This window comes from Oreochromis niloticus, linkage group LG2 (assembly GCF_001858045.2).
Source record: "Oreochromis niloticus isolate F11D_XX linkage group LG2, O_niloticus_UMD_NMBU, whole genome shotgun sequence".
Classification (NCBI taxonomy): domain Eukaryota; kingdom Metazoa; phylum Chordata; class Actinopteri; order Cichliformes; family Cichlidae; genus Oreochromis; species Oreochromis niloticus.
This window is the reverse complement of record NC_031966.2, coordinates 17,481,963-17,595,564: the sequence shown is the minus strand read 5'-3', so window position 1 is coordinate 17,595,564 and position 113,602 is coordinate 17,481,963. Positions and strand designations below refer to the sequence as shown.

General features: G+C 38.9%; 3 protein-coding genes and 1 long non-coding RNA gene across 9 annotated transcripts in view; 2 read left to right on the top strand and 2 right to left on the bottom strand.

Annotated features, from left to right (window-relative positions):
• Positions 1–11,486, top strand: part of LOC109204159 (uncharacterized) — a 16,510-nt gene extending 5,024 nt beyond the window's left edge. Inside the window, exon 3 of the long non-coding RNA XR_002063715.2 lies at positions 11,035–11,486. This is a non-coding gene — a long non-coding RNA (uncharacterized LOC109204159). The remainder of the gene's footprint in view (positions 1–11,034) is intronic.
• On the bottom strand, positions 1,023–3,848 carry LOC109204152 (myosin-J heavy chain-like). Its single transcript, XM_025910778.1, has one exon. It carries the CDS (start codon positions 3,564–3,566, stop codon positions 1,026–1,028), a length of 2,541 nt encoding a protein of 846 aa, XP_025766563.1. The 5' UTR covers positions 3,567–3,848; the 3' UTR covers positions 1,023–1,025.
• LOC109204157 (poly(U)-specific endoribonuclease-C) lies at positions 10,398–11,102 on the bottom strand. Its single transcript, XM_019364459.2, has 2 exons — positions 10,815–11,102; positions 10,398–10,728 (listed from the first exon to the last, which is right to left on the bottom strand). The coding sequence occupies exons 1-2, from the start codon at positions 10,998–11,000 to the stop codon at positions 10,432–10,434; spliced, it is 483 nt and encodes a 160-aa protein (XP_019220004.1). The 5' UTR covers positions 11,001–11,102; the 3' UTR covers positions 10,398–10,431.
• Positions 11,487–48,314: 36,828 nt separating the features above from the next.
• Positions 48,315–90,773, top strand: glra4a (glycine receptor, alpha 4a). Of its 6 annotated transcripts, none has more exons than XM_025910767.1 (10): positions 48,315–49,143; positions 69,859–69,987; positions 72,993–73,117; positions 74,069–74,136; positions 75,297–75,520; positions 77,887–77,969; positions 82,107–82,244; positions 82,489–82,703; positions 84,140–84,289; positions 86,177–86,558. In XM_025910767.1, the coding sequence occupies exons 1-10, from the start codon at positions 49,076–49,078 to the stop codon at positions 86,375–86,377; spliced, it is 1,401 nt and encodes a 466-aa protein (XP_025766552.1). In that variant the 5' UTR covers positions 48,315–49,075; the 3' UTR covers positions 86,378–86,558. The 6 variants fall into 6 exon arrangements, with proteins under 6 accessions (XP_025766552.1, XP_025766551.1, XP_025766557.1 ...); XM_025910766.1 differs by lacking the exon at positions 86,177–86,558 and adding an exon at positions 89,820–90,773 and having other exon boundaries at positions 48,334–49,143; XM_003445271.5 differs by lacking the exons at positions 69,859–69,987; positions 86,177–86,558 and adding an exon at positions 89,820–90,773 and having other exon boundaries at positions 48,352–49,143.
• The last annotated feature ends 22,829 nt before the right edge of the window (positions 90,774–113,602 follow it).

Here is a 113,602-nt window from a genome sequence, read left to right as displayed (position 1 = left end):
GACAAAGCGTGTCTCAGGTGACCCACTAACTTGTTAACTTGTTGTCAACTAAGCAAATGATTAAGGCCAGGCAATCCAGACAAGAACACCAGCAAGCTGAAGGAGGTGACCTGAAACTTCCATCAACTTACCTATGTCACTATACTTAAATGTATACTTATGCTTAAATATTGAGAGCCCTGTAGCTTGCTACTGTCAACAACCTTCTACTGTGTAGCAGCATTTCTTATTTAGGTTTCTGTTTTTCTTCTTTTTTCTTTTCACATACAGTCTACATACAATGTAATGATTGTGAATGCTTGGTGGGATGTTTCTATGCTGGTAAGGAGATGTCATTTCAGGACTTAAACTAAACTCTAAGAAATTGCTGTGTCTAAATTTGCGATGCTGCAAGTAACAAACTGGGTTCAGTTTGGAGGTTGAAGAGGAACTCTCCCTCACCAGGCCGACAGCCGTCCGTGCCACAGTTTATCTCATGCAGCGCAGTGCTAATTTTGAAATTATCAGATACTTTGGACACTATATATTCTTCTATGACAAAAAATAAGTGTTCATTTAAGTAAATAAACAGAGCCGTAAGAGATGTTTTTCAAAAATTGTTTTTTATTATTATTTTTTTTTTTTTTAAATTTGTAGCTTTTGTAGTGCTCCCTACTATGTGAACCCCTCACCTGAACTTTAAAAAACTTCAAAACTTGAAGTTGGGGTTTAATTTGCTTGAACTAAAAGACTTCAAGTTTTGAAGTTTTTTAGTTCAAGCAAATTAAACCCCAACAATCAAATGATCCCCTGTGAGCAAGCACTAGGCACGGTGGAAAGGAAAAACTCCCTTTAAACAGGAAGAAACCTTTGACAGAACCAGGCTCAGGAAGGGGCAGCCATCTGTCTCGACTGGTTGGGGGGTGAGAGGCAAAAGAAAAGAAAAATGAGAGCACAAGTTAGCTAAATGTTGCTCATGTTGTCTAACATGAACAACATATGGTTTTCTGGACTGTGGATGAAAAGCAGTCCATCATTACTAGTCTTTAAAGGGGAACTGATCCATGACCAAGGTAGCAATATGGCTCAAGGCCACCATAGACAGAGTCATATGGGGAACAGTTGTTAAACATTGAAAAGGCCCAATAAGCAGCAGGAATAAGAATGCCTGCTGCGGCAAGACCTAAACCTACTTTAAGTAGGCGTCTGGCACCGTGACGCCATGAACTACTAGTCGGAACCACGTCAGGAGGTGATTCTGAGACAGGAGAATCAAGCTCCTCAGGTTCAGGAGCAAGATTCTCCTGTGTCAGAACCACATCAGGAGATGGTTCTGACACAGGAGAATCAAGGTCCTCAGGTTCAGGAGCAAGATTCTCCAGCTGCAGAGATTCATCAGTGATCTGACAACTGTCTCCAAAATTGTGCGCAGCAGCTAATATTTTTCCTTCCTCCTCCCTTCTCAGCTGATCCTTGAGATTTTCATTGATCTTTCTCTTCACTTCTAGATGTTCAGAAAGTTCATCTATTAGGTCCTGCATGTGCACAATTTTGCAGTTCTGCTTTCTGATTATTTCCTCAAGTGTAAACATTTGTTGTGTCAGATTTTCTGTCGTCCTCACTTGGTACTCAAGATTTTCTAAACCTTTCCTGAGAATTGTGTTCTCTTTCTTTAGTTCATTCCTCTCAGCATCAATGCTGCTGTTCTGCTCAAGGAGAAACTCTTCCTTTTGCTGAAGCTCATGCAGAGACATCTGAATGGTTTTAATCTTTGCCTGTGATCTTGCCTTCACAGATTCCAGTTGGGCTCGTTTTACATTTTCGATGTCTTTAACCGCATTCTCCAGCCTAAATATTTGCTGTGTAAGATTTTTTAACTCTTCGTGTTTTTTCTCAGTGATTGTCTGGAGCAGGGCTAACTCAGCACTGAGGGTTTCATTGTTTTTGGTGAGGATTTCTTCATTTTCTTTAAGGGCATAATTCTCAGCCAGCAGATGTTCATTCAGCTGATTCTTAAGATCTGCACCAAACTGTTTCATGCTTTCAATGTGTTCCTCAAGCTCAACTATCCGTTCCTGATTGTGCAGTATTTCCCTAATCTGTTTTTCTATTATCTCATCCTTTTTTCTTCTTTCAATATGAGCTTCTCCCACTTGGCACTCAAGACTCTCTAAGGCTTTCTTGAGATTTGCGATCTCTTTCTCTTGTTCATTCCTCTCACTTTCAATCTGGGACAGCTGAGCAGCAATGCTGCTGTTCTGCTCAAGGAGAGATTCTTCCATTTCCTGAAAGTCATGCTGCATCGTCTGAATGGTTTGAACCTGTTCATGGAATTTAGCCTCCACAGATTCCACCTGTGACTGCTTTTCGTCCAGAGCCTGTCTCACCCTACGCTGAAGAATACATATTTCTTTTTTCAGCTCAACTATCTGTTCCTGCTTTTGTACTATTTCCCTATTCTGTTTATCTATTATCTCATCTTTTTTTGTTGTTTTATGATGAGCTTCTCCCACTTGGTACTCAAGACTCTCTAAAGTTTTCTTGAGATTTGCGATCTCTTTCTCTTGTTCATTCCTCTCACTTTCAATCTGGGACAGCTGAGCAGCAATGCTGCTGTTCTGCTCAAGGAGAGATTCTTCCATTTCCTGAAAGTCATGCTGCATCGTCTGAATGGTTTGAACCTGTTCATGGAATTTAGCCTCCACAGATTCCACCTGTGACTTCTTTTCGTCCAGAGCCTGTCTCACCTTACGCTGAAGAATACATATTTCTTTTTTCAGCTCAACTATCAGTTCCTGGTTTTGTACCATTTTCCTATTCTGTTTTTCTATTATCTCATCCTTTTCTGTTGTTTTATGACGAGCTTCTCCCACTTGGCACTCAAGACTCTCTAAAGTTTTCTTGAGATTTGCGATCTCTTTCTTTTGTTCATTCCTCTCACTTTCAATCTGGGACAACTGAACAGGAATGCTGGTGTTCTGCTCAAGGAGAGATTCTTCCTTTTCCACAAAGTCATTGTGCATCATCTGAATGGTTTGAACCTGTTCCTGGAGTTTAGCCTCCAGAGATTCCACCTGTGACTGCTTTTCGTCCAGAGCCTGTCTCACCCTACGCTGAAGAATACATATTTCTTTTTTCAGCTCAACTATCTGTTCCTGCTTTTGTACTATTTCCCCATTCTGTTTATCTATTATCTCATCTTTTTTTGTTGTTTTATGATGAGCTTCTCCCACTTGGTACTCAAGACTCTCTAAGGCTTTCTTGAGATTTGCGTTCTCTTTCTTTTGTTCGTTTCTCTCACTTTCCATCTGGGACAACTGAGCAGCAATGCTGCTGTTCTGCTCAAGGAGAGAATCTTCCTGCACGTCTTTACACCTGTGTTCACGCTCATCTTTTAAGCGATAGTAATTGTTTTGGTAATAATTCTTTTTGAGCTTTAGGGTGCTCAACTCCAACTGGAGTTCTTTAATTTTGTCTTGAAGCCGCATAGGGTCAGGTATTTCTCCCTCCACCAACCCACACAGTCTATGTGATTCCTCTCGAAACTGTCTGTCAGACAATGAATTATTTAATGTTTCGTGTGACATTTCTTTAAAAGCTTAAGGCAAAGTGTCGAGAAGAAAAAAAAGCGTTTGCTTACTTCAATGTAAAAATAGTCCGGTTCTGAAAGGTTCCTGGTTTGCAAAAACAACTCCGTGTTTCTGAAAATGCTCCAAGTGAAAGTGTGTTTACAAAGGTGAAGAGGGGGTATTTATGGACTTTTGTGGCCGCGAACGTGACGTCAGCGCTCTTTGATCCTTTGATCCTTTCAGTTCGATCAAAGGAACGATGTGCGTAATTCTGCGCATGCTCAGATAATGCCCATTGAAATGCACAATTTTGTTTTGTTTTGTTTTTAATTTTTTCAGATACTTTGAAAACAGTCCAAGGCTATGTCCACACGTACACGGGTATTTTTGAAAACGGAGATTTTCCGTTTTCGTTTTAAAAAATAATCCCGTCCACACGTAAAGGCAGAAATGAAGGAAAACGCTGCTAGGAACATGCCAAAGCAGCAGGTGGCGCTTTATTCCTAACCGTGTAGAAATGTTGGCCAATCAGAAGTCTAGAAGCCTCCGTGGGAAATAGTAAACAAAGCTGGGGCATAGAAGCAGAACCGAGTCGTATGTGTGGCGGGACAGTAACTGTGTGTGTATATGTAAGCATTTAAACACTGCAGAGAGTACAATTAACAGTAACAGTATTGTAGAAATTCATTTCACCGAAACAACAACGTGGCGCACAGTGTGACGTCAAAAAAGGCGCACACCTTTGACACTGCGTTTTCTCCGTTTTTCTCGTCCACACGTAAATGCAAAAACGGAGTTTTAGAAAATATCCACCCTGGCCGGAGTTTTTACAAATCTCCGTTTTCAGTGACCGAAAACGCCGTTTACGTGTGGACGAAAGGTGCAAACGCATAGAAAAATCTGCGTTTTTAAAAATACCCGGGTACGTGTGGACATAGCCCAAATTAAGCAGGTACAATACGCAGGCGTGACACAGTCGAGCCGGACGTTTGAACGGTATTTCTGACTGATGACATCTGGCCATGAAGCTAGCTTAGATGTGCAGACTCTGATTCAGAGAAAAACGTTTTTCTTGTCTTGTTGATTTTTGGAGGGGACTTTAGATGCCACTAAAAGCAAACACCTTTCATGTCTCGAGTTTTTAAAATGAAACCTTAATAAATTTTTTAAAAAAAATGCGAGACATGACGGAGGAACTCGTAAGACTGAATGACATAGCTGGTGTGTACATTTTTATTTTAAAAAAACACAACTTAAGAAATAGTAATATTCATATTTAGTTGATATTAATATGTTTGGCCACTTTTAGTTTTGTGAAGTATATCTTCCAAATCACCAAAACGTCATGTATTACTTCAGTAGAAAAATATTATATTAAATAAATGCAGTGGGACTTCCAGTATGGCGGCGCGCTGAGCGGACATGCATTAACCTGCTCTGCTACCCTGTTGGCAAAATCCTGCTAAAATATTGTACTTGAGTAGGTGAATCACCCCTATTTCGACAAATTAACTTAGGGTTATGCCGGTGTCACAGAAGAAAGTCAGTCAAGGGCGGAACAAATCTCTCCAAGCTAAATTGTCGGACTTTACGAAGTCGAGGGCTAGCAAGGACTCATCAGCTAGCAGTGAGGCCATGGACTCCGGCGAGGCTAACGCTAGCGGGACTCCAGAGGTTAATGCCCCGGACAGAAGCAAGGATATCGCGGCGGGAGAGTCCTGCCCCACGTCGGCCATGATCCTGACCGCTATCAACATCTTTAACAATCAGGTCGAGGCGGAGGGCTTCATCCAACGGATCGAGTCAAAAGAGGGATCGGACTGATGGTTAGGATACGATCTAAGTTTACAAAGCATAAGGTAACATTTGACCTGAGAATAAGAGCAGGATCGAGCCCAGCCGGCTCGGGTAGATCAAGCTATAAGGTTAAATGTATGCTTGTGCCTAACAGCGCGTATTACACTGAATTTTCTATTAGTTAAAGTCATGTTACACTCTATTCTGGGCTTAGTGCAGGATTAAAGCTCTTGAGATACCCATATCTGTCTTCTAATTGAAAAAAAAAATAATAAAATACAAAAAGATTAAGAAGCCGAACGTATTTCTGCAACAAATGCAAATTGGTCAACTTCAAGTAAGTGGGGCTCAAACCAGCAGACCACTTCTGATTAGTTTTGCTTAGAAATCTTGATTTGAAATGTGAAACGTGATTTCACCTATGGCAAAGAGGGGTGTTTATAAATGGATAAGAATTTAATATCTAAACTTGGTGGCATAGGAGGGTATGGTTAATGTTATAGTTAACAGTTGGATTGTTCGGTTTTACTAGTTCAGCTATACGGTGTCATCCTTGGGTGGGACTGTTAATAGCGAACCTGGAAGCTTTAAATATCTGGGGAAGGAAATCCAGGTTAAAAGGCCTGGATATGGGTGACGGTGAGGGTATTTGGGTAGTTTCTGTTGTTAGTAATAGTATTTATGTTAGCTTTCTGTCTTTTTCTTTTTGTAATTTTTTTGACATATATTTTCACTTGTTTGGGGAATATAACTACACAACCTACAAGAAATGTCTAGTGAGATAAAAATCAAAATCACATCATGGAACTGCAGAGGGTTACAAAATCTGAAGAAAGTTAAACAAGTCATGAACAGAATAACATTTTTGCAGTCTAACATTGTGTTTCTTCAGGAAACACATCTGATGCATAATGAGGACTTGAAAATTAAGAGGAGGTGGAGAGGCAAGGTCTTGTCTGCATCGTTTAACTCTCAAGCGAGAGGGGTCACCATTTTGGTGCACGAATCCATACCACTCCAGGTAAACAAAGTCACCAAAGATAAATTTGGACGTTACCTTGTCATTCAAGGGAACTTACTAAATGAACAAATTATCTTGGCAAACATCTATGCTCCTAATACAGACCTTATGTTGTGCTCTTTTCCTGGTAAATGTGTGGTGGCAGGCCATTTTAATTGTGTACTAGATCCGGTGAAAGATAGGAGCTCGGGAACCGAAGAGTCTCACACCCGTAGTAGGGTAACTATACAGCACTTTATGAAGGAATTGAACTTAATAGATATCTGGAGGGAAGAAAATCCGGACGTTCTAAAGTTCTCATGTTATTCTGGTGCACACAAGTCATATTCAAGAATTGACTTCTTTTTGATATCTGCAGAGTTGAGACATAAAATCAAGGAATGCTCGTATGAGGCGATTCTAATCTCAGATCATGCTCCTAATTCATTGGTATATCAGGACTCAAAGCTTGTGAAAGATGCTAGGATTTGGCGTTACAAACAAAAATGGTTGGCAGACCCTGGTTTTGTCTCGCTTTTGGATGAACAAATTAGCCTCTATTTTGAAATGAACAAAACAGAAACTTCTGCAAGCATAAGATGGGAGGCTTTTATTAGGGGCCAAATAATTAGCATCACTAGCTCTAAAGCAAGATTGACTCTCCAAAAGGCAAAACAGTTAGAGACAAAAATAAAGGAATTAGAAAATGAATACTATCAAACAAGGTCCCCTGAAATACATCAAAATTTATTGCTGCTTCGGGCCCAATACAATGAACTTTCTGCCTCAAAAGCTTTGGCCAGTCTGCTGTGACTTAAACAGTCCTTCTACGATCAGGGTGAAAAACCTGGGAAAGTTCTTGTGTGCCGTCTCAAGCAGCTCCAGAGTGAAAGGGTTATTATCTCACTGCAAAATGAGCTAGGAGAAATTATTGTGGATCCGGCAGATATAAATGAATCCTTCAGGAAATATTATGAAGATCTTTACAGTTCAGAAATATCTAATGACCATACGGAACTAAAAATGTTTTTAGATAAGATAAATATACCCAATATACCAGAAGACCTTAGGGCTATTTTGGAGAAAGATATCTCACTCGAGGAATTATCTGCTGCAATCGATAGTATTAAATCGGGGAAAACCCCCGGACCCGATGGTCTCCCAATTGAAATTTATAAAAAATTTAAATATACACTGTTGACTCCAATTTTAGAAATGTTTACAGAATCCTTTCAAAAGGGCACCTTACCACAGTCCTTGAGAGGAGCACTAGTTACTCTGCTCCCAAAGGCTGGCAAACCACACGATAAATGTGAAAACTGGAGACCCATCAGTCTGCTTAACGCGGATTTGAAAATACTTTGTAAAATCTTAGCCAAGAGAATCGAAGATATACTACCTGAAATAATTGGGAGGGATCAGAATGGATTCATTCGGGGCAGACAAGGATTCCACCATGTCCGAAGGATTCTGAACATTCTTTATGACCAAAAGGGGGCTCGGGACACTGCTTTACTGTCACTTGATGCTGAAAAAGCATTCGACAGAGTGGAATGGCCCTATTTGTTTGAGACTCTGGCGCGCTTTGGTCTGGGAGAGAATTTTTGTATTTGGGTAAGGTTACTTTATAAGGAATCATATGCACAGATCCTGACTAACAATAATATCTCAAAAACCATAAAAATAAATCGAGGGTGTAGGCAAGGGGACCCTTTGTCCCCACTGTTGTTCATTATAGCAATCGAGCCTTTGGCTATTGCAGTGAGATCCCACGATAGTATTTCTGGTATAACAATAGGACAGACAGAACATCGCTTAGCCTTGTATGCAGATGATTTAATTATTTTTCTTAAAAATCTTAACAAATCCATCCCGGCTCTGCTAGAACTGATTAAGGAGTTTGGTAAAATTTCTGGTTACAAGATCAATATGTCTAAAACATCCATTATGTTAATAAACCAATTAGATAGGGAAAACCCAACCTCTGTTGTTACTCAATTTAAGGTTGTTAATAGCTTTACCTATTTGGGCATCCAAATTGTTCCTTTGCTTAAGGATATCATAGAAATCAACTATAATTCAGTTATGCAAGATGTCTCAAACTCTCTGGATAGATGGACTGCTCTACCAATGTCATTAATGGGGAAAATAAATACTCTCAAAATGAATATACTCCCTAAACTGCTGTACTTATTTCAAAACTTGCCTCTGCCACCACCAAGCAATTTATTTTCTCAACTGAGGACACTCTTCATCAAGTTTTTATGGAAGAATAGACGCCCCAGGTTGCGCCTATCTCTATTGTATCTGCCTTACGATAGAGGAGGGCTTAAATGCCCAAACCCACTGTGGTACCACTGGGCGGCGCAGCTGAGAACACTAATGTTTTACTATTCAGAAGAGAATGTGCCACTGTGGAGAGAGATGGAAGGGTATGCGCTGAATTTGCCATTTCCCATTTACCTATATTCGGCTAATCTTAAGAAACTCAAAAGAAACACCAAGAATCCCATGGTCAAAAATATGATTGCGGTGTGGCATCAAGTTAAGACTCACCTCAATGTAGTTAATTCACTCTCAGTATTCAGCCCGATATGGGGAAATGATAATTTCCCCCCAGGACGGGGTGAAGGGGGATTTAAAATATAAATAGGAGATCTTTACAATCCGGATAATAAACATTTACTGTCCTTTGATGAAATGGTTGTAAAGCATGACATAGCCCGCAGCCAGTTCTTTAGATATTTACAGCTGAGAGATTTTATTAGAACACAGCAAAACCAGTCCTTGTCCATTCCTGGCCTATAAACACTTGAAGAAATGATGTTGAAAGATTGCCAGGGAAGGGGTTTGATTTCCAAAATCTATAATGAACTGGTGGCCGCCTCTACAGAAACGTCCGTAAAGAAGCTTGAATCCTGGAGAGAAGACTTACAGGAGAATATCTCCCTTGAAGAGTGGGAGAGGGCTTGCGCCAGGGCACAATCACAAACAGTGAACACTCGTTTAAATCTCTTGCAGTACAACTGGTTAATGCGTACATATATGACTCCAGTCAAACTTAATGCTTTCTACAGTACCATCCCGGATGTTTGTATAAAATGCGACAAGGAAAAGGGCACACTTCTCCATTGTTTGTGGCAGTGTCCTGAAATTAGGAAATTCTGGGAAGAAGTGAAACAATGTACTGAAGAAATATTAGAAATAAAACTGCATTTAGAACCAAAACTTTTTTTGCTGGGCATCTATCCAGCTAACTGTAATATAACAAGGAAACATCGCTTAATTTTAGACATAGGGCTGCTGATGGCTAAGAGAGTGATTGCCATTACTTGGAAAGAGGTAGATAGACCGAGAAGAAGTAAATGGATTTCAGAGTTAACATCTACCCTGCCCTTGGAAAAGATCACCTACGCAATCAGGGGTAAGCGGCGATGCTTTGATAGCATATGGGGCCCCTTCAAAAACTTCCTTGCTAATAAAGACTTGCCCCACTTGGTGGAAATTTTTGGGGAGGATTCATAGGTGGCCCTCTGCAGTCCATTTGGGAATATGTTTATTGCTTGACATTAAACAACTACTTTCTAATTTACATTTAACATATACCTGTGAGGGTGCATAATTTATGGGAGATGCACACAGTTATTCCCCCCTTTTCCTTTTTTTTTTTTTTTCCCTTGTTTGTTTGTTTTGCTTTTGTGTGTTGTTTTTTTGTTGTTTTGTCATTGCGGGTTTTTTTTTCTCATCCCCTCCTACATGGTGTTATGTGTATAAAGGCAGTATGTGTAGCTTGTAGTTTCTGTAAGTTTAGCTACTTGTGTTGTTACGCTTCATAGATGTGTACACTGCTATGTTCAAAATAAATAAAGACACTGTTGGAAAAAAAATAAATGCAGTGACTAGAAAGACTTGTTTTCCAAAGAAAGCTGCACAAAATAAAAATATTGAACTCCAAAATAACATTTTATTTAAAGCTACTGAGGTCACAGTGATCTTGAAATACATCTAAATGTCCTTTGCAGTACATTAGGCAGGTCGGTTCCTTATTAATGAGGCCACGTATTGCTGAACAAAGATTAGTTTTTATCAGAAGTGAATAAAATGATGGATCCACGTCAGCGTGCCGCCTGACATGTCTTCCGTTGCTGCTGAGCAGCAGTACGCCGTCCCGAGTGAGCGCCCGTGTCTGATGACCACCAGCTCCATCTGACACTGGTCAATGTTGACCACAACTGTGGTGCTTCTCTCTGTGTTCATGAGGAAGACGATGGTGAAGACGGCCATCTCAAACTCGGGGCTGGTGCCGATGAAGCCGCTGCCAACGGGCATCACCACACCGTTCCAGCTGAACTGGAGGTTGAGAACGTGGTCATCTTGATCAGGCTGTGACAGAAGCATGAACATGGTTAATGGTTATGTTACCAAAGAAGGAAATGAATCTCTTCTGTCTGATGAACTGTTATTCTTACCAAATCATGCTCCCTGGCCTTATATCCTTTGTAGTCCAAGTGTTGGTTTTTCTCTTGCAGGTAGAACTGGACCCAGTTGTGAAAACCAATGATTTCTGTTCCTGATTTTGTCTCGCCAACAAATACATGTTCAAATCCACTGGAGTCCAGGCTGATGATGATCAATTTAAGAACAGAAACACACATACTTCTTACCAAAGAAATGAATATTATTTTACAGTGTTGCAGAATCACATGGATGAATTTAACAACTGGACACAGTCGAAGCGGGATGGTTGGCAGGAGGAGATCTCACTCTGTGTTTCTCTGCCAGTGGTAGAGGTGGAACCAGATCAAGTGGAGCTGAAAAGCCTCAAGTCAGAGCTGGACTGACCTTTTCTCACCAGGTACTGATGAGCCCGCTGTGGAGAAACATCATTGATTATATTTGTGAGTCCAAACTTGACTCTGGTAACTTTAATACAGTATAGAAAAAGTGTCATAATAATAATGTTATTATTGTGATAATAACATGAACAGATGTATTTATGTCATTATCTTTGAGCTTTTACACTTAATTATAAAAACATGAGTATAAAAGGTGTTAAAACCCTGATGCTGTCTTGGAATACTGCAATTTTGCTCATGTAATTACAACATTTACTCTTTAAAAGAACAAATCATACATGTATCTTATGTCAACACTATAGCTAATCTACATTATAAGAGTGTCTTTGGGATGAATATGTCTTTAATTGTTAAATTAACTTGTTAAATATTTAATCTAACTAAGCCCTAAAGATGGAGTCATCAGACTTTTTGTACAAATGTTACCTGCAGTCATCTGGTTCATCCAGTGGTGCAAGTTTCATGTGTTTAAGAACAGGGTGGGTAGAGTTGAGTGTCAGGCTGTGGCGTGTCCAGCGGCCACCCCCTCAACCAGACTGGCCACCCCAGGTGCCACCCCGAAGCTAAAACAGTCAAATTCAATCAAATATCAAATGTACGATTATGTTTTCACAGTGAAGCTCAGGGATTCGAGTGTAAGTGAATGCAGCATCGGCTTCTGCGCTATGAGCATCACATTAGCAAAGGAAGGAGAGCGAAGCACGAAAGACGGCACCGCAGAAAAAAATTTTCGGTGAAAGAAAATGAGGAGAGAATAAATGTCCCAGTAAGTAATAAGTTTGTTGAGTTTAGTAAACTTCGGTGAAATTACAATACCAAGGAAAAAATAACACTTAAAGAATTATTGCAACCGTCGAATATTTCAGACAGTAGGCTACTGGGGGGAGCTAGCATAAGAGTTATGAGTTATAAGATATAATCTAAGTCATAACATTGCTGTATGGAGCTGCAGATTTGGTTGTAGGTTAATACTGGCAGTGTCACCATGCCAGCTGACTGTATTTCATCATCAGCCAGTGTTGTTCTTTATACATCAACATTACCAAAGTTGACCATAAGGCAGCACTTACACTACACTGTGCGGTCTAGCTAATTTCTCTCATTACTTATCCTATCTGCCAGCTCCATGTTATGAATAGAGTGTAAATCACTCCATGAAATGGCTGTGCCATGTTCAATGGAGGGATGTGCAGTTCTGGTTCTCAAGGCTCCTGTCCTCCCAGTTTCAGATGTTTCCATACTTAAACACAGCTGATTTAAAGAATCATTTACAGACTTGTGCACAACTAGGTGTTTGGGGATTATTTGATTTGAATGGGCTATGTTGGTATAGGTAACATCTAAAACGTGCAGGATAGGGGCCCATGAGGGCCAGAATTTGACATCCCTGACTTCTAGTCATCAGGAAAGTTGTTGTTTGTGGCAGAAGTTTTTGCTTTATTACTTCAGGGCCAACCAGTAAAGATAAAAGAATAGAAAAGATCTCAAAATATTGAGAATTTCTTCCTTAAGAAGGCTAAAATACAACCAGAAGCAGAGAGCTTCTTTTTTCCTGTTTCAAAGTCAATCATCAGTTTGTGAGAAGATTATCTTTTTTTTTTAATAGGCAGATAAAGTTTTGCATTGGCACTGGCTAATTTGCCAATTGTATGTTAAAAATGTTCGTATTTTAATATTCAAAAATGTCTTTGCCCAAAACATATGTGCACTATATGTCAGTAAAAATACTATGCAAATATTGCTGTCCTTGAATGCTGAATAAACACTGACAGAGCACTGATTGTATCTCTTGTACTTTATCAACACAGTATCTAAAAACTTTGCACTGTAGTGGTTAAAATCTCATTCTAATAAGAGTTAAAAGCGCATTCGGTTATTAGGTTTATAGGGTTATTGAATTATGGTTAATGGTTGGTGGAATTTTTTTTTAACATTATTATTTTATTATTAACAATCTGTGCCCCTACCTGGCCCCCCCAACAAAAATTATCTAGACACGCCACTGCTGTACAGCGGGGGAAAGAGTTAAAATGAGAGTGCTATGGTTACGTGCCTGGATCCAGGGGACATTCGTGGAGTTTTGAAAACTCCATCGGCGTCTTTCCCGTGAGAACGCAATAAGAGCTTCGCAGCATGATGGGCATCCTGACAAAAGCAGAGCTGTCTTCATTATTAAATTATAAATGTTGCTTATTACTGTCATTATAAAGAAGAATGCATCAGCGCAAATGAGCGAAGAAGATCAGTTTATCAGCAAATGAAGCTTAAAAATCACAAAAGCTGAATAATGTTTTTGGCACTTGTTGGCTTACTGAGCTTTGCTGGAGAGGTTTTAAATTATATAAATATGTCTGCATCACAGAACAGGAGCAGGGGAGGGAAAAAAAGATACCTTCTGATGGGCAGCGCATTGTGAATTATCCTCTGACTGCCGCGGGTGTACTCTATGTCCACTGTGATGGGCGCGCAGAGTAGGTCATATCGCTGAGACCACACTGTGGGATGAGACGGAGGACTCTGAGCTATATCTCATCATCTTTAAAGGAAAGTATTGGAGGTGTCGGCACTTTTGTCAAATATAATTAACAAATACCTCTATGAGGGCCACAACTAAATGCTAACTGAGTCTAGAGATGCCTGAGTGAGACATCTTCCCTCTGTATTTAATGTGTGATTGTCTGTCCAAAGTGCCGAGAATTAATGTGCAATGATACATACATATATATCTATATATATTTATATATATAAAAACTCATTTTAAGCTGTGTATTTGATTACTTAAAAGCTTTATTCAACTTTAATTAAACCACAGTAAACAAAGGTTCATATTTAACAGCAGAAACACAGACTACTCACCTCGTGGGGAGAGACCGGTCTGGTCACGTTGAAGCTTTCTTTCACGTCCGGCATGCCAACATAGATCTTGAGGTATCTGCAAATTTTTAAAAACCCTTTATTTCCTCTTTTTAAAAAAACAAAATGTCTTGTTGTGCATGTCTGCAGTGTTAAAGTCAGTGATGGTGGATGCACACAGTGACTTACTTGAGGTACCACATTGGATCAGCATCACTGGTGATTTTCTCATTTGCCTTCATAATTTTTTTTTTGGTTTAGAAGCAGAACAAACGAGACATCGATGCTCAAAATGGATCGACTCCTGATTAATGCAAATATCTATGGGCTCAAAATGTGGTCATAAATATTTTGTACTTGTAAATCAGGATTTGTATGTGTAAAAAGAATTTGTGCGTGTGTAAAAAAGATTTGTATGTGTAAAAAGAATTTGTGCGTGCGTAAAAAAGATTTGTATGTGTAAAAAAGATTTGTGTGTGGAGTTAGCCAAAAAACCCCTGCAAGTTACAAGTACGAATTTTGACCCTATTTTTCTTCCTGTCATCTGATTGGTCAATGTCATGTCAATCACAAATGTAACAATCCAATCAGAGAACAGATGGGTTTGGCTGTCGGAGGCGCACTTTTTTGAAAAAAGTTTGATGGAAGTTTCAGGTCACCTCCTTCAGCTTGCTGGTGTTCTTGTCTGGATTGCCTGGCCTTAATCATTTGCTTAGTTGACAACAAGTTAACAAGTTAGTGGGTCACCTGAGACATGCTTTGTCTAATTAATTGCAGTATTTTGACTTTCTCAGTGAGAGACGAGAGGCTGCTATAAGTGGGTTTGATAACAAGGTCCCGGGGTTACAAACTGCAGTTTCATCACCAATCCCACCCTTTTAAGAGAAAGTGACTCAAAGTGACTTCTGTCACACTCTGTGAAGACCCTGTGCTTATCATAGGAAATATGTTACTGGTCAAAAGGGCTATCACAATTGTGCAACCAGAGATACCGAACGAGGGGTTTTATTCCACCTACTTCTTGGTTTCAAAAAGAAAAGACAATTCTCAAAGATCTATGCTGGATTTAAGGAGGATTAGTAGGTAAGTGAAAGTTTTGCCATTTTGGATACGTCATACCATCACTCCAGGAGAGTGGTTCACCTCAGTAGTGTTCAATGACACTTAAGGTTTCTGCATTTCACCTTTGGGGAAGGGTACATCAGTTTGCTACCCTCCCCTTCGCCCTGTCCCTTGCCCGTTCAACCTTCCAAGACCCAAAGGTTGTAATTTGTCACTATATAAATAAAACTCAATTGCAATTGAATTAACTTGTGAATAATTTATAGAGTTTTTAAATATTCTAATATAGTGGATGCATGTCAATGCACACTAAGTGTACAAAGTACTGTGTCTGACATTAACTCTGAGACGGTGCCATGGAGTCAGTAACTTGTAAAAAAAATTGCATAGATAACAAAACTGGAATCATATAAATACGGTTACACCAGCACAATAATGTGAGTTAACTGTTATTGTTTTAACTAGATTTTACATGAATAAAATCAAGGTTAAGTTTGCTTTTAAATCTTAGTAATGGTAGTTTCAAACGATTTTCAACGCACTGATAAATGATCCAGAAGTGGAGGAGTCATCACGGTATGATGAGAATGGAGATGTCACTTCTAGAGGAGGACATCTGACTTAAGCCTAATGAACCATGTGCCATTCCTTCTTAAAATTTCATCACAATAGTTCATTAAAGAAAAAAGGAGAGAGAGAGAGAGAGGAAAAACAAACAAACAAACAAACAAACAAAACGGTTGGACCCAGTGACTGTAGAAATGTTTAAAGTATGGGAGAAACTAGTGGGTATACAGTAACAGTGCGCTGAACTCACTCTCATGTTTAAAAAGAACAATTTGAGGTGATCTGAGCTTTGTGAGATGGTGCGTTACCCTGCTGGAAGCAGCCACACTGTGGTCAGCACCAGCACTCAGCAGACCATGGTGTTACAAAATTGTGCAAGGTAACAGTTTGCACAAACTCTGTCAAATGACAAGTAAAATATAAACTATTTTGACCACTTTTTCCCTTTGAATGCATAAAAATGAATAACATTTACAACACATCTGCTATATCCTGAACATTCAACACATCTACACAAGCATTTGAAGAAGGACATTAAACTTCCATGGAAGTCACATGAACTGTTAATTTAGACTTCATCATTATGCAATGCATACTCTGCTGCATCTAACCCCAAACCAGTAACCAGGCAAAAGTACAGAACACAATGTCCCTGGTAACTGAAGAGCAGTGAAATGGGGCTTGTGTGTGTGTATTTGTGTTTTAATACATGGTGGTGAAGCATCTTTGTTAAGACCAAAAGGGTTATTTTAGATATTTAGAAGTCTGCTTAAACTCAAAATGATCAATATTTAGATGTCTGGGTTTAGAGATCTATACATTTCTAAGAGAAATTTTCGCAGCCAAGCAACTATTCTAAAGTATGTGTGATGACACTGCAGTGCATCAATCTGTGACCAGCTGCAGCTTTACAGGTAAGGAAACCATTTCACAGAACCAGACTTCTAAATGTCCAAACTAATTCTTTAACATATGTATATATATATATATACACACACACACACACACATATATATATATATATATATAGAGAGAGAGAGAGAGAGAGAGAGAGAGAGAGAGAGAGAGATAGAGAGATATATATAGATAGATAGAGAGAGATAGAGAGATAGATAGAGAGATAGAGAGATAGATATAGAGAGATATATATAGATATATATATATATAGATATATATATAGAGATATATATAGATAGATATAGATATAGATATAGATATATATGTATATATATATGTAAAAACCTGTACCACAACCTGTACCACACACCCAAGTGAGTGGGAGTGGGAAGGAGATCATATTTATATATAAGACAAAGCATAAAATCTATATTTTTAAAGCAAATCTCAAATTCTAACCACAAAAATGTGTATAAAAACTAATTTGTTTGTTTATCCAGCTAAATATATCTCGAAGTGTACAATAAGGAAGCAAGCAATCTATCCTGACTTTTTTTTAAAAGTTCCGTTTGACATTTTTCCATATCCTGAGCCACAAAAACCACAAAACAGATTATCAAATGTCTCATGCAGCCATGACTGTTCTGTTATGTAGATTTCACAAGACTAAGAAAGTTAGAGAAACTGTCCGAATACAATTGCTCATGTCACCCCCCCCCCCACCAAAACAGCAGCTGAGGAAAAAGGCGACTTTTCAGTATTGGAACTCAGCCTGACAGCCTCCCAGCGAGATTTGGCTCCAGTGCAGCACAGTCACCTCTATCTCCTCTCTCTTTTAGGGATAGTTATCTACTTGTCAAAGCGAGGACAGGACAGAAGGAGAAGGAGGAAGAGAGAGAGAGCTTTCACACCCATCTCCACTTTCTGAGACTTCTCACTTGATTAATGAAACAATTGACTCAGTGATTAACGCCTGTGCACCGAGTTACTAAAAAAAGCCCAAAGAGACCTGAAATGGCAAGATATTGATTTCCTCTCTTCCCTAGGTCAATACCCATCTCACCTGCCATATCACTATGACAATTTGCGTACTCACTGGGCTTACTTTACAAAATCAAAAAGTCTTAACAAGAGGCTTTCCCTGTAATGTACACATATCCGACACTGACACGAGGAGAAATGTTATGTGTAGTTAAATGAAAATATGGACAGATAATGAATGAATTATGAGGTTGGTATATCAGCTCATATCAGCTCATTGTCCCATCATCCCATCCCTATTATTGTCCCATCTTTATCTATTATCACCCTTGATCACAGTGACCTTCTGTTGTCAAGATGTAGAAAGTTATCCTGTTCTTATGATTATTGTGAAAAATTTGGCTCTAACAAGATCAGTGGATGTACAATTCAGTGCATTTCTCAACTACAGGGACATCCTTATTTATGGCTGAACTAAAAGACAAGTGTTTGTAATTCATTTTTTGGATGACATTGGGGTTTTTTTTGTATCTAGCGAGTGAATGTGACAAAGACTCATGATGATGTGGCATCCTGTAGGTAGCAAGTGACATATATATCCCACTGTAACTGTCTGCAGGCACAAATGTGTGGCAGCAGTAGCTAAGCCCAATTACATAGTTTACATGAAGTAATAATAAAAAATGTGAACAAATAAATAAAAGTTGAGTAGATACAGCAGCAATATTCTGCTCTTTACCAAACAATAATGATTGCACAGAGCACCAAACATGAAAATATTTATCAGATACACATCAGACTGCAGTAAAGTACAAGTAATAGAAGAAAAAACAGGTGTTTTTTGTTTTTTTTAACTGTCATGAATTTAAACTCAAGACAACTGCCTTTTCCCCATCCTGATGGGTGCTTTTGAATCCACTTTCCCACTTCTAATGGTGGTTATTGAATTCTCAAAATTCAGTTTGTTGGATTTGGGCAAAGGCATATGAACAAATCACAGTTTTTTAGGGCAATCATTTGAAAAGATCACTGGTTAGGAAACACTGTTTCCCTATAAACCACTTTACAACCCCATTTACAAACTGCTGGGATATTCTGCAAAATCCAAATAAAAAACAAGTGGGTTGTAAATATCCACTATAATCACCGACCGACGGAAAAGAGGACAAACACATCTCGGCAAGTTCAGTGTATGCAAAATGAGAACAGCCAGCAAAGAATATTACAATGTTTAAAACATACCTTGCTATTTTTCCGCTTGATATTTGGCATTTATTATCTATTCAGTCTGTATGTGAAGAACTGAGATTTTACGGAGTTTTCAACCACAGCAGACACAGTTTAACAAGGTGATCTGCTCCTTCAGCACTCCAATGATGACTGATCAAAAATATTGGAGAACAAGATGGCATAGATGAGGAGGGGAGTGCGTACTGTCATTATTTACATTTGCCCCTCCCTGAAGGTATAATGTCCTTTAGGTAAAGCATCATTTTGTCACATGTAGAGATCAGAGGAGGGTCACAGGACCAGTACCTTAGTTCGTGAACGCCCCCTCATTAGGGAGACAGCAGAAAGTGGAGATTCATTCATTGGAATTGTGGGCCTAAGGTGGTGTGAGTGCATGAAGGCTTTAAAAGGGAAAGTTATTGTGAAACTCTGCTCTCCTTTTGTATTAGTCTACTGTAAGCTTCTCTTTTTAGGTATTATCCAATTTAAATGTGACAGAGTGAAGGTTTATTATAATTACCGGTAAGTGCAAGTTGAAACTTACATTTTATTGTTTTTTAAATTTGTAACTGGTCTTAATAATACCAGAGAGATTGTTACCAAGGCTTATTTTTCTCAGGTAAAGAATAAACATGCAAACAAAGAAGGAAATATTTTTTTTAAAAAAAGGTTAAATCAGTGGTGGAAATATATTTCATAGGAACAGTGAAAAATAAAGAAGTGAATATATTAAAAAGTTATTAGGTCCCTCCTTCCTTGCTGGATTTTATTTGGTCAAAATAAAGTCATCACTCTGTAATGTGGAATGTTTCAGAATTAATTCTCAACAACCTGCATGGCCTCCAGGTACGTTTTGTTTTGACAGATATACAGCAGACTCAAGAGGAAGCAGCAGCAGCTACAGCAATATCTCCAATGCAGCCGCTTCTAAACATTCAAAGACAATTTCAATTTATTAACTTCGGCATGTTTGTTTGAACCATTTTGACTGAATCAAATGAGAAACATCTGTAGAAGCTAGTACAAATACATTAAAAATAGACCCTTGAGTGGGGAAACAGCTAGGATATACAATAAGCAATTTTCTCTTATTTGAGTCTTTCATTAGGCTGCTAGTACGAATATAAAGCAATCATGTGAGGAAACGCTTGATTCAAAAAAACATTAATTTTCTCCCTTCTTTACCAACACATGGCTTCCACATGTCATGATAAAAGTAACATTATTTTTCAGTTTAATTTATAGAAGGGATATATTAAAAATATACTGGAATATTTTCCAAATCAAATTAAATCACAGGTATAAACAGACAGAATTTTAGTTAAAATTATTTAAGTGCCTTCAGCTAGATGGATAAGTCTTAGGAAAATACAATAAGTACACTTTCTTTCTTTAAACCTATTTCTTGTATTTGACTGTTACAGTGAAGAAGCAGGGTATTGACACACAGCTAATTTTCTGGCCAAGCAGAAACAAATTAAGCACTTGCTGCTTAGGGCCACATTGTGACCATGTGGCATCACGGGTTGTGACCATTCTGCTACCAGGTCACCACTAGATGGGAAGATTAAACTTAAAATATGTCACATAGTTTGATCAGAAGTTGGAAATTGAAGGGGAGAAATCAGACCTCACTGCAGCACAAGTGACAGCTGGACTTTCAGCTGACTCTGGATCTTACAGAAGAGGACAGCCAGTTGTCCAGATGTACCCTAAACAGGGTCCCACACACCCCCTCTGCCCATGAGGCCTGTTATCCTCAGATGGTGCCATTCATGCTCATCCACACTCCACATCTCCACTGAGCAATGAGCCGTCACAATGGGACAAACATTTGCAGACAGATCTCACTGCTCAATTCATCACACTGTGCAGATGCACATCATTGAACATGTGGCTCAATGACCAGCTGACACAGGTATCTGTTTATCATGCATTCTCACACTGACTCCAGGACGAAGATGTTCACATGACTGCTTGACCAAATAGACTTTACTTTCTATTGCTGGTACTCAGTCAAGTAAGAAAAGTGCTTTCTCAACAAATATTCAGGACAGCATCACTTGAGACGAAGCAGAAAACTAATGCCAGGTTCAGGCTGCATAATATCAGCACAAGAATAACTTGACCATGGGGACTGACAATAGATGCCAGCAACAAACTCTGACAGTTTTATGATGTGAGGCGTTATCATAAGCTTGTATCATGCATGAATTCTGGAAGAATTAGCTTGGGACACTGTAGGAAGTTGTCATTTCTCACATGTAGCACATGGAGTCTGCATCAGCCACGTTTTCACTACTGGATCATCCATTTGGTTTAGGTTAGTGGCTCCCTGAGCAAAGGAGGCAGAACACAGAGTGTGTACACTCTGTGTCTTGCCAAAATACATTAGGCTGTTAGCGCCATCAGAAAATGTTAATGTCGTGCATGTAGTGAAAGTTGACAAGCCATGATCAGTCGGGATACTCTGTTTTCACAAATATCTCTTTGCCAAGCGACTTTGTAGATCTAGGAAAAAGGAACTTAAACTTAGACATCAAGGTAATCCATCTATACGTTGTCTCCTGCTTATCAAGTTCAGGATTGCAGGAGTCTTGAGTCTATCCCGGCTGTGACAGGGCAAGTAGCAGCATACATCCTGGAGGAATTGCCAGTCTGTTGCAGGGCTAACACAAAGAGACAGGCAACCACACCCTCTACCATTCACACCCACCACCCATTTAGAATCAACAGTTCACCTTAACCATGGCTGTTTTTGGAATATGAGTGGAAGTTGGTGTTTTTGGAGAGAACCCACACAAGCACAGGGAGAACAAGCAAACTTCCCAAAGAAAGGGCTGGATTTGAACCCAGCACCCTATTTTGCATCACATAAAGAAAAAAAACAAAGAAAGCAAAACATCTAACACTCTTCAGCAGCATTTAAACAGTGGAGCATACAAGAAAGCACAGCAATAATCTATAAGAAATGAAAATCCTTTCCTACAACAAGACATACTATTTCATTAGCAGCCAAAATGTACAAATATGTGTTGTAATTTAAGAATCATAAGATAAAAGGGTTTGCATTCTCAATAAAAGATAAACACATGAATAGTGTTGCACAATTTATGTGGCTATAATTCCAATACTTACAACATTAAATATTCACAAAAGCAGCTGTTAACGTGATGGTGCCTCATATTATGCTGTGTGCTTTTATTTAGAGTCAAAAGAGACCCCACTAAAGAGAAATACAGCAGATGGTAATAAAATAGCACTAAAATGGAAATAAATTTATTAGCTTTTCAGAAAGCCTTGAGGCATCAGTATGATCTATATGTGCTGTCATGATATCATCATAAACTGCAAGGTGTGCATTGATTTTTCTTTCTTCTTTTTTTTTTTACCCCGTCGCTGTAAGTGCAACACGCCCCGTCAGCGTGTTTTTTCTTGGGGAAAAAAAAAAAAAAAATTATGCGTTTGAACAGAACAGTAAATATATTAGCAATGTTTTCATTTTTATGTAAGCTTCTTGGTATTGTAGGTATATTTCAGGTGAATATGAAGGAGGTAAACACTCAGAAATCAAAGCTCAATTATTGCTTGAAGCCACTTCTGGCACTGCTCATCAGTCTGAGTAACAACATTGTTGTTTTTCTCAAGTTTAGGATGGAAACAGAATCAAATGAGATGGATTTGTACCCCTCTCGAATTTATGCTTGCCTAATGCCGAGCAGCAGCTGGAGAAACAAGTTTTTTTTTTCCTTTCAGCCCAGAGGCTTTCACTGGCATAAGTGTGAGTGCAAAAAAGAAAAAAACCCACCTTTTTCTTCCCTTTCCGATGTGTCATGAGTCTTCTCTGAGCATATTCTAAAAACTTTGAAGGACTGTGTAACAACATTATTACTGTGCCATTGCCTTTAACTATAGCTTGATATTTTAACTTCTACACGAACTCCCTTCCCCATTCACACCATTTAATTTGCCTGCCTTACCCTGAATATGACTTAACCTGAATATGACATGCTATTACCGCATTAACAAATTCAGATGAAGACATTGTTCGTACAACTGGTGACATCACAAGGGTAATTTTTCATTTAAACATATGTCACCCACTTGATTGCATAAGTAGGGGTCTCAGTGACAGAGAGATTCTCTGTAGTGCTTGTGTTGTTTTTCTCCATGTGACAGAGAAACGCAAAGGGGTCTGTTTACTGCAGACAAGTCACTGTGATTGCAGAAGCCATTAAATGTTGCTACCCTGACAGCTGTTCAGGGTCATTCGTCAAATGATGGAGTGAGAGAAAGTTGGAAAGATGAGGCGAACAGGAGGGGATGCAAATCTGCTGAGGTAGGGAGCGTACAAGTTGATGAAACATTCCTTGGACGATTACCCCCAGGTTCAGCTGGTCCCCGTCGGCCAGTCAGACACTCTCATTTTTTCACTTTACTGCTCTGCGCTAAACTTCAAAGAGTGCGCTTAGTGATATTATGGCATTACAGAAATTTTAAATTTATATTATTTCAGCCTTCGAACCTCCTACTTGCACCTTTTACTTACGGGGCAGAACAGGAAAAATCCTAACCAAGTGTTTGCCAAAATCTCCAGTTTCTTCACACAGCCCAAAGACATGCATGTTAAACTGATCTGTGATTCAATAATACCCAGTGGTTGGATGTCTCTATATACTAGCCTGTGACAGCTGGGATAGGGTGGGCCCCCTTTGATCCTGAACTGGAAAAGCAGTTCAGAAAATGAATGAATGGATGGAAAAAAAGGCAAAAAATGCCAATCCAGTTTCTTTACATGCTAATCATTTTATTAAAGTAAGAACACAGGTCAAACTGAGCGTAAGGAGCCACAATATGTAAAAGAGCTAGTCCAATAATGCTAGGAAGCAAGTACAACCACAACACTTTTCTAGAAATCCTAGTGGCCAAGAACACTTGGTCCTGTGCGCAGGCCCAGATAAGCAGCCTTGCTAATGATCAGATAACATCCAGAGGTATGGCAGACCTGAAGACATGGAAAAAGAAAGAGAGAGAGGTAACTCTCTTTCAAAATTAAGACCAGGTGTCCATTGAAGTTACACTCCTGAAAATTGCATCCTTGTTAAATAAAAAAATAAATAAGATTAAGAACAATGCAGCAGCTGTGGTTAGTGAAGAAGGAGAGGGGGTCATCCACTAATTGGAAGGTCAGGCGTTCAATCCCTGGTTTCCCCAATCTCTATGGGGATTGTGTCTGGATGGATGAATGAGGTTTATATTAAAAATCATTGAAAATGCTCAAATTGAGTAGAAAAGCGTTATTTAAGTCCATTTCCCAGTAATAATGAATTACATTTACAATCTGCAGTAAAGCCTGTGGTTTGCATTGTTTATGGGTAGATTTAGCAATTTGGCTTAAGTGAAAAAAAATAGTTTGGATTAAAATATAATTGTCTAAATAAATGCTTTGGGCTTTCTGTCACGGCAGCCTTGTTCTGCAATAAACCACAGCAAAACTGATCTCAAAAAGAATATTTGAATTACTAAACATGACCAGAAAGAAACAGAACAATGGTGTAGTTACTTCAGGCTGTTACTTCATGTTGGGCTGATAAAGTATAAGATTTTTAGGACACCTTAAGCAGACCTACCTGGACTACCCTGAAACGCAGCCTCACTACCCCTGATTTTAACTGTCACTCTGCAAACACACAGCCAGACACATACCTATATGCACAAATATTCCCATGTCCACATGACAAAGACAGGGATTATCTCATGCTGTTTACTCTTTAGTCACCTCTCAAGGACACAGACCTTTATCAGGGCTGACCAGTGCTGTTTGTCCCACCTTCCTCTCCTCCAATATGCCACTGAGTTATGGAGCGCCTGCTGATGCTCCTTAAAGGGCAGCGGGACGAGTGAGAGAAATGCAGCGTATGCTTAACACTAAGCCGATGGCTCCAGACACTCCCCATCCATCACTGTCTGCCCTGAGCAACCTCTTTTTGCCTGCCATTCCAACATTGAATTGCAGGCCCTCCAGGCCATAGTTACATTTAGCGAAATTATGCTAACCATTTCTCTCTCTTTGAGAGGACTTCTGGTAAATATTAAATAAAATAGACATATTTTAGATTTGCAAACAGCAGATTTCAGGTATGCATAACAAACCAAAATTTACAAATGAACAAAAACATCTCTTTTGCCTTAGGCATGAGCGCCTAATGCCTGAGGGTCTGGGGAAAATTATGAATTTATTATAGTTTAGAGTGATATTGAGTTCTTTTGATGATGCAACAAATCTTTGTTGTTACTTGCTGTGTGGGCCTTATTTAATAAACACCTTTCTTCTGTTTTGTGGTTGTTTGTGGTGGAAATTGGCCTGCTAGTGTAGACATGAAGCTACGCAATTATACAACATCCTTCAAGTTTCAAAGGTCTTTTTTGTTTGTTTGTGTTTTTTAAAGAAGAATGTTAGTGTATGAATCAAAACAAAGCTACTTATTAACCATTCAAGGTCACAGCGCACTTCGAGATAAGGCAAATTTATATTCACTTTGTGAACACAAGGAAGACTTAGCATATCCCAATCTCAATAATGTATGTATCCTGGTGATAGTGCAGGCTTACAAGATTATGATCAGGTTTAATTGGAAGCCTGTGTCATTCTCACTTTGACGGTTTGCCTTCTTTGGTCAAATATAATTTTCCCATCAACACTGCTGGACTTCCAACAGAGATGGAATTTAAAAATGACTCATTTATTCACAGCTGCACTCTTCCCTGGGAGGCACTTAACCCGTTTAATCCCAGAGTACGATTCATGGGTGCTTGAAACATCTCAGTGTGTTCAGAAAGTTAATAACAAATCACCTGTTAAATGCCAATAAAGGTTCAATGAGTTTTTGAGATGATGAACAATGACTTTAATAATTAGTATTTGAGATCATCCTAATAAGTGGAAGACACATGGTAAGAGGAGTCAGATCTTAGACAGGTCAAAGACTCCCAGCTGTATGGACTTGGACAATGTCACCACCCTTCCCAAACCCCAGCCTGCACAGTAAGACTCCTTAAAAAAACCGGAGGAGCTATTTGCATGGGCACGTATGAAAATCAAGCCCACTAAGTCTTGTAGCCTTTCAGTTCAGAGAGGGACCAGCAATGACAGCGTCGTCTTTACTCGTGGTGGTGGAACAATCTGATTCTTATCTGAACCTGTGAGAGGCCTTGGTAGACTATGCACGACAAGCATGTGGTCTCAAGCATAACAACTCAACTTCTGCACAAGATTGACTGTTTTGTCCTGCCGGGACGGTCAATCAGTCTGGAAAGGGTGAGACTCTTCTAGATCTAAGAGGCTTACAAGACCTGGCCATACAAGCTGCCAACCTCGAAGCTCAAACATGATGCAAGTGGAGTGCAACTCAAGCAGTACATCAGGGCTCACACAATCTCAAACAAAGCCACTTGAGGATGGGGTGGAGTGCCAAACATATGGTCCAAAGCCACCAAAAAGGAGAAGAAAGACCTTGTCATCTCTGAAGTAGCCAAAATGGATGCGAAAAATACACAATTTTGGCTGTGAGCCAACAACAGGAAGGTAAATAGTCCACCTGGCAGGCCATCACCAACAGTAGTGGAAGATGTTCTCATCTTATGACACTCTTGGAACCTCCATGTCTGGTACGGTTCACATGAATCCTGCCAGCTGTGTCACTCTTCTAATCCCAACCTGAGAGGCATTCTTTCTGGCTGCAGGACAGCAGTGTCATGGGGCAGCTGCAGATGAATTTAAAGGAAGAAGGGGCTGGTTCCCATGGAGATTGCAGACATACAAAGGATAACCTTAAAGACAGCGATACTGATGGTGATAATGACAGCTACAGTGCTTAACAAATTTATGAGACCACCACCCAATGTAAGAATTATGCTACAGCTGACCTAAATTAACAGTGCTTGTAATTTTCTGCAATGGTTAATCAACAAGTATGCCCAAGCTCTTTAATCAACATGATATGTTCAGGGTAACCCATATCTTAAGACTGAAAATAAGAGACGCAATAATCGATTTTAACCGTAGACAAATCAGTTACAGTTTTGAACAGTTTATATTTACTGTTCATAGCAGCAAAGCAAACTTTGCCTTTAGGGTGTCTATGTGTTCTTCCAGGTGATAATTAATGTGGAAAGCTTGTTGCTCATTCATCTGTGCAAGTATATTCTGCATAAAAAAGACAGAAGAAAATAGGAGCTTATTTTGCCACAGTGTTGTGTCTTATTTGCTGTAGGTCCGTGTTAATTTGGATGCGACTGGGTTCACATTTAATCTGTTTTGTCACCGGTGTCACTTTCAGTTGTGTTTGTTGTTGAAACTTGGTTCACAGTGATGCTAGTGGGCTGAAAATAAACAGGAAATGTAATGTTAGTTCTTATGGTGTACTGCTGCATCTTTGTGCTGTGTTTTCAGTAATGTCATTTCTTATCCTGTCTTGGACTCTTTACTCACTTACTGGTAACCTACAGCAGCAGTGTGGGAATGCTTCCTTTTTATTCATTCATCTGCGAATCTGAACAGTAAGTAGAATCTGTGGCTCTTGCATTTGTTTTACATGATTCTTTATGAGGCTAAATAATGCTTGCACGTCATAGTCAATGTAACATTGATAAAAGCAGTGACAGGTGACTTTCATGAAGACTGTATGACTGACCTAAATGTTTTTCCATGGATATTTAAAAGTAGAATGGGAGGCAGAGCCTTTAGCTATCAGGCTCCCAGTTTGGATTTAGGAGACAGCTTTTAATTATTTCTATGAAATGTTTTTTTTTTTTTCAGAGTGGAATGATTGACATCTTTAATGACTTTAAAGAACAACCATTGGGTGCACAAGTTTAAATTTTGAGGGGATTTTCTCTAATCGACACACACAGCCAAAAGTATACTTACTGATCTAAACATACACCTGCACTAATATTTGGTTAAATGACCCTTAACAAGCCACACCCTTTTGGTAGCCAACAAGTGTCTGATAGTAACTGACCACTCTCTCGGCACAATTAGTTAAGTTTGTTTCAATTTGTTCGCTTCACTCTGTGCAGTGATGTTGGTAGTCCACTAGTTTCCATTTCATGGCAGGCTTGAGCCTTAGTGGTTCCTGGGTTGTTCTTGAAATTTTGGGCCTTCTTCTAGACACAACTAAATAACTTGTACTTACATTGTTTAAAAAATGGCTCGAGGAGACCTTTCCAACTTGTGTAGATCTACAGTTCTCCTTAGATTTTCACCAAGTTCCTTGGATTTTCCCATTTTTCTGAGTATTGGTTACTCCAAAAGTGCTATCAAAGAAATCATTTTATTCTGGCAAAGAGAAACTACCGGTTAATGATCATGATCACTAACGAGAAGTTAATAGTTCTTAGATTTGTCAAGTTAAAAGACATTCTGGAAGTTGTAGAACTACTTATTAAAAAATGTAAATCAGTTGGTAGGTGAGTTTGAGGGATTCCATGTGTATATAAACCCGTATTTATACTTTTGACAGAGTGTGGATTAGAGAAAATGCAAAATAAATTTTAAACTTTAAGCTTACAGCCAATTCTTGTTTTTTAAAGTCATTATGGTGTACAGTCATTTCACCTTGGAAAAAGAACACTTCAGTGAAGTCATTAAAAGCCAACAATTACCTTCATGCCAATAATAAGTGTTTGTAAAGTTCTGACCACAACTATATATATTAAATAAATAACATTTTAGCTGTTAAGGTCACTGTTATCACTGTAATGTTTGAAATTCCTATCCAAATGAGATTTTACTGTATAAAAACTTGACATTAAAAGATAAACAAAAAATTAGCATCAGGAAGCGAGCCTCATCAAACATCCCTGAGGATGTACAACATGTCAGATAACTACATTTATGTCTACCAATGGGTCTCTATGGGTCTTGTGGAAGGCAAGAGCTTTATTGCGTATCCCTCTTCAGGATGTTTCCTTTATAACTGGAGTAGAACACGAATGAACAAAACTGAATTATTAGAAGATTACATCTCACCGCTGCTCCTTTCAGTTCCCCCATGTGGCTGTTGATGACACTGAGAACTGCATGATGCTCATGTTCCCCTCCATATAAACCCAAATACAAGGTTTTCATTTGAGCTTAACAAACCAAACTTAATCAACAATGCAGTCTTAGCGAGCTCTTGTCAAAGCAGCGATAGGTATGCATCTTACTTTTAGTTTTAGTTCAAATTGAATGAAACACGTTTTTAAAATAATTGGAGATAGTTGTATTTGTTATAAAATATAGACCTGCTACAAAAAGCCAAGGACAGCGCTGGACACTGTAGGATACGTCATAAGTTTGCAGGACATTTAATGTGTGTGTGTGTGCACACGTGTGTGTGTGGAGGCTTCAAAAGCCCGTGGTTGCTATAGAGACCAGCAGAGAGAATTATGAGTGGAAAAGGCACAAAGGGAGACATCATCAGTGTTTGTGTGGTTATTGTTTTAATATATTGCCATCTTTTGTCGTCTTCCTGCTACAGCATAGCTGGAGTCAGGTGTGTGGTGTCTCTGCAACACCTTCCAAATTAATTTCACTGATCTTTTGTTTTATAGCTTTACACATAGCTTAGTGTTTGGTTGGCGTGCAACCCCTCCATGTGCTCCAGGTTGTGTTCCCATTAACCATATTTATTGGTGTAATTCCTCACTTGTAAGACAGGAGGAGCAATATTGCATTCCCCAGTGTCATTTGCTATCATTCCATTATTGTCTACTGGTTTTATTGCATTGTAGTAGCAGCAAGAAAACATTAAACCCATTATGTGACCTTCCCCGGCTCCACAACCCCACTCTGTTCCTCAGTAACTTTAAGGTCCTGAGGAAAGCGTGATTTAAGATGAAATATTCTGGGCTTCAGACAGAGTTTGTGGCAGCAGCTTGCATTTGTAAAGCCGGAGGGATGCAAAATGAGGTCTAAATTTTTTTTTTGCCCTCAAAGTGACAAAAAGAGACAAAGAATAAGCTGTGCTTTTCTTTCTAGGAGCGGTAACACCATCTAAACAAATCAGACCAGCAAACACTAACACGCCAATTTTATTAATCATTAAAAGAAAACAGCAGGAGTGTCAAAAGACAGCTTCTAAGTTGTTTTCCACAGAGTGGTTTCTCATTTCACAAAAAGGCCTCTTTCTACTATCAATTCAAGCACAAATGTCAGTGCTACCTTATTTTTCTACTTTAATGACTTATTTCACAAGCTCCCACTCTCTCTCTCTTTCTTTTCTACATCTATGTGGCCATCACGAAGGAAAAGAAAAGTGGTCAGTGGGCCTAATTGAGGCATTAGATACACTTTCCTGATTTTGTAGAAAAGCCCCATTTATTTCTTCTTATTGAATTTTTGTTTGTGTTGTTTCCGTGTTATTCAATTTTACGCAGCAGTTTGTATTCATTACGGGGCAACAGAGAGTCAGTGAGCATCCAAAGACAATGCCATGTTAAACTTAAGTGTCTCCATTTGTGCATTGATCCGAAAGTATACGTGCATTACCATCTAAATGCTCCTGACTCTTCCTCCATCATATAAGGATTCAAGACCTCCTAAAAATATTTTTAGGGTTAATTTTGAAATTTGAATTGGCTGCTGTGTCACAGAGCATCTGAATATTTGTCAATTATATGATAAATCCTGAATATACTATAATTCGCTAATGCTCTTTCAAATACCTGTTTCCCTTCGAGAATTTTTGTTCCAACTGCATTGTCTGTGTCACGACATCCATTTAAGTTCTACTAATTGTAAAAATAAGATTTGCAGTAATTTCCTTTACAACATCTGAAATAAGCAGCTTCTTTCACAACTAGAGATTAGTGAGGGACACTGCAAATGCTACAGCAAGAGAGAGCCAGGATGTCAACTAAGGGGGGGACATCAACCTCATACTCCAAGATTGGGTACCATGCCCCCAAAACAACTGGTAGGTTCAATACCAAAGCAGCTGGCCTGAAAGAGATGATCATAGCTAAGCTGGAAACCTGGACCATCCGTGGCTGAGTCTACTAGATGTAAATGCAGCATTATGGATAATCCCTACTTTGACTATCACTGAAACTGATCAGCTAATCTATACCAAGGCAGCGGTGATCCTCGAGATGCTTGAAAATAGGATGAACCACAAGGAGGCGTGCCAAGGCAAGATCAAGACAACATGGAGGAAAGTTAGCCAACTATCAGAGCTGCTGAAAGGTGTGATGAAGAATGGGATGCCTAAGAAATACAACAAGTTGCCCATCTCTGAGACCAAGCAAAGACTCACAGCCTTGGCTAACTGCATGAAGACATGAAAACAATAGAAGCCAGAAGCATAAATCGGATGTTCTCCACTGAACTATCCAAGGTGTACTCAAACAATATAACAAGGCTGGAGACTGAGAGCCAAATCCAGCACTAGGGAGAGTCAGAACCACCATCCAGGATGAAACAACAAAGATTACTGAAATGAAATTCATTGTGGTGGTTTTCGTGGCAATTTTTTTTTCTGAATATCTTACTATGCCCTTCATCTCATCAGACAATATAGACTTTTTAAAGTGTACTTCTTTATATTCCTGCCACATAGATAAAGGAAAAGAGGAAATGCCACATTTTCCTGGTAAGAAAGAGGATACTGTCAGTTAGCTCCCTGGCCTTATTAGTGTATCTCAGCAGGGCGTCCAGAACCAATCTACAGTTACTGGTTGTGTCAGGTTTCATGCGATATTGGGCTTTTGTTTCTTCTGCTTCCCCAGAGAGTTACCCATGTGTCTGAGAGACAGTGAATGTCGGCTTCTCTGAAAAGAATATCCCGCAGGTGTCTCAGCAGGACACTGTTTAAAGAAGGCCTCCAAGAGAGTCGAGCACTAACTCCCAAAACCCTGCCTGCAAGTGAGACTGAGGTAGAGCGTCATGCAATTCTATGGCCTGAAAGGAAGGGGTTTCTGAGCAATAAAATGAAAATAAGATAAGAGCCCATAAAAGTAAAAAGAAGTGAAAATTTTAAAGTAGTTGGGTATTTTTTACACCATATGAGTCTTCACTCACCTTATACGCATTTGAAGTAGAGAAAGACTAAAGATGCAATTTCTTGCAAGCTAGAAAGTGGTAAGTGTTTTGCAAATTTGAAAAAGGCTGAAGTGAGACAAGTCCCTGAGGGTCTGTCATTTATGTAATATAAAAAAACACGACAGGTACTTTTGAGGCTTGAAAACCACTGTTCTGGGGTTTCAAAGGAGAACAGCAATAGTTGTGAGGAGCATGGTCCACACATACAGTCTGGCAAAAGGCTGTGACTATCATTTACAAAGGCAAGAGTACAAGTTTGGGTACTTTTAAATTTTAATAAACCATAAACAAAATATGAAAAACAGGAGTGAAGTGCAAATGCTGCAATTTTTTGTGGTCCCTTTTGAGTGGGTGGTCTATGGTACAATAGAGACACTTGCTGCAGGGCACGAAAGCTGTCTCAACTTAAGAGGGTTGACCCAAATGTTCATGTACAGACTTGGTGATTAGAGGAATTCATACATAAGAGTGAGGATCTTAATTTGTCTGCAGAAACCAAGGGGATTTTTTTTTTTTTTCATACCAATATAGCACATCTTAGACAACAGGGTGAATAATGAATTGAGAGTGCAACTGAAGTATTTCAAAAAGAGAATTCAAAATGCGGAAGTGAGATAATTTTGAGATCTACAATCAGTTCTCATTAGCAGGCATCGCTCTGCATAGATCACCTCCAGTTTCATTTTCAAAATAAGATGTTGTGCCTTTGCATGTCATAAACCTAATTAGCCATGATGGATGCTAGACAAGTTTTTGACAAGAACTAATAACTTTGTTGATCATTCCCTAAGAGTTTACTGCTTCCTCTGCTTCCACCTCCTCCTCCCACACCGAAACCCTGCCCTTCATCATGTCTGGGGATGCTTTGACAAAATAAACTCACAACATGCTGATGAATTATTCAAATTTGACTCAGTGATGTATGAAGAGTTGCGAGAGAGATGCGGTTATCACTACCGGCAAACCCCCTTCCTCCAGCTGACTGAACCTCCAGTCAAACCAATTACCATCCACACCCCTCCAGCTCTTGAGCACCGTTTGAGAAGGAGAAGAAATAGGAGCGGCTGACTACATTATTCTCAAGTTGCTGCAGTCAAAACTGCTGCAGTGCAAAGATGGAGGTGATGGAATTTATCAATTCATAGTGCAGGAGAAAGTGAATTACTGTTGTTTGTCACTGGCAATCTATTCTGCTGAGAGGAGCAGGGCTACAAATGTGATGCTTTATAAAAAAAACTTGCAATATCTTGTCATAACAAACAATTTTGATCCCTATCGACCTTTTATTTCAAGACACTGTGTTTTGTCTCCCCCAATGTGTATGTGTAGTAAGTATTACAGCATCTGCCACTTTTAGTTTAAAGCTCTTTGGCTCAATCTAAAAGGAGATTTTCCACCATTTGTCCCTGATTTTTTCAGGGTTTGGGGTTTTTAGTTGTCATTTCCTGTCTCGTTTTTAATCGCTAACCTTATTTTACATCTCATCAGCATTCTGCCTCACCTGTGTCGAATCAACTAATTACTCATCTGGATATACTCCACTTTCTTTGTTCTCTGCTTGTCAAGTATTCCACTTAGCCTAGGTGGTTTCCTAGTTTATCGTTTTATTTCCTTATGTTTGTGTCTTATTTTTTGCTGTCTGCCCCTGCCCCTCGCATGCATTGTGCGGTCTGTTGGCTGACCTTGTGTATTCGACTGGACCTGGCATAAAATCCCCAACTAGCAAAGAGGGCGAAGAGGTGTGAGTAAACAAGCAAAATAATAGCATTACAGGCAGCAGCTGGTCAGCAGTACTTAGAGAATCTACATTAGTCTGACCTACTGCACCAGTTTATTCTCTCTTGAGAACATGTCATGTTTCCCTCCCGCTGCCCACTGCCAGATCGAAAATATGACCGTCGACCCAAATTGTTCAGCCTTCCCTCTCTTATTCCTCCCAAATTTGTCCCAGATTTTAAATGCATGTTTCTCTCTGGTTCACTCTCTACAGTGAGCCCTTAGCTGCTGGTCTGAAGCTATCTTAAATATTCACAACCAGAGAGAGGGAGTAACTGAAAGAATGACACAGTCACCAGAACTTTACCTTGTGCAGCACCAGTCTAATAAATTATATAACTTTCTTGTAAGTGACCTTAAAGAAGTCAAACAAGAACCAATTATAAGACATGCACAATGTGGCATTATACTTTATATACACATCAAAATTGTTTGCCTGGAATAGAAATAATAGCTAAAACTAAATGGAAGCTACAACTGACCATTTAAATCATGGTAGATGACGGTGTTAAAGCAACCAAACACTGGGAAATTTGGGGGGTCATATAAATAAGCCCATGTAAAACCGTGAACCTTTCAGAAAGAATTGGTGTTGCCTTTTCAGTAAACCACCTGATATTAAATAAGGTGGGACTCTCCCCAATAAATAAGAAAATAGTGGAGAAGCTTCTTGTGACCTTTGCTTAAACATGACCAAGTAGTGTTGGTGCTTAAACTTAACCAAATGGGGTTTGAAAACAAAAACATTCAGGAAAATCTAAAAAGGAAATCTGGTTGCACAAGGAAGTAGACCCTATTTGCTTGGGTGAAAGCATGTTTCGAGTCTGCCTCTGCCACTTCCACCTTTTCCTCCAAAAGCAAAGGTTGTCACTCTTTATATTACTCTGGAGACCATTTTCCCATTGAGGCATTAGACCAGCAAATCTACAAACACATTTTTATTTTTGGAGAGTTATTGGCAATTGACCTGTTATGACATTTAGGTAGGAGTTGCTAGAGTCATAAAATACAGTTGAAAAGCCAAAAGTACTAATATACAGAGATTTGTACACTTTCAGAGTACCAATCTGCACTCCTGCTGAATCATGATGTTTAAGTGTGCAGAAGTAATTGCCCAGCTCAAGTGCTGTAGAGTGTACTTTCCTCTACTTTTTCTTTCTGTTGAAATACCAAAGGTCATGACTATAAACGAACACCTGTGTTGTGTACAGTGCTGTTGAATCTCCTGCTGTATTCCAGCTGTGGGCTTATTTTATTGTCAGTGTGAGGACACACGCAGGTAACACAGATGAAGGTCAGGCTGCCAAGTAATTTGAGAATATTTAGCACACATTTTAGAGAAATTTGTTTCTTATTAGCTCATCGTTGTTTCTTTAGTATGGGAATATTATAGTTTCCACTGAATGGATTTTACTTTTTCTGTGACAGTCCCTCAAAAATTTAAACCAGCATATACTGAAAATATGTTGAGCTTCTTGAATTCACTATTCAATTCAAATTTATTTACACAGTGCCGAATCACAACAACAGTCGCCTCAAGGCACTTTATATTGCAAGGTAGACCCTACAATAATACATACAGAAATAAACCCATCAATCATATGACTACCTATGAGCAAGCAGTTTGGCGACAGTGGGAAGGACAAACTCCCTTTTAACAGGAAGAAACCTTGTTATTGCAAAAAGATGAATTTCTTAAAGATTCTTGTAGAGTGGATACATTTTCTTCTTAGTCAATCCTATTTATTCTGAAATGTATGTTGAATGTTGCCATGTTAACCTTCTTCAGTATTTGGTATTGCCTATGACAAATAATTATTATTTATAAAAGCTAAAACGTACAAAAAAAGAGTTAAATTTAGTTTTTATACTTCAGACCTATACATATTTGCTTTTGTAAGGAAAATAATGGTATCAGGGTTTATATATTATAATACACGAATATAAGAATGATCAACAGTGCTCTTTTTACAGTGCTGTGTTTGTGTTATAGCATGGTGTTTTGTGTTTTTATATTGTTTTTATATTTCTTGTACAGTATTTGAGTGAAGCACCCACAATTTTGTTGTATTTTTTGTACAATAAAGGGCTTTTCTATTCTATTCTACTTTGAAAGCAATAAAATGCAGATGGGTGACTTGGTAGTTTGACCTCTGGATGTCTAACGTCTGAAGGAGAAAATGAAATAATCTCTTCTGAAATCTCTTCTGTAATGACTCACAAATTACCAAATGAAACATACTTAGTATAAAACCTTTTTTTTAGTACAGTTACAGCCTTTAGTGATGAGCCGGTTCATATACTGCCATTTCACATGAGCACATTCCTGATGCAGCACAGTGAATCACCAGATCCTAAGATAATACACTTGGTTTGTCTCTTGTTGCAAGCACAGTTGTTGATTATTCACTCTTTCTTCAGACTATTCGGAAATCAGTAGCATTAGTTAATGGCATTTTCCCCGTGAAACTCTCCTTTAAGCTTGAGCAGCAGGTATATAACGTGCAACCCAGGCGATGTCTGGGTATGGTGGCCTTTAAGGTCTGTTACCTGCAAAAGTGGAAGAGTACAATACCAAACTTTTCCATTATAAAAAGATAAGATGCAGTTGCTCCTGGTTTCATCATACATTATGTCAGAGAATTTTCATGTTGAACTCTGCAGTTTCTACCCTTTTCGTCTGGGTACCTCTGGCAGCTCAGAAAAGCTTCTGCATTGTTTATTTTATGAAACGTGACTCAAATCCCCCTTAGACTCATTAAGTTGGTGAAACATTTCCTCATCCTATTGCATCAATAACAATTGAGAGCAGACAAATGAACCTGCTAAGATTCAAGGATCCTGACCAGAAAGGGGTCAATCAACGGTGTGCTAATTGGCTCTATTTTCACCCTGAGTAATTCTGCAACTAATTTGTATTGCAGCTCAGAGTCACTGATCAATTATGAAAATGTTTTCATAGCGCTTGCACTCAAATGTACCTTCATTTGTAACAGAATCTGAAATAATAAGAGGTTATCCATCTGTTAATTTCACATACTCCTGTTGGTGTTTTGTACTCTGGGCAGTGTAAAGCTGATCCCACGAAACACTGCACAGGTAGATGTTGGTACTTTAACTGGAAACACTGGCATTAAACCAATTTCAGGTACAATTGTTTTGGTAGTGCTCTCTGTATCTATGACATAGTAGGGCCATTATTCACTGCCCACTTCCTAATAAAGCTACTCATGTTACATACAAATACAACAACTGAGTTTTTAAAAAATTGAATGGTTTTAGATTCTATTGTTAGTAAAGAGGAGAAATCAATACAGTGATTTTATCTTTTTCAAAGTAAATAGGGCTTTTTTATTCAAATAGAGACTTTCCTGGCTCATCTTTATTAAAAAGTGAAATAAAAGGACTTTTTTTTTTTTAAAAAAAACACCTTTTTATGGATGAAGTGATAGAGAGTGTTAAAACAGAGTTTATCTATGTGTGATTTTGTTAATAGTAAATCATCTTTAATTCTAATCCAAAATCCTAAAATTAATATGTTGAATGAGAAAATGTTATGTGTGTTGGTATGATTCACCTTCGATCTTGGCAGATTAGTGTCTGTGACTCTGACCCATCATTATCAGCGATTTTGAATAAGACAAATTATGTTAAGTATGTTGCAATTGATAAACACAGAGTCATAACTTCCAATAATAGTTTAAGCCTACTGTATGAAATAAAGATGTGCAAAGACACAGGTCACTAAAGGATGACTGCAGAAAATGAAGCTGTGCAGCGCAGAGATTTCTTTCCGTGAGGGAAAAATGACAACTTAATTCACTTCTGTTGACTAATTATAATTTAACACATTACCATATTGCTTTGGATTCTATTCATTTCCATCACAAACTCACAAGGGCAACATAAAAAGAAGCCACGGGGCACAGCATTGTTGTTTCTCACCGTTTCTACCCCTGCGAGTGTCACAGGCATTACGTGGAAAATAGGACAGCCATTGAACACTCCTTCAAACTCCACTCTAACAGAAATGAGTCACACAAAGGCCGTTTAAAAGTGTTATCTTCAAAAGCATCCTTTATAAGCCTGCTCATCTTAAAATATAAGGAAATCTAAATTTTTTCTTCAAGAATTTATTTCGTAGCCGATGAAGTACATTTTGCCTCGGTGAAGTCAAAGAACAAAGACAGCATAAAGCAACTAATTTATAGCTGCTGCGTGTTGCTGAGCCTTAAAGCTGCGCTCAGCTGCATGTTCACGTCAGCAAAGGCTGAGCTGTATTTTATGGTTACAACTCATTGACATAGTGACTTGTGTCATAAAAAGGCACAGCAGCTAAAACGCACTGCATCACAGTTGTAACACGACTCAGAGCAGACCGATTCCAGTCTGCTCAGTATAAAAATCATTACAATTGATCGGTGGAGAATGGGGCCTGACTTGAGTGTTTGTGTTTGTACAATAAAAATAAGAGTGGGTATCTGATAAAGAACACAAACATATTGCTTATTATTGGCTTCAGCAAACACTGAGTGCACCTGTGTTTAATTTAAAGGGAGAATCAATCTTTTTTTTCATGTACATTCAGGATATATTTACATGATACAGAAAATTTAAGAGATATGAATACAAAACCAGTCAGTCACGCTTTAAACTTGGATTTTTTTTAGGACTTTTTTCAATCAATTTTTTTCAATCCAGCGTTTTGTATTGCAATAAACACTTGGCTATTGTTAGAGAATGATCATCGTCCTTTTTAGAATTTAAAAAATGCCATTGAACAGCAAGATCCTGTATTAATCACCTTAATTAATCATTAATTTGCAAACATTCTTTCCATCTTCCAGCAAATGTGCTGTCTAATCTGAAAGTCTCCAACAGTCTTCTTGCACACATTTGTGTTGTTCAAATATTCTTCCTCCCAGACTCTTTGCCTTTTCTCCATCTCCGCCTCATCCTGGTTGCTCAGAGAGCCTCATCAGAGTCACCATCTGCTTCACTACTACTACCACCAGTGTTGCGACTCCAGGGGTCCTATCCTACTTCCTGATATTGCGGAGACTATGTTGCTTCATCAGTTTATTAGTCAAAACTGTGCTTTAGTAAATGCAATGTTCAGTCTTTCCAGCTGATCACTCCTTGTCGAAGCTATCATCCAACTTCATTCAATGCTTGCATCATAAAGACTGCGTTTTAGAAAGTTTCTTTGCAATTGAAAATTGAGTGTAGCTGTTTTTTATATTTGGCAGTCCTCGTGTTAAGAGCTGCTACTGAACAGCTGCTACTAACGGTGACCAAACTCGATTTAACCTATACTAATAATATTTTTAGTATCAAAGCAGTTTTTACTTTGTGTCGCTTTGGTTGTACCATCAAATTCCTCATATACATGTGTTTATGTATTAGTCACGTTCCTTAAAATAATAATCAGGAGATCGGGTTAATAAGTAATAAGTGTCCAGGCTATTCAAAGGTCATACTCACACACAAAGTATGGTTTAGTGTGGAGAATTGAAATGCAAATGCAGATCACAGGGTTACTAATCGTCCAAAGTTAATTCAGTCAGTCAGTACTGTCCTATATGCATCTTTAATATAGGGTTTTATCAGAGGTTCTGACAGACTTGTCAGCAGGAAATGAGACTACGAAGAGTCTAAAAAGGTACAGGAGTGATTTTTTTTCCCATCTTCTTCTTGGAGAGACGGAGGAGAGAGCGGCTCTCTCTGGTATGAAGTTCTTATCTGGAATTTAACAAAGTGCTCACTTTGCTATGATACTGAAGACCAAAACATTGGACATCAGTGTCTGCCCTCTTGGGGGAATGTAGCACATAATGTTTGCTATATTCTGATAAGAAATGGTGCTACCCAACACTGAAGATACTGCAAACTCATACACTCCACAGCATGAAAGACCGACACTACAGGAATGCAAAAGACTGAAAGGAGATTTTTTGTTTTTCAACTGACCTCCAAAACATTCATTACTGACCTTAGTGCCCTCCATAATATGTGGAACCAGATTCACACCAGTCATCAAAATTTGACCCTTTCTTTCCATTTTAGCCTGTCCAGCTAATCATACCACCGTTAAACATAACAGACCTTCGTTAAAGCTTTGACCAGCCTCTTTTTAGCTCTTTGCAGTTGTTTGGTGATGTCAAGAAAATAAATGCCATGATCCTCTGACAGAGGTCAGAGTGGCAGTAGATCAGGTAGAAGGAGCAAGAAAAGAATGACATATTGCATTTCATTTTAATTCCGTCCACATTCAGCAAGAAAGTTGTTGGTTCAGATCCAGTATGCATGTTCTCCCTGCGTGGATTCTCGTCAGGTACTCTGGCTTCCTCCAGCACAATGGAGTTCGCTTAATTGGTGTGAATGTGAGAGTGAATGATTGTCTGTCTCTATGTGTTAGCCCTGTGACAGACTGGTGACCTGCCTAGGGTGTACCCTCTCTCTTGCCTTGTGACAGTTAGAATAGGAGACCCAGAATAATAAAAAACAAAAATGGACGGATGGTTAAACAATAACGCTATTTGATTACAAATGTGACACTTTTTGTACTTTAACTATATTCCTGTATCTCAAAGATTGCAGCACAGTCATGACCAAAGGTTTTTGCAGTGGCACAAATTTTGTTTCATACAGTTTGATCTGGATTATTTTTACATAAGTCTATGATATAATGAGGAACAATCACAAGTATTTAATAAATCTAAAAGACTTGCATTGGCAAATAAATTAATAGTTGGTTTGGGCAGTGGTGCCACTGGACTGGAATAAGGACTGGAAGTTGGCGCTACAGCCAATCACATAGCTTTATAATGTTAAAAATTCAGATTTGCTAGTTAGCAGTCTTTGCTAAACACTGCTACCCGTCTGCTGGTTCCAGTTTCATCCAGTAGCCTACTGCATATTTATTGTTTGCCTCATCCTCATAGTCATTAGCTTTCCCAGACTTTCTTTCATATTGAGCAATATAAACATAACCATCTTCGTATAACCATGTTGAACAGCTGTTGCAGTGGCTCAGTGCTGCTTAACTCAGACACAAGTTAAACATAAATATGTCTTCAAACTTTAAATCATCTTGAAGGTGTGACTTCATTCTTACAAGCATACAACAGATTTACGTTGTTACTGTCTAAAGCTGTAGCTGAGGTTGATTTGTGATATGTCTTCAAGCTAATTGGAATTCCAAAACAAACGGCCCCTCCTTTTAAATGCTCTTTAAGGGCAACTGCTTTTGAAATTTGGGTTAGGGTGCTGGAGTGAACTACGTGCTTGGGAATCATAAAATAGACTTTGACTACAGCTAATATGAATAAAATGTAGAGCTGATGTTGTATTAGACTGACTTTGACGTTGTATTCTTCCAATATTTTGGCTGACTGCCTCTGACTGCCTCTTGTCATTTACATTGTGGCGCACATGTCCATCTGTCAAAGCCTATCAGCTTTCTTTTGGACTGCAAGCCCACCTTGGCTGGCAGTATGAAATGAATGGATGCTTTATGCATGCAGACGGATGGTCATGTCTGTCTGGATTATTTGTTTTACTTTATGCATCTGCATCTATTTCTGCACATTTCTGTCCCCATGAGAGAATTTGTCCCTTGCATTTAATCAAATGATACAAATAATATAACACTTATACATAAAGTTTGAAATCAAGTTTCTGAAGCTGAAAACACGACTGAGCAAACAGCAAATGCCACAAGGATTAGACTGAAATGGGTTTAGGGCCATATTTATGTATGAGGGGGTTAGATATGACCAAGCACGTTCTTCATTGAATGGTAGGTAGTTATTGAATAGGTTCATCCTTGTACCTTTTAGAATACCTGATCAAAAAGTTTCTTCCTTACAAACTTTGTTAGGTGATAATGTAGGAAACTTATTTATGAATACTGTTTTGGAAAGAAAAACCCAAGACCGCAGTACTCATTTCAAAGAGGTCTGTGCATTGACATAAGAAGAAAACAACACAGATGGTATCAAACCAAAAGTAGGACCTCAATAAATGAAAAGAAACCAAAAAGAAGATAAAGGGGGAAAAATAAGAGGGAGGTAAAAAGCAAAACAGCCCAAAGAAAAACAAACAAAGCAAAAGAAATATTGCAAAGGATTCTGCTCAAATCCCCCCTGAATTTTGAAAAGCTGCTTAGTATGTGTGACACAATTGTTGAATTTTGTGTTTTTTCTGCAATCAGTTCTTAATTTACATTGTCTTCTCATTATCACATACTTATCTACTCATCTATTCACATTATTAAATATGGCATTTTCTCCAGAATGCACAGTAGCGTACAGAAAGGAGAATTTTACATCTAATATTGTGCAACGGCAAGAAATCATGAAAAGTATAAATACAGAGAACATGGATGAAAGAGGACAGACTTTTAGTTGTTACCAAAGTCCTGTCAAATCCAAACAGCTGAGATAAAACCAATAAAACCAGACAGGATGGCACCTTAACCTTGTCTCCATGTAAGTTCCTCTAAACATTATGTGGATAATCACCTCTTTAGGCCATAAACAGCACGGACCGCTGCACAAAGCTTTTTGTATTCACCCAGACCAACAGCCAAGCAGAATGTTATTTACTCTGAAGCAGAGGATAAGGAAGAAGTTAGACCACAAACAGACTACTCCAGCTACAGGTCTAACCCTCTGGGGGAGAGCTCGAGATTGGGATTTTGTGCCAGGCTGTGCAGCCATTTCTCTGCGACTAAAGGAGTGTACAAACTGCATAGGAAAAAAAAAAAACTTCCCAGGAAATTCACAATTGGCACAAATGCTGGCAGCAACAGGGCTTCTGAGAATTGCATAGAATTTTAGTACAATCTTTACTCACCTGCATAAATGTGTTGCTAACCTAAACAGTGATTTCTTAGGAGGTTTCCACTAAATACAGAGGGAAATATTAGCCCCAGTCTCGGAGACCAACTTATTAGGTTGCTGTGTTAGAGGTCAAGTTTGGCATGTTACCATGAATAAATTGGACACATGCTTCACGGTTATATTAGGATAAAGCTGGTTAAAGAAAACGTCGCCTTTGGTTGTATGGGTGAAAGGGAAAAAAGTCAGAGTGACTGCCACAGCTGTAATCTGACCTTTCACTAGTGTGCCTCCTATTAATCTACAAAGCTGAGATCAGGGCAGTGCAAGAGGTTAAAGAATAACAGCAAAGATAAGACGCTAACAGCATTCGCCTCAGATGTCACTTAGGTAGCTCATCAGCTGTGTATTTTCTCTTTTTAGTGTTGTGCCCTTTCATTTTACGACATCAAAATAAAAATTGAATCATAATCAAATCATAAAAATCTCTCTGAGCAGCCAGTAGCTTATTGGCCTGTTTCATGGCCCCGCATTGTTATCCAAGAGCTACAGCACATGCCCTGTCTTTTATTTGTATTGCAGAAGATTTTGGTGATTTGTGGGATTTGATGACAAAACGTTTGACTTGAACGAATGTGATATTCTTGAAGGTGGTTTGAGGAATCGTAGTGCCTTCATGAAGTATTTTCTCTGTTTTTGGTTTTACTGGCAAAAATCAATCTGTCGTCTATTCTATGTGCTGTTAAGTACAGCATCGTTTCTTTCATCAGTTTATTTTTCACCATTTCAATTTGTTCAGGTAATATCTTGAAAGCTGGATGCTATTTAGTCTTTGCCTTTTCTGTGATTTCTGTGCAAACATGTAGCTGGTGCAAAGTCAGACAGTTGAAAGTCAAATAATCTTGAATCTAAATCTATGGGAGAAACAGATTTTACTAGATAGGACTGATTCTATATCCTCTATGTTCTTTAGTAACCACTATTTTGGTGGTTCATCAGCATCAGTGGGCTTCTTTCTTTTGGATGAGTTTTTCTTCATCGTGTTGGCTTTAGAATCCATATTGTGCTGTTTGCTTTACCAGTGGCCAGAAAATGCTTCCAAGTCTTTTATATCCACCACAATGATGATTGTTTTGTTTCCTCTCCAGGTCTTGCTATAACTCACACCATATCTGCACCCTTTTCTATTGGATGCTGTACATTAACATAAACAGCCATTATCACTTCTATGAGAAGTGCCACTACTCCAGTCTGCATGTTGAAGTTGCCCCTGATGCAACCATGTGAGAGTGTGTGAAAATGTTAGACAATGTTCTTCGGAATAGAAAACAACAACCAAACAACAAAAAAATTGCACGAATATTTGTGTTACAGATTAATGAGGCTCGCAATAAAAAGCGGATCTGCATGTGGATGGTCCATTTACCATCCACGTGCACTCCCAAGAATTTTAATTTTATAGCCCATCTCACATGTGATAAGTTCATTTACATGAATCACAGTGTCTAAATGTGGCTTAATTAGGTTGAAACTTAGGGCATTTGTTTGTAATTTATTCCTTAAAAATGTCTCACAAACCCACAAAAACTCATTTATCTAATATGTTACACTTGGCTTCAAAGGGTTAAATTCCTGCCTGTTTGCAATCAAACTCATTGCATTCAGTTTAAAAATGTTAATCTAATTCCATAATCATGATTTATACTCCTGTCTTTCGCTTCTCTCTCATACTTCATGTAATGCAATATTGCAGCTTCTCTGGGCCAGTGTTTATTTTCTAAAACTCTCTCTTGCATCATCTACCACAACTGATGTGTGATCTTGTGGTTTGGCCTCTAGTGCCAATAACACATCTATTTAATTTAAGGACCCTACTATATTAAATAGAAAATGGCCAACAATCACACGATCCCTTGTGAGCAAGTGTTTAGCAGTGGTGGAAAGGAAAAACTCAATTTTAACAGGAAGAAATCTTCAGCTGAACAAAGCTCAGGAACAGGCTGAAGTCTGCCATTAGGGGAAAGAGGTTAAGAAAAAACAACATCAGAGGGGGACAAGGACAAAAAAAAGCTATGAGAGAGAGAAGACAAAGTTGAATGACATGTAGTAGTGGTATATAAACACCTGAAGAGTGAAATGGGGTGAGTGGAGAAGAGATGCAAAGTACATCATAGGAAGTCCCCCTTGCAGCCTTTTTAGGTGATGGTTCAGGCTCACCCGATCCAGATCTAACTATAAGCTTTATCGAAAAGAAAAGTTTTGAGTTTAATCTTAAAACTAGAACGGCTGTTTGTCTCCTAAACCCAAAATGAAAGCTGGTTCCACGGGAGAGGGGCATGATAGCTGAAGTCTCTGCCTCCCATTCTACTTTAGCAAGCCTGCAGTCTGAGAGCAAAGAACTCTGTTTGGATAATGTGGTACCAATGGGGTCTTTAAGATATGATGGGGCCTGATTACTCAAGTATTTGTATGTGAGGAGGAGGATTTTCAGTTGGAGATTTGACAGAGAGTCAATGAAGAGAAGCAGGGATGTAGAAGGGAAATAAGACCTCCCTTTCGAGCCCCTGTCAATACTTTCACAGCAGTGTTTGGAGTTATCTGGGGGATTTTTGTGGAACTTTTAGAACAGCTTGATGTTAAGGAACTGCAATAGTCCAGCCTAGAAGTAATAAATGCATGAACTAACCTTTGAGACAGTGTAATTCTATTTTTAGCAATATTGTGCAGATAAAGGAAAGCAATCTTAAATATGTGTTTAATGTCTACATCGAAGGAAACATCCTGTTCAAAAAATGTCTCCAAGATTCCTGACAGTGTCGCTGGAAGCCAAGGTAAAGCCATCCAAGCTAAGTATCAGATTAGACACCATGTTTCTGAGATTTTTGGGGTCCTTCTCTAAATTCAGAAGGAAACAGTTCTCCCATAAATGAAGGGCTGATTGTGTCCTCTTACTTTACTGAAAGAATCTGGATGGGGCATTTTTCCTTCTGGTCACAGTTTTTGCATTTCCACAGCTCTTGCTCTTGCTTCATCCTGCATGTATGTATGCTTAGTTAAAATTATAGCATCTCAGTTCCTGAATGGCTGCCTCAATTTTCGAGAATTTAAATTCTTCACAGTAACAGCTTCTGTTCTGTTACAGCTAATGTATATCATCTACTAAACTCACATCCCTGTGTGTTTAGTAGATGTTAACTTTTACTTCAACCCCTGGGCTCTGGATTTGCAGAAGACAAGAATATTAGCATTTAGCATCATTTTCACATTCACTACATTTCCCCTTTGATCTTTCAGCTAGAGGGAGGTTTAAGGCCTTGTCACTTTTATCTTTAAACTTGACAACAAATCTACCTTCCTCTTTAAACTTTAACATTTTTCCTAATTTCCCAAGTACCCCGACTTTAACTACCATTCCCTGATGTGTCTCTTTTATGTTGTTTTACTAGACTTTTTTTTTTTTTTATATAGCCACCCTTTCCCTCTTTGCTGGAAAGGCCAAAAGAGCTTCTATTAAACGACTTTTAGATGTTACCATATCAGCCAGTTGTTAGGTCTAATTGTTGAATGTTGCCATTGTGTTTCTTAAATTTGTACAGTCTTAGTTCAAGCAGTATTATCAAAGCTATTCCTTTGATCCTGAGCACCTCTAACCACTTTGTGTTGGGGGAGGTTTTATAGCAGATACATCCTATCTGGAAGATCTACTTCCTTTGATGTAAGCTTCCTGCGTTTACGACCCTTTGGTCAGCAGGAGGACACACACACACACACACACACACACACACACACACACACCTGCATATACATACATACAGTGCCTTGTCTTTGTAACCAAAGGGGGTTGCGAGGGGAGGTGTTTTGTAAACTATTGTTTGAAGTTTGTCAATAAAAGCCAGCGAGAGGAGGTCCTCATCGGGGTCACTTCCATGCTGGACATAGACGAGGCCTCCCTTGCGCAAGTAATCGATCGATCGCTGACTGTCTTGTTTTCATTCATGATGAATAAGTCTCTAGAATTAGCGGGGTTTGTGGGAACAGACCCAACACCAGTGTCTTGAACAAAGACACTAAATATCCAAAGCAACTTCTGCCTTCACATCTACGACCTCATTAACTTCGGCCTTCTTTCCCTTCCTTTGTTTTTGTGCCCACACGTTCTTCCTGAATTCTTTCCTCTTGTGCCTGTTTTCCAGTCAGCTCCACTTATTTTGATAGTGGTGTGACCCATGTTATTTTATTAGTTTATATGTCATTTTCCGAGTCCTTCCTGTGTAATTCCCTGTCTCTGCAATTTGTTACATACCCATAAGTCTGCTAGGGTCCAACTGGGCCAGAAAAATGTTAAGCTTATCAGATGTTGATGGTAAAGTCTCATCTACAGAGCTTTTACATAATAATGTACTAAATACAAATGCACGCTTCAGGTAGGTGAAAGCCCTGTTACAAGAATGATGCCTTCTGGATAATCCCTTTGTTTTCTTGTTTTTATTTTCCTCAGACTTTACGTGGGCTTACCTGTTATATCTTTTGACTTCTTTTAAAGTTCTGACTGTGGGACCCACTAGCTCATAGAAAAAGAGCCAAACTCAAAAACAGAATTTGAATGAGCCGATGTAAATTCATAAGCCCACTGGAATGTGAATCTAAAGAGGCTTGTGATTTTTCACTCCTTTTTAAGAATGGAGAACCACCATTCTTCATTGAAAGGGGACCAAGTAATTGAATATGGCGAAGGTTAATCTGCTGTATTTTCACACATAAAGACAAGCAATGGTTCTGCCTACTTAGAACATATTGGAGCTGCTGAGTGGAATCAACTGGGAAAGATGACTGACAATAAAACAGACAACTGTGCTGCTGCCCTGTGATCTCTAATATTTAGAGGTGCTAGGACACTGAGACTGGCTCTGCTTTCTTTCTTTTGCCAGTACGTGGGGATGCATTCAATGACCTGATGCAGTAACACTGTCTACCATAGTAGACAGGGTTCCATGTAGTTCAAGCCACAAATATTGATCTTTTTTCCAAAGCAGATAGGGCACTTGCTCACCACAGCATCCACCTCATCATTTCATTTGCTAAAACCAGCAACATCCCTGCAAAAGCTCCACTTTTGTGATGTTTCCATGTGGAAAATCACTCTTTTTACAATATTGCCAGGATTAAAGGGTGCAAAGGTGGCGGCAGGTTTACCTCAGTCAGTTGGTTGATAACAATATTGTATTTTGGCTCAATGAAGCTCCTTAAAAAACTGGTGAACAACAGTGGAACATTTGCTTTGCCCATACTGCAACTTCCAGGGCTTAAAAATGAAGCTAATATTGAAGTCCCAAACACTGCCGCTCCTCCAATGGCTACTTTATGAATGGGTCCAAAAGCGAGTCACTACCTGTAGACCCCCATGTTAAAATGCCTGTCTGTTAGCAGTAATTAGCAGGTTTATCTGTGGTTATGCATCTCCTGGGTATAAGAATAATATTAATAATAATAATCTTTTTTTTAAAATAACAGCCCAGATTTTTTAAAATAATATCTGGAAAATCAGTTTGAACTGAAATAAATACGACTTTTGTAATTTAGTTGTTTGGTTGTTTCTTCTAAATTAGTGATTAGAAACCAGTTCTGTACAATATAAAGCGCCTTGAGGCGACTTTTGTTGTGATTTGGCGCTATATAAATAAAATTGAATTGAATTGAGTTCTGTCCACAAACTGCTACCATTCTGCATTCTGATTGGTCGGTTAAGGATTTACAGGTCAGGCTCCCTTGACAGCGATAGTTTACCAATGATAACTAGATGTTGTAAGTGTAATTAAACCACAGCACCTAATTAGATTTGTGCATAGAAAGCTGCTGGCTGTGGTGGTCAAAGGTGATTGCTATCAGGGGATTGTTGCTGGAAATTACCTGCTGATACTGGCAGGAAAACAAAATGGTGAATGGCATAAAGCAGCTTGTGGCGCTGTGGATAATACTTGAAGAGAGCTATTTTATTGCACTAGAAATCTTAAATAATAATAATTTTGAAATGAACTTTCACATTTTACTTACACGTTTTTGAGTGTTTTAGTCCAAACTGGTCATCAGCCAGCGTCTAATTAGGTCATCATCGGAGGCCTCACTCCCTTCATTCTAATTAAGGATAATTACACCAGAGGCAGCCGTCAAAACAAAAGCTACTGTTCCTTTAAATCTTCACTCGTTTCAAATTTTTTGGAGCGAGGGAGGGAAATACAGTGAAAAGGAGACGAAACCACATTGTCAAGGAAAAGGAGAGAGGAAAAAAGAAACCCACACGTAAACCGACACTCCCCTTGAACACATGCACCAGCGCACTGACAGTCTGACCAGTGCCGTCCAGCCGCCTGAAGCACAGCGCCCGCTGTTTGCATGTGTTCACCCCCCTTGGACTTGGTGGGAGGGGGGAGAAGTTTACCCAAAGACCAGCCTGGATCACTGAGAGAGACGATGCCTTTTTCCTCCACACCGGTCTCACGATTCTTCAGTGGATTTGTTGATTCCCACAATTAACCTTGCAAGTTATTCATCGGGAGTGGGGCGAGATTTCGAGCCAGAGGATGCTCCCACAGGTCATTCGGATACTGTATGTCTTGTCTTTCTGCTTTTTCCAAGGAGTCTTTATCAGGTGAGGGAGCAATCTGCTATTCTCTGTGTTTGTGCGAGTTATTTTCTCTCTCATCAACTGCTTCGCATAAACTTTTTTTAAAACCATTTCAATCGAGGCTACTGGCTGTAAGACATCTGTCCTTGTGGACTTCTTTAAAAAAAAACTTCATTAGAAACTAACATCTAAAACGTTTTAAATGCTGGTTGGAAGGGGGCAATGGAAGACTGGTACATACGAGCAAGAAATCAATCAATTAATTAATTAATTTTAAAAAAATAGACCTGCTGTTTACGCACAGAACAAAAAGATGCCGCTAACCATGAAGTAACCACGGAGTCACTAAACCCTGTTTGCCCAGAGGTGTCAAACTACCTGTGGAATTCCCGGTTGCATTGAAAGGTTGACTGATGGCTTTTGTGGGTCGTTTGAGTCGCTACATTAATGCTCCAGTGTAGGATAATCGTGGTCGTGATGCTGAACAGTTTAACGGGAGCCATGATTACAAAGCTTGCTGGGGTTACAAAAACTAATAAAAGCTGCTGCATACTGAACATTTGGATTCATGTTTGAAAATGGGAGCTCGGGGTGGAGTATATTGTTTCTGTGCTTAGTTTATTCGCTACTGCAGGAAATATCATTCATTGTGGGTTCCACAACACATTTTATTTCCACGCCATCATTCTTTCACTCAGTCCATCTTCTAATAACCAAGCTCCTCTGTCTTCCTCTTTCCATGTCACCTTCCTCTCTTCCTCCCTCAACCTCTCTCCCTCCTCTTGGTGGCAAAAAGTTTTATTTGCAGTGAACACTTTTCTTATTTCATGCCCTGCCACCCTCAGGTGTGAGCGGAAGGGAATTAAGATCTGCATAATCCCAGAGCGGAACAGAGCAGTGACTCCGTGAACCCAGGGGCGAGGAGAGCAGCTCTTAGCCTGAAGAGCAGTCAACTGACAGCACCTCCTGACAAATTATATGCTCTCCTACCAGCCATTCTGCTAGCCACGTAGGGAGGGAGTGGGAGGGAGGCATGAAGGGATTAAGGTGTAAAAGACAGGCAGAATCAGGTGGAGTCAATGGACACGTTGGGGGAATGATGGAAGATGAAAATGGGAATGGAGCAACCTGGGATGGGGAGAAATGGGAACAAGAAATTGAAAGAGTGATTCATTTAGCTGGAGGTGGTGTGAAGATTAGCAAAGTGGAGAATGAGGCTGGTAGATGGAGAGAAATGGTTCAGATAGGAGAAACGAGATGAGATGGAGAAAGAGGGGGAGGTGTATGTTAGATGGGAAGCGCTGTAAGAGATTTGGGGGGGGGGAAATGTCATGTGAAATAGTGCTCATCAAGCAGGATGGATATATGTTTTGGACTGGGTGTTTGTCAACAAGAGGAAATGAGAAACGGGAACGAAGGGTGTAATAAATAACGAAGTTCATATCATACTCCGAGGGTTGGGAGATGGTTATATGTTGACGTCTGCATGTAGAAAGAGGCGATGTTGTGTCTCTTTAACTTGAATGACAACCTGGAAGCAAAACCTGGCACGATCTCTTTTCCTGAAGCTTTTCTGCCATCCACTTCATTTCTTTGTGTGGTATCCCAGACAATTTCTGACCCTGCAAGAGGAAACTTAAAAAAGCAAAGTTTTAATTGCAAAGTTGTTGATTTATGTTAATTTAAGCATCTTTAAAACTTGCACTCACAGAACTGAAACATGACAAACATAAAGATGATCATGGTGCTTTGCTGCAAGTCGTATTTTCTGTCCACAGCACTTAAACAACTAACATAGCTTCTAAACTTTTGACTTTTTTATAATGGATATTTTCTTTTGCATTTTATCACACTACTGCAAGAGAAACACCAGCTGGTTGCATTATATTAGCTGTTTCCCTTCCCTGTTCGTGCTTGCTCACCGTTACAGTTTACTGGACACTTTAACAGAACAGTGCCACTGTAAATGTTCTTGCTAACACCTTATTGCCAACACCTTTTAAAATATTAGCTGTGAAAAATATTGTGTGTATTTGCAGAACAGGGTTTCCTGAACTTGATTTAAAATAACTGTTTAAATAAAGTAAAGCTGGATCAGAAAATGTGAAAATATCTAAAGAAATTAGCTTTGGCTTAGTCATGAGTTTTTGTTTTAGTCATTCTGCCTCATTTTTTTTTAGAACGCATATTATAATGGGGAGCTATGAAAGTGGACCAATTATGTTTTAATTTTTTTTTCTGTTATAGTCTTACAATTGATAATATTCACTTAAACATGGCCAAGTGTCAGATAAAATTGGAGCAATCCACGTGTGCCCAAAGCTCAGGCTTCACTTTTTTTTTTTTTTTTCTACTAATGACTCTATATGATTATGATTAGAGTGATTATCTCTAATAAGGTATCCTCAGGCACACAGGTCTGCCTGCAAGTATGGAAGCCCCACCCAACTGCTGTTCAAACCTGTTTATAAGAGGCATCCTATCAGAAGTAACTTAGGTCAAAGAGAGGCTGGCCTTGAAAGCAAAGGAGCCAAAATGGCTTATTTCAGACAGCAGATGAATTGAGAGGCTGCAGCAAGGCTTAGCATGAGGTTTAAAAAAAAAACTGAGTTATGCAAAGCTGCTCTAGCCAAATCCAAGAATTAAAAAAAAAAAAAAAAAAAAAAAAAAAAAAAAAAAAATAGCTGCAAATTAGCAAAAGAGGTCCACTTTACAACAGAACTTCTCCCACTGTCTGACTAACACCATTTGATGTGTTGTCTGAACGGGACTTTCCACATGGTAGAACTTGAATTTTTCTCTTTGGGGTGTTCAATGAAAAACGAGTTGGTTGTTGATACTGTAATAAAAAATAAATAAATAGCCAAACTATCACACATGCTGTCTTCATCATGTGAACTTCACATCAGAGAAAATTGTGCAAATATGTCCCTGACCTCTGGTCATCTGACATGTTTACTGGGAAATTGCAAGAGAAGAGTAGTGGATTGCATGAAGTGAAGGGCAGAGGATTGCACACCAAGGATCTCTGCTGTCCTTGCCTGCAGTCAGCTAGAGATCATGAGTCGGAGCTTAAAAAATATCAGAGAGTAAGTCTTATCAGATGGAGCTGGGCACTTGCGAGCCTGATTAGAGTGTAAGAGAGAGTGTGGGTGTGTGTGTGTGCACGCACGCACAGGCAGGCATACGTGAGAGCATCGTAGTTCAAGAGGAGGCATGGGATCTTTCCCTCTTAACTGTAATGAATTAATTGGAGTAGATAAAGACTTAACATGAACCCAAACCTCAACTTGAGAAAATAGGTCAGCCATAAACATTAAACATTATATGAGTGACATATTTGGAGATAAACATGATCAAAAATCCTGTAACCCAGTTAGAGACATAAAAGGAGACGTTATTTTTACTTTTTAGAGTCTTCACTGCATTGCTGGCACATTCGGTTTCTCATATTTAGTTTATAATGTGGGGAGTAGTTTTAATGCAGTGTCACTGCATTTGCAAGGAAAGTCTAACTTAAAATTTTGAATGCTTTAAAAAAAAGATTTTTTTGTGTGTGTCTCAGTGACTAACTGGCCCAATTAAAACATTGTATTGAAATAATGTGTACACCACTGAGATACTTATAGTACACTGTATGACCGACTACCTGAACTTTTGTATGGACGTTGTTGTCCCCACAAGAACTGTACGCTGCTTTCCAAACAACAAGCCTTGGATAACCAGCAATGTCAAGACCCTCCTGAATAGGAAAAAGATGGCGTTCAGGGAGGGGAACCAGGCAGAGCTGAGGCGCGTGCAGGGGGAACTCAAAGTCAGGCTGAAAGAGGCCAAGGAGGATTACAAGAAGAAGGTGGAAAAGAAGCTGCAGGAGAATAATATGAAGGAGGTCTGGGATGGAATGAAGACCATCACAGGCCTGGGGAAGAAGAGTAGCAGCTCTGTGGAGGGAGATTTGGACAGGGCAAACCAGCTAAACCACTTCTACAACAGGTTTGACTGCCCTGCTCAAGCCTCAATGGATGCGGCCTGTCCACCACCCCCGGACACTGTTTGCATAACTGCCCAATTCACACCTCCCCTCTCACTCTCAATGCAACACGTACCCCTCCCCCACCGGACCAATGGCAACCCCACACAGACACACTCCCCCTCCCTCTCCACCCCCCGCCTCCTCAGGGTGACCAAGACCAGGGTAACCCCTCACACCTGCCCCTCTCCCTCCCTCCCCCCCCTTCATCACGGCAGATCAAGTCAGGGGACAGCTGAAGAGACTCCATCCCAGGAAAGCAGCCGGGCCGGATGGACTGTGCCCAAGACTGCTTAAGGTCTGTGCTGCTGAACTGGGAGAGCCACTGGAGCACATCTTCAACCGGAGCCTGCACCTCGGGAGAGTCCCAACACTGTGGAAGACATCATGTCTCATCCCTGTCCCTAAGAAACCACACCCAAGTGAGCTTAATGACTTCAGGCCAGTCGCGCTCACATCACACCTGATGAAGACCATGGAGAGACTGGTTCTGAGGATACTTAGGCCACAGGTGCGCCATGCACTAGACCCGCTGCAGTTTGCATACCAGGAGAAAGTGGGCGTCGACGATGCCATCTCATACCTCCTACACAGGACACACTCACACCTGGACAAGGGGAAAAGTGCAGTGAGAATCATGTTCTTTGACTTCTCCAGTGCTTTTAACACCATCCACCCCCCCAGACTGAGCGATAAGCTCCTGCAGATGGGTGTGGATGCTCACCTAGTATCCTGGATTGGAGACTACCTGACTGAACGGCCACAGTTCGTCAGACTGAAGGACTGCCTCTCCGACACTGTCATCAGCAGCACCGGAGCTCCACAGGGAACAGTGCTCTCTCCAGTCCTGTTCACCCTGTACACTTCTGACTTCTGTTACAACACGGAGTCATGCCACATGCAGAAGTTTTCGGACGACACTGCAATTGTGGGCTGTATCAGGGACGGGCAGGAGGAGGAATACAGGAGCCTGGTGGAGGACTTTGTGCAATGGTGCAGACTCAACCACCTACAACTCAACACTGCTAAGACCAAGGAAATGGTGGTGGATTTCAGGAAGTCTAAGCATGCCCTGCTGCCAGTCACCATCGAGGGGGTCAATGTGGAGGTGGTGAACACATACAAGTACCTGGGAATACATCTAGACGATAAACTGGACTGGTCAGCCAACACTGCAGCAATCTACAAGAAGGGGCAGAGCAGGCTGTACTTCCTGAGGAGGCTGCGGTCCTTCAATGTCTGCAGCAAGCTCCTCAGGATGTTTTACCAGTCTGTTGTTGCCAGCGTCCTCTTCTATGCTGTGGCATGCTGGGGAGGAAGCACTAAGAAGAGGGATGCTGGGCGACTAGACAGGCTGGTAAGGAAAGCTGGCTCTGTTGTGGGAGCTGAACTGGAGTGTATCACTTCAGTATCAGACAAAAGGACTATGAACAAGATACTCAACATCCTGGACAATGACTGTCATCCACTCCACACCACTATCATACAGCAGAAGAGCTTGATCAGCTGGAGACTGCGCTCCCTGACATGCGCAACAGACAGACTCAGGAAGTCATTTGTACCCAGGGCCATACAACTTTACAATGCTTCGCTTAAGGGAAAAGGAGAGTTGGTCTTCTCTGCATAGTCTATCTGCACCGCCACCCTCTAATACATTCACAGGACTTATCTGCCCATATTGTGTATTGTACCTTATCCCTGCACTGCTGCTAGAACTCTTATACTACTATGTTTACTTGCACTAATGCTATTACTCTTATACTAGCCTACTGTTATTCTGTTTTATCTTATTTGCCAATATATTTATACTTGAACTGTTATATTACCATGCGTACACTTTATTCTGTTTTATCTTATTTGCCCATATATTTATACTAGAACTGTTATATTACCATGTTTACATTTTTTTATTGTCCATATATGTCATTCTTGACCAATGATTGTATCTGACTTGCACTGATGCCATAATTCTTATACTACTGCTGGTTAGTTTTTATATTATTTGCCCATATATTTATATTAGAACTGTTAAATTACTGTGCTTACATTTTATTGTACATGTTGACATATGCACACATTTACTGTTGGTCACTAGATTTTAACCTTGCACTGTTGCACCATTGCATTATTATCCTGACACACACCTCAAACAGGACTGCATCCCCAGTACATTATACGCTTTGCTACTGTTGATTTAGATTGATTTAGATTTAGATTGATTTAGATTTAGTAATGTTGTTTTGTTGATTGCTGTGTATCATCCTGGTACATTGTAGTGAATGCTGTGTGTGTGGTGTTCTTAAGCTGCTGGAACCTTGAATTTCCCCTTGGGGATTAATAAAGTATCTATCTATCTATCTATCTATTACTGCAGTTATAATAACAGAATAAATTTGAACCAAAGGGTTTCAGAATGAAACCAACCAATTGTTTTGGTGTGTGACGACATGCAGTTCCTTATTTTCATCAGGAGATGTGATCAACTTTTGAACTAGGAGTGATGTCACTGCAGAGTTGAGCATGTTCCAGTAGTGAAGTTGGAAAATCGAGAAAAAACAGGATTTGTTTTGCTTCTTAGCAAGGTTTATGTTCACTGCCGCCATCTTGGATTGTTAAACTGGGGTTGGCCGGGCGGCTCCGATTTTCAGAGTTGGAAATCCGACTTGGGGGGGCGTTCCAGTTGGAAATTCCGACTCCTACCTGCAACTCAAATGTACTTTTTAGCCAAATACATCTACTGGTACTGGTAGAAAAAAATCAGTAGGTTCACTGGAAGATATTGATCAGCTTAAGATTGTCCTTCAAATATTTGTGATGAGGAAAGTGACTGGAAAAGGGTTACTGTACTATTACAAATATTACAAATCTAAAACAACTGCTAAAGAACAGAAAAAGGACTTCTTTATAGTAAGCTCCCCGGAAAGAAGTAAATACGATTTTTAGCCAATACAGACTTCAAAAGCTTGGTTTCTGGGCGAGGACAAAATCTTTCTGTGATAGCTTTTAATTAAATTCTGATGGTCCTCCCAGCTGGCACAGAAGTATCTGCAACAGCAAAGCAATATCTGGAGGCTAGTAAACAGCAGAGAGAAGAGGACTGCAAAGATTGTGTGCCTTCACTTTAAACATTTTGCAGCCCACAAGGAGTTGTCCAAAACACTTGCATGGGGAAAACCCCGGTGAGAAAATGCCTGGCACTTCCAACAGGAAAAAAAAATCCTCCTAAGAAAACTTTTGCATGCATTTTTTAAACCCTTTTAAAATTAAACTTCACATGTGACGTGTGTAGCGGGGTTTTAAAAGACGGCTGCACATGGCAAGACAAAGAAACGAATCGGTAGGCTCTAACAGTGATTTCACCTTGAGTTAGACTTTAACAAACACTTTTGGGGTTTTCACATTCTTTCCAAAAACACAGAAAATCCCCACACACTTGGTTGATACACAGATTAGAGCAGCAAGGAGTACTGGCAAAAGGAAGTGTGAAAGGAGAACAGATGGGATGTTTATGTGAGTTAATGACGAAAAAATGAGAGCCAAGCTGGATACAAGAGGCGAGCAGACGGTTTGCTCTCCACAGCCACCACAGCCACCACCGCCATGAGCAGTAGAGGCATGCTTATCAATGAAATATTAACCCAATAGACAAAAAAGTCATCAAAAGATAAACAAAAAGTTCATGTTTTTGCACTTGTAAGCTTCAGATTCCAATGAGGATATCATAAAAGTCACGTGAGGCTTGTTAAGGAAAGGGGGAAAAATCTGCACGTTCTCAGTTTCTAATAACTCTGTGCAGCTGGAAAAAGGCAAAATGAACATCTATCTTGTATTTAAGTGCAGCTTTTAATAAAAGGGTAGCACACAGTCACATCCCTGTCAAGGAGGCACTGTCTGACATAGATCTACCCATTTCTTCAGTGGGCATTAGATTTGTATTTGGATGTATGGTGGAGGTGACAGTTCAGTGATGGTCTCTAGCAGCTGGCCTGTTCCTTCACTGGTCAACTGACACCTCAGAGAGATGTGACTGATTATTTGACATACGTTTCAGTTCAACCACATATAACCTTTCGCTTTTTTAGTTACATCAAAAGTGTGTAATGGCCTCATTTGACAGATTGGAATAGTTTTCAGGTGCTGGTAGATGAAAACAGTGTTTTTGTCCTCAGGGAGTTTATATGGGCAAATATGCCAGTTACTTTCTCATATCAAAATCCAACCATGAGTTAAATGGCTACGATCATTCATATCATAAACCAGTTTTGTATTCTGCATGAGAACTGGGTCTCTGCCTGTCTTTTCCTGTCCACACTAAACCATGTATTTTTGACATGCCTCTGCCGCCAGCTGAAATCAAAACTCCAAGCCACTGAATAATAAATGCATCATGAAGCGTAACTGATGCGCATCAGCTCAGGGTAAACTTTTAATCTTTAAAGATATGTAGCCAGCTAATGCTAAGCTGAAAGAGCATTAAATGCAACATTGTCCACTGGTTATGGAGGGAATCCCTAAAACTTTCAGATGTGCATCAATATTTTTATGTAGCCTCTGCAGTTTTCCTCAGGTAATGGAGAACTTTTTTGCATCTTTCTTTTCAGTAAACAAACCAAAACTTCATGTTCATCTCCTGATGCAATCCCTTCATTATTAATTTAAGTAGAGCTGTCCATCAGTCGTGGGCTAAGATGAAAAACTGCACAGTTTAAGTTGAAGTAGTTCCCTTCTCTGCGTTAAACCCTAAAGCAGCCAGGAATTGCAAAAGGTAATTAAGTCAACCTAATCGATACCCTCATTCCTTATGTGGGTCTTCTCACAAAGCCACATAAACAAATGTTTTATTTCCTTGATTTTTTGGGGGGGAAGTTTCTGCTGATCAGAGAACTCTTCAGATCTACATATACAGTTTCTAACTGGCAATTGTTTTAGTTAATAGAGTAACAGCAGTATTTCATAATCTATTTTATGTTTGTTTATTCCTTTTTCTTTTCCTTTTTTTTTTAAGGTTTAATATGTAATTTTACATACAGCTATGTTTTCGCTGACAGTTGTTTGCCAAAATGTACCGGAGGTCGTGCAATATTCTAGAAATGAGCCTGTTTATTTTTAAAGCACTACCACCTAGCTGTCCAAAGATAATAACCGCAAATAATAGTTTTATGGTCTTCTTCTTTGTATATAGTTATTTTAATTCTCTGACTCCTTTATTGATATTAAAACCTGTAGATGATGACATCCTGTATGCTACTTGGCTTTTATAATTCTTCAAAAATAGTAACACTGATGTTCACCTATGAAACATTAAGTGTAGAGTTCAACTCACTAATTTACATTCTACGCAGCACCCCGACTCTTTTAGATTAGGTTGTGCTTTAAAATGTTGTAAATTGTGCTCCATTCACTGTTTGCTTAAATAATTAAGTGCAAGAATTTGTTTGATTTGCATACCTGAGGTAAAGCTTTATACTATAGTCTTTGTGCCAAATCTTATTTGTTCTTGATTCTAACAATGGCCTGGCTTCACAGTCAAACTGCTAGTGTGGAAAAATAGTCCTCACCACATGCTATTGTTGCAGTTCTTTATTTATTTATTTATTTTAGTTTTGGTTGCAGAAGGCAGCCAGCCAGCTGAGGTGGAGGCGCGGTAGGTGTGAAGGTTTCAGGTGACTTCATCGGGGTTATAAAACCACAGTTGTGTTCTACAAATACATGTTGCTGCATCTTTGCAGCCAAAACAATCCAGCATGCAATCTAACTCTCTCCAGTGTCTGGGTAAGAAAATGTGACACAGTGGTAAGGGAATGCAATAAAGGGGAGCTCTCCACTCTTCTTCTCTAGCTCTAGCAAATTAAAATACCCACTTATTGACTAGGAGAGCACTTTGGCTCTGAGGTTCACCATTGTAGGTCATTATGCTCTCTACAATTAGAATCATGAAGTGGGGAACCATTATGAAACCCTCCATCTTGTCATTACATCTGACCAGATGGGCCTTGCTGATTAAACTTCACTTTGAGAGTGAGGGGAAAAGTGTGGTCTCAGAAAGCAAGACCTCATAATACACTGCTGGCCAAAAGAAGAAGTGGCCAGTGGAGTCAAACTGAAGAGCTGCTTTGTAATTGAATCCGAAAGTCATTAACTGAGCCATTTAGAGTGACCATGCTATAATCAATCATTAATTACATAGGGCTGTGTCAGCTTTGTCAGCCAAATATTGTAGGCTACACCTAACAGTCGAACAGCAGCATGCCACAGTTTATTAATCATTTTGCTTTTTTTGCTTTTTCTTTTTTTTTTTTTTTTTTTAACTTATCTAACTTGTGCTCTGATTTTATGCACTGATTATGTATGTACAGTAGATGATAAGGATCATGTTGAGAAATGTTGTTCGAAGACTTTGGAAATTGGAACTTTGTTTGGTGTTTTGGTAACTGTGAGATGCAGTCTTCTCCCAAAACATGGCACCATAGTTTTCACTAGCTGTGTGTGTGTATGTGTGTGTTTGAAAGTTAGGGTGGGACATTTCAAATTCTTTTTTACAGTCTCTCTCATATCACTCTGCATTTTAAGAAATGTGTGTTGTTTCACTGGTAGGAAACATGGCGTAAAACCTGGTCAAACATTGTGAATAATACAACAGGAAGATAAAGAAATTAATATGTGAACAGTAAAACATTATAGATAACCCAATAAAGAAATAGTACAGTAGGAATTAAAACTTTGATTATTATTATAAAAAAGCCTCTCTGTAAAATTTATTCTTTGAGTTATTCAAATGTAGAAAGTTTTCTAACCTCAGTTCCTCTGGTAAAAAGCTCCATATCTGTGTGGCTCTAACGGATGAGGTGGGCTGTGAGAGCAGTTAGGAGGGTCAGACCTGAGGAAAGCCTGCAGCAGTTTGGTTCATAGGGTCAGACTAAATCTGTAATTTATGTAGGAGTGAGACCATGTAAGGCATTAAAAGTTAAAAAAAAAAAAAAAAAAAAAAAAAAAAAAAAAATCTGCTTATGATTTAAAAACAAAAGTGTTTTAAATTTTCTAATTTCTTAATTTGAGGAAGCATGACTGTACAATGTTGGTAATTAATAGGTTTAAACAAAAACTACACCCGAGTTTCAAGCAGAATTCCTAATGTTGATTTGGGAAGCTGAATATAAGGACTTTGGTTTGTGCTGCAAGAAAACACAGATTTAATTTTTATTGTGTAGAAGAAGAAACTTTTGGCTGCCTCCTTATGGGGATCCACATGTTTGATTTTACACAAATGTTGCAGTGGATTCCCTTCCTCATGAAACCCGCCCATTCATTTAGACTTGGGACCTGCACTAAGGGTAGACTAGATGCTGGGTTTGCGTCTCCGCCTGGTTTTGGACCAGGAAATGCAAAAACTACCATACCATGGAACCCCTAATATCCATACCAGCATGTATGTTTACACAATGTTTTAATCATAGCCTTTCAGTAGTTCGTAGCAAACCCAATTTTACCAAATAAAGTCAAAACAGCATAAGAAGTATTGTCCTCCTACATTTTACTACACCCTAAGTCACATACAATCAGTAAAGGAGAATCTGTCAGGTGGTAAAGGTGGTTGAGAGCGTGGTTGAGAAAGATTACAGCTGTATTTGTCAGATAACCCAGCGTAAGGGAGTCTCTCCTCTTCAGCAGCATTAAATAAGGGAAGTTCACTTGCAGAGTCCTATATAAGGACCCTATATAATTCTCCTATACACTCAAAGAATTACTGTGTGTTAAGGCTTACTTTTGCTCTCACATGGTAAGAATCAAATTACAAGAAATGACGTTTCATCTGGTGAGGAAAAAGCTTCCTGAGATGCTTTGATGTCAGTAGGTTTTCTGCCTTTGCTGTAACCGATCCAATAGGGTCTTCAACCATCAGTTTTCATAGAAAGAGCTCTATATTGATGGTTGGACTTACTGTATGTGTCCATTATGTGACACTTTGTGATGTAAGTGGCCCATTTACCCTAAGTGGCCTTCATGTGACTCTCTTCAACGGAGTAGAAAGCTGCTTCAAGGGTAAAGCAACATTGTTCATATACCTCCACAAATCTGCCTTGCTAGCAGACATTTTTTTTTTCTCTCCACACACACACTGATGAGATGACTAGTTGTCCTTGACAGGAGAAGTAGAGTATTAAACTGTAATGGTATCATAGTGTGCTTAAGTTTAAAAAAGAAATCTTTGCTGAGCAGAGCACAACAGTGTGAGCTTTTGAAAGGTGTTTGTGTTAATCCCAAGGATATTCTGTGTTATGTTGGCGCGCTGTTTCTTGGATGCTACTTGGAAAGAATGAATTTAAAAGAATCTGTTTTGAATTGTAATTGTTGTCTGAGGTCTACAGTAAAAGTAAAGAATGGAAAAGTTTAGATTATCTTCTTAGGTCTTTAGAATCTTATTTATTTTAATTATTATTGCACTTATTTAATCAGAGGGGAAAAGGTCTCTTTATGGATTCAAAGGACGAAGATCATTTAACGTGGATCTTACAGAAAATACTGTTGAACTAACTTATTCAACAAACCTACTTTTTATTCATTAAAAAGTAGGTTTTATTTAATGGAGATTTTGAGGCTTAAGATAAATAAAATACTGTAATTAAGTTACTGGTTCAAATACATTTAGTAATATTGTGTACAACCCCCTAATGCAGTACTTTTAAAAGATGGAACAAGGCAACAAAAGAATAGAATAATTCATGCTGGAATTTAAACCATGTCTTTTTCGGTAACTGGTTATTTCTCCAAAATGACGTGAAACCCAGTTCTTGCAGTTCGGCTGCATGCCTCCTACGGAAAGTCACCCGGCCTACCTGAAGTTGAGACATGTCACCTACTTAAAGAGGCCCTGAATTACTGGGCAGCTGAAATCTGTGGAAGAAATTTGGCTTAAATCTAAAGCGAGAGCGTTAAAAACACAGTTTTAGCCTTTGATATTTTGTGTGCAGTATATTTCAAGTGTATGCTCATATTTAGGGCGCCACAGTGGTGTTGATGGTGGGTCAAATTCAGTGGCCTCCGAATTGACTCGTGTATGGTTATTTTGCCTTTCTTTGCTAACCTCGTTACGGACTAGTGAAAGCAGGAACCCTTGTTTAATATCTAAATCAATAAAATGTCCAATGTTAAAAATTATTACCAGCATATCACATTTAAGACTGTCAAAAAAGTATACACAGTCTTTGAGTCCATTAGATCCCAGCCTGAGCCTCTAATTAACTCTTCCTCATTTTGTTGATTCAATCGATTGCCTGCCGGACATTTGTCTTCCCCTGAAAGGAGAGACATTTTAGTTTGTTTGCTGCAGTCATGTTAGTGGGTCCATAGATGTCCCATGTTTAACTCTGAAATGGGACAACTATAATATTAATTGCTTGACCGAGTTACAATTACATTTAAATATTTATTTTTAAGCCCTTGATCATGAATTGAATAAGTGGAAGGGTGAATGGGTAAGTTTAGACATTTCCTATAGTTAAAATGTGTTTTACTACCAACGTTTCTGAGATCAGCTTCTTGAAATGTGTTTAGGCAGATTGACTATGCCTTATTTTTATAGCCCATGTTGCCATCTTTAAAGTCACTTTTGAAAGTTAGTCTTTGCTTTGAAACTTGTATGTTTTTCATCATCTCTCTCTGTTAGTGATGCTCAAACTGTCATTTCAAGGTAAGCCAGCAAATATTTCAAAAGCCTTGGTGATCATACCGGGATAAAATTTCCCAGTGAGATTCTGTAAAAAATTAATTTTAACATCACAATGTTAAGGAGAATTTTTTTTTTTTTTTGATTATGTTTTTATGGTTCTCTTGGAGGGCACTGCTTAGATGACTGGCTTTATGCTCAAAAGATGTGCTTTTACCATGATTTTCTGTTTTTACCTGGTGACACACACTCTTTTTAGTTATGCAAGACCGTGCTTTGTTCATGGTTATCTCAGTCCACACACTCACCTCAGAGCTTGCTAACCATCCATAACGGTGCTGGAGACGCATCTCTCTATCATACTGAGCAGACATCATGTGAGCTGAACAGATTCATTCTCACCTTGCCTCCTGACCACTGAGATTCCTTCCAGTTTTATTCATTTTTTTTTTTATGTCCCTAGAAGCAACATTGTCTCCTCAGATAGTGTGCTAAATGGTGTGGTTCCCTTTGTATAAGTGTTTGCTGATCAATAAATGCGTCACATAAAGGCTGTTAATTAACGTCAAAAGGCTTTCACTTTTCTTACTTTTTTCTCTTTTTTTATTCTACAAGTTATTTGCTTCTCTCTCTCACAATGGAGTAATTAAATCCACCTGATAGGAAGACATAAAAAAGCACAACAGTGTATGTCAAACAGGATTAGCTCATAGTCTGTCTGAACTTGTTTTTCTTTAACAGGCTAAAGGATTACCATAGCCATATGCCTTTGTTCTTTACAAAAAGCTGCTAGACATGCAATGCTTGTCCAGCACCCCAAGAGGCTCTTGTGAATAAGACATCACCCCGGAAAAAGTGCACAAAGCAAATGGAGCAGTGCCTGAGTTGTCTCTTGGACTCGAGCCTCTGAGGAAATCTCACAGAGCCAGACTCTGCCTCTCTTGAGGGTTTTACAAATCTGTGAGAAAGAAAACATGAGGACTTTTCTATCTACCCTTGGCTTTGTACCATCTCATGTTTACTGAGGCATAATCAGTGATTTTAAAAATTGCAACATGAAAATTGTAGCCTGCAGTCAAAGCCCAACTATAGCTGTGGGAGGGCTGGAGCCTATACCAGCTTTTATAGCACCAGAGGCAGGGAACACCCTAGGTGTTGATGTGAGAGAAAAGGAGTTATATTTGCAAAATATATAAGAATACCAGAAAATGGTGTTTCATGAAATAAATATCATCTTTGGGGGGGGGGGGAAATATCTCATTGTGTTGCTAACCTTTGCAGACTGTTATAATCAATTATACACTTTAATGGACATAAATTATGGGCTGCTTAAATAGTCCAAGCTAAAAAAAAAGTTGGTAATAAAGGCTAAAAACTAACTTTTCTTTGATTGATGTGAAATTATACATTAGCAGCACAGGTAAAATGACAAACTGATTTCAAAAAGCATTGCAAGGCTGCTCTCTATACGAGTGTGATTCAGAAAATCCCTGGTAGACCCAGCTCCACGGTGTCTTTGTCACGACGTTGTTGCTTCCACCCAGCAGCTTGATCAAGCGAAACAGGCCAGCGGCTATGCCTACAACTTCCTTTCTCTTCAGTGTCATGTCCAAAATATGGGTCATGCAGAGTGCAGCTACTGTCTTTGTGTGTGTTTGTGAAAGTGCTGTGTGTTTCTGTGGGAAGATTTTTCTGTATGACAGTCTGCTCTGCCTTCTAAAACCTCACTTTATTATACAGATTGACAGCAAAACCACCAGCTTTTAGGCTTTTCTTTAAAAGCACAGGTGGACCATGACCAGGGCCAAGTGCACACTGACTCACACACTGTCCCTTAGCTTTCTTATGTCTTTCTTTTTTGCAATAACTGCTCTAGTTCCTAAGGTAAAATAGGAGGGCCAGCGCACTGTACTTCCCCCCACAAAGAGTGACCTTTGAGAGATAATAATGAAATGATAATGAAACAGTAGTCAGAATTGTGAAAAAGCTTTAGTGCGCAGTGTAGTGTAGGGGGGGAAACACCATTACATCATCATCTTGATGTGGTTAGCAAATGGCTAATAAAAGAAAAAAGATTATGATAACTGGAAAATGAAATAAGGATAACAGGAAAAAGAAGCATCAGAGGATGTGATTTATACTGAGACCAATGAGGGCTGACACTTCTTTCCATATTCATACAGGTACAGGCAGCAAATGGAAGACATTTATCATAACAGAAGAGTCTACAACTTGTAATTACGTGTTCAGCTTACATAGTTTGACAGTAGTCTACTTCTGTAAGAAATGAACTGGAGAGATTTCTCTGTTGCGTTGAGATCTCAGTTGAGTCGCTGCAGCAGTGAAGAGACGCACTTTAAATTCCTTCATTATGTTATCCAATTACCCTGCCCATTTGGCTACATAGAAAAATGCTTTCCCAACTTGCTAATTATTGCATTTTGTTACCTTGAATGCAAGACATGGTGAAGATGGAGATAAACATAGTGCTTTGATCATGGCTTTTATCCTGCATTTGAACACAATCATTCAGCTATAAGAAGGTTCATAATAACGATATGAATTTCAATGCAACATACAGCAAATTATGTATATGACTCTGATCCAACTGCAGTGTGAAAATGAAGCCATGGTACGTTTCAAGTCCCCAGACAGACGCATCAAGGCAAATCTTTTGCAGTCGGTATCGTCCCTTCTTTGTATCAGAAATCCTGCTAGCTCTGTTTCACAGAGACTGACAGGAGGCAATCCACGCTGATATCAGATGTTAGACCTGAAGAAGGTGGCTTGAATACAAAGTAGCTTGAAGAGACATCTGGGAAGATGGGTAGGTCTGAGGAGGCTTTCTGTTAGATTCATCTCTCTTGGGTGGGCCAAGTCAGTCCCTGGTTTATCGCAAGAATTGCCATTTTAACTTCTACTGTTGGAGACCTTTAGTTTGTTGATTAAGCTTTGGCCAGAGCCAACAGGAGGTACACACTGAGCAAGTTATATACAGTTAATCCATATTTTTAAATCAAAGTTCAATGCCTTTGGTAGATTTGAAAGATTGCCATTTGGAGTACCTTATATAAAGGTTCTAGGTTCCCAAGTTTTTAAAAGCAAGACTATATTCTGAAATCTACTCAAAAAAGAAAGAGAAACTTTTGCTAGATAATGTATGTGGGAGGAACAATTCATTCTGCCATGACATTTTGACAGCAGATGTTGCAATTAGGAGTTGGAGAGAGTGTAGATTCAGATTTAACGCAGCGTTATTCTCACAGATAAACGCATTATGTCATGAAGAATAGGATAATATATTTCCCACAGCTATAAATTTAAAGTCACTAGACAAGAATGCATTAGAGAACTGAAGATTAGTTAAGGGTGTATGAGAAAAGAAAAGCCTGGCTGTTAGTTAGAGTTCACTGTAGTAGAAACGTGATGTTAAATCTGTCATCAAGCCACAGCTCATTGTGTCCTTGTCATTACTGTGGCGATAGCTCGGAAACTTCAAGCTTCACTCCCACAAGATTAGAGATTGCATTACAAATGCAATGCGTGACAAAAGTTGTAATTTACTCGAGGTTATCGTGGATTAATACAAAATATTCAGTCAGTGGGTTTGCATTACACCTAAATATTTTAAGAAGATGTATATTATACCATGAGCATTTTGTTAAGCATGCTCGGCTTTGCAGCAAAACATAAGATTAGTTTGGAAGGTTGGAAACAAAAGCAAGTCTGTAGACATGTATTTATTGGTAATGACCCTGTCTGCTCTTGATGCACTATATATACGTCGTTGTGTTTAAAACTGGTGTTTATCACTTTCTGATCCAGTTAAATAATAGAGTACATTGTATTATCAAAATATAAGAATACATGGATTAGTATTGTTCTTTTCTCCAGACCCGCTCCATACATACTGAAGATTATTTCAACCAAAAATTTCAGATTTGAATTGCCACAAATTCTTAGTCCAGGTCTTTTGCTGTTAAACATATTTCATGCCTTTCTCTCGTTCTCTTAAGAATGGCTTCTGGACATCCACCCTTCCATTGAAACCATTTCTGATAAGGCTTTGAACAATAGATAGATCAACCGAAGAGCCAGATGCATCTCTCAGGTCCTGAGTCAAGCCTTTTGCTGGATTTTTATTTTTTTTTTAACCTATTTCTTAAAGGCATCTTGCATTAAAACACAAGTGTAAGATCCCGGTGATGGCCTGATTAAGTGACAAATCATCTGCTATAGGATGCTCTGTCGGTACCTGTGTTTTCATACTCAAGGTGTTATAGGATGGCAGTGGTCATGTCATTGAAGATAAATGTGCAAGGTTAAATTACAGTGTGCTCCAAATCCCATTCCCCAATGTGTCTATTGATCAAAAAGCAACAGCAGTAGCCATAGGCCATCTCATACAGTGTAAAGACAAGGGCTGCACAGGCCATTAAAAACAAAAAATGGCATGTCATTGTATTTCCATAAAGCACACCATTTTGATAAGATGCCTGTCACAAGCTTGAATGATTTCTGTGGTTTGGTTGGCCTCATAGAAAGTTCTGTCAATTATCTAAGAGGTATTAGATCAATACATGAGGCTCAAGTAAATGTCAAGGACAAGTTGGCAAGTAGGAAATTAGAGCAATGTGGCAACAGGCAGAGAAAGCAATTTTCTTCTGTTTCCCATTATGCTAATGGGACTAGAAACTTAGTATTTCCATGTACTATATGAATATCTAATGGCCTTGATATCCCCCAGTGCTTCCTTGTTGGAAACCAGTGAACATCCATACTGTGAAAAGATGTGCTTTTCTGCATCTTTCTAATGAAAAAGTAATTAACAAAATATGTTTGAACTCCATGGGAAGACCCTCATCCCAGCTGATTTGGTGCAATTTTTATCTGTTATATGAAAAATAAACTGATTGTTATTAAGTTAAAAAAATTGAACATATTTGTTCAAAGTAGTATTTTTATGTGACAATTAGCTGATTTGTTATCTGTCTCTGAAATTAGTGGACAGTTTTCTATATCTCCTGAGGCATGGAGGCTATATGTCGTGAGAAAAAGAGGAATCAGTGAATTTTGCAGCTGTTGGTCTCTTGCTGACCTAGGCTCCCTTCCCCCTCACCCTACCCAGTCCAGTTATGTCCTTATAGATTTGAACTCTATGTAATATATAGAGAACGACAGCTCAAGCCTCTTTTATTTTACTGGATGTGCTGATGTCCGTTATAACTAAAGGATACACCGTACTATAAATGTCTAGCATTTGTTAAGTTATGTAGCTAATCTTTTTGCTTGACCTGCATGACCTGCAACAGCAGCATATTCCTATAAATTGTATTTATACTTTATAAACATCTTATAGATTAAATCCACTTCCAACATTCAAAGCTGGTGCAGCAGTGAATGTGCTCTTAATGCTGAGAGCTGGAATGTTAAGAGTGCAAGAGTCTGATTATTACAATAAGCTCTTCAAATTTAAAAAGCTTATACAATAATACAAAAGATCAATTTCTGATGCAAAGCCGTTAAACAAACAGCATTGTCCTGTTGTATCTCTCACAGATTTGTTAAAAATTAAACACTGTCATAAAAATTTGTTTAGCAGTCACTGTTGTGGAAACTAATGGGGTTCCTTATATGTGAATAAATAAATATAAAATGTTTTCTTGTACAGCTTGTTTTTAAAAAAGATAATTATTTGGATTTTTTTTTTTTTCACCAATTTTTAATTATTAATTTAATTTTAAGTAATATGAAAAAAGGTAGCGAGTGTCATCATATTCCAAAGATTTTCCCTGTAGCTTAACTACTTTGCACTGTTCTCTGTTGGGGTTTTTTTTTTTTGTTTTTTTTTTAAATATATACTTAAAACTAGTAAATTAATCTATATTCATACAACACTTCTCAAAATCTGTCTGTTTTGTGTGAGTAAGAACTGTAAAACATAGCAACCCTGACTAACACTGGCCCCTACGTTGTTATCCGTAGACTTTTTTTTTTGTTTGTTTGTTTGTTTTCCTGCACTGAGGGTCGTGTGTACACAAGATAACAGGATAATGCTTCTGTTACGTTGACCAAAATTAACGGCAACCTGAAGGCTTATTTATTTATTTTATTTATTTATTTTTGTTGAAAGCCTGGTGGAGTGGAAAGGTAATCAAATGCTTGCTAGCTCTTCACCCCAGTTGTACTTTGGGTACACATGGTTGATCTGATAAGACGCTCCTGGCAGGTTTGCCAAAACAGCTTGTATTCACTGATGTGAACTTGTGAGTTGAGGAAGATGCAGAAAGGCCTTTCAAACTGAAGAAGTTTTTTCATTTTCCATATTCATATAAAGCCTAAAATGTTTATAAAAGCAATAAAGCAAATTACCGCTTCAAAGACATTGAAACGTTTCTTACTGGCTACACTGTTATAACTAGTTTTTCCCCTGCATCTAAATATGTGTGTATACAATCACCTTTTGGCTTTGACTTTAGCTTTGTTTTCAAAATCTAATAAAAAGTCACTCGCTAACGAGTGTCACAGCCAAAACTTGCTTTATAATGGAAGGAATGACTTGTTATTCTCAACAGCAGTCTGGCACCGATCCTCAAATGAAAGGGATGCAGGGGGAAGCAAAAGGTCAGGCTAATTAAATGTCAGCAAAGAGCATCTTAATAATTGAATCATTCAAACAAAGAACCACATAATTTAGTTTTTAAGGGTTCTGATGAGCCACTTGCAGCCTCTCTTGTAGTTTTATGGTCAATAAATTATTGTATTGTAATATCTTAACAATGATTCCTGTACTAAATAAACCTCGATAGACTTCGCATCCAAATTGACTAAGACATTGTTTCCTGATAAAGATGTCAATTTTTGGAAGGAGTTCAGTCTTTCCCAAAACCTCCAGCACTACATCTTAAACATCTGTCAGGAATCATTAGTCGGAATGCAAGTGAGTAAATTTTCAAACAGTTGTATTTGTGCCAGAAACCTAAAGATAAAATTGTTTTGACACGCTTGTAAATGGCTTAGGATGTTTCTCCTTTCACCCTCTCAGTTATATAAGATCCTATTGTGACACCATAAACAATAGCAAGAAATCCAATTGGATATGCGTGAGGGTTGATAGAGAGGTGATGTTGGTCCCCGAGGGAAAACAAACCCACACATCCTCCTATAGCAGCGGGTAAGAAGTTCATCCATTGACCTCAAGAGTTTATTTATCCTATTACTCTTTAAATATTCTTTACTTTTGTGCTTTAAATGCACTTAAACTTTGTGTTCTCTGCATACTATATTTTCATTATGTTTGATCACCATCAGGAAACATTGTAAAACTACCAGCACCTTATTAACTGAGAAATCTCATACTGCCGTTTCCTGAGTGTATTTCCCCAACCATAAGCAGAAATTACTCTCAGTCAGCTCTATAACGTGGGGCTGTATTTCACTAGAAGTTTCAGTCTTAATAGTTGGCTCGGAGCACTGACGCATGCATAGTACAGTATAGAAATGGTGAAGCTTGTCCTATGAGCTAGGCTTACAGCGTTGTGGGGCAGACTGAGTGCCTTGACTGCAGTTAACCTCTTCATGATCATGTAATAGCATCTTTTCTTTGATCGTGAGCCATCCACATCAGAAGCATTCACGTGGCACTGCCAACACATGCTTGTTGTAGGGTCTTATTCTTTTTCTGTCAATATTTCTTCAAGATTAAAGAGTTTACTGTCACAGTCATTTGTCTTTGAATTCTTGTGACCACCTGTGAGAGAAAAATCACACTTTAGGCCAAACAGGATGCTTTATTGTTCTGTTGGTTTGTGAAAGGGACGCAACCCAAGACAGATTGTTTGTTGTTATCAGTGGCTTACTGCAAGTAAGAGTCTGACCATCAATCCATCCCCTTGTGCACCTGTTTGGGTTTGTAGCCAAGTGCTTGTGAGAGGGGGAAAAAAAGATAAGAGAGGTGCGCGTATTACATCAGTGTTACTAGAGAGGAAGAAGTGCGTGGAATTATGGAACCAGTGAGAGTTGAGCTTTCACAAAAGACTGATATGTGCACATCTCCATATGAAAGCAAAAGAAGGGCTGCAGTGATAAGGCTTGTATGTTCATGGTCATGCTGTTTGGTTGTCAATGAATCCATCTAAACTCACTATGTATGCAAGGCAACAAGCTCAGTTTCCTTGTGGTACAGACACAGGTAAAATCAATGAGCACAGTAAAACTAGACTTACAGGGGTATAGAGTAGCTGTCAGGTTAGTTGCACTGTCTGTTATGCCAGAAGCATAGTGGGTAAGCGCAACACAATATTCACTCTAAACATAAAAGTAAAAAAAAATATACAAAGGTTAAAGAAGAGGTATAACAATTGCTAGAAAATTATCACAGAAAATAACACTTAATCAAATTGTATGTGCTGGTCTTTAAATAACAATAGCAAGTTGAGTACATTTGAATGATTTCATTAAAAAGTAAAGCTGAAAATGTTTGCCTGCTGCTTAACTCTTAAATCCAACCTTAAGTCAGTTTTTAAGCACTCAGCACTTTCTAACACTCCGATGGATGCATCGGGGCCACTTTGCTCGGTGATACTTCACCACACTGAGTGGAGGAATCTGGGATCAATCACCGACCTTCCCATTGGTAGGCAGTCCGCTTTAGTATCTGAGCCATACTCACAGGTTTTGGAACAAGGAGTTCTTGTTCCAGTAACTAAATCTACACACAGTGATACAAACCCATTACTGTGTGTCTTTTCACAGTAAAAGATGGCAGAGCTGGATTATACATTTAGCTCAAATCAGCTTCCTTATTTAAATCAAAGGGGACTGATGACAAAAAGCTTTCCCATTAAAGAAGCACCAGAAGTGAATGTTTGTCCCATTAATGACTCAGGTCATCTAAAAACAGAATGAGAGGGTGTAAAATTAAAGCTATTCAAAGAACAAAACAGAAGTGATGCATTCTTTTCACCCCACACACACTGCAACAGGAATAAGAGGAAGTGACTGTAGTGATTACCGTGCAGGCTATTTTCGGGTACAGTTGGTGTCCATCAGAACTGAGAATTACAGAGGCAAAATGTCACCATATGGAAATGAATATATCAGTCTGCAAAGGAATTTCAGTTTTTTTAAAATTCTGTAGAGAAGTCTAAAATAAGTAATGGCACAAGTGGATAAATTGAGTCACAAATTGGACTTCTTGCATGCAGTAAACGCTAAACTGGCCACAGTGATCCATCACTAGAGCCCCTTTTTAAAAAATTCCTAATTGTAGTCTGTGCTATTGCAAATAATGCATATCTCAGGACCAACTCGGGTTCACACATGTTCGAAAAATATTGTCCCCAAAGTCTTCCACCCTGTAAACTGTAAAATGACTATGCAGTTTATGTGACTCTAAAGCAAAGAGCACAAGACTGGTAAATCAGACTGGTTCCAGACTTAATCAGGAAAACACAGGGTATCAACAATACTGTGCCTTCCAAGGGACTGAACCTGCCATCTGTACATAGCTTTAGATCTTGACAGAATCATGAACTGTTAACAGTTGTATCAAATTCATGGGGTGCAATATGCTGTGCTGCAGCCAGAGCCAAACAGAAGTCAAATCCAATGTGAACTGTTCTTTGCGTGTTCCTTAAGATATCCCCCTTTGTTACTCTTCCTCTTTTTCCTTTCACTCCAGGCTGTTGGTTATTCTTGTCAGTGGCTGCCCGAGCCTTACTGGAGCTCGTATCAACTCCTTCCTCTCCCCAGTGTGACATTCATAGCATTACAATTGAGCCATCAATCTGTCAAGCTTTACCCCTGCTAAGCCGCAAGCAGTGGGAGGCACAGAGGAGGGACAAGTTTACCTCTGCTTCTGTTTTGCTTCTCTGTAGTTAGGGTCTAACAACTTCAATAAGTCTTAGTCATGATGGGAAATAGATAAGCTTTTAGTTGCCAGCTGAGGCAAGCCATTCAGTTATCATTTTTCACCCTCATTTCGCATCTACTGCTGTGTTTTTTGCTGATGACTGACTTGCTGGCTTCATTAATTTTTTTTTTTCTTTGCCCACAACCCCCACTGCTACCTCTCAGACATGCATACACTCCTTCACTACTGTTTTTCATATCCTCTCTCTTCTCTTTCTCTTTGTATTTGTTGCCCCCGTCTTTGCCTCTCCTCCTGGGTAATGTCAGACTGAGCTCCTGTAAGGAGGAGATAAAGCACCCCAGCAGACAAGAGCTTTCACCTTCTGACTTCCTGGACAAACTCATGGGGAAAACATCAGGATATGATGCACGGATCAGACCCAACTTCAAAGGTACAGCGTACGCCATGGCAGACCGTCGCAGTAGCCCTCAAGAAAATCCCAGAGAAAGTACAAGCATTAGAAAACAAAGCAAACAGTGGCGAGTCTGTGCTGGGAAAGCTAAACAACTCGCCAAGCTCCTGTGCATTTGCTGTGTATGTGTCTTCACCAAAAGTGTAGGAAAATTCTAACATTTAAAGCTGTTCATATGCTTTATCCTATACTTCACTGGGATACCCAACCACTGTAATTTTGTCTCAGTATGGCCTTACTTCCAAAAACCAAAATTCTGTTACATACAAAATATTTGTGCAACACTGCTACCTGGATTTTCTAGAGAAGAAACAGTTTTAACCACCCACAAGTCACCAGGAGAGGATATGGGTAGATGGTGTGCATACAAAGCACCGGAGAGTAAGGTTATCATGTGTGTCCTCCACACATTGAACACCGCTCCTCACAGTGTCAGGGTTTAAGCAACAAAATATTTTTCTTAATGTTGTACCTCTCTGTGGTGTACCTCAAGTCATCATTAACTTTTTCACTTTTAATTCCAGATGACAAGTACTTATTAGTGAGTGTGTGACTCTAACTTTATAAAACATCCTTCCTGGGTTATGTAATGTAGACAGGGCTGAGCACTATTATTTTTCTCAGATGCCTGACTATATTTGTTCATCCTATCATTATCTTTGTGGCCAGACTTTTACATGAAACTTTTAAGCTGTCGTTATACTGGCAGTGAGAGGAATAGCAGGAACTCCAACTTCGGAAGTGGAATTAGCATTGCATGCATTGCAATAACATTTTTAAGTCACAGTCACTGTAAGCGGATGAAAAGTAGTGGTACAGTGGATACATTTTCTATAGCCTTAGAAGATGCAAAGAGAAATATTCACAGTAGTGCTTTTTCATAAATCGCAGGGACAAGTGTGCATCTGTGTTCTTATTTCTTTTCCCCAGGTCCGCCTGTGAATGTCACCTGTAATATTTTTATCAACAGCTTTGGTTCAATCACAGAAACGACCATGGTAAGAAGAGCATGTACAAATATTACAAATTTCTTAAAAATGTAAGTTTTGCTTTTTCTTCGTAGTCCAGAAAATTAAATATTGTAAATACTCTTTGACATGATTATAGCAGCAGATTATGGTACAGTTGTATCTCTCTGCATGATTAATAATAAAAAATACTTAGATTTTCATTTTCCTATTCTAACTTATTGGTTTCTAATCCTTTAAGTGCTGAAGCAATTTCTGTTTCCTGGAGCATAACAGTGCAACCTTCAGAGACCATTGGGGTCACTGACATGCTGATAATGAACTGTCCACTCTGCAATTAAAATGAAAAATTGAGAAAATGAAAGAAAAGGGAGAAGGGTGAAAGGACAGGAAAAATGGCTCCCCTTACATCTGCATTAACACTACAGTAAAGCAGTGAAGTGTTTAAGGGTATCCGGGGGACTTCCAGAGGTCCAAAGCTACAGTCAGGTTAACCCAGAAAACATTAATATTTTAACTGTATGACTTTTCTTATTTTTTTTCACTTGTTTGCTAGAATAAAAGAAAAAAAACTTAATAACTGCAACTGGCCACAGAGAAATTATGAATTAATTGTACTGATTAGATTTCTAATTTAATTGCTTATGTATTCTGGCTGCAGGCCAGGCTGTGTTTGGTATATCTCCTTAGCCTGGCTTGCATTACCAGCTCACAGCGCAGTCTTTTTTTTACTAACCCTGACAAATATGATGCAGCAAACAAAGATGAATTATCTGTAGTGACCTTAGTGCTTGCTCTTTCTTGTTAGGTGTGATGTGAACATTTTTTTTTAAATGTTCCATTTATTTGCTCAGTCTCCAGGGTTTTCACGCATTTCACATTTCTCCAATGAAATCAACACGGATGATGTTCATTAAAGTGTGTTATTCTCATAAATTAGAAAAACTTTAATGTTGTGTAAAGTTTCAAGCCGTACTCCATCCCAAGAGAATAACTTTCATCATACTTCTGTCTGGCATTGAGAAGTTCAGCTTCAATTCAAAATAAGAACGGACAAACAGTGACCCATATCAGACTGATCCCAGAAACTTCTCAAACTACAGCAGAATAATCCACTTCTGAGTTTTCCATCTAACTGCAACCTCCACTGATGATATATTTTCCATTAACTACCCTGCCTTCTTCCACAGGACTACAGGCTCAATGTATTTCTACGGCAAAAATGGAATGACCCTCGTCTGGCATACAGTGAATACCCCGATGACTCCCTTGATCTGGATCCATCCATGTTGGACTCTATCTGGAAACCTGATTTATTCTTCGCAAACGAGAAAGGAGCCAATTTCCATGAGGTCACTACTGATAACAAGCTGCTACGGATTTTCCAAGATGGCAGCGTTCTTTACAGTATCAGGTAACTAAAGATTATATTTCTAGAACAGCAGGACCACTGGTACTGGGTTATCTATTTATATGTTTAGAAAACACTTTCATTTATTTTTTAACAACATGAATTTATTAAATTTCTGTCTCTAGCAGGTTTGGATTTGTGAGTAAGAGTCTGACCTGTAGATATGTTTTATTTTTCTCTATTTCTAACCATAAATCCCCTAAAGAGGGAATTATTTATGTGTGAAGTCCATTTAATTACATTCAGTTTTAGCTCAAGACTTTCTATTTTACTTCAGATTTTGTTCTGTCCTCTTTAGGCTTATGTTCAACATTACTGTACATACAACATATTCTAGACCAAGTTCAGAAAATGTTGAAATGCTGTGTAAAATGTAAATAAAAAGAAAATGTAATGATTTGCACATCTCATAAACCCATATTTTATTCACAATAGAGAACATGGTAAACATATCAAATGTCTGAAGTGAGAAAATGTGTTAAAGTGTTCATTTTAAATGTTTTGGCAGCAACACATCTCAAAGGTGAGACAGGGTCATGTCATGCAGATTCTTGGACTCTTTCTTGATATTATGTCTGTAGATGATTAGATATTTACAACCTTCACAATTTTACGCAGAGAAACATTATTCTGAAATTGTAAAGAATTTGCAGACTCAGTTTTTTGCAGATCGGTGAACCTCTGCCTATATTTAGTTCTTAGAAACTGTCTCTTAGATGCTTTTTGATGGTGACCTGTTTCCAGTTGACATTATCAGTCACCAACTCGCACAACTTACTTTTTTTGCTTCTTTTTTTTTTTTTTTTGCCCCGTCTGAATTTTTGAGATGTGTTGTACCAAATTCACAATGAGCTTCTTTTTTTTTTTTCCATTAAATGCTACATTTTCTCAGTTCAAACACTGAATAGGTTTTCTTTGCTCTGAGTGACAAAAATATGGGTTTATGAGATTTGAAAATTGTTGTATTTTCTTTTTGTTACATTTTAAACAGCGTCTTTTTTTTTTTTTTGGAATCAAGTTTGTATTTTAGTGAATTTTACTCAAACTATGTATATGCATCAGCAAATCATTATTCAACTTGGGTATTCCATTTCTGCTAAATGAAGTGAAGACCCCCCCAAAAATAAATCCCACTCAAACATGACTTCTTAACTATAATATAGCAGATTGCTGAAATGCCAGTTACACTCATCTTACTGCATCTTTCCACCCAACCAGTGCATGTCTATGCACACTGGAGGTCACCAAAATATTAATAGGGTGCAAACATGTCAAGTGGCAAGTGTGAGACGGAGTCTTTGATGCGAGTTTGTTTAATGACACTCTGCGCCAGATGGGAAATTTGCAGCCGACTTATTAAACGATTGCACGGGAGGAGTAGATGTAGTTTTACTCCGTGCTTGTGTGTCCCGAGTTCCCATTTTACAGCTTTAAACATGTTTGTAATTAAAACGCTGATAAAATGTACACAGTAGAAAACAATTTAATCACAAAAGTCTGTTCACGTTCAGTTATTATGTTGTGCAGTGATATTTATAATGTTTATATGTTTTCTTGCTGATTTTCCCATCATGAAATTACTATTTTACTGAGAAGAAAAACTTCTTTAGGAAGAGGGAGAGACACAAACATTGAAATCATCCATTGAAAACAGACTCACAGTATTGCAAATACGGATAATCGCCTCCTCATTCCACTGATTTACTGCATCTCTTAGATTTGCTTGCAAACTATGTTCGGTAATTATGCATCAAACATCTTTGTTCCCTCTAAGTGCATGACACAATTTAGGCAGCGAGTCAATCAGTGGAGTATTTGTAGTTTGTTCTTCTGCTGGTGAAAGAGATATTGTCATCATAACACAGTTGCAAATGGGTGCCTGAGTGTATATTGCTGCCGGCTCTTGTCTCGCCTCTGGGCAATGCATTACAGCAGGTAATTACAGAGCTTTCCTCCAGACAGACTCCCAAATAGCTCGCTCTCTCTTCTCTAAGAATCCTTGAAGGCTTAATGCATCAAAACAACAAATAAAAGTCGGGATGCCTACACCAATTACTTCTCTATTACTGTGGTGAGTGAGTGAGCGAGCGATCAAATGGCAGACAAATTCAAGCTGTTTTCCAATCTACTGTTTTTGAAAAAAAGATCCCCGTTTATTATTTTTATTTATTCAATTACTTTTTATTGAACATTTTCATACAGACTCATAAATTGCAAAACAAAGCAGCTGACGGTGATAAAGCCCCTTTTTAAAATGTTGTAATCGATCGTTTCTTCTTACGCTTCGTGTCTTTTCCTTGAGCTCTGTCGTGCCCTCTGACATCCTCTGCATCCTATTTCTCTTTTCCAATCTGTTTTTTCTATCTCAGGCTGACTCTTACCCTGTCTTGCCCTATGGACTTGAAGAATTTCCCAATGGACATTCAGACCTGTACCATGCAGCTTGAAAGCTGTGAGTTTTCATTTCCTCCTCTTCCTTTTGTTTCACTTCTCTTTTATCCTCCTTTGGTTTCTCATTTTCTGCATTTTGCCCTTTTCTACATTTGCCTTGCTGTATGCCAAACCTACAGGTTTATGTGAGCATGACATTTTGTAATTGCTTCATATATGTTTGTGCATATTTCTAATCGATATTGCTAATATGATTGTTACTCAAGCTGGTGTTGACCATTTGCTGTATTATTTCACAGAAGGAGCAATTGTCCACATATTCCTTAACAGCATTAAAAGGCATTGCATATATATTAAACTACCTCTGCAAAGGTGAAACTGTAAGACATCTACCTGCTTGACTGAGAAAGATGCTAATGTTGCTCCCTGGACACTGTTACAACTGACCAGTCATGTTGCTGTGATGTCATAGCTTTCTACTTTCTAGAAGTTTATCTTAAGTGCAAAAGGGTCTATATTACACCAAAGCATAACCAGCATTCGTATAAGATCCACTGTCTCTTAGGTGAAAATCCTGTGACAGTGTTCAAAATCCATGTCATGCTATGTTGTATAGATGTTGGGGGGGGTTTTTCTCCTGTGGAGTGGGATCTGGGGAACTTTACATTATCAGGTAAAGCTGTGCTATTAAATGCAATTGCACTGACCAAAAACAGCTTCATTCTTGTTCCCGTTTTAAGAGAAAACATGCCATTTTAAAACCTTTTAAGATGTGGAAGTTAGGCAACTATAGAGGCAGATGTTGACTGACATTAAGTCAACAACAGTAGTATTTTTATCCACTTGGTGAAGCTAACTATATTAGTCAGTTACTGAAAATGGGTGCTGCTACTGGTAGCAGCTGTCATTTTATACCACAATTGCCAAAAGGTGTCAATTAAGTTGGTTTGGGCATCTAGTTGGGATCCCTCCTGGGCATCTTTTTTCTTTGGAGATTTTCTGGTTACGTCTGCTGAGTGGAGACCTCAGTGTAAGGCCTGAAACTCACTTAAAGGATTATATCATATCTGGGAATATCTGAGGATCCCCCGGGAGGCACTGAAAACTTTGCTGGGCAAAGGGACGACTGGAAAACCCCAGCTATGTTGCTGCTGCAATGTGACCTCAGATAAGGGAAAAATAAAATGAACTTTTTTTTCCCCCTTGAATCATTCACATTTTCTTACATGAAATATGGCAGAATTGTCAGCTTCTTACACTTTGTTTCTATCTTTAGTCTGACACTGTCTCCACTCCTGAACATTTCAGTGGGAGAGAGGATTTGATTTTCCCCTAATCACTCTTTAGAGACTAACCTCTTTGTCTGAAGCTATAACAATTTTAGGTTGACACTGAAGTGTAGTCGTGCCAAGATATTGGTTTTGCTCGGGTTTAAAGAGCAGAGCAGACCAAAGCAAAATCAAACTTCAATGTTACCCCTTGTATAGAATGCATACCATCTATGTAAAATACTCTTGAGGGAATCACGTCAATGTCAGCAGCACAAATGCAAAACAGACTGATTCCTCATTTGCACAGCTTGACAACTGCTTGGCATCAGCACTGATGCCGCCAGTGACACTGGCTAATCTTTAGTCCTGTTTTTGGTGCTCATTGGACTGAATGTTTGACAGAGAAGCTGCTATTTCACATCACAGTGCCAGACAAATCAGTCAGCTCAGTGGCGTGGACAGTTTCAAAGGTTTGGACCAAGGCACCACATTTTCTCTGCATTTATTAAAACCAGAGAGTTTGGAAAAAATGTAGAAAACATATTTGAAACCTATTAAAATGTTATGCACTGATAAAACAGAGTAGGAAGATTATTCTCTTCTATCAGACTTCCTTTGCCTTTAGCAGAGATAGTATCTGCCCTCATGAAACCAATTTCCAGGATATAAATAATAAAACTTTAATTTTGTGTCCCTTTTATTATATGTGACCCACCCTCTGTGCCTAGGGGTGACCCAATTTCCCTTCAGAGGGACAAAAGAATTCAACTCTGGCAAAGGGTGAAATAGATAGAGCCTTCCAAAAATTCAGCTTTTATCCAAATAAGTCTAGTTTAAAGCTTTCACCGCTATCTGGATTTGTACCTGACTCGGTAATAATCAAGAAGCAGAGGGACAAGTTGATTTTTTTTTTTTTTTTTTTTTTTTTTTAAATCTAATAAAATATAAAGACATTTCACCCTTCAGAAGTGCAAGAAGAGGAGACACTCAGGTAAACAGATGCGTGCCTGATGTGGCAGTTTCTGTCTATATGTGCGTGCGTGTATGTGTGTTAGTTCTGGGGGTTACTGTATCACATCACACTGCCATTAGAGGAGAGGTAATCATTTATGATTAAAGGCCTACTGAGGATGCTGCTAGTGTACACCACCCAAGGGTGCGATCACCTTGGCTTGAGCTTAATGTTAAGAGGACATTATGGGTTTTGCTGTCACTACTGGAGCTCTCGCAACACCATCTGCTCAGCATGAGAGAGTGAGAGAGGAGAATAATGGGGAGGGGTTTATCTTCTGAGGTTTAGAGAGCCAAGGCCACGGGCTTATATAGATATATAAATAGAGCCAACCATAGGATTCTGCCTTATTCTGACACTTCAAAGCCTCATATATGCAGCTTATACTAGTTTGCTTTGCCATGAGCCATTAATGTTCAGCAACCCCAAATCTACTTGGAAGTTACTCTATTAGTGAAAAGCAAGACTAAAACAGGAAGCGTGAAGCATAACCGTAACTTTCATTAGGTGAAAGACTTTATAACATGAAAAAAGAGATGGCATGTGACTAATGCTCATTACTCTACCTTGCTGAGATAGTCCAGACATACTGGCTCATGAATTCCATTTTTATTGCACCTCGAAAGCTGTGTCAGTTGCGTTTTGACGTCTGTTAGCTCCGTCTGGCAGAAGAACAGAACAGAAAAGCATTTCATTATCTCAGGAAAGCATTGGTATTCCCCTCGGTTGTTGTAGCAGGATGTCTGAATGACAGTGACTTCTCCTTGTGAACGACATAAGCGTGTTTTAGTGGTGGTGTTTTTCAGACTGGTGGTGCGGGATTGGATGTAACATCATGAATAATTGATGTCTTTTGTAATTCAGGCCCTAAAGGGTCCCAGTAGACATCAGTATTATTTAGATGTGCGAGGAACTCCTTGCTGTTGTTGCATGCGGCATGCATTTTTAATACACTTATAATCACGCAGCTGTGAGGAGTATAACCCTTTTTAAAAATGATGCAAATCAACATGTGTTTCAAGAAAAACAGTTGTTGACTTATCCCAAGTGTTTACATCTAAGTGCTTCTCTAAACTGTGTGGCATTCGTATTCTGTTGTGTTGTAGTTCGTGCGTTAATGGTGTGTTAGCACCAGTTTCTCCGAGTTTCTCAGGCAGATATGCTCCTCGTGTCGCCTCCTTAGTCTGTAACCTTCAAACAACCACAACAACACAACTGTTGCTGTGCAGTATGATGTGACCTTTACTGTGACGAACAGGATGGCAGAGGGTAGCTGGTAGCTGGACAGATGGGGAGAGGAGCATTACATCACCACAGCCTTCCAAGTTTCATTCTGCCTCTCTCCAAGTCTCATTAGCCAAGGTTTCTGATGTTTTCTCATGCACGGATTTTATACCGTGGTAGCAAGATCCCCTTGAAAAATTGGGTTAAGGAGGAGGAATAACAGCAGTGATAACAAGAATATTCAATAGCTGCTGAAGCAGGTTATCTGAGTTAAACAACCCACAGACTTTTTTTTTGTAAACTTCTGCACTTCTCGTCTCAGAATGACTCAGTAAATAATGTGCAGCCTTGTTTTTCACTACATCTTGTATTTTGTGAAGAGTGCTATCCATAACTCAGTAAAGTGGTGTTGTACTGGTGCAGTTTGGCAGATAGTCAGTGTGGTGGTAACTTGGTATTTTTGTTAGGGTTTTATGGAAATTTGGTATTGCATGTTAGCTACTGAGTGTGCGAAGTGACGTACATTAGGAGCCGCATGCATTTTTTCAAAATATGTAGTAGTGTAGGAAAATGCATGATGTGAAAATGGTGCTCTATATATATCTATATATATATATGTAATTGGAAGAGCACGTTTCTCACCATTTGTGTCTTTTCTCTCCTTTTTGTGCCCCTTGGTTTCCTTTCACAGTTGGTTACACGATGAATGACTTAATCTTTGAGTGGCTGTCTGAGAACCCCGTTCAGGTGGCCGATGATCTCACCCTCCCTCAGTTTGTGCTAAAAGAAGAGAAGGATTTGGGCTACTGCACTAAGCACTACAACACAGGTGCAATAAGTGTAACCAATTTACCCGTGTTATAACACATTCTTTTTGCATGCTGCAGTAAGTAAGCCACATGTTATTCCCATACACCCTGCATAATTCTGATTGCATGAAGTCTAGCAGCCTTCAAGCAAAATGTCATTTTAAAAGACGAACTTATTTCTTACTCTATTTATATTTCATGTCATGACACAAAAACAAGTAAAGCAAAACAGGCAGTCTTTTGTCTTATACCATCTTTCTGCAGGTCAGTTCACCTGCATTGAGGTGAAGTTCCACCTGGAACGTCAGATGGGTTACTACTTAATCCAGATGTACATCCCTTCCCTTCTCATCGTTATCCTCTCATGGGTCTCTTTCTGGATAAACATGGATGCTGCACCAGCCAGAGTTGGTCTGGGCATCACCACAGTACTTACAATGACCACACAGAGCTCCGGTTCAAGAGCCTCTTTGCCCAAGGTGAGTTTTCAGCACAAAAATGGGGGAAAAAAATACTACTTTCATTTAACTTTCATGCAATATTCAGCGATCAGTATGTTTAACTATATTTAAACATCACGTATATATTTAGTTTTGTTAAATATATGCATATTTTTGACACCTACACTACCATTTAGAAACCTACAGCCCTGGAAAATTTTTAAAATTCAGGTGAAGTTTAAAATAAACATATCAGTCTGCTGATAAAATGTCAGCAGAGTGCAAAGAAGTAACTTTTCTGCCACAGGACCTGAAATACTATTCTCAGAAACAAATGAACAGATTTTGAAACTAATAATATTCCCAGATTTGTTCAAAAACTTCAAGTATGAGAAGAAATAGGATTACATAACGCTATCAGCTCCAGAAAAAGGTCATTGACCAAATGAAACATATGTAATAAATGGCATTGTGAACTGAGTTTGAAAATTGTACACTATTCTGACATTTTCAGACATATCCTTGAAAAAGTGATGCAGGATTTACAAAAACCATTACCTTTGCTGATATTACCTGACAAGACAAATCAAATGTTTCATGAGATAGCAGCAGAAAATCAATGTCTGTAAAAGACATTTTAAAAGGTTTGTAGGATGTGTAATTGGTTCTGTATGAGTATAGATTTAATGCGAAGACCTTGTGACTATCACAAGAAAAGCATCAGACAGACTATGTCAGCCTTTTCAGATCTATACACAACCTTAATCGGCACTTATCTATTCGATGACTGCAGTGTGTCCCAGATTTGAGCTGAATTAAACTGTGCATGTACTGAATTCCTGAGACACTTCAGTGAGAGTTTGACGGAAATCAGAATTTGTTTCATCCTGTAATTACTCCTACAAAGTTGTACTGGCTGTGCCCACCAAAGTTAAGTCAATGGAAATGGAAAAAAAATCTTTATTTTGTCTTCATGTGGTAAATGGACTGACATCTATACAGCACATTTTTAGTCTTTTGACTATTCAAGCCACATTTACCTATTCACAATAACATTACAGCGGCTTATTCTGTGACGACCCGCTCCACCTCCTGAGCCACAGGGAGTAATTTAAAAGAAACTGTTTGTCAACCCCTCTCTTTTTTCCCTTGCTTCTCTGTATGTATCTGTAACAGTCAGTATGCTGCTCAATTGAGTGAGTGCCTGCTCGGTTGGTGTTGCTGATGTGGTGTGACATATCTTCTCTCATGAATGACACGGCCAGGGGACTCCCCAACCCTTAGCTGTGACCTGCCTCGTGGCTATGTGTCAACAACCCACAACCCACTGACTCATTTGAATTCTAGGCCATCCCAAAGATGTATGTCATTATAGCCCAGAGCCGAGGAATGGGCAGACTGTGAACAACCCACGAAATTATCCATCAGCCTTATTGACTGGCTATTGATTACACTGTGACCTTGTCCTTTTCCAGGTGTCTTATGTGAAGGCCATTGACATCTGGATGGCAGTGTGCCTTTTGTTTGTGTTTGCTGCCCTTCTGGAGTATGCAGCAGTTAACTTCGTCTCAAGGCAACACAAGGAGTTCATCAGGCTGAGGAAAAGGCAGCGGCAGCAGAGAATAGTAAGTGTAAATGATGCAGACACACACTGCTACCAGAAAGGAAAACATACACGCTTGTATTCAGTGTCACTTTCTAGTAGATTCTGCAAAAGCATGGATGAAGAAAGAGGACTCTCGAGTCCTCGTCATCCTATTTAGCAATGAATTGTGCCTCTTGTTATTGTGCGATGCTGCAGATCCTGGAGCTGACATCAACACGCTACAGCTGGCTGTCACATTAAATAAGGAAGATCCAGTCGCTTCAGTTCAGCTCGTGAGCAGTGACCTGTTAGAAGATCTTGTGATCTTTTACCTCTGCCACTACTTTTGACGCAGAGCAACAGGCTTCTTACCAACCTTGTGGCACTGGATTACTCTAAATTTAACTGTTATGACAGATATGAAAAGGTTAGACTGATTAGTGTAGCCATCCTGTAACTACTGCAGTTTCACAGAAATTCAGCTTCTTTCTTTGTCCATGCTCTATTTTTCCATCAAATTTTGTGAAACTGGGCTCTGTAGTTTTTGAGTAATTTTACTGAGCACAGCTAAGAGCTGACTTTTACCAACAATCTACAATATAAGAATATCACCTTCTTTTCTTTTTCTTTTCCTTTTTTTTTCTTTTAAAAAACACTAAAACAAACCAATTCCAACAGGTAGACATGTAAATGACCCATGGGTACTTTCCAATAAGCCAACCAGCCTACAGGTACATTCTAAATGTCAGTGAAACACTGAAGTCCATGTATTTATAATTTTCTATCACACAATAAAGTTTGCAGCTATAGTTGGTAAGTTGCTATTAAAGGGACACAAGCATGTTCACATCATATGTGCAGAAGATAAATAGGCATAACTCCCATTATTAGGCTGTCCATTTGAATTAAAAGGGTAAAACTGTGATAGAGCAGCTTAGCAAAACAAACACCAAAGTAACAACTTAGCAACTTGGGTTGTTCTTATTAATAGCTTCATATTCATCTGTAACGCTTGAACCTCGGGAAAGTATGTCTCAGTAAGTGGTAGCTTTTGTTTTTTGGTCCTGGCATATTCTTTCATCCAAAAATACATCTCCTAAACTGAATCCATATCCTGAATAGCAGTTGTTAAAGACGACGGCTTGTAAGTTGACAAATAAAAGTCTTTAAAGAGTGGTGAGAGAGAGATGTTTGTCTCAAGAGAAACAAACAGGACATTTTGAAAATCCCATTAAACACCTCCTAGACGAGGCAGCCTCCTAGACCTGTGGCAGTGTTCCCTGTAAATGCAGGAGAGTCCAGCAGATTTGCAGGACAGTTTGCCTTCCTGCACCGTAGAGAGAAAAGAGGAGAGATGGAGAATATTGGTCTGTAGAGAAAAGGACTTCCCCTGTTCACATCAGTTGGACAATTACTCCCACAGAGGAGTTGGAGGTCACAAACTATACATCTGAGGGATATTGACACCCGGCCCTGTAGTTGTAGCAGAGAGATGTTGCGAGTCTAAGGCAAACAAATCCCAGACTGACTGAGGCTTAATCAATGAGAGGCGAGATTTGTACTTACTACATGGATTTGTACTTCCATTTATAGTCTTTACAGAAATAACTTGAACTGGCTCCCTGGGGATTCTTTTTTTGTCTTCAAAGTCGTTTCTTTTCACTAACATCTACACTCACAGCATCTCTTTCAATAAAAGCTAAGAACATCTACTTGAGTTTGTTATTTGGACCTAAAGTTTGTGTGTATTATATCACATGATATAATATGAACATGTTTTTTTTTTGTTTTTTTTTAAATTTATCTCTAATACTCAAAACAAATCAAAAATATAAGGTAAATGCCTTCAAAACTAATTTTTTAATCATAAAAAATGAAATGGTCAGTAACTGCTATCTCTGTTTGTCTACCTTCCTTTCCAATGGAGGTATCTGCTAGTCAGCCTGGGAGTGTTGAGTCGTTGCGAAAAGCCAATGACATCCCTGGTAACAACTCAACCTACAGGAGTCTCAATCAGCACTGCAGCGCTTGTGCCAGGGTAAAAGGAGTAAAAAAATCTAACCCTGTGTCAACCCTGACCTTCCCAACCCTATTTTTGTCCATGCCTCCACTTTTTCAAATTGTGTAGAGCAACTTTCACCTTAAACGTGAATTCCTGACCTCTTTTCCTGAATTAAACCCACCTTGTGCTGATCTCATCTTGTCTCTATAGTCATGTCCCTTTGACCTTTAGCTGTTGAAATTTTTGCACTTTGCCCTTTATTCTTCCCCGGTGTGTAACCTGTTTTCAGGCTCCAGGTATTCTTTCCTTGTCGAAGGACAAGCCATGCTGTTGTATTATATGTGGAATGTGGTTTAATAATGTCTTGCTGAACAAACTTCAACTACTTTCTGGATAAAGATATCATCTGGGTGGTAGCACATGTTCTCCAAAACTTGTAATGTGTCATTCAATATGATTCAGCAGTAATAGTGCCTTCACAGATGGAGGAAGCTTTTAGATATGGACCCCAGTACAGTCACAGATGTAAGCTTTTGAATTGTGTATTGATAACAAGCTGAAATCACGGTATTCATGATGTCCAGAGAATATTAGACTTTATTTGTCAGACCACAATGCAGTTATTCACTTTGCCTCATTTCAGTTTTAATTGAGCTTGGTCTTGGTCAGGTGATGGTCTGTCTGGGGCTAAAGCAACAGGTGCCGATATAATCCTAACCATGTAGAAATCTTGGCCAATCAGAAGTCTAGAAGCCTGGACAGGAAAGAGTAAACACAGATGGTGCATAGAAGCAGTCTTTGGTCTTTCTAAATGGATAGACAGTAAGTGCTTGTGTATATGTAAGCGTGTAAAAACTGCATATAGTAAGATTAACAGCAACAGTATTTTGTCTATAAGCAAAATGAAAATGAAATCAACCAGCATCTTTCCATTGTAATAGTTTGAAAGATTAGTCCTTACTCAGATGCACATTTTATATTCAATAATGTTAATGATCTAACTAATTTTGTACCAGTGAGTAAGCATAGTTATTCACTGGTAAAATGACTAACCGATGTAATTAAAGATCATGAAACACATGAAACTTTACCAAAGCAGGAAAAAAATAGCTCTTCTTTTCTGATCACTTGTGTTTTTAGACAATAACTTTACTCTCCACAGAGCACAATGTGATAATCAGAGCGGGTTCAGTTGAAGTTATGCCAGTATAGCTGCTGCGGGGAGTACAGAGCAGAGACGATGAGCGCCTATTATCTTTAGAGAAATGCACCATTAGACTTTAGCACATGATCTTCTGTATCGTTTAAGATGGCAGAGGGATAATTAAGCTGTGCTAGAAGAGCAATGTATTCCCTATCCACCTGTTGCATAGTGCAGTTTACCAGTGGAGTAGCAGAAAGTTGGTTGCAAAGTGTAAGTTTACAGTAAGTTAGTATACTTAGATGTGCACTCTTAGTATCTTTCTGCTAAGTCTGTACAGTACTGAGAAACGACATTCGGCAGAGAACCAGAGAGCTGCCAGGGTCAGTGAGAGAGAAACAGAGAGAGGCGGGACACGGGGATCAGAGCTTTCAGGGCCCTTCACACTGACTACTAATCATCCAATTTAGATCCCACATCTTCACTTTCCCCTGCTAAAGTGAATCTCTCAAAGTGTCAGAGGGCTGTCAGAGTTAAGCTGCATGTCTATTAATATTCTCTTCAAAGGGCGGGAACAGTGTCTCAATAACTGTTTAAAAAAAAAAAAAAAGTGCATAGCCATTCATCAAAGCATAATGCCAAGTGCAAGGTTTTTTGGTGAGATCATAACTTTATTAATATTTTGAGCCATTTTATTAACATTCTGAAAGTTTCTCATTCTGTAACTTTGAAAAGGGGAAAGATGGGGGTTATTTTTATACAGTGATAAAATGTCTTTTTCCACCTAATGAAGATGCCCTCATTTTCACTTCTTTGTTATAGATACTTTTAAAAAAACAAATCTACTACATCCAATCTACTTTAAACTCAACATCTTCAGGATGTTCCTGAGATGTTCAGGAATCTGGAAGAAGTCACATTTTTGATAGTTAGCCTCTGGGCCGAAGCTCTTCTCTCTGTTCCCAGTATCATTATCAAATCCAAATGATTTAATATGAAAATATCATATTTCTGGCAGTATTGTGGGCTCATAGTCTATCACCCTAGAGTAGAGTCTAACTCTGCAAGTAGTCATATGTTACGGCTCTCACACACCAGATTTTACTGGACAAATTTGCAACATTTATTTTTTCAGATCAAGCTTGACTTTTTTTTTTCTTTTCATTTCATGAAAATAAACAGATCTGACCAGTTTAACCACTGCATTTGGCAACAATTGCACTTGTAGCTTAAAATTGCACTGATACTGAGTATATGATGATACGGAAATACTGAAATAATACTGTTTTACCTCAGCCAGACGCTGATCCGGGTCAATCGGCTCTTTGGTATCGTTTCTGTGCCTCCTCAGATGTGTTCCCAATTCTGCCAACAAGAGCTTGAACTGCCCCACTGACTTCCTGAAATATATATGAAACATGATACAGCTTCAACTCTGGATCAAACCCTTCTCTTGAGAATGGGATGAACCCAGAATCTCTATTTCTTCCTTTCGTTGTTTAAAAAAACCAGGACCAGCTTACGATCGCTTGATGAGGACTTTTTTGCAGACTACGTTTTCCGCTACGATGGAACATTTGCTGTGTTTATATACGTTACACTACGAGGTCAAATTTTGAAGAAGCCCGAAGAATTTTGTGTCATTTTTTTCACAGTGCATTTGGTGTGTAAAAGCCTTCAGGTACCGGTGTTCTTTGCTCCCATTTGTAGCTCACCTCAGAGTTGAAAGGAGTTGGACTTTGTACCTGCCCATTTCATATTGCTAACAGTTATCTCTACTGACTACAACCTATCCTGATGCTGATATAACTGTGGCAGCAGAAGCATGCAGCACTACAAAGTAAACTGCTACGGTTTATTTGTGCTTTCAGATGACAGTTTCAACCGCCAAAATCGGGCGGGGTTTTTTTCCCCCTTTCCCTGTCTGCTGAATATTTCTAGTTTTTGAAACATCACTACTTATTTAGTTTTAAGAGAAACAGATGTTGATGTTTTTTCAGCTCTGAATCTAATGTAACAGTGTTGCTTTGCAATACAGTTTTATGTACGTATTATAAGTTTGCTTGAGTTTTGACTTCTGTTTCTCTTAAATGTAATTCTCCTAAACTTAGGCTGGTGTTATACACTTGGTGACAAATCATCACCGTTTTCAATCTCAAGGTTTTCAACCATTTTTTTTCTTCTATTTAAGCTATTTTATTAAAAAAACAAATGGCAGGAATTTGACAGAACATTTTAGAAAACATAACTTTTTTTTTTTTGCTATTGTTGTTTGGGTGATCTCATTCTTACACTGCGCTGCCCTTTTGTGCTACTACACCACAGACAAATTTGAGAATAAGCCACTGAGCGGAAATGTGGAAAGCTGTATGCTAATTCTTGTTGACAGCGAGAGGCCAATCTGTTTTTCCCTGCTTGACTCCACAGGAGGAGGAACTGGTGAGGGAGAGCCGCGGTTTTTACTTCCGGGGTTATGGCCTGGGTCACTGCCTGCAGACCAAGGATGGCACTGCTGTGGAAGGAGCCAGCGTGTTCACCCCACCACCACCTCCAATTACCATGTTTGACGGAGAAGTGCTTCACAAGCGTTTCGTGGACCGAGCCAAACGAATTGACACCATATCCAGAGCCGTTTTTCCCCTGAGCTTTCTCATATTTAACATCTTCTACTGGGTCACCTATAAAGTGCTGCGACATGAGGACATCCATGCAAATTTGTAAAACACTCTGCCAATCTGGGATGTTGTATTTTTGTTTTTTTGTTTTTGTTTGTTTGTTTGTTTTCTCGAAACCAAAACTGCCTGTCAATCTACATTACAATGAGGAACCGTGTCAAAAGGCACATCTGCTTCTCAGAACCACTGCTAAAAATAAAAATGTTGTGCTCAGGTGCGTCTTCAGGATCTTGGACATAGAGCAGTCAAGAGAAACTAGATTATGCTGCGTGGATTCAGGCTGTTGTGTGCTTTTCTGTCTTGGAATACAGCAGAGACGAGACACTAACGGTACTTTTGGGTTGATGACCTTTGCTTCAAAAGATGGATAATTGATTTCGGCGAAGTTGGTCCTGGCTGAATGAGACATTCTGACTTGAATTTTGACACTACCCAGCTTTGAATGAATGTTTTTGAAAATAATTTTTTTTTAAACAACTTTATCAAATGGGTGCAAACAGAAAGGGCGGGGAGGGGAAGGGTCTTTGATATTTCTGACTATTCAGTACGTGATGATCATTCAGTTTAAGTATCTGTAACAAGAAATTATATATAATGGTGTATAAAAGTGTATATATAACAAAGCTGTTCATTATACTGCACAAAGCACAAATATGTATTTCCTTTTGTCTAAATTTAAATAAATTGTTATTCTGCCAGGAAAACAGAAATGATTTTGCTTCTTTTTAACCTCAGTATTCAAATGATTAGTTTTGGGGGGTGTAGTCAAAGAAATCAGTCACAGAATAGCTGAATCACACACAATTACTTTTCTGTTGCATTCATTTAATAGCAGCCATCAGCTCTAAAACCCCAAGTGGAAAGAAATTTAAAAAAGGTTCTGAATGAAGAATTATTACAAATGTTACAGATGCAAAATCTTAAATTGACATTAACATTGCTGGAGTTTGGATTGTGATAACATGCACTTGCATAATAAATCTTGCAGGAACTCACTGAAAGATTGCATAAGGGCTGCTATCCCACCCCCACCCCCGAGTCTCAGGAGTGGTTTTGAAGGTGTGGAAATTCAGGGATGCAGTAGAGGGAGAGCATCGCCAGTGAGGGAGGACGAATGGGTTTTTTAATGGGAAATCAGAGGGTTGTTTTATCAACTAATGAGTTTGAAAAGGGCTTGGTGTTCCACTGCTAATGACAATGAATTCAGAGAGGCAGCCAGAGCCTACTGTCCTTTTGTTGGCAATCCTAATCAACTCCTCTGTATTGTATGGTTCCCCTGGTAATGAAAATGCATGTGTGAGAATCCTTAAGTGTATGTGTGTGTTTCATCTGCCTGCTCTTATATCGATAGGGTTCTGGGGGGGTTGTGCTTTAAACTTTACTGGGTTAAATATTATCTTATATGTTGCTATTTTTGGAATCAAAATCTAGCGTACTGGAGGAAAGGCTCAAATAAGGAGCTACTGTTATATAAATGTAAAAAGCATTTACATGTTGGACTCTTTGCCTCAGCTTGAAGGACACATGCCTTGAAGTCCTTCATACTTGCTTGTGACAGCTTAAATTTCTAAAACAGTCTGCAAGGGCATGCAAATGTCAAAAGTGTTGACTGTTGCATGCCATGGCTAATGCATTTCCCTGCCTTTAATCTGCAGCCTTTAGGACATTAGTTTGAGGAAATTTGGGGAAATAAGCTGATTTGCTTTTTTGCCTCTAGTTAATTGAGATTAGAATCCTTCCCATGTCTAACTCTATTTAAACAAAAGTCACAAATTGACACTTTACATCTCATCTGTTTAATCCATGGTGGTTGTGGGTGTATGTAGTGGTTCCCTTGGGTAAGCTAGGAGGGTGTGGACTGTGGGTAGAGTTTACTGTGGCTCATTCAATCAGACTGGGATCTGGGGAGTTTGTAATTTCTACAGTTCTGCCTATCTTCTTGTAACTTTAGGCACTCTTGAGCAGTTTTTTTGTGTGATGTAAGGTGTGTTTTCCTCCTAGTTAGAGACTGTTGCCATTGATGAGTGCAGTTGCCATGCAGGGCTATGCTCGTAGATGGTGGGTCCACGTGAATCCCAAGAAGAAAGCTCCGACAGCAGAACATTGCACTTAAACAAAGTGTGAACACCAAGGATTGAGGTAGAGAAAAGTGTCTATTCTGTGGCTGGTTAGTGAGCGGTTGTTGACAGTGGCTAACCTGAAATAGAACAACCTGAAGGTATACTGAGCTGCACTTAAAACCACCTTGTAACTGCAGGTTGCAGGTTGCTGCCATTGCCTGTAGTTTGCATGGAAAATCTTGACTTGCAACTGTTTGCAAACGACTTGTCTGGCCTTCAGAGTAACGTGTTGAGGTGTGTTGGTTGCAGCAGTAAGGCAAAACCATGACTTTAAAGGCCAGTGTTCTCTATTTCCACTTTTTCCAGTTTCATTACTGCTTGGCAAGTAGTTTATGGAGCCAAGTTTCAAGGCCTGTGTAAATGTGGTTTTACTGAAGTAGACCTCTCCACTGTGTGTGCTGTGCTGTTGATTCATTTTGGACCATTTTAATGAGGTTTTCTGACAAATAATAATAAGAAATTTGTGCTGTACTTTTGGTGAGTAAAAATCCAGTGTTTTAACAGTCTAAGGAAACAAAACTAATAAATAAGTAAGACTAAAGAAAGTTTGTGCATTGTACCCATATGGCTGTTGTTTCCTTTTGCACTTTCCAGTCCAAATATGCTGTTTCGGCTTGTTAAAAACCAGATCTAGTTACATTCTAATGTAGATCTGTGTAAATTTCAGTGTTCCTGGCATAACACTGCAAAAAGCATAGCCAGTTTGCAGAACCGAAAACCAATTTCTCAATACAGACATTCAAAATTTACAGTGTTGATACCCACACAACAAAAGGTCAAATTACATTTTGAAACTCAAAACACTAACCAAAATTTCTCACATCCGAAACAAACAGTATCGCACAGAGTATCCTCCTTTCATTGTAAGTCAGAGATGGAATTGTTTTGACTCTGTTGAGGGGGAAAAACAGCACATTTGTTACAAAATAAGAAGCTTTTCTAAATCCTCAATTGAGTGACACACGCAAAATAGGCCCAGTGATTTCTGGCACATTATGCTCTAATGCCTCTTCGAGAAAACAGCATGTCCGCTCAAAACGTGCATTATTTTGAGGACCGAGGAAGACTGATGGATTCCAATAAAGCAAGATCTTTGCTATGCTGGCTGGATTTGCACCCTAACTTTCATTACACACAAAATCCCAAGAGTGCGATGACTTTAATAAAAACCCTTAACCCATGCACTGCCACAAGGCACCAAAAAGAAAACCAAAGCCATTAAACCAACTGATTTATAAATTAGTCCCAACAGAAGGATGGACCCAAATGAAACCATCAAATATTCATTGTACCAACCGGATTTACCTGCATCCAGTCATGTGCTATGAGTATGAAGGCTTATTTGAAGGCCTTCTCCGGGGAATGCTCAATGCTGACAAATGACACACATGACTTTAAGCCATGTGATTGTGTATGAATAAACATACAGTGAGCATGGGAGAAAGGAATGTGTGTTTGATGGAGCTGCTGGTCATCATGTTAAGGTATGCCTTTACTGTCTCCGTTGGGAGTGATTAACAGCTTTCCCCCCCTCCCCATTTTTACTGAATGTCAGTAGTGCCAGAGCTAAAACTGAAGAATGCAACCTAAAACCTGCAATCAATACTGTTCTCTCTAATAGTATAAGCATTTCACCTGTTCTCTGCAGACAAAATTGTATGTGCCTTCAGTCGTTGGCTTGTCTCTTCAGGTCCTCATTAAAAATGTCTTCGATCGGTTGAGCAAACTGCTGTTTATCTAGTTGGAAAAAATGCTTTAGGAACCATCAAAAATAAACCTAGTGTAGCATAGATAGATGATATAATTTTAATCAGAGCTTATGAGTCAGATCACTGTTACCAAGCATTTATCTAAAACAAATACCCCTGCTTGTATAAGAACCTCCATAGCAGAATGCTAGATAAAGAAATATAGCATCTAAGGGGAAAATATTGCCTTCTTTTGACAGTGATGCATTGGTGAGACAATGCTACACGTGTCACCTTTAAATATATGAGAGTAAACAGAGGAAACTGCTTGTTCCACACAACATTATGGCTGCAAATCTTGTGAATGTCACCCAGCATTTGGATAGAGATGTCCTTGCACTTTAAATACACCTTTTCTTCCCCCATAGGCATACTTGTGAATTCAGTACTATGTAGGTGGTACAAAGGTTTCATGCAAATATCCTGTCTTTCCTCTACTGATGATCCATTATACAATGACACACGTGCAGCTGGATCTATGTGAGTGTTTGGTGCCAAGTAGGCTTTTCAGTGTATACTTATTCATTATTCTTTGGGTGGCATAGGATATGCATATATATACATATATATATATACTTTTTATATAGCAGTGCAATCAAAATCCCTAAGAAACACTTCAAGTGAAGGTTTAATTTCAAATCCTGTGCTTTTTCTGTTTTGTGAAATGCTCCATCCTTTGGAAATAGTGCTTCAGATCTCCTGAAAACACAGCAGGTACTCATGAAATATGATATATGGAAAACGGCTAAAAGGGAGATAAAATAAACAGTGAGTTTATCATCTCCAAGTCTAGACACAGTAACTTGCTTTCAGTCAATACAACATGATACTCAATTTTACTTATATAGTGCCAAATCATAATAAAATATGTTTCATGGTGCTTTTATATTGTAAGGTAAAGAAGACTTCCATGAGGAAAAACACTGGGCAGCAGTGGAAAGGGAAAAAAAATACCTTTTTTGCACCACAGCTTTGTAGCTTTTTTAGGAGCCACAGCTGGTACATCAACACACAAAAAAACAGGTGATGTCTTTTGTTAATGAAGAATTTGCAGCCAAATTCTTGAAGCTAACTGCTGTAAGTTTAGAAAGCTGTGAAAAGGCACTGGACACAGCGTTGAAGCTTTACTAAATAATTCAATAGACAAACCCATCAACAATCTTTTCTGCAGTTGTTCTTCCAACAACAATGTTCAGACATCAATACCCTGACATTTTTGCACATTCAAAAACACATGCCTAGCAGACAGCCTTTTAATATTAGCTAGATAGCCAGGCAAACACGTGAAGCTGGAGTCCACCCCGGTTATATGACTCAAGACTGTTGATGTAGCTATGATTGATGCGTCAGCTGGATCTTTCAAATACGGACAGATAGACATCCAGTCTGCTCATTTTAAACCATTTCTCCAACCTGAGACAAGAAAATATTTCTTCAAGAACACTGCAAAAGAAAAAAACTATATTTCAAGCAGCACTGAAAAACTCCTCATTGTGTATACTTATACAAGAAATCCCATGTGGTTTCATTTCCACTAATCCCTTGCTGTGCTTCTACATTTCTGTAATTCCAACATCTGAGAGAAGCCCTACAGCTGGGAAGACTGCAGCTCGAGGTTTACATGGATAATGCTTATAGATGTATATGCACACTGCACAGTCTTTGTGTGTGAACAGGAGAAACAAGGAATTAGTCACTTCCCTGTCCCTCTGTAGAGAGAACAGGTACCAACTGAAATGATGTCAACCACAGAATTACTTCACTTTAAAAGATTTAAAAACTCCTGGGGAGAGTTTAGTTGAACATTGAATTAGGAATGATGCCAGTTCCTCTGCATATTACAGTAGTAATACATGTAATGCAGTGTATTGCATATAAAGTATGTCATCTGTGCAATGGCAGAATAGTTTATCCCAGAAACGTAACCAGGATTAAGACAGGGGCATAAGAACTTGTACATTTGACAAAAGGAGACCGGGGGGAAGAGAACAGACAGTTAAACCTAGAAATGTGCCTAATGCTAAGAGGTCGGGGTCAAAAATATATACATGTATATTTTCAAACCTACTTGGTTTACATCTCAGTACTTGTTTCTGCATTTCCTTGTTTCAGTTATGGCTGTTACTCATTTCCTGTTTTATTTTACTAGTTATTTGCTAGTCTCTTGTTTCAGTTGTGCTTTCTCTCCCGTCTCATTTTGACTGACTGTCTTCACCTGTATAATTGCTTTCACTTGTGTCACCAGCTAGTTCCACTTCCCTGATCACCTCACATGTATAAACAGTCAAGTCTTGGTGTCAGGTAATTGTTAATGGTGGCTTCTCACATTTATGCTGGTAGTTTAAAATCAAACTACAGTGGTTAGAGGATCTAAATGCCCTTATGTACGTCATATAAAACTAAATCATGAAGGTTGGAAAGGGGAATACATATGACTCACAAAGGGAAATTAAAGGTTTGCCACACTGAGATGAGTTTGTAATCCTGTGCCATCATAGTTTTTCATCAAACTGGATAGATGATCCAACATTTCTCTTACCTTTATTAAGGCTTTCAGCGTCTGACAAAAATTAAATTAAACTAACGATAATCCTGATAAAACAACCTTAAACACAACTAAGGCAAACTGACTTTGTAGTGTCAGTGCCTGTTAAATAAAGCACAATGTCAACTCTCGTCTTTTGGCAGGTTTAATTCAACATCTGAAAATTTGCTTTGATCGTGTTATTATAACTTTTTACAGTTTTTTTTATATATATTTCCATTTTTCAGGCAACAGTTTCATAAGAATTGTATTGTATTACAGCAGCACAGGGAAACAGATCCTTCTTTTAAGGGTTCACAGCATATTGTATATTATTGTCCAAAATTGAAAAGACAATATTAGTATTTACGTGATCTGCATCACTTATGTTACTTATTATTTATGATTATGATTATGAGTTATGGCCATTTAAGTTTTGTTTAGATTTGCATTTCATTACATGTAAACTCCATGTGATTAATACAAAAACACTAAAAAGCTTTTAAACCTGTGTAGGTTTACAAAGTAATTATGGGATGATCTTTCCCTTTTAGAATAGGATGGTCTGTTGTATCCTCTTATAAATGATGTAATAAAGGAAGCACCAAAGAACCTTTCCTCATTACTATTTGGAGAATTTGACTAGCTCTTGTTTTGGATGCCATGTAGACACTTCTGGGTCAGCTCACTCAGTTAGAAACCTATCAAAGCTAAATCGATTATTCAGCCCCAGCCCAGGTCTGGAACGTGAAGCCAGTGCAGAAGTGTTTAAACCTACACCTACAGGCAGAGTGCTTTCCTCTCGAAATCTTTCCTGTTTATTCGAATGACTAACTCTGTGTAGTCCACAGAGAACAAATTAGCTCATTTTTCACAAAAAACAAACATTACACTGAGATAGTGGTTCTTTTACATAATTAATCCCATTTTCCATAACTTAAAACAAGTTTATAATTATGATCCTCATATCTTGTTTGTGTTTCACATTGCCTTATTAAGATAACCTAAATGCAAAGAAAAAGTCAGTAAGTACCCACCAACCCAGGGCCTGACACCTGTGTCTCTGCCTCCGTTCCATCCTCTCCTGCTGCTGTGCAAGTGAACAGAGGATTTTCTCCACCTCCTTCTCTCCCCTGTCTAACAGACACGACTGTCACTGTCATTAATGCCCAAGAGAGTAGGGGAGGGAGACAGTTCGCATCCTTTTTCCGCTGCTGCTGCTCTGACACAAATCAGAGTTGGAGGTGTTTGGCTCAGAGTGGTGAACTAAGAGGGAAAATAATTATTTTCCTGTGAGACGGTGCATGTGTGAGCACATGCACATGCCTTCGTGTGTGCGTGAGTGTGTGTTAAGACAGCTAAATGTCTCTTTGGCAAAGAGATAAAACATAAAGAGCAAAAGAGACTTACACAGTCATTCGCTGTTCTTAAGGAATGGTCATTCCTTTTATTACTTCTATTTCTGTGACTCATAGTCAAAGTCGTTGAACACCAGAGACTTTGATACTTTGATTTTGTATGCCAGTGTTTCTAATTCATTTATTTTGTAGACAAGCATAACAGCATGCATACAGAGAAATGCTGGTTTGATGTCACTTTTCAATTAGTTTTGGGGATTACTTTTTACAGTCACGCTGCCAGTTCAGTGAAAACATTTTTTTATCATTAGAAACAGAAAAGACTTTATCCTGAAGGCCGCCTTCTCCTGAGGGCATTTATAAAGTGAACTGTAAAGTTCTTATGAATGGATGACGCAACTTTACTGTTCAATTTAAGAACCTCAAGTTGACTCCGTCTTAGTGCAACGGAAATTTAAAGAGCAGCAGACAAGAGATGCTTCTTGTTCACGCAGACAAGCAGCAACGGCGGTCAGTTTTCTCAGGTAAAAGCCTTTTTAAAAACTCTGCAGGTACACCTCTAATCCTGGGGTATTTTTGGAATTTTAGTTGGATCCGTGGGAAACTCTAGACTCACCTGGATCTTCTCTAAAACATTGTGGAAGCACATCTTGTACAAGTACAGTGTTTTCCCTGGTAGCGTTCCTTCTGCAGGTTGAGCGCAGGCTGTGGCCTCAGCAGATTCATTGTTATTGCTTATTAATGAGACTATTGTTTTTACAGAACAGAACAGTAGGTCAGGTGAACTCTCCAGCACCTGTGACACAGTCTGAACTGTTGAGGTCATCAGGGCATTTATCTTTGGGAAAATAAAAACATGTTGGTGTTGATGACCAACAAAATTTAAACTCTTCCAGTGAACTCATAATTCCTTGCTTTGCAGACCTTGCAGCAGCCTGTGGAGTTAGCGGTAACTTCTCTTTAACCTGGTGTATTTAGGGTTATGAAGGTGGTTCACACCTTACTGTACTTTGCATCTCCATAATTTATGCTGTCCTTAAAACACTGTAAAGCTCTCTGGCTTCCCCTGATTAGCCTCTAGGCAAATGCTTATCTCTGTAAGCTGATTAAAAACATGACCTTATATTTTATACTGTACTGTTTAACACTGATTGCACCTGAAATAATGAAGCTAAAACTTATCTGCCCCCAAAAAGACTTTTTAGTAACATATGGATTTAAAGAAATACATAATTTTAATTATGGGATCTGTCTGTGCTTTAGTCGTGAGGTCGTACTTTTCAGATGACTATTAACCTTTGGATTTGCACACCAGCTTACCCTAAAAACTTTGGTTTCAGGGACATTTGGCTTTGGCACTGTATGTTTTCATGCCCATGGGTCCATGCAGACGTCTGCATGCCTGTATGGTTTCCCACTAAGACTTTCCATTAAAATGGACCAACTGTGACCTGAAGTGGCAGACTTGAAGGGAGTTATTACTTGCTGATGTGTTGCCAACTGTCCTTCTCTCTATACACACTGAAATATCTTCAAGTCTTTAGGCGAGCTTTCTTGAAATTTCTTGAAGCAGGCTTCAGAAATAGTTCTCCAAGCTTGTTGAAGGATAACAAGATCCCCAACACCGCTGGCTGAAATGCAACCAGCAGCAGCAAACATGACAGAGCCTCCACTGTGTTTTAGAGATGGCTGTAGACACTCAATGTTGTCCCCCCTCCTGACCTCCACAGACATACTGATGATGATTTGAACCAAAATATTAAAATCTGGATTCTATAAAACCTGTTGCCATTGATTTTTCAATACAGTTATTGTTTAATTTGGCATCTCAGCCCTTTCTCCTTGTTTTTCTCTCTTAAGTGTGGCATTGTCAAAACCACCCTTTATTATTTATCTGAAAATGGTCATGTACAAAGATGTGACTAAAAAAATAGTGAAAAGGCTGCCATTGTCCAAAGAAAACCTTTGAAAATTAAAAGAAAGTCTGGCTTCTTGGAGGCAAAGAATAAAGAAATGAGGAGTGCTTAGTACTGTTTAACCAAAGACTGAAGATGAACGTTCTCACTGCAAAATCACCCAGGACTGGTCAGTGAAGTTCTTTACTATTATTGTCTTGGTAATGCAGATGAATAAGGATATCCGGGTGTGCCCACTCACAGTGTCACAGCTGGCCAATTATAAGTTCCTAATGAACACTCTGCTTTTTGTTTTTTTACTCTAATAGTGACCATAATGTAGACAATCAACATTACGGTGGTGATGACTGAGAATATAAACTCATCAGGTTAAGTGCTTACTAAGCTCGCAAGAGGACAGTTTTCCTATAGACTTCTTTATTTCTTTTTTCTGTGCAATCAGTTGCCCCCTGTTGTCCTTCCAGATAGACTGCAGGTTTAAAGCAAGATCATACTTGCTTTTCCCTTATACCTGCATCACATGTAGACTCGAAACACCCCAAAAGACACAAGTTTCACAAATGGATAAGCAGGTGATCTTGCTCATTATCACTATATTTCCTTACTTCTGTGAAAAGTTCCTATTATCATTGTAAATATCTCTAATTTCTAAGGTCCAAACTGGCCCTAATACATACAAATGTATCTTGTAATAAAATACATACTTGAAATAGATCTACAAATAGCATCATAAAAAAAATGTCCTCCAATTCCTTATTTGAAGGTGGCACCAGCTCTGACAATTCAAAAAGGTCATTTTCTTCTGCACTAATTAACGACAGGGCAAAGAAAAGTTCCTTCCCTAAATATCACATATCCAAACGAATGCCAAACACAGCATGGTAATGAAGGCTTGGGATGTCTCTTAAGGTTAGCTTTTCCATCTTCATCTTAGTTGTTTCAGCGGCAGGTCAAAGGTAATGCTGAATCTCTAAGACCCTGTCAGTGTGCTAATTCTTTGCTTTGCCTCTGCTCTAAATTAGTACGCAGTTTAACTTCAGGCATCTCGAGCAAAATAAGTAAAGCCTTTTCTTTTTAAACAATATCACCTTATTGCATATTTTATAAATAATAACCTAGTTTCTGGATGAGCGTTTAAGTGATCTCTAATATTTGCCCTTGATGCATGCAATCAGTTCATATAGGAAATCTCCAATATGAATTGCTAAAACATGGTGGAAGTTCTTTTTATATTTAGCCAAGTTATTTTTTTAATATACTGAAATTTGTTTTTATTTGCTAAGCCAATTAAGAAAAACTTTGCAGTTCCAGCACACTCTAGGCTGAAGTAGCACTCGCTGACTTCCTGCCTTAGATACCAACATTATAAGGACTGTATTGCCTCTATAGCTTATCCATGAGGAGACAGCACAAGAAGCGTTTTGTGTGCTTCACCACCTGCAGTCACAGATAACTGTGAGTGCCGTGGTAGGTCTCCCAACCCGATCCCTGTCATCCAAATATCTGATCCTTTAGTATGAGTGTATCCACCTTCTACTGAGGTGGGTGATCTGATACTGTTAGAGGAAAATGTCATGTACCTCAGCCTCATCTCTTGTTTTTTATCCTTACTGTTTTACATGGAACTGAAGTGGTGCATTCAGGCTATGGGTTCACAGCAATAAATAAGAAAAAAGGCTGCTTTCATGTGGTTTGAAAATATGGGACACACTGTAGCTCTGCCTTATGGGAAAGTAAGTGAAGTGCTTTAATGAACATGTCTCCCCGTGTTTTCTGTGTGAGGATACAGTGCTTATAAACCAAGTGCATTATGGGAAAAGCTTCTTTCTTCTAGAAATGGAAATCATCCTTTCTCTCTGTTCACAGCCCTTGGTTGCTGCAGCCCACTGGAAACAACATGACATCCAGAATAAAGGCTGGTAGCCGTGTAGTTGGGTACTGCTGGATTTGATAAGTTTAATCTAATCCACATATCAGTGGTAGATAAAGGACATCAGACCAGTGACAATTTTGCTACAGCAGGGCAGCTATGCTTTAGTTGCAGGGGTAGCTGTGGTTTAGTAAACCTTATCAAAAAATGTCATTTGCAGGTCTGTGACAGGATGTTAACTCTACTCTCTGTCATGCAGCCACCCAGCCCCCCACACACAACTTCCTAAACATTCACACTGGACCAAATGTATATAAATAGAATTCCCACCTTACAAGGTTGATTGCCATGCAGCTAGGATCTTTACATTTGAGAAGGATAGCCATCCAAACGTCAGTGACCACAAACAACTCAGAGACAGTTTGAGAAGTGACCCGTCTTGTGAGGTGCTGCTTTCAAGGCTGAGGCGTCACATCAACCTGCTTCAGCTGTCACTGGTGTCGTTGGTCCTGCGCCACCTCAAGTCAGTGATAAGTAGGAAGAATGGGTTCGTGAGAATCTGCCACTGTAACACGGTGGCCTCTGTCAACAGCATGTTGTCTGAGCAGCCTGAAATACCAGATCGTTCTCATTCCTGGGGTGTAAAACAATGTTTAGTGCATTCACAGTGCTTCATGTGTTTATTTTTTAATACAAGTTTTACGAAGCAGTCTTTATTTTACTCTGTCATTGTCTTTTTAGAACTTTGAGGTGAAAAATTAATTTGATCCATTGTAAAATAAGGCTGTAACATGAAAAACGTGAAACAAGTAAAGTGCATTGAATACTTTCTGGATGCACTATAGTTTTGGCAAGCTGTTGCCATGGCATGCAGAAAGTTACTTTTGGTGACACCAACCAAGTAGTTTTTAGTGCCGAAACCTAATCAGTGAAAACTAATTTTTTTTTTAAAAAAGGTGAATGAAATGAATCAGTGAAAAAAGTGAAGTGAAAAACTCAAAAATCACAACAGAACATCAACCAGGGCCTCCTGTTTAATAAAGCTCAGCCTTATAAGAGATAGGCAGCACCTGACACACAGCATTATGTCATCCCTTTAAATGAGAACATATTAGAAATATATTAGCAAAGAGTTCAAGGAGTTTAAGGGATAGGGGTACTTCCTTTTCTAGCTATTGTAGGTAAAGTAGGAGAAACTAGTTTTTCCGGTTTGCCTGGTTTACTTTTTAAACAGTAACTCAGAACTCATTTGTTAGGAGCTCACGACAGGGTGTTTAATAGTTTGTTCAATATTTAAAAGTTTATTTTCTTCTACAAAACCATCTAAAAGTAAGCTAGAGGTTGTCCAGAGACACACAAAGAGGCAACTTTGAAGTCAAGAGCATCCAAGTTTAAGTCACTTACGGCATTAGGGCAATGTTCAAGTACACTGTTCAATAACTTTTTTCTTCTCCAGTTTCTCAATAAGCTGAGTCCAGGCTATGTGATATTTTTATATATCAGCATTATAACAACCAGCGTTAATCATTTGGCATGTCATAGGGGAGGAGATGCAATGTGTTTACTCATTACTGGCAGCTGCCTGAAATTTTAGTGGGCAAAGAGGCCAATAGTGACTCAGCAGGGCTTTCCACCTACTGTAAACATGTGATAATGCTTTCAATACCGTGACAAGCAAAACAAACGAAGCAAATTTGAAAAAAAACCCAGAAGACTCCTTGCTTCTGTTATCTAAGAAACACAAGTTTGCAAAATATCTGGTAAACTTTTTCTATCAAACTAGGGAACCTTTAAAAAAACTGATAAAATACAGCTAACCCAGCACTTCCTCTAAGTCTTGTTGCCTTGGAAACAAAGGGGCCCGTTGAGGAGCCAAGAGTGAATAATTCTATGAGACATGGGGATGTAATTGAAGAGGAGGCAACGAGTCTATGGGGGTTGAAGCATGAAGGTGCGCATATGTGAGTGTATTTGTGTTTGCGTGAGCATGCATGATGCAGGATGCTTGCGGTGGAGAAAAGGGACTCTGCTGTTTGAAGGAGATGCACCAGGATCAACACCAGTGAGTCGAGCGTGCGAGCTCTTCTCTCACCTTTTTTTCTCATTGCTGTGAGCAGTCTCTGCAGGAGCTTCAAAAATAAACATCACATCTTTCTTTGTTAACTCTGTGAGCTTTGCAGCAGCACACTGTTTCAGTGAAAAACCCTCCACCGCGCTGAAATGTGAAAGACGAGACTCGGGAGGATTCGATGGGTGATACCACCCCCTTTTATTTACTGTCCACTTCCTGCTGAGTTATAGTCTGTCCCATCCAGTTATCCAATGTGTCACAGCGTGGGCTAAACCTTCTTGCATTTTTTTCTATGTTTGCCTGTGCCCATGATGTATGGAAGTTAACTGTATAGATGAATCTCATAAAATGTCCTTGTCCATGGCTGTTTGTTCACCGTTACTGCAAAATCGGAACGTTTTTCTATGGCGTCACTGAGGTTTCTTCTTTTAAGTCAGCTTGAAAGAAGCAAACAGAGAATTACATGTAAGGAGAGATGCACACAATAAATACATAGAGATATTAAAAATTACTTCCCATCATTAAACCTGCACCAATTAATGATTTAATTAATTAATGTATGATGTAAAAAGAGTTAATCATATGGTTGAATTCAATTAAATTTTATTTATATAGTGCCAAATCACAACAACAGTCACCTCAAGGCGCTTTATATTGTAAGGTAGACCCTACAATAATACATACAGAGAAAAACCCAACAATCATATGACCCCCTATGAGCAAGCACTTTGGCGACAGTGGGAAGGAAAAACTCCCTTTTAACAGGAAGAAACCTCCGGCAGAACCAGGCTCTGGGAGGGGCAGACATCTGCCGCGACCGGTTGGGGTGAAAGAAGGAAGACAGGATAAAAGACATACTGAGGAAGAGAGCCAGAGATTGCTTAAATGTTAAATTTACTCTTTGTTTTTTAAATTTCACGTCTTGCCGTTTCATTTACACACCTCGTATGTCACATACTCACCTGATCCTCACCTGCCACAGGTTTTGCTCCCAGCTATCCTTTTACATATGCATCCTTGTTTTCCTTGTTTCTATATGGGGAAATTGTGTCCATCACTTTCCGACAGTTCACTAACTTGGGCTGGCAAACTACTCTCATTCTTTTCTTCTCTTTTTCAGTGCTTAGATTTTTTTGCTCACTTTCTGACCTGTTGGGTTGACTGCATGTGAAAGATGGACAGATTCACTGTATCATATAGTCTTTCATGAAGTCCTGTCATGATGGCTTGAGATGAACATTTTGGATGATGTATTCTTGGGTTTAAAAAAAAATTCCCTCAACATTATTATTTTTATTATTATTATTGTTAATTTATTTCTAACATCTGGTGGCCCTGACTGAGAAACCCTAATTCAGTAGCCACTTATCAAATGCAAGGTTGGCCTGCCATAAAAGACACCCAGCTTTACTACCTTTACTATAAATGTAAATCACATTTCACAGAATGAATATCATGCCATATTTAATTTGACTTAAAACTAGTGATTAAACTCAGAAAATAATGAGTAGGGTCTTTTTTCCACAGGAAAGATTGCAGGTTTGAGGCGTTTCCACATCGGCTTCATTTTTAGATCTTGAAGTTGCATCCATCTTTTATATGTAGTCTGTGATTCCAAATAAAGATTTCCTCTGTCTCTGTTTCCCTGTTCAGCCTTTTCAGACTTTACAGTTATTCTGCTGCCTTGGTTATCTTTCAGTACTTTTTTTCAGTAGCAGTAGTAGATTGTTTAGCAGCTTAGAGGAGAGAGCTAAAAGAAAAGGACTACTAGACAAGTAGACGTTGTCAAATAGCCAAAAACACGACTATAAATTAGTGTAAAGTGCAAGTTTATTTTACTTCATGTATCTTTGATGACAACAGCCATGTTAAAAATATTGCTCTTCAAATTTACTTTTATAAAGAGCATTCGATTTCAAGAGTGCTTCACAGTTTTGGAGCTTAAAACAGAAGGTGGCTTCACTGGTATTCATAAGACACACAAGAAGAAGCAGTCGAAGACATGATCTAACATCTTGTTATTTCTGTACACGCTCTCCAGGTAAAATTTGCACACTCATTCCTGGTTCTCCAGTATAAAAAACTTTGTCATAGCTTCTTATCATGAAAGTAATACTCTGTGATTTCTGTCTCACCCAAAAACAGACTGTTCATGAGACGATTACCCTTTATCTGCCCTTTTCTTTTTGTTTTGTCAAAGCAAAAAGGGAAAATTCAGTTTTGTGATGTTGCAGATTAGAAAGTGTTTTGAATCGTAGCAGGCTGGAAAAGAGAAATCACAAATTCAGACAGAAAAATTCTGAGCGTAATAGCAGTCACAACCTTTAGTCTCTGTCAGATAATTAAAGAGCCGTGAACAGGCTTTGTTTTAACCTATCAATCCCTCATTAGCATTTAATATAAAAAGAACTAAGCACTGAAGTTTTAGCATCTTCAAGCACACAGAAAACCATCCTAATAGGTTAAAATCTCATTTGAATCCAATTATGCCTTTGCCATTTGATTCAAGTGTTGCAAAGCTTACCAGCCAAGTGCAACAGGAGTAATGAGCTAAAGCCTTCATTTTCACAGTCTGTAAACAATAGGGGGGATGAGAGGACATGGTTGTGGAATTGCAATCATGGGATCTCCTGAATGCACAGTGATGGTGAACTTGCCTTGTTACCATGGTGATCCTGTTCATAAAATTTTAATTCCTGCATCACACTGACCATGCTTTCCCTCTAAAACGAATCATAGTGGGAGCCATGTTTTCTGGCTTACTACGCTATTTTAGTCCATTAAGATCACTTGTGTTGTTTTGCTGTCAGAAAACAAAGTTTCTAGTTTAACTAACAGAGAAATACGACTTTTTTGATAACCTTTTTTGTTGCTCTACCACACCGTGCATGACCAGGTGGAATAATATGGCTTGATAACCTGCTTCCTTCAGGCTATTGCTTATTTCCATCACCAAATAGAGCGATATGACAATACATTTCTGTGATAACAGAGAAGCAGAATGGCGCGCGTGACATTATTTGTTTTTGTTCTCGAAGCAAAGAGAATAAAAGATGTGCTCCGGGCTCCAAACTCACCCAGAGAAATCAATTTTCAGGTTCATGGTTACCTGAGACATATTGAACTTCTATACAGAATAATTTCTTCAGGTAACACAAAAGAAGTGTCTCAAAGAAAACACAAGCTGAATTTTTCAGACTCAGATGAAAAATTAAACAGAAAGTGCAGGCCAAAAAGCTTGAAAGTGATTTTACACTTTCAGACTGTACATTAAAACTTTAAGGCCTAAGTCCAATATACTAGTGTAACCTTTAAGCTGCAAACTGCTTGGTACATGGTTAGTCTGGCATCTGAAATCTCCTGGTGCATTTTTGGCATCACGGTTTATCAATATGTGAAAAGGTCAAGTTTGCATCCGTTACACAGATGCTACATTTAAACAACGAAAAATGCTTTAGAACTGGTCAAAAGGTTGACTTTGTTTTCACTTTATGCATTGCATAAAGTGTCCAGAGCTGCTGTTGTACTTCTAAAAAAAATCTACCTTGCAATCACAAATAACCTGCGGAGTTTATTGACTCTATAAGCCAGAAAACACCCAAACAAAGGTCACTCAGTCTGGAACTTACACAGCAAAATCAGTGAAGTAAAGCACAATGAGTGGCAGTGATGGAGGACTAAAAAAACTGCTTGCAGCTATTCATGCAGTGGCTGAGAAAAAAAACAGCTCACTCTGGAATAACACCTTTTGACATGACTGCTTTATAAATGTGTTTTTCTGTAAGTGCTAATGAACTCCATTTCAAACTGAAAAAGGTGCCACATTTCACAATATTTTCTTTATCGGTCTAATTAGTCGCCAAATAACAAAAGTTTGTATCATTTTACATATTGGTCGTGCTGGATCCTTTCTGTGTGAAGCTTGCACGTTCTCTCTGTGCCTGTGTGGGTTCTCTCTGGATACTTTATTATAAACTGGCCATGTCTGTGGATATGAGTTGTAGGTGTTAGTGTGTGGTTGTCTAGCTGTGTTAGGCTTGCAATAGACTGACGACTTGTCCAGGGTGTGCTCTGCATCTCACTCTGCGCCAGCTGGCATTCATTCTTTGCCACAACCCTGAATTGCATAAGTGGTTAAGACAATGTATGAATCCATGTATGTATAGACAAACTGACAAGATAAAGTAAAATTAAAGGATCACAGAGGTTAATACATTTCCCCTTTCAAGGACAGCATGACTGTTTTTAGCCTCCCAAAATGTCACTAAAAATGTAGTATACTTTTTAAGACATTTCAACCAAAACTCCAGTCGTCAACATCAAGATGCGATTCTGTGAAACAAAATAAGGTTAACCACGTTTATAGGCCAGGAACCTTTCACTTCATGTTTACATTTGGGGTAAAATTTTTGAGGAGGGCTACTGCTCAAAAATATTATTTTAAAACATCAGGAAGAAAAACAATTTGCAAGAATACGCATAAGAGGGCAAATAGCATGGAGAGTGTGTATGTGTGAGGAGGGTAAACAAGTTATTGCAACAAAGGTTCCTTTTGATTCAAATATCAATTTCCCTGAGCCTGGTTCTGCCGCTGGTTTCTTCCTGTTAAAAGGGAGTTTTTCTTTCCTACTATCACCAAGTCCAATTCCTCCTCATGTGAGGGATTGAACTAGATCAGACTGCCCAACCTCCAACATCAATAGCTTCCCATTGCAATAAAATGTATACTTTAATCTGTCTGGTCCTGCATAAGATTTAAAATGTTCCTGTCTGGATTGCAGGGACATCAAGTGGAAACCATAAGTAGTCAGTCCATCTAGTAAATGCTGCTGCTGCTGCTGGATAGAAAGTCAGATGATCATCAGAGTATTTAAGGTTCATTATCTGAGCACGATAACATCAGGGATAAATTTTCAAGGCAATCCTTTCAGTAGCTGTCTAGACATCTCTTTCTGGAAGAGAAGGGTACATCATCCAAGTCACATTGCAAAAAATCGATCACTTCTCAGTCAATACAAAAATTAAAACAAAGGTACTCAGTATTGACTTCAATGCCCCTGCGATTATTTGGTTTGCCTCTAATTGCTAAATTACGTGAAGGGTCTTAATTCTTACCTGGAACAGTACGGTCTAACTGGAAAACCTAAAAGAATATTTTCACCAGAGTTGTGGCAATACACAACTGTCCCTTTGACTTAAATAGACACAGACATGAAAAATGCCACAGAATAAGACTGAAACAGATGCCAATTAGACAGCCTCAAAACTATTAGAGTCCCAGACACTAAGCAGAGCAAATCACTGATTTCATCAGAAAATGTACTGCCTGTCTATTTCTTTTGGCTTTTGCAATACACTTTATTTACCAGCAATACTACACAACAGACTATTCTATCTAATTACTGTAAAAAAATGTGCATCGTCAGGAATCCTAAAGGTAGGATTATCCCTGGCAGGTAATCAGTGTTTCTGTAAGAGAAACTGAAGCAAAGGTCAGCCTTTGTGTACTCCCTGAGTTTTTAAGGTCTACAAACGGAATCTTGTATTGATTCTACTATTAAAATTGATTTTCTCAATATATACTGTAGTACCTTCCACAGAGATGTTCTATCTCCATTGGAGAAGCTGCTTATTAGTAATAATATTTCAGATGTAATCTTTAGGAGTAATACTGAACAACATTCTCGGATTGGCAAAAAAGTAAAATCATAATGTGGTACATGATACCGAGAGCTGTTGTTTATTGCAGAGTCTAGGCGTGAGAAGAGAAAATATTTCAGGTTCTCTTTCCTCAAGGAAAAACATCCAATCTTGAAAAAGTAAAATATATTTGAGAGGACCAAACTAGACAAACAGGACACTTCTTTCAGTTCAAACCTTGAGCTGTAAAGCAGTGAATAATTTATTATTGAGGTTTTTTTAAGTACCTAAGCATCCGAAAGTGAGCTGCGCAAAAGCAGAAAATGAAATACATGACACTTTGAAATCAAAGTCAAAATCATGTTTAATGTCAAATAATTGCTCAGAGGAAGACTGAACATTAGTAAGGAGTGAAAAACTGTGTAATGAGCTATTTAAGGAATGCATGTCCTCGCTTCACTTTGCTCTAGACATCTTAATCTGCTGGAATACAGAACATGCAGTTACATGGTCCCTTACTGAGAGAGATTTAATCTGATTCCTGAAGGACCAAGAAATCCATATTTGCTCTGTGTGCTTACATCTGTGACTTTATGGGAAAAGGAAATGAAATATTCCTGATGCCATTTCATGACTACAACATACTGAGTGAGTGGATTTAACCATACAGGTATATATATATATATATGTATATATATATATATATATATATATGTACATATGACATAATGACTTTCTAATTGCATTTTGACTTGTAATAATGGTAATAATGAAGCACTGAATTACTGAATTATATTGAGAATCTAATTAAAGATATCTACAGTTCAGCTGGATAACCATACAACTTAGTGGTTCATTCTTTCTAATCACATGGTAATTATAGATATCCTAAATTTAAAAAAAAAATAACTAAATATTGAAGTATAATTTTAATTGTAGGCTTGAAGATTTTTGCCACTGCAACATACTGTCCTCTCTCAAATATCCAGTCCAGTGAAAGGAGAACTGGCTAAACAATGTTCATATGTGTGTTTCAGACAACTGTAAAAGAAATCTTGTCACTTCAATAAGTTATTGTGGATTTCTAACATTTTGAATATTTATACTAAGCTGAAACACAATTTTGACTCATCCAAATGCATCTGTAGAGCTATAAAATATATTTATGTGTAAATAGCCAACATCCCCCAATTGTTTTTAGTTAGAAATGTTTGAAATCCAGGGATTGAACCATCAAACTCCAATTAGTAGTAGATGACCTGCTCTACCTTCTGAGCTGAAAGTTAGAACACATGGTATTCCCAGGCCCAACCAAGCCCAATCCTGCTAAGCTTCAGAGATCATACATGCACAGGGTGGTATGGCTGTAAACTAACAAAGTATTAAAGAGTTATAGATAGTTGAGTGTCTCCACCAACAGCCATGTGCACTCTTAAAATGGGAAAAAAAGAGCTTTCCTTCAGCTGGGTTAAGAAATAAAGGCAGGAAATACAAAAAAAACACAAAAACCAATCAAAAATAGAAGATTTCAACCAAACATATGAAGCACTCTGCTAGTGAGAGGACAACTAAAAGAGATGGCTCATAGGTCCTCAACTGGCAGCTTTATTCCAATAAGGAGAAATCATTTGGAAGAAAAGAACAATTTATTGCAAAATTGAAACATCGGGAAGCAACATCATAGGGTAAAATCCTAGATAAAGGCAGGATATAGTTACAGACCCCCTGGAGTGTAGAAACTGGTGGTGGAACAGAGTCAGCAGATGGCTGATGGAGACTTTGAATGAGATGCCCTGGGCAACCCGGATGAGGTGGAGATGGGGAGGAGAAGAGCTCCACAACAAAGTGCCTGAAAGGGAGAGTGACAGATCTCAATGAATTTGAAGAAAAGGGACTGGAGGCTGATTGGCTCCAAGAATGCATGACAAAGGATTATGTGACAAGAGCAGTGACATTGAAACTACAACTGAGGTAAATTTAACAGAGAGAAAAAATCGAAGTGCCAAAGAAAACAGTGAAGCAAGAACAGCACATAACATCAGAATGAACAGATACATAATGTGAGAACAGATTTTCCTAACTCAACTAATTCTCAGTCATAATGAGCTGTTATGAAAACAGCTTAAAGTTGTGATAAAAACAGAAGCATCTGACCAGGATGTCTTCCCAGCACCAACTATGAGGTGGCATCTCCCACCAGAAGAAAGCCCTAGGATAGAAGCAGGACACCCTGGAGAGATTAAATCTTGCAGATGACATGGAAATGCCTTGGTGCCCTCCTGGAAGCCCAGGAGACAGAGGTCTGGGCATCTCTGCTCTGCAAAGGTCAAAACGGAAGATCATCTGACAAAAAGCTGAGAACAAAGTTATTATTTTAACTAACAACTTAATCTCTGTGGGGTATTAAATCCATTTTTAAGCTATTTTTACATTTGTTTGATTAATAAAATATGGGTTTTCCATCAAGTCTAGGTAATGTAGACTACTTGTCACACGCCATGAGACTTCCAAATGAAAGCAGCTCTACAAACAACAAAAAACCAAAATAAATCCTCTGATCATTAAACACACTGGGTTTAACACTTAATATAATCTTTACTTCATTAACAAAAATGCTTGCACAAGTGATTTGAATTTAACTAACATAACCGAGCTGAAAAATGCACTCAATACATTGACTCGTTTACGGGTCATGAGTTTGCCACTAAAGGTTATTACCAGAGACTGTTTCAGACACACTCCGTCCAACAAGGACCTAATTAAAGTAGCCACATCAGCACATGTAGGCTCTTTCCCCTGTGACACTGGCATAAACAACTTAAGCACCTAATTACACAACAACAGATGATTCCCCAGTGAGGATATGTGAGCCATAGAGTGTTAGTCGTCATATTTAAGGAAGCACGACTTTCTGATGGCATTTACTTGCACTGCTACCTGTCCCCATAGAGATCAATACAGTAATGAAACTCAGTGGTGAGGAAGCACACCGTAACACAGCTTTGCCTTTTATTTTATCACCCTACACTTCATAACAAAGTTGCCAACATAAGTCAGCCATGACAGTCATTTCAATTATATGACAGTGGGGAAGAAAGGAACATGATGGATTGGTGTCAAAGCTCCGGGGAGCCATATATACCAGACAGCAAGCACGGGCTGCCCATATGTCAACAATCTCAATTAACCACTGTAAAGACAGAGGCATGCTCCTCTTTTATGCGGTCCTGTGACAAAACAACGGTTTCCATCACAACCATGGGCGACATCCCATTTTTACAAGAAGAAAACTGTGTATTCAGATGAGCTGGATTGGCCCATCCATCAGCGGGGAGGGGAGTCAAATTGAAATCTGACATTTAGAGCCTCAACGCCTTTGCTCACTGGCTCTGATATGAACTATAGCATGTGACAAATTGTTTGTATCAGGCCTGTCCCAGGGTGAAGCCTCTGATAATGTTTAGGGTTGAAATAGGCACCCTTGACATTTCGCTGAAAGGTCATGTTTTGTGTTCATTAATGCTCCCTTTTTACATGCACCCACTGGTGGAGGGGGAGAGCAGGGGGGTGATATTATTGTCATAATCTGGGTGCGTGCCAACTCAGGGATGCTTCATTTGTTTCGACTCCTCTCAATATCAGAATGCAAGGAGTCATGAGCAACAAAGACGGAGTGTCAGGAGCAAGATCACAGGGGGGTTTTACACAGGCAGTCTGCTGATTCAAATTATGTCACCTCTCCTTTGCAACTCTGTGCCTACCCCAAAACAACTGATCCGACAGCCAAATAAACCAGTTGCAGCTGTCCCTTAAATTTCTCCAAAAGAGCAAAGTAGCACGATTAATGCAAGACTCATCGCTCTCTCTGCGTGTGTGAGACGATTTCACAAATAAAAACATCCAGGATTAATTGGATTCTGTACCAGGGTGTCCGTTTACCTCTAAATTAAGAAAGCTATCTGTAATTCATTTAGTGTCAGCGGCAGACAAATTAGTGTCTCGCATCCATAGCTAATACACAGTTTGAAGCAACGTCGATATGTACAAAGTCTGCATTACTGCTGATGCTGTGCGAGGCATTTTTGATTAGGCGGGCTCCTCGGGGAACTATGTGGTAAATTGGTCCTTTTCTTCTTTTGTTCTTAGTGTCTGATGGAAAGAAAATGCAAGTATCAGGTGAAGGGTTTTCATTTAAATTTGAGTGTCTCCTATATTAAAACATGGCTTTAGTTTGGGCACAGGGTGATGCTTCCCTGCATTAATTTACTTACCCTTTACTTGCCTAATA

Coding starts and splice junctions, on each gene's coding strand:
- LOC109204152 (XM_025910778.1), bottom strand. CDS start 3,566: ATGTCACACGAAACATTAAATAATTCATTGTCTGACAGACAGTTTCGA.
- LOC109204157 (XM_019364459.2), bottom strand. CDS start 11,000: ATGTGTGTTTCTGTTCTTAAATTGATCATCATCAGCCTGGACTCCAGT. Junction 10,729..10,814: donor AGGCCAGGGAGCATGATTTG/GTAAGAATAACA, acceptor CTTCTGTCACAG/CCTGATCAAGATGACCACGT.
- glra4a (XM_025910766.1), top strand. CDS start 49,076: ATGCTCCCACAGGTCATTCGGATACTGTATGTCTTGTCTTTCTGCTTT. Junction 82,245..82,488: donor CACTAAGCACTACAACACAG/GTGCAATAAGTG, acceptor ATCTTTCTGCAG/GTCAGTTCACCTGCATTGAG. Junction 84,290..89,819: donor GGCAGCGGCAGCAGAGAATA/GTAAGTGTAAAT, acceptor TTGACTCCACAG/GAGGAGGAACTGGTGAGGGA.